Below are 141,939 nucleotides of genomic sequence, written 5' to 3' on the forward strand. Positions count from 1 at the left end.
TAGATTAGTTCTGAGAAACTCCAGGTTGGTGTTGTGACCACTGAAGTCATACACCTTAACAGTACCTACCTGGAAGCGGCCGTTACTTAACATGATGCAGTGGTTAGCCTTGAGATGGACTATTTGGAGAAACCCCTGGGCCAGTATTGGTACTGCTGACAGCATGGCGATGCTACCCACCACAAGGAGGCAAATGCAAATAGTTATCATCTGAGATTTTTATATTCACCTTAACAGATGGTGAGCCCAGCTTGGAGCAAAAGAGCAACAAGGTTTCCCAGGTCTTGCCTTCCTTTCATCCTCCTTCCAAGCCATTCACCCAGATCTTGAAACACTTGGTACCCTTGATTCTCCTCCAATGGCAATCCTGTTTCTCCTGCGCTATGTCCATGTTCAGTCTCACCTTGATTGGTAATAGAAATCAATTATATTTCATATTATTACAAATACATAATCTTATATATCGCTTGGAAGGCCAGAAAATAAATTAACAGCGGAAAATCATTTCTACCTGATCCACATCCTTCTCAGTCCATGCCTGAAGGTGGTCCTCGAGGCCTTCTGATCTGGTTTGACAACTTCCACCACATCAGGTGGAGTTTCAGTGATCTCAAAGTATGTTATACAAAAATAGCAATAGACAAACACTCACTAAACACAATTTTTTTTTATACTACAGTATATGCAATAATTGTATATACAATTGCATTGTTTACCTCCGTAAACAGCTGCAGCTCCTGTCCGTACAGCAGGCGATAGGGTGAGTACTCTGGAGGCCTGGACGCTGCTGTTGTGTGCGAAGATAATTACCTTCAGATTGGCCTCCCACCATTCCTGGTACCCGTCAAGAGACTTGCCCATGGCAGTCCTGTTGGTCCGTTTATACAAACCTGGAGTCACCTCACTATACTATCAGTGTCGAAAAAAATAGAAACTACTGGAGGCCTATGTGAAACAATTCTACAACCATTACATGTTAGCTAACATTGACTCAAACCAACTTGCCTAGCGCTAACTAACGCTTAGTAAAGCTAAATTTGGTTAGCATCAAGCTAGTGAACTGTTAAATGCTATTTTCATACAAATATTAACACTAACACATTGTGACATCACATTACCTAAACTGAGCCTTTGTTCATAGGAAATAAAACAAATTGGATCTAAAATATTGTTGAAAAAAAAAGTCGCTAAATTACATAATCGCCTAATTTGCATAATTGGCAATGTGCATGTAATTGTGATGGACGCTGTAAGAGAGGAATAACGTCGTGGGAGAGACAAAAAGGGAGTAAAAACACCCTAAATATGTTAAGAACTGCAAATTAACTTTCTTCTGTCGATTCTTGTATTTTTTTAATGTCACAATTCCAACCCTCCTCCTTTATCTGGTCTTGGGACTGGCAAAAGTGACCCAAAAGAGACACTCTGGCGGAGTTACTTTGTTTTTTATTTTATTTTTTGTTTTTGTTTAGTTTTCTTAATTTGGTTTGGTTTTTAACCTTATTGTCCACTTAGGAGCCTACAATTCACAGTAAAACATGTTTTACATTTTTTTGTATACAATCTAAATGGACCAAAAAGAGACCATAGAAAAAACTGTCAATGGCAATGTGAGAAAATTATGGTAACTAGTCTGGCCCTAATTCAGTTTTTTTTAGTGTTTTATGTTTTATTAAACTATGCAGTCTGGACATGGAGGGGTGAACATTTCCTGCTCTGACTGCAGCGTGAGGACTGGGCCTGTGAGTGCTTTGGTACGGGGGTGGGGCCCACTGCAGCACCCGCTGCTTGTTGAGAAGAGTAAGAACGCGATATGTGCTTTCACGTCAGTCTCCAATAACACCAGAAAAAGTCAATAGATTTGTCCCTAGTCGCTTTTTTGAAAATGTGTCGCTAGAGTGGTCTGAATACTCGCTAAATATAGCGACCAAGTCGCTAAATTGGCAACACTGCTCGAAGAGCTCACTAAAACACTCCAATGACGTCACAGCTCTCCCTATCAGCAGTAATTATATACATACATTAAATGTAAATACCTGAAAGGCCTAGAAAATGATAAGAGAGATGGCTCCATAAAATAAAGTAAAACATTGAAAATATGACCATACATATCTGTGTGTGTGTCACATATACACATGGCATATGCTTGGGTACCACCTTAACATCTCTGATCCGCTTGCCTCAATAAATTAATGCTAGAACACGTTATCTTTTGTTTGCATGTGAGCATGTCTTTTATTTGTCGGTCCTGTCATTGTTGAGTGATCACATGCCTCAGCACACATAGAAGGTTACTTTGCCTGCTTGCAAATGTGTGCTAAAAGTGGAGATGTTTCATAGTATTTCTGATTATCTTAACTCCCCACCATCAATGACATGTATTATTTTTTTTTTTTACAGAAAAACACAGAACCACCACTGCAATATAGGCCTACACTCAGATAAAAAGATGCTATCTACAAACTAAAAAGATTCTTCCACTGTCCCCATAGGAGAACCTTAACCTTTTTGGTTCCAGGTAGAACCCCTTCTGTGTTTATGTAGAACCCTTTTGGGCTCCATTCCACAGAGGGTTCTACAAGGAACCAAAAATACTTCTACTTGGAACTAAAAAGTGTTCTCCTTTGGTGACAGCCAAAGAACCCTGTTGGAACCCCTTTCTCAAAGAGTGTACTCAACAAAGTTAGCCTGTTTAAAAGTTTACACCATTTCATTCTGTACTCAAACATCTGCCTGGTACTCAAGATAACACGCAACACCAGCACCTTTGAAGGTTTTCGTCAACCTCTGCTCAGAATTAAATAGCAGTGTTCCAAGAATCTCCACCAGAGGTGCCTGTGGTATCCTCAAATGGACAAAAATGGGACACGAGGGCACCCCACACTCATTTTAGATCCCATGGGGTCTTTATTTTAAAACTGTATGCTCTAACTCGTCTCCTTTGCCATCTTCTCATGTCTTTTCTTGGAACTCCATCCACACACACACATACTACTGTAGCATCTTGTTTGCATTTCTCAGATTTTAGGCATCCAGCTGAGGCCTTGGATGGATCACGTTGCAATGAGATTAGGACATGTACAGTCCTTTTCAGTGTGGTGGCAAATTAGTTGAACAGGAGAAGAGGATGTGGTTGCTTGTGTAGGGCGAGCACCACTGCGAAATGTATGCTCTCTCGTTGGCTGGCCCTCGTTTCATATTCATCACCAAACCCACTGGCTCCAGGTCATCTAAGTCTTTGCTAGGTAAAGCCCTGCCTTATCTCAGCTCACTGGTCACCATAGCAGCACCCACCTGTAGCATGTGCTCCAGCAGGTATATTTCACTGGTCACCCCCAAAGCCAATTCCTCCAGCTCACAGATCATTGCACCTGTACATAGCCCATCGGTAAATAGCCCATCCAACTACCTCATCCCCATATTTTTTTTTTGTTTGTTTTTTTCACCTTTGCACCCCAGTATCTCTACTTGCACATGCATCTTCTGCACATCTATCACTCCATTGTTTAATTGCTAAATTGTAATTACGTCGCCACTACGGACTATTTATTGCCTTACCTCCCTAATCTTACCTCATTTGCACAGACTGTTTATAGACTTTTCTATTGTGTTATTGACTGTACGTTTGTTTATTCCATGTGTAACTCTGTTGTTTGTGTCGCACTGCTTTGCTTTATCTTGGCCAAGTCGCAGTTGTAAATGAGAATTTGTCCTCAACTGGCCTACCTGGTTAAATAAAGGTGTCCTCAACTGGCCTACCTGGTTAAATAAAGGTGTTCTCAACTAGCCTACCTGGTTAAATAAAGGTGTTCTCAACTGGCCTACCTGGTTAAATAAAGGTGAAATAAAATGTATAAAAATAAACATACAGTTAGTTACATTAAGGCCTCCTGAGTGGTGCAGCAGTCAAAGGCACTACATCTGTGTTAGAAGTGTCACTACAGACCCTGGTTCGATCTTGAGCTGTATAACAACCGGCGTGATTAGGAGTCCCATAGGGCACAATTGGCCCAGCGTCATCAGGGTTTGGGGAGAGTTTGGCCGGGGGAGGCCGTCATTGTAAATAAGAATTGGTTCTTAACTGACTTGCCTAGTTAAATGTAAAAAATATTGTAGAATAGGCTACTCCTGTATCCAAACTAGATTAGGACACCGTTATGATTTCATTGGTCTCGTCAGGCATGGTTTTAAGGTCTTCGATCAAAGTTTTATGTCGTACCTCGTTACCTTCTTCAGTGAAAAGTAGCTATGCATCCCCCATTCGGTTCGCGTGTAAATGTGTAGGCCTAGTGACAATGGAAAAATAAACCCATAGCTCCAGCACACAATGTCATGTAGGGGTAGTGTATTACAATGTAAAATATGTATGTAGTAGAGTTAAAATGGTTATTCCATCAAACTTCATATTATTAGAATAGTACACAACGCAGAACAGAACAACCAGGTTGAGGGTCAGTGGCCAAAGCCCGCTAACAGGAATATTCCAAGTTCAGACAGAAGGGGGAGTCAGATCGCTATGATCGCCAGGAACTTTACTTTTGGTGTCTATTTTTAATTGTTGCGCTACTGGTGCTGCCTGTTGATGTTAGATAGGCTGCTACAGTAGCTGAATGATGTTAACATCTTCGGGTTTTGTTTCATTAAATATATTTTATTTCATCTGGGTGCTTGTGTCACCTACTAACACCCTGGTACTACCTGTAGCTCCCGTTCTCCTCAGTCCGAGAAAACACTGAGAGATAAAGGGATGTGTTGCAGATTACTCCTTTGTAGAAGTCCATAGCATGACCGTAGTAGACGGTTAGCTGAGCTGCCGACCGGTGCTGGCGTTGCATTATGGGAGATGTAGTTTGGTCCTCTACGGTCTGAATGGAATAGAGGCGATTTCACGTTGTAACTTGTTTATGTTGCAGTGTTTTTGTACATGAGTTGTTGTATTTTGCTACTGTCAACACTGAAAGCACCTAGCAATGTATTGGGAATGTGAGACAGGATATGTGTTTTACCTTTCTTCATGCTCCTGTGTAGAACAACTTGTCAGATGGTGCATTGGAGACTGATGTGTTCCTGTCCTGTCTTTTCACAATACTATTGCAGATCAACATAAAAGACAGCCGTGGTGTCGCTCTTCATTTCTTGGTTCTCCTGTGGTACATAAGAAACCCGCTACATGTATATATCCTATAGCACCACGTGTGTATATTTTCATTTATAATTTAATTAATGCATTAAATAAATACTAGCACATCAAATTACGTTATTGTACACTAGCCTACTCCCCTATCGACACAGTATGTAAATAATATTGCCTACGTGCTTTCGACAATACGTTATCAACTCGTTATAAACAAAAAGTAATTATTTTCAAATTAACCAAATGTTCCTTTTCAATACAGTTGGCTTAAAAAATTCCTAACGATATCACAACTTAAATATAGCCTACTTACTACTCAATCGGATCAAGGACATCTTGGTAATTATTTTCATCGTCTCTAGGAAACTATCCGGGGCAGATACTCTCGAAAATTGCGTCTGTCGCTTGTACATATATATTTGATGAATTTCATATGAATTTCTGTGTCGCACAGTCCGTGTTTGGCTAACAACATTTAGATCTGTATACAGCGAGATAAAATAGCATAGCATGCCATGGGGTGTTGAGGGAAAGATAGATTGGAGATACTATTTTCTAGGCAATTGGCGATAACAGGAAATACAGAAGCCGTACGGCCATACTATAGTTTAAGGCGGCTACTTCGGAATGTCTGCTTGCATGGTAAAAACTGTACATTTCTAACATGTATGGTTGAATTGTAATTTATATTTAATTAAAACTATGCACCTTATGACTTTCATTAACACGCAGGCGTTAGTATGACAACATGTTAGTTACAGGCGTAATGCAGACGTTAGTAAGGCGTTGGCGTTATGTCAGACGTTCAATGGTAAACGACAGCCACACGGTAGTACGGTCACCTAGGCTTAATTCTGGCCCATATCAATGTTTATAGCATATTTATTTGCTGTTATTGTATTTCTAAGTAGCAGCCATATAACAAACAGCCAAGGAAACGAATTGTTTTCACTTTATGACATAACATTCATATTCTGCCAGACTGTGGAATTCTACCTGATTTGTCAGGATTTTCTTGTGATCCCAACAAAACTAGATATTTTACTCAACTAGAGATTTAAATAAATGGCGTTTGCTTGAAAACTGACACCTGGACATGCCTGGCCCAACCCACCTAGCTGGCCTCCCTCCACTAGCGGTTCTGGGAGGGGGGGGGGGGCTGTGACAATTTTGGACTGTGACAATTTTGGACCCCCTAAATGTGGAGTATGAAATAATTTTTACATAACTAATTTTTGCTATCGTTCTTTTTTTTACATCCGTTATTAGACAATGGCAGCAATGATGATTATGAACATGGTCATTTGCCTGCTAATGCCTGCAATGTAGTGACGAAAACGATATGACAACAATAACGTCTAATGTAACTGGCCCCTCTAACAGTACAACTGGCCCCAGCTTGGCCCCCCCAGTTGAAATGGTCTAGAACCGCCACTTGTCTCCCTCTACCTACTACCTGCCTGTTTCTGCTGCCACTGGTTTTTCACTCACTCCCCACACACCCAGAAACTTGAATATCATTAATTACCATTTTGTCTTTATGAAAAGCCCTCTGACCAGTGTTTTTTACTTTCTCTATAGTCATTATGGATATTGTCTGAGCCTGCTGGCCATTAATACTGGTATTGCGCTTTCTTTATTGAAATGGGAATTAAGGAAGACTGCTTTCATTTTCAATTAAGATACATTAAATCTAACAATGTCTTCATTGTATGCTTTTATAGGGTCTGTATTACAAGTTAAATAAAGATTGGTGCAAACTGGAAGTGTGACTTCTTTCCCCAAGGATTTCCTCAGGCTGAGGTACTTGGTCAGTTAGGAGTTATTCCATACCAAGGCTAGATGGGGCTGAATGGAAACAACACCACACAACTACAATGCAACTAATTCATCTCATTGGAACATGACTGTTCAGTCTGAATATTCCATCAATTCAAATCTGGATTTCTTGGCTGAATTAAAGTTGAATTAAACCTTCAAAAAGGGACACACACCTACACAATGAAAGTTTTATCAAATAAAGTAATTGACAAGAAAATTAATTTACTGCATCAATTATAGTCACAGCCTCTCCCCTTCATTTGATTAACTAAAGGAATGGATATTTGATTTATTAGAATCCCCTTTAACCGTCAAAAGACTACATACATTAACATGTAGTGTGTGTGCATCTATCAGTTCCACATACATGTCAGTACATGCACACAACAAGTAGGTTACATGGGGGAGAGGCGTTGTGCCGTCAGGGGTTGTTTTGTTTTTTGAACCCAACTTTGCTGTTCACTTGCGCTATATACGATGGAAGGGAGTTCCATGCACTCATCTCTGTATAATACTGTACGTTTACTTGAATTTGTTCTGGACCTGGGCACTGTGAAAAGACTGGTCGCATGTCCGGTGGGGTAAATATGTGTAAGTTGACTACGCAAACAATTAGGAATTTCCAACAAAACTATCTTCAACTCTCAGCCAAGAAAGACTGGCATGCATAATATTAATATTTGCCCTCGGATTACAATGAAGCAAGACGTGCCGCTCTGTTCTGGGCCAGCTGCATCTGAACTAGGTCTTTCTTTGCAGCACTTGATCATATAAATGGACAATAATGACAATAAGATTAAACTAGAGCCTGCAGGACTTGCTTTGTGGATTGCGGTTTCAAAAAAGCAGTTATCTTTATTACGGACAGACCTCCCTTTATCTTTACAACCATTGAATATGTCTTTTGACCACGACAGTTTACAATCTACGGTAACACCAAGTAATTTAGTCTCCTCAACTTGTTCAACGGCCGCACCATTCATTACCAGATTCAGCTGAGGTCTAGAACTTGGAATGATTTGTACCAAATAGAATGCTTAGTTTTAGAGATGTTCAGGACCAGTTTATTACTAGCCACCCATTCCAAAACAGACTGCAACTATTTGTTAAGAGTTTCAGTGACTTCATTATCTGTGGTTGCTGATGCGTACATATATGGTTGAATCATCAGTATACATGGACATCCATGCTTTGTTTTAATGCCATTGGCAGTAAAAATAGTAGAGCAAATTGGGCCAAACAGCGCAACACTCCAGGCAGAAAACGGAATGTTCTATGTTGTTCAACCAAACCCATCTTTTCAAAGAAAATGTCATTTAATTATCCTGTATCTGTAATTCCAAACGCAGATGGTAACCAGATGATCCCAATCATTTAGGCAGTAAACGATGCCCCCCCTGGTATGTTCTATTGTGAATTGTCTGGGACTCATTGTTTTCCTGTTCACTACTCAAATATATTTGACTTAATGTTAAAGACGAAATTAACTGCTACACAGAACCACAGCAGACCCATAGTAAAGTGAGTCTTTTTTATCCTATTCCTTTTTATAATAACTGTGTCCCTGTGCAACATGCTGAGCTCTGCCCACTGGGGCGGGGCTTAAGGAGTGCTTTTTGAAGTAAGTGTTTGTATCGTGTGTGGCTTGCTATATAAAGCAGGCAAACAGGCATCCCGCTACTGTTCGATTGAACATTAGAATGGGCAAAACAAGTGACCTAAGCAACTTTGAGTGTGGTTTAATTGTCGGTGCCAGGCGCTCCGGTTCCAGTATCTCAGAAACTGCGGCCTCCTGGGCTTTTCATGCACGACATTGCCTAGGGTTTCCTGAGAATGGTGCAACAAACAAAAAAACCTCTATTCAGCAGCAGTCCCGTGGGTGAAAACACCTCGTTGAGAGGTCAAAGGAGAATGGGGAGACTCTAACAAGCGGGCCACAAACAGGAAAATAACGACGCAGTACAACATTGGTCTGCAGAACGGCATCTTGGAACGCACAACTTGGCGGTCCTTGTCACAGATGGGCTACTACAGCAGTCAACCACACCGGGTTCCACTCCTTTCAACTAAAAACAAGAAGAAGCGGCTCCAGTGGGCACAAGATCAATAACACTGGACAATTGAGGAGTGGAAAAACATTGCCTGGTGAGACGAATCATGCTGATGGTAGAGTCAGAATTTGGTGTGAGCAGCATGATTCCATGGACCCATCCGGCCTGGTGTCAACAGTACAGGCTGGTTGCGAAGTGTAATGATGTGTGGAATGTTTTCCTGGCACACGTTAGTTCCCTTGATACCAATTGAGCAACTTTTCCATGCCCTGAAGAACTCAGGCTGTTTTGGAGGCAGAGGGGGGTCTGACCCAGTACTAGATGGGTGTACGTAATAAACTGTCACTAAGTGTATATAGTACATAGTGAGAAACAAATTAAGACATATTGTTCATGCAAATACACACACACACACAGCGTACAGTAAGCATGGCGGTTGGGGTGGCTGGACACTAGGGCTTTGGCAGGCAGTTGTTGTGTTGGGTCAGGGTTCATCTTGTCTCACTGAGACTCCAGGGTCTGGTTAAAGTGTCTCTTCCCATCCAGGTACAACATGGACTCTATAGAGACAGACAGACACACATGAGACCAATGTTAGACTGTGTGGAATCAATAGACGCTAACTTTAACCTCTTAGTGTTGGCACAAACGTAAGAGTACCTCCGTAGCTCTGCGGTACTATGTTGGGGACGTCTTTGTCTGTGACGAAGGTGAAGTGGAAGACGTTAGTGGTGTTGTGATGCCGGGTCAGGGGGTCAAGAACCTCTGTATGAACTCTGACCTGGATGTAGTTCCCCTCTGTGTAACACACCTGGAGACACAGAGAAGGACATGTCAGCACTGAAACTGGAGCAGATCAAACAACACACCAATGCATATGCACACACACACACACACACACACACACCTGTGATGAGAGCAGTAACAGGGAGCCAATCTCTACAGGCTTCTGGAAGAGGATATCGTCCACGGCAACCAGGTTAGGCCGACACCCCCTGGAGGGAGGGAGGGAGGAATACACAATGAGGATGCACAGGTGTATGTGGTGCACCGGGACAAATGTATATCTTCTCTAACAAACACACACAATCTAGCAAATCAAAATTGGTTCTGTGAATGTTCAGGGAATGTTATTGGATAAATGTACATTTACATTTGAGTCATTTAGTAGACGCTCTTATCCAGAGTGACTTACAGTGGTGAGTGCATCCATTTTCATTTGTACTGTTCCCCAGTGTGAATCGAACTTGGCGTTGCAAATGCCATACTCTACCATCTGAGCCACCCGGGACCAATTATGTATGTCACAACATCACACTATAACTTTATGAGTCTTGTGGGAACGCTCCTTGCTTGTTGTTATGGGAATTTTGAATAACATAACTATCAACATTAATAGGACATTCCTGTAATATTTTCTCATAACCAATTTCATTAAATACAGACATCATTTCTGAGGTGTGTTTATGGTAAATGTTTCATGTTACAACATCGCACCGTAACTGAGAATGTTCTTGGTTTGCTGGGAACAGACTTGCTCACTCACTCACCCGTAGGCACATGCGTTAGCCCAGCCCAACTCGTAAGCTTTCCTCATCAGAAACCCTCCAAAGATCCTGTTAAAGATATTCCTCTCCTGAAAACACACATCTTAGTCAGCACAAATTAGAAAAGTTTCAGGTTGTAAATCTCGCTCCCTCCCTCCCTCTCTCTCTCCTCTCTTTCTAACCTGTGGATGGCAGATCTCCAATCCTTTGACTTTGGCGTCCTCCATCCATACGGAGTTAGGAGGCAGAACTCTGCTACGGAAACTCACTGTCCTACCAAACACACACACACACACACCATCACTCACAAAAAGGTTTTCCTGGATTATATGTGTCATAATTAAGATGTAACATTCATATTTGGACAGTGAAGCTAAAAAATGCAGAATATTTTAACAGCTTATGTTTCAGTGAGGTAGAGTTTGCTATTGTAAATTGTATTTCTTCCTCTCCTGTGGCGGTCCTCATGAGAGACAGTTTCATCATAGCGCTTGATGGTTTTTGCGAATGCAGTTGAAGAAACTTTAAAAGTTCTTGAAATGTTCCGGATTGACTGACCTTCATGTCTTAAAGTAATGACTGTCGTTTCTCTTTGCTTTCAATAACTTTTAAAGTTTCTTCAAGTGCAGTCGCAAAAACCATCCATCACTATGATGAAACTGGCTCTCATGAGGACCGCCACTGGAAAGGAAGACCCAGAGTTACTGTATAAGATGACCTGGCCTACACAATCACCCGACCTTAACCCAATTGAGATGTTTTGGGATGAGTTGGACCGCAGAGTGAAGGAAAAGCAGCCAACAAGTGCAGAGCATATGTGAGAACTCCTTCAAGACTGTTGGAAAAGCATTCCAGGTGACGCTGGTTGAGAAAATGCCAAGAGTGTGCAAAGCTGTCATCAAGGCAAAGGGTGGCTACTTCGAAGAATCTCAAATATAAATATATTTTTATTTGTTTAACACTTTTTGGTTACAACCTGATTCCATGTGTTATTTCATAGTTTTGTCTTCACTATTATTCTACAATGTAGAAAATAGTAAAAAATAAAGAAGAACGCTGGAATGAGTGTGTGTATATATATATATATATATATATATATATATAGTGGGGCAAAAAAGTATTTAGTCAGCCACCAATTGTGCAAGTTCTCCCACTTAAAAAGATGAGCGAGGCCTGAAATTTTCATCATAGGTACACTTCAACTATGACAGACAAAATGAGAAAAAAAATCCAGAAAATCACATTGTAGGATTTTTAATGAATTTATTTGCAAATTATGGTGGAAAATAAGTATTTGGTCAATAACAAAAGTTTATCTCAATACTTTGTTATATACCCTTTGTTGGCAATGACAGAGGTCAAACGTTTTCTGTAAGTCTTCACAAGGTTTTCACACACTGTTGCTGGTATTTTGGCCCATTCCTCCATGCAGATCTCCTCTAGAGCAGTGATGTTTTGGGGCTGTTGCTGGGCAACACGGACTTTCAACTCCCTCCAATGATTTTCTATGGGGTTGAGATCTGGAGACTGGCTAGGCCACTCCAGGACCTTGAAATGCTTCTTACGAAGCCACTCCTTCGTTACCCGGGCGGTGTGTTTGGGATCATTGTCATGCTGAAAGACCCAGCCACGTTTCATCTTCAATGCCCTTGCTGATGGAAGGAGGTTTTCACTCAAAATCTCACGATACATGGCCCCATTCATTTTTTCCTTTACACGGATCAGTCGTCCTGGTCCCTTTGCAGAAAAACAGCCCCAAAGCATGATGTTTCCACCCCCATGCTTCACAGTAGGTATGGTGTTCTTTGGATGCAACTCAATATTCTTTGTCCTCCAAACACAACGAGTTGAGTTTTTACCAAAAAGTTATATTTTGGTTTCATCTGACCATATGACATTCTTCCAATCTTCTTCTGGATCATCCAAATGCTCTCTAGCAAACTTCAGACGGGCCTGGACATGTACTGGCTTAAGCAGGGGGACACGTCTGGCACTGCAGGATTTGAGTCCCTGGCGGCGTAGTGTGTTACTGATGGTAGGCTTTGTTACTTTGGTCCCAGCTCTCTGCAGGTCATTCACTAGGTCCCCCCGTGTGGTTCTGGGATTTTTGCTCACCGTTGTTGTGATCATTTTGACCCCACGGGGTGAGATCTTGCGTGGAGCCCCAGATCGAGGGAGATTATCAGTGGTTCCACAGTTGATTTCTTCAAACCAAGCTGCTTACCTATTGCAGATTCAGTCTTCCCAGCCTGGTGCAGGTCTACAATTTTGTTTCTGGTGTCCTTTGACAGCTCTTTGGTCTTGGCCATAGTGGAGTTTGGAGTGTGACTGAGGTTGTGGACAGGTGTCTTTTATACTGATAACAAGTTCAAACAGGTGCCATTAATACAGGTAACGAGTGGAGGACAGAGGAGCGTCTTAAAGAAGAAGTTACAGGTCTGTGAGAGCCAGAAATCTTGCTTGTTTGTAGGTGACCAAATACTTATTTTCTACCATAATTTGCAAATAAATTCATTAAAAATCCTACAATGTGATTTTCTGGATTTTTTTCTCTCATTTTGTCTTTCATAGTTGAAGTGTACCTATGATGAAAATTACAGGCCTCTCTCGTATTTTTAAGTGGGAAAACTTGCACAATTGGTGGCTGACTAAATAAATACTTTTTTGCCCCACTGTGTGTGTGTGTGTGTGTGTGTGTGTGTGTATATACACACATTTCATTTTTTGTGACACTCTTGAAAACAAGATGGTGCATCGAGATAAATAATTGTGTTCGTTCAAGGGGTGCACCTCTCTCAAGTGTCTTGTTTCTTATCATCTCAACATTATGAATAGTCAATTAAGATCGACACCTTCAGTGAACTTCTCTCATTTTACAGGGAACATCAATGTGACAACAATTTGATATGACTCCCAATAAGTCCTTTATGGTGATATTTGTTCTAAAAATGATAATTGTGATTTAAAAATACTTTATGGAAGTAAAGTTGCTAATTGTTCACGTCATCATTTTACTGACGCGTGCGTGTGTGCATTTGTGTGTCATACTTGGTGTCCAGGGTGTTGAGGAACAGGCTGTGTACGATCTTCCTCTCCTCAGCAGTAGGGGCCACCTTCAGTAGAGACGCTGTACTCAGCTCTACACGCCGCGTCTTATTGACTGGCAGGACACACACAGTAAATAATACAAACAAACACAATAATATATATATATATATATATATATATATAACACATGTAATGTGTCTTACTCTCTCCCTGCTGAAACAATTCCTCCTCTTCAGGCCCCTCTGGTTTCAGAGGATTAACAAACGCTGCCCTGACAGACAAACAGAGAGAGCCAGACAGATAGATAAACAGAGAGACAGACAAACAGAGAAACAGAGAGACAGACAGAGTTATAGAGACAGTTAATAATGGTTGGATACTATAGATGGATGGATGGCTGGAATGACGGATGGAGGGTTGGGGTGACGGATGGATAGTTGTTGTGTACCTCTTGTTCTCAGGGTCTCTGGCCACCATAACAAACGTAGCATCCAGAACTGGAGTGTAGGCCCCATCATGGTACTATACATACACAGAGACATAACATCACCATTGTGGACATTAGTGTGTGTGTGTGTGTGTGTGTGTGTGTGTGTGTGTGTACCTGAGACATGTGCATCTTGGCTTCGATGGAGGTCTTCCCCACCCAGGTCACGTGACCAGTGAACTTGATGTCACAGTCAGGGTGTATGACTTGTTTCCTCATGTCTGTGACATCACATACAGGGAAAATAAGCCACACCTACCAGAATGCAACAGCAACAAACTATTCAATGATACTGGGAAAAGTGTCCCAGGATTAGACTTGAGAAACCCTGGTCTACGCAGTACATCCTGGTGTTGTATCAGCATTGTTGCGTCATACCTATCTTGTCCACCAGGGCAGTGACGATGGACAGAGGAGATCTCTGAAGTGCCTTGTTATGGGTGTGAGAGTAACAGATCAACACTGAGGAGAGAGAGAAATAACACTATAATAACATGTACCAGTGTGCATTGTGGTTGAGGTGATGATATCATACCTGCTAGACTGTCCAGATCCTCCAGGATACGGCCAAACCTGGAATAGAGAAACCGGACTGAGAGGGGGGAAAGGGTGTGTGTGTGTGTGTGTGTGTGAGCATGTGTTTGTGAGCATGTGTTACCTGACACCTTTGTGGTAGTTAAGGTATTTCTCTCTAAGGGTAGGGTCTGTGCCCAGGGGAAGGTGGACCTCTATGTAGCTGTCCTTCATCCTGCGGACAGGAAGCTCATCTTGAGAACCAGCCAGCTGATTGGACAACGACAAACGGTCAGCTAACGCCTGCTGGTGGTCCCTACAGGATGGGAGGAGAGATAGGGAAAGAGATTCATCAGGAATGAGCTGTGAGTTTAACAAAGTCATGAACATATCTAACAGTCAACACGGGTCTTCCTTGTCATGGTATCAGTATCTCAATACAAAATGGGTATACTGGTTCTGTTATTGTACCTCCAGTTAGTGGACGCTCCCACAATCTCCCTCAGCCGGTTGCGCACTGAAAAACAATCCACACAGTTGATCAGCTCTCAGTGTTTGTGTGTACTGATACTGATCTCAGAACAGAACATTCTGGTTAAATGACGAGCACAGGAATGAATTATTTTGCAGACAGGGCAGATGAGAAGGCTTGGTTGAGTGCGCTGTGGCGGAAGAGTATGGAGCAGCGCTACGGTATTTAATATTGCTCAATTTATTTTTAAAGCCTGGGGGAAAAGGAGAAATGTGTTTATATAATGTGACAAAATGGTAAATTGCGAAATGTAATTTTGTGTTTTTTTGCACATATTACTTCAAGAAATGATACTGTCTTAGCCAATGTGGGCTGGGCACCAATAGGTGTATGACACTAAAATAAAATGAATCCTAATCAATCAAAATACAACAGGAAACATATGATCTCAGACAGAATGACAGCAGCAAGCTCCAGAGAGTAGAGAGGTCTAGATGGGATACTCTACATCAGTTCTACTGTTGTTCCAGCTGGCACATGGAACCACAGTGGCTCTGCACTGCAGCCTGAGGGTGTGTGTGCAACGGGGAGAAATCAATAGTGACAAGTTAATACAGTGTAACTTGAGATTTGCCCATTAGTTTGTGGCCCACCTGACTGGAGTCGCCCGGTTGTCATAATGTTGAGACGATATGAACCAATATGAAACAAGACGCTTGAGAGAGGTATAGCCCTAAAATCACCAAGACAGAAGCCACCTCAAAACATGGGTCCATACAGTAGTGTAGATACAGTTCATAATGCAAGTACATAATGCAAGTTTGTATAGAGAACATTAAAGGTCTGTCTACTAAAATATACTACAGGAGGGTTGCAGCATCTGTAAGAAGAGCTAGCCACTGCCACAGGCCAGGGATGCATTCACAGTTCAGTCTGTAGAAAATGGAAGAGGGTAAAAAGCCCGTACAACCAGGCCAGCTCAACACAGAACACAGAAGGTTGCTGGATTTAACAACAGAAAGTGACAGGGTGCTGGATATCACAAGAGAGATTGACGGTGTGTGAGAGTTTGCGTGCAAGACAGTGTGCTTGAGAGACAGTTAGCTAAGCTACATGCAGGCAGATTTATGTTGAATTAAAACGGAATTAAGAAAGTGCTTTATACAGTTAGGATTCAGGTTTGTTTACCAACACACCATTTGACACTAGCAAGTGAGCATTCCCTGTGGAGACAAGACAAGTCATGGGTCAGAGGTAACAAAAGGAGACTGGATTGAGACTCAATGTCTTGCCATCATACCTCACAAGTAGTTCACGTTAGGTTCATAACACTGAGTGAGGCAGCTTATCAATCAACCAACCAATATATCAAACACGTAATCAGTCAGTCAGTAAGGTGGGTATGGCCTTACCCTCAGACATGTCCGGGGCCTTCCCCTGCAGAGACACAGGGCCCAGGGAGAACGCCCTCGTTGTCAGAGATGCCACCGATCTTAGAAAACGGAACCTGTGGAATGGAATGAACACTGAAATGTCAACACAACAAGCCCACAACATTCGAACTCAGAGTTCCAATTGCAACACCCCTGTCCCGTAAACCCATTAATAGACGTGTATGGGAATCCCAGATGTCTTTCAAGTCCCTGGCACATAGCCCACTGATACTGCCAGTTACAGCTGCTCAATGGGATATCTGATCAGTCAGACAGAGGGTGCATCTCAATACTCTGGGTGTTGCCGTCAACAAACATAATTTTACAGTAACGTTAGGTTACAGTCGTAGCTAGTAACTAGACAGACTTAACAGTCTATAGCAGCCTAGTGGTTAGATCGTTAGGCCAGTAACTTAACCGAGCTGACAAGGTAAAAATCTGTCAGTCTGAGCAAGGACGTTAACCCACTGTTCCCCGGGCGCCGAAGACATGGATGTCAATTAAGGCAGCCTCTGTGATTCAGAGGGGTTGGGTTAAATGCGGAAGAAACATTTCAGTTAAACATTGTTGGACAGTTGACTAGGTATCCCCCTTTCCCTTTATATAGCTAAGTATTTAGCCAGGGGGGTGGAACGAAGCCTCTAATATATTTATGACAGTAAAACACACGCCTTTTGTTAAACACGTGAGCTGGCTCACCCAGAACTAGGATGAAAAAGCGCCTCAGCAATGTATCTAACAATATATTTAGGTTAGGACTTAATTGAAGGTCGCAATTGTAAATGAGAACGAGTTCTCAACTTGCCTACCTGGTTAAATAAAAATAAAATAAATTGAAATAGAACCAGCAGGTAGCTAACGTTAGCTACGTAGCCAGGCTAACTAGCTAAATGTTCTGTCAAATCGTGTTTGACTCTTATTAACCTAAAAGAAAATGGCACATTTTTAAACACGGAAAGCAGAACCCAAAGATGTGATTGACATACTGCGAGTGGTAAAGGTAGGCCGCAAACTAAAATCACTGCTTGCTTAGCTAGAAACCAACGTCGGTCAATAGCCTTAGCTAGCTAACGTTACTACACAAAATACCATAGTTAGCTTTTCTGTCAAATCGACTGGTTTAACTCTTCTCCACCCCATACCTCGGCAACAACATGTCCGTGTGTCTCGTTTATTTTCTATTAAAAGACGCTTGAGAATTTAGCTAGCTAAATACCAAAATACAACTCTGAAAAGAGAGGACAGATGAAGCAAATTTTGAAAAAAGTGGCAGCACTGAAAAGTGTACTTCCTTGGACATTTTGGCCTGCCGGTGCATACCGTAATGTTATAAATAAGTGCGCAATTATTTGGGGAATATAATGCACGGTTTATAAGTAATCTCATATTCGTGTATTGTGATGGGGTACCACTGTTGAATTTAAAACTCATGAGGCATTTCTAGGTTATTTAACATTCACATATTAGCCATCATTGAGACTCACTTAGATAATTCCATTCATTATAGAACAATAGCAATAAAATGATATAACATCTATATTGAATCTTTATTCAACTAGGCAAGTCAGATAAAAACAAATTCTTATTCATAATGACGCCTACACCGGCCAAACCCGGACGCTGGGCCAATTGTGCACCGCCATATAGGACCCCCAATCACGGCCCGTTGTGATACAGCCTGGATTCGAACCAGGGTGTCTGTAGTTACGCTTCTAGCACTGAGACCGCTGCTCCACTCGGGAGCATATAGAAGAGACAGGAATGCTTATGGGGAAAGTGTTGCTATATTTATTCAGAACCATATCCCAGTAATGCTTAGAGATAGATCTCATGTCAAGTGTTATTGAAGTACGGTGGCTGAAGGTTCACCTGCTTCATCTAAAGCCTATAATTTTGGGGCGTTGCTATAGGCTAGCAGTCAGTATCTGCAGTGCCAGTCAAAAGTTTTGACACACCTACTCATTCAAGGGTTTTTCTTTATTTTTACTATTTTATACATTGTAGAATAATAGTGAAGACATCCAAACTATGAAATAACACATATGGAATCATGTAGTAACCAAAAGTGTTAAACAAATCAAAATATTTTATTTTTGAGATTCTTCAAAGTAGCCACCCTTTGCCTTGATGACAGCTTTGCATACTTTTGGAATTCTCTAAACCAGCTCCATGAGGTAGTCACCTGGAATGCATTTCAATTAACAGGTGTGCCTTGCTAAAAGTTAATTTGTGGAACTTCTTAATGCGTTTGAGCCGATCAGTTGTTTTGTGACAAGGTAGGGGTGGTATACAGAAGATATTTGGTAAAAGACCAAGTCCATATGAGGACAAGAACAGCTCAAACAAGCAAAGAGAAACAACTGTCCATCACTGCGTTAAGACATGAAGGTCAGTCAATCCGGAAAATGTCAAGAACTTTTAACGTTTTTCTTTGAGTACGCGTGTCCAAACTTTTGACTGGTACTGTATGTTTCCAAGATGTATTTTAGAAACAATACAAAACATACAAATGACTACATCATACAAACATCACTACACCCCTCCTGCCCACTAGCCCCCACCCCTATCTCTAGCACATGGCCTCAAACTGCATTTTAAAAAAAAATCTTTGTTGATATTATGGCAAGAACAGCTCAAATAAGCAAAGAAAAACAACACTCCATCATTACTTTAAGACATGAAGGTCAGTCAATCCGGAAAATTTCAAGAGCTCTGAAAGTTTCTTCAAGTGCAGTCACAAAAAACATCAAGTGCTATGATGAAACTGGCTCTCATGAGGACCACCACAGGAAAGGAAGCCCCAGAGTTACCTCTGCTGCAGAGGATCAGTTCATTAGACTTACCAGCGACAGAAATTGCAGCCCAAATAAATGCTTCACAGAGTTGAAGCAATAGATACAGCTCAACATCAGCTGTTCAGAAGAGACTGCGTGAATCAGGCCTTCATGATCAAATTGCTGCAAAGAAACCACTACTAAAGGACATCAATAAAAAGAAGAGACTTGCTTGGGCCAAGAAACATGAGCAATGGACATTAGACCGGTGGAAATCTGTCTTTCTTGGGGACCTGAATATTGACTGGTTTTCATCAAGCTGTCTGCTCAAGAGGAAGCTTCTCAATGTAACCAGTGCCTGTAATCTGGTTCAGGTTATTAAGCCTGAATGCCAAGTGTCAAATCTGGAGGAAACCTGGCACCATCCCTACGGTGAAGCATGGTGGTGGCAGCATCATGCTGTGGGGATATTTTTCTGAGGCAGGGACTGGGAAACTAGTCAGGATCGAGGGAAAGATGAACGGAGCAAAGTACAGAGAGATCCTTGATGAAAACCTGCTCCAGAGTGCTCAGGACGATCAGACTGGGGCGAAGGTTCACCTTCCAACAGGACAACAACCTTAAGTGTAACAGGGTTGGTTATGTTTCCACTTGCCTCTAAAGAAATGTGTATTTAATGTTCAAGCATTCTTATTGGTTAGTTCAACTCTGATGACAATAAGGTGTTTTGTGATTGGCCCCGCTTGCAGATAGCGGGAGATCGCGAACGTCAGGTCTTCCCAGTATGAAAATGTGATGCAAGGGGTAGGTCACGTTCTGAATACTGTTTTCTATTTTCTATTTTACAATGTGTACAGGTTTGCTGTACGTTACTGATTTATACATGTGTGGGTATATGGTACCTGTTAGGGATTGAGGGGCTTTCTGGGATGTGCTTTGGCATATAATGTCTGTAAATAAGTGTGTTAGCTAGCATACACCTATGTAAGGGTCACATAAGCCACTACTAACACAGTTGTCTTCATGCTACAGATTTTGCCATTGACAGCCATCAATACCGTTAAGCCCTGCACAACTAACCTGCTGTTTCCCATTTAACAACGGGTATTTACACATGTTATATTTTGTATTGTATTTTTGTATTTTGTTCACCCAGTATGAAAATGTGATGCAAGGGATTTTGCCATCGACAGCCATCAATACCGTTAAGCCCTGCACAACTAACGTGCTGTTTCCCATTTAACAACAGAAATAAATGATGCTCAACTGGGACCACTGGCCGAAGTTATTTATTTTGAGAAAACACAACTCATGGAGAGTACATATACATCTGTTACATAAGCACACAGCCAAGACAATGAAGGAGTGGCTTCAGGACAAGTTTCTGAATGTCCTTGAGTGGCCCAGCCAGAGCTCAAACTTGAACCCATTCTAACATCTCTGGAGAGACCTGAAAATAGTTGTGCAGCGAAGCTCCCCATCTAACCTGGCAGAGCTTGAGAGGATCTGCAGAGAAGAATGGGAAAACTCCCCATAGACAGGTGTGCGAAGCTTGTAGCATCATACCCAAGAAGACTCAAGGCTGTACTCGCTGCCAAAGATGCTTCAACAAAGTACTGAGAAAAGGGTCTGAATACTTATGTAAATGGATATTTACTTTTTAAAAATGTTTTAAAATAAATTTGCTAACATTTCTAAAAACCTGTTTTTGTTTTGTCATTATGGGGTTTTGTGTGTAGATTGATGGGGTGAACAATTTAATCAATTTTATAATAAGGCTGTAACATACATTTTTGGGGGGAAAAGTCAAGGGGTCTGAATACTTTCTGAATGCACTGTACATAAATACATGTAAAAAGGAGTAATATTGGCCAGTAGCAGGATAAATATATTAATGGTAATGGCAATCAATCATCAATCATTTAGAGAGTTACATCAGACATCTATTGTCTCCATCACATAGATAATTTGTAATTACCATCTAAATCTCCTCATTATGCCTGGGTCATGAGGCCTTTGTCATAAATAGTAGTTATCCACATTCAATGAGCTATTTGATTTGATTTGATTTGATATTCCGGGCTGGGCTCATTATCATTCTATGGTTCCTCACTTGCTACCAGAGGTGTAACATAGTTCATTACAACTACCCTAGTTACAGTAATGGATTTACTTTTCTGAGTACTTATATTACTTATATTTTTCAGTAACTTTTCTTCTACTTGAGTAGGATATTTCAGTACTCTCCAACTCTGGTAAGTGAGTGAGTGAGTCAGTAAGTGAATAGTTAATAGTATATATTTTTTTTTAAATGAGCTACTATTAATTTTTACTTTAGTCGTTTTTTTAACCAGTAATTGTACTTCTACTTGAGTCAAATGTAATTAAAGTAACATTACTTCTCATTGAGTATATTTTCGTACTCTTTCCACCCCCTTATTTACAAACACTTGAGAGTAAAGTCTGGATTGGCTACAATCCAGTAACAACATCCGGTCCTTCATTTCACATGTACATTTCACATTTTATGTCATGTAGCAGACGCTCTTATCCAGAGCGACTTACAATTAGTACATTAGTCTTAAGATAGCAAGGTAAAACAACAACACATCACACAATCTTATCAAGTACCTTTTCCCTCAACAAAGGGAAACAATGTGCAGGCCGTGACTACATTCCACTGTAGTCAAGGCCTTTGCGAAATTTAACACATTTATTTAAAATATTACAGTAATTATATTATAGCAATTACATTTAAAAACGTGCTCAGATACAGAGTAGGCTAGATACAGTTAGTAAACTATAATTTGTTGTCAATATCTCGTGACCGGAGAAAGCATCCAATGAAAACAACAGCGAAACTCGTGACGTCTCCTAGATCCCTCGTTCCAATTGGCCAAAAATGACCGAGTTCCGGTTAACCGCCCCAACCCCCACGAGCCCCTATAAAACCCTTGTGAGAGACAAAGAACGATCTAGTCCAGCTGATCCGACCCAGACAGGTCCCTGCTGCATGAAAACTCTCCCGACATAGGCGTCAGGATCCCAGACTGACTGCGGAGGTTTAAACTCCTGGGACGCGAATGAAGAAACTTCTCCTGCTTCACTTCACATACAGAGGTTTAGTGAGAAAAGGGAAAAAGAGTAAAAGAAGAAAATGGATCGTTTTAAATTGCGAAAAGCTGAACCCAAAGATGTGCCTGACATACTGCGACTCATAAAGGTAGGCCTAACCCCCCCACCCCACATTGACACGGAGTTGACCCGTACTTTGTTGTTATTTTGTAGCCCTGGCTAGGCTAAGCCCAGTCGAAACCGTTTTGTTTGACTGCATTGAGAGACTCCGCAAATGTGTGTCTGTATTGAAGGTGCCATAAATGCCGGCCATTTCTGCTGCATATCAGTAGGTATCACAGTTCGCGCTGTAGTTTTGTACCTTTGCCTTTATTACATTGGCAACGAGCCAGTTTCTCTGTTTGTGGTTATAATGTTAACTGACCGGCAACGAAGAGGACAGCGTTTATCTCAGTGACTTTTAAACTCCCTTTATTGCCCCGCTCTTGGGTTTTGATTTTGAAATGTTTCTTCTGTTCAGGAACTGGCTAAATATGAAGACATGGAAGATCAAGTGATACTGACTGAGAAAGGTGAGCGTGAATTATAGCTAATTTCTGTCTCGAGCACGGTGTGACTGCAGAGTTTATACGGCGTTTTTTGTTTTACGTTTGTTAACAGATCTGCTCGAGGACGGATTCGGTGACCATCCATTTTACCACTGCATCGTGGCGGAAGTACCCAGTGAGAAGCAGAGCAACAACGGTGAGATTCTATATCTCCAATAATCCCATCTATTCCCTGGAGCACACCTGTATATCTGAGGATTGGCTGGATATGCTGAGTGTGACATACGAGTATTATAGCAAACTATCAGACGGGTGTGACTGACATGGTGCCTCTCATATGCATATGTTTCTGCGCCATGGGAATCCCTAGTATGTACCTTCCCCTATGCCATACATGCATCAAACCTGTTAGCCCAGTTTGTACAGGACATACAGTAATGTTCTGTCCTTACTCTATACAGACACACCCATTTCCTTACAATAGTTATGATGTGATACATAATGATATGACAGTTGTGGTCTTTGAAACATTGTTGCTGTACGCTCACACACTTTTCTCAGCGAAGTCTGGTTTGTGTGTCTAGGCCTACTTCCTGTTATGGTGTGGATGTCACGCCGATGTAGGCCTGAAACACTTGTATGACACACACCCGCTAACCAACTTCCGTTGGAAGCTTCTCTGAGCTAGAGCAGCCTGTCTCCACGCATCAGTTCTCACAACACAACCAACATCTCTTTACGCAGTCTGGTTGCCAGGGGACTGTGTAAACTGATGAAAGTACAAGTTAATCTTAACCATGGATATATGCGCAGCTCTGCCCCTCCAAGTCCTAAACACCCATAAACATTTAGGGAAATGCTCAACTGACCATAGATTAGCTACCTGGGTAACTCCGGTACGAGCTCTGTTACATTACATCTGGCTTGTTTTTATGTGTGTGGGTTTACTTCTGTGTCCAGGTCCTGTGGTGATTGGGTTTGCTATGTACTACTTCACCTATGACCCCTGGATCGGCAAGCTGCTTTACCTGGAAGACTTTTTTGTTATGGAAGAGTACAGGGGTAAGCAAAGTAACTATTTTCCTCTCCTACTGTCGCTCTCTTTCCTCTCTGACCTGACCAGTAACCATAATCTCTCCTTCTCTGTCATCCTTCCACCAGGGTTTGGCATCGGCTCAGAGATCCTCAAGCTCCTCAGTCATGTGAGTAGCTTTGGAGTTATGACCCTGTACAAACATGGTAACAACTAGATGGGAGCTGTCAGTCAGTTACACGACTCTGGCCAGAAATCCTGTTGTATAATTAGGTCAATGACTCAAACAGAATCCCATATTGAGCCCATTCCAGTGAGTTATTCTTTGTAAAGACTGATTCTGTTCTTCTGTGTGTTTTTGGTTATTGCTGTTGAAATGATTAATGAATATGTTGGGGGAAAGAGCTGTAGGTATAAGTGGTGTTTGCAGGAAATGCTGATTTAGATGTGGGTGGGGGCTCGCTGTCAGATGCATATGTGCTAACACCTGCCCTCCCTTCCCCTCTCCCCCCTCAGACAGCAGTCAAGACTCGCTGCAGCAGCATGCACTTCATCGTCGCCGAGGGCAACCAGGCGTCGATAGAATTCTACAAGCGTCGTGGCGCAGCTGACCTCTCTCTGGAGGAGGGATGGAGGCTCTTCAAGATCGACAAGAGCTCCCTCCTCAAGATGTCCTCCGGCCCCGAAGAGTGAGCTGGCCCCGAGACGCATAGAAAGATGGGAGTGAGAGACTTAGGCTAATTAAATTGACCCGTCTCTCACTTCAGCAGTTGGGTGGGGGGGGTGTGACTACTGACATATTACCATTAAAAGGGGCATTAAACATTACTAATCATATGTGTACTAACTTAATTTAGGGTTCTGTTTAGATTTTATCTGAAGCCATCCTTTTAGTAGTAGTGTGTTTTTTTTTCTGCTAATCAACAACTTAGGATTCCTAGCGTTCTCTATTTTGAATGTATGTTGGTGTAATTAAAAGTTTCAGAGCACATTTGTGTGGTGACTGATTTCTCTAGAGCTAAGTGGGGAAATTAAATGGGATCATGGTGTGGTAGGGGAGGGCTTTACGCAACATGCATCACTTCATATGCCCTACCTCCCTTCATCCTCTGGCTCTCATGGGAGTCATTTCAGAATGTCATCAAGACACTTGTATGCAGCCTTGTCTTTCTCTTCCACCTCTCTCGTCCTGTCATACCTTCTCTGTGAAAGGGGGCTGTATGGTCTGTTACTCTACGGTGAGGAACACTTAGTTACTGCACTGACCTTGGAAAGACAACTGTCAGTGTCTAATGCTCACACACATCCTAGTCAGACTTAGCAGAAACCAGGGGTGTAGTCGGTGGGATGTCTATTTTGAACATTCACTGCAGCAATGCCTGAACAAACAGTGAGAAGCCAACCCTGTAGTGGCCCAGTGGAGTTCGTAATATTCTCTAAACACGGTCTCCAACCCCTTGCCCAGGCAGCGACGGATCCTCTTTACTGTAACCCTGTCAATCATCTCTAGACACTAAACCTTCCTAAACTCAGAAATAGCTCCTGGAAATGTTTCTTTGGCGTTACTCCATTTAAATACAACGAAGGACATCAATGGGGCAGGACCAGGTGTGTGACTTAGTTTTCCCACAATTTGTTACATTACAGCCTTACTCAAGTTGAGAATTCAATTTTCTTCAGTCTACACACAACACAATACGCATAATGACAGTGAAAATGTGGCGAACAAAATTTCAACAAACCTTACTTGCATTAGTATTCAGATCTTTTACTATGATACTCAAAATTGAGCTCAGGTGCATCCTTTCTCCATTGATCATCCCTTCTGTTTCTACAACTTGATTGGAGTCCACCTGTGGTAAATTCAATTGATTGGACATGATTTCGTCAATGTAAAAACCAAGCCATGAGGATGAAGGAATTGTCTGTATAGCGCCGAGACAAGATTGTGTCAAGGGAAGGATATCAAAACATTTCTGCAGCATTGAAGGACCCCAAAAACACCATGGCCTCCATTCTTAAATGCAAGTTTGGAACCACCAAGACTGTTCCTAGAGCTGGCCGCCCGGCCAAACAAAACAATCGGGAGAATGGCCTTCGTCAGGGAGGTGAGAAAGAACCTGATGGTCACTCTGACAGCGCTCCAGAGTTCCTTTGTGGAGATGGTGGTTCTTCTGGAAGGTTCTCTCATCTCTGCAGTACTCCACCAATCAGGCCTTTATGGAAGAGTGGCCAGACAGAAGCCACCCCAGCCCGCTTGGAGTTTGCCAAAAGGCACCTAAAGGACTCTGACCATGAGAAACAAGATTCTCTTTGGCCTGAATGCCAAGCTTCAATTCTTGCGGAAACCTGGAACCATCCCTAAATTGAAGCATGGTGGTGGCAGCATCATGCAGTGGGGATGTTTTTCAGTGGCAGGGACTGGGAGACTAGTCAGGTTTGAGGGAAAGACGAACAGATCAAAGTACAGAGAGATCCTTGAAAACCTGCTCAATATCTCAGACTGGGGCAAAGGTCTGTTGTCCTTCCAACAGGACAACAACCCTAAGCACACAGCCAAGACAACACAGCAGTGGCTTTGAGACAAGTATTTGAATGTTCTTGAGTGGCCCAGCCAGAGCCCAGACTTGAACCCGATCTAACATCTCTGGAGACCTGAAAATAGCTGTGCAGCGACGCTCCCCATCCAACCTGACAGAGCTTGAGGATCTGCAGAGAACAACTCTGAGAAACTCCCCAAATACAGGTGTGCCAAGCTTGTAGCATCATACCCAAGAAGACTTGAGACTAATCGCTGCCAAAGGTGCTTCAACAAAGTTCTGAGTAAAGGGTCTGAATACTTATGTAAATGTGATATTTCAGTTTATTTTAAAAAAGTATCGAAAAACCAGTTTTTGCTTTGTCATTATGGCCTATTGTGTGTAGGTTGATGAGGGGAAAAACAATCAATTTAATCAACCTTAGAATAAGGCTGTAACGTAACAAATTGTGGAAAAAGTCGAGGGGGTCTGAATATTTTCCGAATGCACTGAACATCTGAGACGGCGGAGAAGAGAAGAGGGAAAAAGAGATAGCATCCTTTATCTCCAGACAGGGAATAATATTTTCATCCTAGATTCCCCATGAGCCTCGCTGATCTTTGAACCTGACTTGTTTGTCCAGAGTTCTAAACGGTGCCCCGTTACTGATTAACCATTGGCTGAGGCTGAGAGAGAGCCTGTGATGTTTCCATCTATTTAAAGACACACCAGGGAGATTAAACACTAACTCCCCATGAGGTCTTGAGAGCTTTTCAAACTATAAACACAATGTTCTATTCTAGCAGAGGTGTTCATCACTCTGTTGCACAAATAGACACACAAATGATTATACACAGGCATTCACAGCCACGCAAACATGACCCCAGTGAGTGACACATGCCAAGGCATGATGGATAAGGTTGAGGGTCAAGTCATACCAACCAACACTCCCACCCTCAACTCACCTATCACTCACTCGCTCACCCTCACTGCAGAGTTAAACTGGACTGTCTATGTCAAAACAACTAGTGAACATTGTGTAACTCCCACCACAGGGTTACAGCAGATTCAGTACGTTCAGTAGTGTTGTTAACCTGGTCCCATCAGGTAGTGTTGGAAGAGGAGTTGGCTACAGTACATCAACATGTGGGACAGGCTAGAACTGCTGTAGTTCCTCGCCGTATCTTTTTCTCCGGATGTACGTTTTATGGTTAAATGGTTTTACAGGCAGGGAAGATAAATCCCTTTGAATAACCAATAACACACATCTGGAAAAATAGCCTTTGGACATGACCCACTTATCTCATAGCATGGACAGACTACCCTCCCTGTTTCTGTCTTTGTGAGAACACCAGAGGCATACACAGACCATGACTTTCCATGTATCCAGCACCAGTAAATATGTGCTGAAGTACCTGTAATAACACAATCACAATCATATAGGAGTTTGGTTTATTAGGACCATGTCTCTGTTTATAGACAGTAGTTTTCTGGGAACAGACAATCAATACAAAATCAACCAATTCAAAATGAAAATCATCACCTGAAACACAAAATACTTCAAATATACACCACGTTTAAATATTCTTCAGTAGAAGTACATCTTTAACTTTTTAAATACTTTATGTAACATTATCGTAGTGCACTCTGTGGTGGATCAATGATGGGGGAATGTCCTTAGAAATAAATACATAACCAAAACAAGCATGAGCAACAATATTTAGACAAACACAGAAACGAGGTCAGAGGACAGCTGACAGGAGTCTCCTGTGTCCATTGGCATGGTTACAACAGGTTGGCATGGTTAGTTGGCAAGGTAACTGAGCAAGAGGGAATGTGATGTATCATGTTACAGGAGAGACAGCGGTGTGTTAAGGTGCTCTGTCTAGGGTGTGTGTACACCATGGAGGCGCGGTGCATATAGGGGTGTTGAATGTGATTTCGATCCACACTGGTGCAGCACACCCAGACGTACAGAGTTTATATCACCTCTAGTAAGCCAGGTTATATCACTGAAAACAAATTGTATTTTTACGACAAGAGACTGGTTCCAACCAATTTAGACATACAGTAGATTATGGTAATAACAGGCTCTTACCACTGGTGGGTGTGATGACATGATGTAACGTCCTTCAAAATTCAAATACTTTTCTGTTTTGTGTGCCAACACTACGTGCACCGTGAGGAGCTTTGTGTCACACGTTTGCCACCTAGGGAAACACTCTCGGGGAAAAGAGGGCTGTTGTGAATATAGGTGATTCTGTCAGAAGTTGCAGTCCAACTCCTCTGACAACCGTTGTTATCATGCCAAGAATCCTAATCCCCTATATTAACATCAGTCATTCGGGATTTCACAATTTCATGAAACAAATCAAGTGCCAAAGGCATAGGAGAACAAGGGCCTGAGGGCCAGCAACAATCCACACCTAGGAACACCACATGATTGAACATACACTCCCAAACACACTCTGACACAACATTAGGCCCACAACATGAACACACACAGTCAAATAAAACACCCTGGGTTTTACGTCCAATATAGATGGATAATATCGGTGAAACAATATACAGGCCGGGCTCCAATTATAACCTATCCTCTACGTTTGAACCAAATGTTCCATGACACAACAAAATGTGATTGTTTTGGGACCTTTGATGCCATTAACTTTCAAAATCTCATGCGATGTGTCCAGGCTCTCTGTCTCAGCTACCAGTGCTCTTGTCCTCTGCCTTCTCAGCCTGCCTGAGGGGAAACAGGAAGCAGGAATACACATCATTATTACTGAACACACCTCAGGCAGCTGATTCTTTGTCATGATGACTAACCTTGCCCTTGCCAAATGGCAGGTCCTTCCAGAGCGTCTGCACAGCATCCCGACCCTGCTGACTCCAGCTGTACACAGAGTCCCTGCTCACCTGAGATAGAGACAACCACACACACACACAAAATTGAAACACCTTCTATGAAGTCTGACCTCAATCAGATAAACCATGTGACAGATTTAGTGCACAAAATGTCATTTAAAAAAAACCAACACACACTAATCACTCATTAAGTGTCTAAACTATTCATAACTCACAGAAATACAGCCATTAACCCCCCCCCCGTCAGCAGTCAGAGGTTCCAGCTTTCCTCCCTCCCTCTGAACAGCTGTCTCCTCATCACTTTCCTATCCTGCTGCTGTATCATACATCCTGTCTGTCTGATCTGGCTGTGTTGTGGCACACAGAAACACACACCTGTATCCTCTCTATCTCTGGGTGTGCCTCTCTCAGACAACAACATTAAACAGACCTAAAATATACCAGGAATCCACACCAGAATAGGGCACCCCGCTTTGAAACCAAAGGGCAGACTATCAATCACATACCCTCCCCACACACAATCGCTCTTATTTCACAGCCAGAACTTCCTACAGGAAACCACAGCCTTTCCCGTTAGAGAGGGGGGAAAAAGGGATGGAAGACACACACTAACATTGCACCCCACACCCACACACACCTTGGTTAAGGAGGCAGCTTGCTGGGGGTAGAACATGGAAGCACTAAGAGCCATCAGCCCGACAGGAAACACCAGCCTCTTCACCCTGGAACCTAGAGACACAGAGTAGTGCTGAGCGATTAGTGCCTCTTCACCCTGGAACCTAGAGACACAGAGTAGTGCTGAGCGATTAGTGCCTCTTCACCCTGGAACCTAGAGACACAGAGTAGTGCTGAGCGATTAGTGCCTCTTCACCCTGGAACCTAGAGACACAGAGTAGTGCTGAGCGATTAGTGCTTTTTGAGGTCAGTTCCAGTTCGGTTTTAGAAAAATAGTCCCGGTTTTAGATGATTTATTATTACATTAAATGCATTGTGGGTTGAATGCTGTAACACTGAATTAAACTATGAATAAAAGTCCCATGATGGTTGTGACTGCCCATTACTGCTTATCACTTAATAACAATCATTTGTTCACCTTAGTTTAAAGCTAGAATCCTTAATTGAAACATTAAAGTGGACATCCTGCCTCATCTGTGGTAAAACGCTGAGGGATGGGCCTGGATGTGGACACCTGCTCTTCGAACATCTCATTACAAAGTCATGGTTGTTAATATGGAGTTGTTCCCTTTTGCTGCTATAACAGCCTCCACTCTTCTGGGAAGGCTTTCCATTAGATGTTGGAACATTGCTGCGGGGACTTGCTTCCATTCAGCCACAAGAGCATTACTGAGGTTGGGCACTGATGTTGGGCGATTAGGTCTAGCTCGCAGTCGGCGTTCCAATTCATCCCAAAGGTGTTCGATAGGGTTGAGGTCAGGGCTCTGTGCAGGACAGTCAAGTTCTTCCACACCAATCTCAACAAAGCATTTCTGTATGGACCTCGCATGCGCAAGGGGGCATTGTCATGCTGAAACAGTAAAGGGCCTTCCCCAAATTGTTGCCACAAAGTTGGAAGCACAGAATAGTCTAGAATGTCATTGTATGCTGTAGCGTTAAGATTTTCCTTCACTGGAACTAAGGGGCCCGAACCATGAAAAACAACCCCATGACCATTATTCCTCCTCCGCCAAACTTTAGTTGTCACTATGCGTTCGGGCAGGTAGCGTTCTCTTGGCATCCGCCAAACCCAGATTTGTCAGTTGGACTGCTGAATGGTGAAGCGAGATTCATCACTCCAGAGAACGCATTTCCACTGCTCCCACGTTGAAAGTAACTGACCTCTTCAGTAAGGCCATTCCACTGCCAATGTTTGTCTATGGAGATTGCATGGCAGTGTGCTCGATTTCATACACCTGTCAGCAACGGGTGTGGCTGAAATAGCCAAATCAACTAATGTGAAGGGGTCTTCACATACCCGTGTATATCAATGGATGTGGCAACTAAGGATTCTAAGTCATCATCACATCTCTGCTCAGGCTGTAGCAGCCAGCCAGCCATCTACAGACTTGCCAGGACCATTGGCAGCAGTTCGCAATTAATTCTGGTCATTGTAGTTAATGACTATGTTGAATATTGGCCTGCTGAAAAATCCAACTTCCTACTACATGGCAGAGTTCTTCCTTGATCTGATCTCTCTCTAGAGTAATGGCATATCGAGCTCACAGAAGAAGAAAAAATGACATGGATTTCAAATAATTGAACCGACGTCGATAAATTAGTTGTGTGGGCGCGCGTACACATTACCTTTGGCCAGGTACAATCCTAAGAAGCCAGAGAAGCCAACCACCCCGACGCTGGGATAGAGGTCCGGAGGAGGATCATTGAGGAACTCATATGTCTCTGAGAAAGAGAGAGACAGAGAGAGAAGACACAGTTTTGTGTATGTATGTGTATATAAAGGTATCTGCATAATATGAGTGTCTTCTCACCTCTCACTGTCCTGGTGGAGGCGCTCACAGTGGGCTCTACAGTCCTGTAGACCTCCTGTTTCACAAGATATGACATCACAAAGAGGAGATAGAGAACTTTAATCTATGCTTCAATCATAAGAAGCTGCTGAGCGGAGGACAGCTCATAATAATGGCAGGAATGGAATAGTCTGGATCAATGTGTTTGATACAATTCCATGTATTCCGTTCCAGCCATTACTATGAGGCATAACTCATTGTGTGTATGTTAGTGTGTCAAGTCTTGGTAGATAGTGTCTGTCACCTACCTCAGCTTTCTCCAGGGCAACCAGACCCGTTACCTACAGGAAAACAAGAACCACAAACCTTAAATCTGAGGATTCCAAAAGAAAATTAGAGAGGTGCCACATGAGATTGCCTAGATTCACCCATTGTGTTCCAGTTGACAGGTAAGTAAGAGGCATACATCTCTGAGGAAGAGGGGTGTACCTGACACTGGTTGGTGTAAGGCTCGGCCCATTTCCTCAGCTTGGCCACGCCCTGTTCCACTGGCCCCACCTCTGGCTCCACATACCGGAGCTGCGGCTCCGGAGTAACATAGAGGGACGGGAGCTGCAATACACACACACACTTTTCAATCGAGCAGCCTACAGCAACGTTGTCCTGTCTAAGTCATTTTATCTGCAAAGTGCGTTGTGGGAGCCTGCACCCACCCAAACAGCTCTTATTAGCAGATAAGCTTGGACATGCATGTCACCTGTCCCTTCATATAACTGCCAAATAATTGTTCTCGGAGAGGAGACAGAACAGCCATACTAGCTACCTCTTCAATACTGAGACTCAGAGCTGCAGGTTTCTTCTTCACCTCGCTGGTGGCCAGGACAGTCGTGGTGCCCGTCATCAGACCCAGGACCCCTGACACAGCGGCAAACTGCGGCACCTGGCATTGGTTACACATCATGATGCGGGATCATTACTTTATGGTAAATGGGTAAATGTATGGCAAGAGTCAGGACATTCATGGCAGGTATTCAGACCCCTTGACTTTTTCCACATTTTGTTACATTTACAGCCTTATTCTAAAATGGATTAAATAAAAAATGTCCTCAATCTACACACAATACCCCATAATGACAAAGCAAAAACAGTTTTAATTTTTTTTTTGCAAAAGTATTACAAATAAAAAACAGAAATACCTTATTTACATAAGTATTTAGACCCTTGCTATGAGACTCGAAATTGAGCTCAGGTGCATCCTGTTTCCATTGATCATCCTTGAGATGACTTGATTTGAGTCCACCTGTGGTAAATTCAATTGATTGGACATGATTTGGAAAGGCACACACCTGTCTATATAAGGTTACACAGTTGACAGTGCATGTCAGAGCAAAAACCAAGCCATGAGGTCGAGGAATTGGCTGTAGAGCTCTGAGACGGAATTGTGTCGATGCACAGATCTGGGGAAGGGTACCAAAAAATGTCTGCAGCATCGAAGGACCCCAAGAACACAGTGGCCTCCATCATTCTTAAATGGAAGAAGTTTGGAACCACCAAGACTTTTCCTAGAGCTGGCCGCCTGGCCAAACTGAGAAATCAGGGGAGAAGGGCCTTCGTCAGGGAGATGACCAAGAACCCGATGGTCACTCTGACAAAGCTCCAAAGTTCCTCTGTGGAGATGGGAGAACCTTCCAGAAGGACAACCCTCCCTGCAACACTCCACCAATCAAGCCTTTATGGTAGTGGCCAAATGGAAGCCGCTCCTAATAAGAGTCACATGACAGCCCCCTTGGAGTTTGCCAAAAAAGGACTCAGACCATGAGAAACAAGATTCTCTGGTCTGATGAAACCAATATTGAACTCTTTGGCCTGAATGCCAAGTGACATACCGGGAGGAAACCTGGCACCATCCCTACGGTGGATGGTGGTGGCAGCATCATGCTGTTGGGATGTTTTTCAGTGGCAGGGACTGGGATACTAGTCAGGATCGAGGGGAAATATAAACGGTTCCAGACTGGGGCGAAGGTTCACCTTCCAACAGGACAATGACCCTAAGCACACAGCCAAGACAATGAAGGAGTTGAGAATGTCCTTGAGCCAGAGCCCGATCTAACATCTCTGGATACTTGAAAATAGCTGTGCAGCAACGCTCCCCATCTAACCTGACAGAGCTTGAGAGGATCTGCAGAGAAGAATGGGAGAAACTCCCCAAATACAGGTGTGCCAAGCTTGTAGCATCATACCCAAGAAGACTCGAGGCTGTAATCTCTGCCAAAGGTGCTTTAAAGTACTGAGTAAAGGGTCTGAATACTTATGTAAGCCTTATTTTTTTTTATTTCTACTAAATTTGCAAAAATGTCAACCTGTTTTTGCTTTGTCATTATAGGGTGTTGAGATTGAGGGGGGAAAACAATTGAATCAATATTTGAATAAGGCTGTAACGTAACAACATGTGGAAAGACCAGAGGTCTTATAATTCCCGAGTGCACTAACGTTAGCCTACATAAGGGCAAAGTTTTGCACAAAATAAAGAATAAGGCTAATATATTAAGTATATTTACAAACACGGACATACCCGGTTTGTCCAGCAATGCCATGGCCAGATTTATGAATAAAAATACGTTTTACAAGATTAACTATTTTTTTGATCGCGAATTCAGATCGTAAAACGTCTTCTCTTTTAGCTCGTCATACATATGGCTAGCTAGCTAATGTCGAATATTTTATAACTAACCCCTTCTGTCTATGTTAACTTCATTGACCCTGGCCACACTTGTAGTGGTTTGGTTTGCTGACGTTAGCTAGCTAGCCTATGCTCAGCCCAACCAACATCACTCTTTTAAACAGTATTTTACGGTTGTCATTTTGTAGTCTGTACTATTCTAAGATAACCTGAATGTATCATACAAGATACAAAAAACAACAGTTTCACCGTTACCAGTTTCCAAACGTTTGACATTTCTCTTCCTGGTGACTTTGCTTTTGTACGGCAAGTCGGACGGCAATAAAACACGATATTTCGGTATTGTGGAACAATATGTATCTCAATAGCGACATCTGGTGGTGGCACACTATAGTGAGCATCACAGGAGAGCATACGACATACTTTCCCCAACACAGTGGTGGAAAAAGTACACCTTTGTCATACTTGAGTAAAAGTATAGATACCTGAATAGAAAGTTACTCAAGTAAAAGTGAACGTCAACAAGTAAAATACTACTTAAGTAAAAGTCTAAAAGTATTTGGTTCTAAATACACTTAAGTATCAAAAGTAAAAGTAGAAATAATTTCAAATGTATTGTATTAAGCAAAGGGCTTGTCTGTCTGTCATAGCTCAGCATTTATAATCAGCCCTCAGTCTCAGTAGGATAAAATTATAGAATATTGTGGATAAAAACACCCTGTACGATGACTATTTCTAAAAGAAAAAATAAATCAGATAAACAATGTATTTACTATAATCTGAGTAGACACTGCTATTTCAAACACTTTGTAATTTATATCCAGAAATAAATGTTCATACTGTTAAGCTTTTCTGCTTTACTTGAGTGTTTTATTGAGTGTGTTGGCAGTGGTGTAAAGTACTAAATATACTTTAAAGTACAACTAGGTCGTTTCTCTGTACTTTACTATTTCTATTTTTTTTTTATGACGTTTACTTCACAACATTCCTGAAGATAACACATGGGCATCCCTTTTGCCTCTAATCTGGCTGACTCACTAAACGCATGCAACTTTTGTAAATGATGTTGGAGTGTGCCCCTGTCTATCCGTACATTTTAAAACCCAGAAAATGGTGCCATCTACTTTGCTTAATATAAGGCATTTGAAATTATGAATACTTTTACTTTGATACTTAAGTAGATTTTGTACCAAATACTTTGACTTTTACTCAAGTAGTATTTTACTGGGTGACTAACTTTTACTTGAGTAATTTTATATAAAAGGTAGCTATACTTTTACTCAAGTATGACTTGAGTACTTTTTCCACCACTGTGTTGGGGAAAAGTGTGTCGTGTGCTCTCACCTGTGATGCGCACTATAATTTGCCACCACCAGATGTCGCTGTTCCACAATACCGAAATCTGCTGTTTTTATCCCTGTTCGACTTGCCGTACAAAATAGTGATGTTGGTTGAACTGAGCATGGGCTAGCTAGCTAACGTCAGCCTCAGCAAACCAAACCACTACTACAGTAGTGTGGCCAGGGTCAATGATATTAACATAGACCGAAGGGGTTAGTTATAAATATTCACTACAGTCACTCTTTTGAATCCAGGCTGCATCACATCTGGGCGTGATTGGGAGTCCCATAGGGCGGCACACAATTGGCCCAGCGTCATCCGGGTTTGGCTGGGGTAGGCTGTCATTGTAAATAATAATTTGTTTACACACACACACACACACACACACACACACACTGATCAAAAAGTTATTTTGTTGGCATTTACGTATGTCCCCATTACCAGTAAAATGTCATCAAAACCTATTTCTTTCACTTACTTGCTGTGCTGTTTCGTTGTTCATTTGTTCTGTCGTTTCATTCTCAACCAGGATTTCTATGGAATGCCATTTTGATATTTGCTATGGAACGCCTTTTGGGTCTTTGCGTGTCAAAAAATATACTATTTAACACTATTAGACGTGTCATATGACTGCACGTAACAATTTAACGCGTTCATACATGTTTCTACATATTTATTACACATTGATTACACTATCACTCGTATTGTATATGTCACAACGACTCATCGATACGTATGCTATGATGCTGGTAAAGTTGTCTCGCACACCTACAGTGCTGGTCATTAAAAAAGTTAGCTAGCTCATGGATGCAAACAATGTTCTTCCCCCAAAACATAGCAAAACGACATCTGTTTCAGTAGCTATAGTTAGCTAGCTAACTATATAGCTAGGTTTCATCATCTAAAATATCCCTAATTTATGAGACAGTTCTTGTTTGATTAATGGTGGTCTATGTGAAGCTAGCCACAATAAGGATTAGCCACAATAGTGGACTTTGCAGTTAGCCTTCAAAATGAAAGTATGGCATAGTTCTACTATTTGTATTAATTTGCATCACTGTCAATGACACTTATTTTAAAGGCAAACTGCAAATTCCACTATTGTGCCTAATCCTTATTGTGGCTAGCTTCACAACACATAACACGATCCGGTCGAGCGTCACTAGCCAGATGAAGCTAGCTTTGGGGAACAGAGTTAAGTAGCTGGCTAGCTATTTATTTTCATGACCTGAAGTTCAATTTAAATAGGCGAACAACAAGTGGCAACCTAGCTAATAGTGGTTAGAGCGTTGGGCTAGTAACCGAAAGGTTGCAAGTTCAAATCCCCGAGCTGACAAATCTGTCGTTCTGCCCCTGAACAGGCAGCCGTCATTGAAAATAAGAATTTGTTCTTAACTGACTTGCCTAGTTAAATAAAGGTTAAATAAAATAAAATAAATATATATGCATCCCTAATAAATATCTTTGACATTTAACGTTAGCTATCTAGCCATATTTATGACTAGCTAAAAGAGAAGACGTTTTATGGTCTGAATTTGAGAAGAAATTTTTTTTTATCACAAAACATTTTAATTCCTAAATATGGCCATGGCATTAACGTTACTGGACAAAACGGGTGTCACATTATTTTAAAAAATAATACTTGTAGCTAATGTTAGCTTTATTCTTTGTTTTGTGCTAAACTTTGCCCTTGTTATGTAAGCTAACGTTAGTGTAACTTACTTTCAATACCTGTAAATAACATGAGCAAGTCTACTTCTGATAAGCTTCCCAGTAAAGCATTAAAAACTATTTTGTGTATGTCCATTACATGAAATCCAAATAAAATCCATTCAAATTACAGGTTGTAATGCAACAAAATAGGAAAAACACCAAGGGGGATGAATACTTTTGCAAGGCACTGTATGTTCGTCAAAAAGTGTTGACATGCTTGTCAAATCTTATCTACTTTTAAGAGCTGTTTGGGTGGGTGCAGGCTCCCACAAGGCACTTTGCAGATAAAATTACTTACATGACAAAGTTGCTGTAGCCTGAGTCTCAGTATTTAAGAGTTAGCTAGCATGGCTGTCTGGTCTCCTTTCCAGGAACAATTATTTTGCAGTTAAATGAAGGGACAGATAACATGTGTGTCCAATCTTATCTGCTAATAAGAGCTGTTTGGGTGGGTGCAGGCACTTTGCAGATAAAATTACTAACAGGACAAAGTTGCTGTAGGCTGCTCGATTGAAATATGTGTGCGTGTTGCGTCCCTCTATGTTACTCCAGAGCCGCAGCTCAGTTACAGTTGAAGTCGGAAGTTTACATACACCTTAGCCAAATACATTTAAACTCAATTTTTCACAATTCCTGGCTTTTAATCCTAGTAAAAGTTCCCTGTCTGGTCAGTTAGGATCACCACTTTATTTTAAGAATGTGAAATCTCTGAAAAATAGTAGAGTGATTTATTTAAGCTTTTATTTCTTTCATCACATTCCCAGTGGGTCAGAAGTTTAAATACACTCAATTAGTATTTGGTAGCATTGCCTTTAAATTGTTTAACTTGGGTCAAACGTTTTGGGAAGCCTTCCACAAGCTTCCCACAATAAGTTTGGTGAATTTTATCCCATTCCTCCTGACAGAGCTGGTGTAACTGAGTCAGGTTTGTAGGCCTCCTTGCTCGCACATGCTTTTTCAGTTCTGCCCACAAATGTTCAATGGGCTTGAGGTCAGGGCTTTGTGATGGCCACTCCAATACCTTGACTTTGTTGTCCTTAAGCCATTTTGCCACAACTTTGGAAGTATGCTTGGGGTCATTGCCCATTTGGAAGACCCATTTGCGACCAAGCTTCCTGACTGATGTCTTGAGATGTTGCCTTAATATATCCAGATCATTTTCCTCCCTCATGATGCAATCTATTTTGTGAAGCGCACCAGTCCCTCCTGCAGCAAAGCACCCCCACAACATGATGCTGCCACCCCCGTGCTTCACGGTTGGGATGGTGTTCTTCAGCTTGCAAGCCTCCGCTTTTTCCTACAAACATAACGATGGTCATTATGGCCAAAAATATATATTTTTGTTTCATCAGACCAGAGGACATTTCTCTAAAAAGTACGATCTTTGTCCCCATGTGCAGTTGCAAGACCGTAGTCTGGCTTTTTTATGGCAGTTTTGGAGCAGTGGCTTCTTCCTTGCTGAACGGCCTTTCAGGTTATGTTTATATAGGACTCCATTTTACTGTGGATATAGATACTTTTGTACCCGTTTCCTCCAGCATCTTCACAAGGTCATTTGCTGTTGTTCTGGGATTGATATGCACTTTTCGCACCAAAGTACGTTCATCTCTAGGAGGCAGAACACGTCTCCTTCCTGAGCAGTATGACGGCAGCGTAGTCCCATTGTGTTTATGCTTGCGTACTATTGTTTGTACAGATGAACGTGGTACCTTCAGGCATTTGGAAATTGCTCCCAAGGATGAACCAGACTTGTGGAGGTCTATGTTTTTCTGTCTGAGTTCTTGGCTGATTTATGTTGATTTTCCCATGATGTCAAGCAAAGAGGCACTGAGTTCGAAGGTAGGCCTTGAAATACATCCACAGGTTCACCTCCAATTGACTCAAATGATGTCAATTAGCCTACCAGAAGCTCCTAAAGCCATGACATAATTTTCTGGAATTTTCCAAGCTATTTAAAGGCAAAGTACACTAAGTTTATGTAAACTTCTGACCCACTGGAATACAGTGAATTATAAGTGAAATAATTTGCCTGTTAACAATTGTTGGAAAAATTACATGTCATGCACAGAGTAGATGTCCTAACCGACTTGAATTTTTTCTTAACTGACTTGCCTAGTTAAATAAAGGTTACACACACACACCCCCAAAAAGTTATTCTGTTGGCATTTACGTATGTCCCCATTACCAGTAAAATATAACCAAAACCAATTTCTTTCACTTACTTACTTACCGTTTCGTTGTTCATTTATTCAGTCATTTCATTCTCAACCAGGACGCCTATGGAACACCGTTTGGGTCTTTGCGTGTCAAAAAATATACTATATAACAATATTTGACATATTTGTCAATTAAGCTTGTTGACCAATCAGGACCTGAATATGACTGCAGGTCACAATAGTGTAAAGAGTTCATCATTTTTGTTAACGTAGTTATTACACATTGATTACACTATCACTCATATTTTATGTCACAACGATTCATCGATACATATGCTATGATGCTGGTAAAGTTGTCTCGCGCATCCTACAGTGCTGGTCATTAAAAAAAAGCAAGCCCATGGATGCAAACAATGTTCTTCCCCAAAATCCAGCAAAATTACATATGTTTCAGTAGCTATAGTTAGCTAGGTGTCATCTAAAATAACCCTAATTTATAAGACAGTTCATAATTGATTAATGGTGGTCGGATCCATCTATGTGAAGCTAGCCACAATAAGGATTAGCCACAATAGTGGACTTTCAAAATTAAAGTATGGCATAATTCTACTATTTGTATTAATTTGCATCAGCAATGACATACTTTTATTTTGAAGGCAAACTGCAAATTCCACTATTGTGCCTAATCCTTATTATGGCTAGCTTCACAACACATAACCCTAGCCAGATGAAGCTAGCTGGCTGCTTATAAAGTTAGCTTTTGGCATTAGGGTTAAGTAGCTGGCTAGCTATTTATTTTCATGCTCTCAACAAATGGCAACCTAGCTAATACATACAAGGATTCTTAAATCAATGCTAAGAATAATGAAAATGACTGCAGTTTCTACTGGTTATTGTTTTCAGGGTGGTTATATTGAAGCTAGCTAGGTACCAAGCTAAAGCTAGCTACCCCCAGAAGTTGCAGTTGAACAAATGATGCTTTATTACCAACGCGGTTTGAAAACACATTGTTTGTTGCCGGTGTTCTTGTTTGCAGACAGTGTTACTGTATCTTCTTTTGACACGCAAAGACCCAAATGGCATTCCATAGTATATGTCGTGAAGCTAATAGCAGTGACGCTATTACTGTCTAACTCCGGTAAGGCAACATCTGAAAAATAGTGCACTTGGAAGTGTGTACCGGTGCTCGACCAGTCGGTGAAGGCCAACATCACCCACGACAGAGAACGGTTGATTGTCAAGGGCAATTAATTCCATTATCTGGGCTTTAATGGATTTCGCCCTTGAGTTTTCTCGCTGAAATGTTCTTACTCTCGATCCACACAGTTCTGTCTTACTATCCAGGTCTGTGCCCAAACAATTTGAGCTTCTACTTTTAAAAATCCACCTTTCCAGAAACAAGTCTCTTACCGTTGCCGCTTGCTATAGACCACCTTCTGCCCCCAGCTGTGCCCTGGGCACCATATGTGAATTGGTTTCCCCCCCATCTATCTTCAGAGCTTGAGCTGTTATGTGACCTAAACTGAGACATGGTTAACACCCCGGCCATCCTACAATCTAAGCTAGATGCCCTCAATCTCACACAAATTATCAAGGAACCTACCAGGTACAACCCTAAATGTGTAAACATGGGCACCCTCATATATATCATCCTGACCAACCTGCCCTCCAAATACACCTCTGCTGTCTTCAACCAGGATCTCAGCGATCCGTAATGGGTCCGCGGTCAAACGACCACCCCTTATCACTGTCAAACACTACAGCGAGCAGGCCTTTCTAAGTGACCTGGCCCGGGTATCCTGGAAGGATATTGATCTCATTCCGTTAGTAGAGGATGCCTGGTTATTCTTTAGAAGTGCCTTCCTCACCATCTTCAATAAGCATGACCCATTCAAAAAATGTAGAACTAAGAACAGATACAGACAGCCCTTGGTTCACTCCAGACTTGACTGCCCTTGACCAGCACAAAAACATCCTGTGGCGTACTGCATTAGCATCGAATAGCCCCCGCAATATGCAACTTTTCAGGGAAGTTAGGAACCAATACACACAGGCAGTTTGAAAAAGCTAGCCTTTGCTTTCCTAACAGAAATTTGCATCATGTAGAACAAACTCCAAAAAGTTCTGGGACACTAAAGTCCATGGAGAATAAGAGCACCTCCTCCCAGCTGCCCACTGCAGAGGCTAGGAAACACTGTCACCACCGATAAATCTGCGATAATTGAGAACTTCAATAAGCATTTTTCTACGGGTGGCCATTCCTTTCCACCTGGCTACCCCTACCCCGGTCAACAGCCCATGCACCCCCCAGCAACTTGCCCAAGCCTCCCCCATTTCTACTTCACCCAAATCCAGATCGCTAATGTTCTGAAAGAGCTGCATAATCTGGACCCCAACAAATCAGCTGTGCTAGACAATCTGGACACTCTCTTTCTAAAATTATCCACCAAAATTGTTGCAACCCTTATTACTAGCCTGTTCAACCTCTCTTTCGTATTGTCTGAGATCCCCAAAGATTGGAAAGCTGCTGCGGTCATCCCCCTCTTCAAAGGGGGAGACACTCTAGACCCAAACTGCTACACACCTTTTTCTATCCTACCCTGCCTTTCTAAGGTCTTCGAAAGCCAAGTTAACAAAACAGATCAGACCATTTCGAATCCCACCGTACCTTCTCCGCTATGCAATCTGGTGTCTGAGCTGGTCATGGGTGCACCTCAGCCACGCTCAAGGTCCTAAATGATATCATAACCTCCATCGATAAGAGACAATACTGTGCAGCTGTATTCATCGACCTGGCCAAGGCTTTCGACTCTGTCAATCACCACATTCTTATTGGCAGACTCAACAGCCTTGGTTTCTCAAATGACTGCCTCGCCTGGTTCACCAACTACTTCTCAGACATCTGGCAGTCTATGGGGGTGCCACAGGGTTCAATCCTCAGGCCGACTCTCTTCTTCTCAAGGATGTTGCTCTTGCTGCTGGTGATTCTCTGATCCACCTTTACACAGACGACACCATTCTGTATACAGCTGGCCCTTCTTTGGACACTGTTAACTAACCTCCAGACGAGCTTCAATGCCATACAACTCTCCTTCCGTGGTCTCCAACTGCTCTTAAATGCAAGTAAAACTAAATGCATGCTCTTCAACCGATCGCTGCCCACACCTGCCCGCCCGTCCAGCATCACTACTCTGGACGGTTCTGACTTAGACAACTACAAATACCTAGGTGTCTGGTAAGACTGTGAACTCTCCTTCCAGACTCACATTAAGCATCTCCAATCCAAAATTAAATCTAGAATCGGCTTCCTATTTCGCAACAAAGCATCCGTCACTCAGGCTGCCAAACATACCCTCGTAAAACTGACCATCTTACCGATCCTTGACTTTCGATGCAATTTACAAAATAGCCTCCAACACTCTACTCAGCAAATTGGATGCAGTCTATCACAGTGCCATCCGTTTTGTCACCAAAGCCCCATATACTACCCACCACTGGGACCTGTACGCTGTCGTTGGCTGGCCCTCGCTTCATATTCATATTGGGGTGGCAGGGTAGCCTAGTGGTTAGAGCGTTGGACTAGTAACCGAAAGGTTGCAAGTTCAAATCCCCAAGCTGTCATTCGGCCGCTGTTCCTAGACCGCCAAGATATATTTCACTGGTCACCCCCAAAGCCAATTCCTCCTTTGGCCACCTTCCTTCTAGTTCTCTGCTGCCAATGACTGGAACGAAATGCAAAAATCACTGAAGCTAGAGTCTCATATCCGCCTCACTAATTTTAAGCACCAGCTGTCAGAGCAGCACACAGATCACTGCACCTGTACGTAGCCCATCTGTAAATAGCCCATCCAACTACCTCATCCCCATACTGTTATTTATTTTGCTCCTTTGCTCCCCAGTATATCTACCACTCATGTTTAATTGCTGTATTGTAATTATTTCGCCACTACGGCCTATTTGCCTTACCTCCCTTATCCTACCTCATTTGCAAACACTGTATATATAGACTTTCTCTATTGTATTATTGACTGTATGTTTGTTTATTCCATATGTAACTCTGTGTTGTTGGTGTTGCACTGCTTTGCTTGATCTTGGCCAGGACGCAGTTGTAAATGAGAACTTGTTCTCAACTTACCTAACTGGTTAAATAAAGGTGAAAAAAATAAAAAAATTAACAGCCAACATTGTGGGCTAAGTTAGGAATGCTGCACGTGTAGCGCAACATTCATGTGGCGTCATTACATCATGTAATTACATCACGTTAAACTAGACATCAGCATTTTTTAGCTAATATCGGCCGATTCCAATATGTACACCGATATATTGTGCATCCCTATTTTAAACAGTATTTTACTGTTGTCATATTGTACTCTACCATTAGCTACGTCTGTACTATTCTAAGATAACCTGGATGTATCATACAAGAGAAATGTTTAACCATTACCAGTTTCCCAACGTTTGATATTTCTCTTCCTGGTGACTGCTTTTGTACGGCAAGTCGAACAGGGACAAAAACACCAGATTCCGCAATTGTAGAACGATGATCATCAACAGCGACTTCTGGTGGTAGCAAACTATAGTGAGCATCACAGATGAGCACACACTTTTCAGCATCAGTGACGGAAGAGGTACCCATTTCTCATACTTGAGTAAAATGATTAGATACCTTACTCAAGTAAAAGGGAAAGTCACCCAGTAAAATACTACTTGAGTAAAAGTATAAGGTTGTAAATATACTTAAGTATCAAAAGTATAAATCATTTCATATTTCTTGTATTACGCAAAGCAGATGGCACCATTTTCTGGTTTTTAAAATGTATGGATAGACAGGGGAACACTCCAACATCATTTACAAAAGTTGCATGTGTTTAGTGAGTCAGCCAGATTAGAGGCAAAAGGGATGACCACGTGTTATCTTTAGGAATGTAGTGAAGTAAACGTCATAAAAAAAAAATAGAAATAGTAAAGTACAGAGAAACGACCTAGTTGTACTTTAAAGTATATTTAGTACTTTACACCACTGCCAACACACTCAATAAAACACTCAAGTAAAGCAGAAAAGCTTAACAGTATGAACATTTATTTCTGGATATAAATTACAAAGTGTTTGAAATAGCAGTGTCTACTCAGATTATAGTAAATACATTGTTTATCTGATTTATTTTTTCTTTTAGAAATAGTCATCGTACAGGGTGTTTTTATCCACAATATTCTATAATTTCATCCTACTGAGACTGATGGCTGATTATAAATGCTGAGCTATGACAGACAGACAAGCCCTGTCCCAAATAAAAACAGCAGGACTAATACACATGTTGACCAGCAGAGGGAAACCGCTGTTTAAAGACTGAAGTTTGGCATAATATTGGCCCGTTTGCCAGACGCATACTATTCCTGGACAAAAAAAAAAAAAAACACTCAGTGGAGATTCTCTATTGCGCATTGCTTTTTAGTCCAGAAGTAGGTTTACCGTCTGGAAAACCAACTGGGCCTAAGTGTTCATGATATCGATAGTAATTTTTACATGTAAAATATAGACAAAGACACAGATGGGAGATGACAGAATACCTTATTACATCTAAGCTGCCTTAGTGATGTTAACAGTCCCTGTTTATACACTACTGCACACATCTTATTCTGTCAAATGGAGCTACTGCCCGTGAGGGGGGTCTGCCTGGTATTTATACAGTACCACAAACCGCTCTGTGACTTTTTGACTGGGGGAAAAGGCATGTTTGTATGCTACTGCATAAATACTGCACTGCAGGTTTGATTGAATAGAGCCGTGAGTGCAGGCAAGAGGACGCTGGGTAGAGGAAAGGAGGGAGGGAAAGAAGAGGGAGATGTGGAATCAGAAAGAGTGACACAATCTCTCAAAGTATCATAAAGACTATGCTCTATTGAAAGGCAAATCACATCAACCCAACATCCCGACCACAATCACACAGAGTTAGCTGGTTGTGGATGGATCTCCATAAACACACATACAAAAAAATGGCTGACAGACAGAAGAACGTGCTTTAGCCCTTTTCATTGTTGTTCATTAAAAGAAGAACGAGAGAGATGAGCAGGTTCATATGCTGCAGCTGGCTCCGTCAGACAGACAGACAGACAGAGACAGGACTAAGCCAGGGTAGGGCTTTACAAAGTAGGATCCATAAGTTAGCCAGATCACCTTTGACACTCAAAATATGATCAAGCAAAAAAAGTTAATGTGTTACTGGGAGTTTTGAGCCTATTTCAAATTGATCTTTAATATTAACTCCTTTTCTCTATCAACTTATTTAGTTCTTTTGAATCAAAAGTTGTTTCTGGTTCATTTCTGTGGCCAACTCCTACCATCTAACACACCCTCGTCGTCTGCCACAGCAACACTCAGAGCAGATGGTTAACGTCAATAAATAAAGTGAAATCTTACATACAGTACTGCCAGAGAGACGGGGACCTTCACACTGCAGTCATCCCTGACCTCTGAACTGTTACATGGCTCTCTGTCAGCAGGACAGTGTTATTGCAGTGTAGTCATGACAACGCTAAATCATCACCATGATCATCTTTCTCACAATCCCAATTGTATGATGAGTGCATATTTTTTAATATTTTGCTCATTCATGTATCACACACACACACACACACACTCCAGCTCCACAGACTAATGGTGCTTTCAAGAGAACTGGGAAGGTCAAATCATGACGTCAGTGACCTTCAGATCGGAAAGTCAGAGCTTTAAGATGATCCCAGAGTTTCCGACTTTCGAATTCCGAGTTAGATGACCGTTCAAAACTATTTTTCCCCAGTCGGAGGTCGCTCCGCCCCGATTTCCCAGTTGTCTTGAACGCACGTCTTGAAGTCAGAGGTAGGAGATTTCCAAGTTCCCAGTTGTCTTGAAAGCGGCATCAGAGAAAGGGTTACAGAGAGACTAGATGACATCACATGAACATGACACAGCATGGTTGAGACATACAGACAGACATGGTTCAGACCAATGACGTGAATAAACCCTGGATTGCTGATGCTATCAATTAGCCAATAAAATTTACAAAATCACATGTATTTAAGTATTTCTTTGTTGTAGTGGGGACAGTAACATTAGTACTCTCTAAAGTACTTACTGTAAGGAATATGTTTTTATCAAACTTTTTTTTGTATTTTTAGTTCACATAATTAACATATATTATAATATACCAGTAAAAACGTGTAGACATTGAAACATTTATTTCTATAGCTTCCCACCCAAAATGGCTTCAATACAGCGCCCCACTGTCAGTCATCCAGGGTTTATACATTATTAGTTCAGTCAGACAGGGCTTGTAGGACTGTAGGCTGAAACGGAATCATAATAACAATATGAAACTGACCTCAGTCCAAAATAAACCAGCTGAATCATGAAAAATCTTCTCAATTTTTCCCTTTTTCTGAAAAGCTTATTTTGAAACAGATCAGCTTGAGTTGCCCACCACCACTGATCACTAGCAAAGCTCAATTTTCTGCCCGTGTGGACAGATTACTATGGCATGTTTAGTTCAGTCTGTGTCTAGTTGAAAAGCTTCTGTGTTAGAGAGTGTTAGTGTCACACCTGTAAACACCAATCCTCCACCTCCACGCCTGGGGCCTGTAGGAGGAGTTGGTCTTAAAAGGGGGGCATTCCCAAACCTTAAAGGGGTGTGTCTGAACTGCACCAGACCTCAGCTGCAGCGCCGGACGTGCTCCAGGACGTACTCAGGGAAGTGCAGAGTGCAGACCTGCAGCCCATCCAGTTTGCAAGGCATCCTGGGATACTCGTCCTCCTTCCACTTGTTGTCATCGGGGTCAAAGGTCAGGATGGAGTCAGAGTAATGTCCGTTATAGCAGAGGCCCCCCAGTACCATGATCTGTCTGTCCAGCACCGCGACGCCATGCCCACTGCGCCCGATGGGCATCGACGCCAGGATGGTCCACTCGTCTGTCTCAGGGTCGTAAACCTCCGTGGACGGGCAGCCCTGCGACTCGAATGACGCCCGGAGGATCACACACACACCCCCGAACACGTACAGCTTCCCGTTATGGGAGATCATCTTGTGGAAGCAGCGAGCGTAATTCATCTTCGACTTGTTCTCCCAGCAGCTGGTGTGTGTGTTGGGGAGGAGGGGGGTGCGGGCTGAACGCGTCCTGTGTGTGTCCGTTGTTCCCGCAGAGCCTGCTACACACAACCCTCCCCCTGCATCCAGTCCAGGGTCGAACACACACACCCCTCCCCCCGCGTCCCGCCCCGGGTCGAAAAGACACACCCCTCCCCCCTCGTCCCGCCCCGGGTCGAACACACACACCTGTTTGGAGGTGGATGAGGAGGTGATTCCTCCGGTGATATAGAGTTTACCGTTTAGGACCGTGCCCTCGTGACCGTACTTGTTGACCGGGTACGGGTCCACAAACTCCCAGCGGTCCGCCGTGATGTCATAGCGTTCCGTGGAGTAAAATGTCTCATCCCGCGTCCGCCCAGCCACCGCGTAGATGAACTTACCGATGACCCCCACTGCAAACTCTGACCTTGAAGTGAAGACACAAAAAACAAAACGTTTTTCTTTACACCTAATAGATCTTGTAGAAACATGAAACCATGTCACACCTGGGACGTGACAAGTACAGACCTGGGCACAGACATGTCGGCCATGCGTAGCCAGGAGTTCTGGCGGGGGTCGTAGCGGTAGACTTTAGAGGAGGCGTGGAACTCCCCATCAGGCCCTAGCTCCTCCCCCCCCAGCAGGAAGGCAAAGTTGTTGACGATGGCCAAGCAGTCTGGTCGGAGAGGAACCTGGGGACCTTCCAACTCCCACCACACCTACGGACAGGTCATACACACATTAGAAATATACATTATAGACACATTATAAACTGACATATATACATTAGACAGACATTAGGCACATTATCGACATATTATACACATATTATACACATTATAGCCATTAGACACTATAGACATTATAGACACAAGCCGTTTTCGAATACTCATACTAACCGCACTATTTGTGACGTAAAATTAGTATGGTCATAGTTAGTATGTTTATTGGTCATAGTATGGTCATAGTTAGTATGCTCATTGGTCATAGTATGGTCATAGTTAGTATGTTTATTGGTCATAGTATGGATATAGTTAGTATGCTTATTGGTCATAGTATGGATAGTTAGTATGCTCATTGGTCATAGTTAGTATGTTTATTGGTCATAGTATGGATATAGTTAGTATGCTCATTGGTCATAGTATGGATGTAGTTAGTATGGATATAGTTAGTATGCTCGTTGGTCATAGTATGGATATAGTCAGTATGGATATAGTCAGTATGCTCGTTGGTCATAGTATGGATATAGTTAGTATGCTCGTTGGTCATAGTATGGATATAGTTAGTATGCTCATTGGTCATTGTATGGATATAGTTAGTATGCTCATTGGTCATAGTATGGATATAGTTAGTATGCTCATTGGTCATAGTATGGATATAGTTAGTATGCTCATTGGTCATAGTATGGATATAGTTAGTATGCTCATTGGTCATAGTATGGATATAGTTAGTATGCTCATTGGTCATAATATGGATATAGTCAGTATGCTTATTGGTCATAGTATGGATATAGTTAGTATGCTCGTTGGTCATAGTATGGATGTAGTCAGTATGCTAAAAGTTCCCGGATGTCGTACTACATTCGCCAAAATATGCAGTATACAAACTGTGGACACTATTTCTGTGCTTTTAGGGCCCATAATTCAATTCTTCAGAAAATGGGAAAGGCTTCACAACATTCAGATTTGAAGAAAATGTCTGAAAATATACAGCCGAAGTACGACGAGAGCGAATACAAATTCATTGCTTTAACTAATGACAATTGTTAAGAAATGAGAAAGTAAGAAAGTAAGGACTTTTCAAATATGTTACGTTATGCTGGATGACAATTTGTTAGCTATGCTAGCCTTACGGACCACATATCATTTCAGCAGTTACTTGTATGTACCGGTACGTTAGCTAGCTACCTCGTTAGTTGGCTACTAAAACTTGGATATAAATGAACTATATGCTTTCTAGCATTTATTAACTTTATTATTCACGTCATTCTTATCTTAGCTAAGTGGTGTAATCGTTGTGCGTTTTCAATGGACATTGTTAATGAAGTTGTAAGATGTCCATCTGGTAATTTGTTAGACATGCTAACAAGCTAGAAAGAAGTTGCATAGCAACAGCATCAACTTCCAGTAGACAGGCGAAGAGCTAGTACACTCAACTGAAAATACACTTTGTTTACAGTAAACTAAAATGAAATAGTATGTATTCATTGAGTATGTAGTATACAGTATGTTAGTATGGGTATTACCACCCTGCATCCCACTGCTGGTTTGCTTCTGAAGCTAAGCAGGATTGATCCATGATGGGAGACCAGATGCTGCTGGAAGTGGTGTTGGAGGGCCAGTAGGAGGCACCTTTTCCTCTGGTCTAAAAAAAAGATCCCAATGCCCCAGGGCAGTGACACCTGTGTAGGGTGCCGTCTTTCGGATGGGACGTTAAACGGGTGTCTTGACTTACTGTGGTCACTAAAGATCCCATGGCACTTATTGTAAGAGTAGGGGTGTTAACCCTGGTGTCCTGGCTAAATTACCAATCTGGCCTTCATAACATCATGGTCACCTAATCATCCCCAGCTTACAATTGGCTCATTCATCTCCTGTAACTATTCCCCAGGTTGTTGCTGTAAATGAGAATGTGTTCTCAGTCAACTTACCTGGTTAAATCTTTTTTTTTTTTACACAGCTATATACATATTATACAAATCATAGACAGATATTGTAGGCACATTAGATATTGTAGATATTATAGAAACATTAAAACAGACACATTATAGATCTAGATACATTATAAACAGACATACATTATAGACAAACAGACACATTATAGAGAAGTGTATAATGAGTGTGTAATGTTACATTATAGACATTAAACCTGACATATTAGAGCATGGCTGTAACAAGTCTCAACACCCAGTAGCTCTTCAGTAGGAGCCTTGGTACCCCTCTGGTACCAACACAGAACCCTGCGGCTGTATCCTTGTCTCTGTGCGGCAGTAGGATCGTACCTTGGGTCTGTGCGGCAGTAGGATCGTACCTTGGGTCTGTGCGGCAGTAGGAACGTACCTTGGGTCTGTGCGGCAGCAGGAACGTACCTTGGGTCTGTGCGGCAGCAGGAACGTACCTTGGGTCTGTGCGGCAGCAGGAACGTACCTTGGGTCTGTGCGGCAGCAGGAACGTACCTTGGGTCTGTGCGGCAGCAGGAACGTACCTTGGGTCTGTGCGGCAGCAGGAACGTACCTTGGGTCTGTGCGGCAGCAGGAACGTACCTTGGGTCTGTGCGGCAGCAGGAACGTACCTTGGGTCTGTGCGGCAGCAGGAACGTACCTTGGGTCTGTGCGGCAGCAGGAACGTACCTTGGGTCTGTGCGGCAGCAGGAACGTACCTTGGGTTTGTGCAGCAGTAGGATCTTGCTGTTGACCATGCTGTGTCCGATCATGCCCCTGAACACGGCAGTCTGCGGTCGGACCGAGCGGATGCGGTTGGACCGAGTCTCGACCAGTGGCTGCTCGTTGACGTCGTGGAAGTAGCTGAGAGCCTGGTCCACCTCCTGACGCAGCTGTCGAGAGTAACGATAGAACTCTGACGTCTTCACCTGAGAGAGAGGACGAATTAGTCAGAGGCAATGTCATAGAGGAAGGCAGACTGCTTCATCTTGCAACAGTATCAGTGTGTGTGATATATATATATATATATATCTATATATATCTATATAGAGATAGAGATAGATATATAGAGATAGAGATAGATATATAGAGATAGATATATAGAGATAGATATATAGAGATAGAGATAGATATATAGAGATAGAGATAGATATATAGAGATAGAGATAGATATATAGAGATAGAGATAGATATATAGATATAGAGATAGATATATAGAGATAGAGATAGATATATAGAGATAGATATATAGAGATAGATATATAGAGATAGATATATAGAGATAGAGATAGATATATAGAGATAGATATATAGAGATAGAGATAGATATAGAGATAGATATATAGAGATAGAGATAGATATATAGAGATAGAGATAGATATATAGAGATAGATATATAGAGATAGATATATAGAGATAGATATATAGAGATAGATATATAGAGATAGAGATAGATATATAGAGAGATAGAGAGATAACTCAGCAAAAAAAGAAACGTCCTCTCACTGTCAACTGCGTTTATTTTCGGCAAACTTAACATGTGTAAATATTTGTATGAACATAACAAGTTTCAACAACTGAGACATAAACTGAACAAGTTCCACAGACATGTGACTAACAGAACTGGAATAATGTGTCCCTGAACAAAGGGAGGGGGGTCAAAATCAAAAGAAACATTCAGTATCTGGTGTGGCCACCAGCTGCATTAAGTACTGCAGTGCATCTCCTCCTCATGGACTGCACCAGATTTGCTGTGAGATGTTACCCCACTCTTCCACCAAGGCACCTGCAAGTTCCCAGACATTTCTGGGGAACTTTTATGGCCCTCACCCCCCGATCCAACATGTCCCAGACGTGCTCAATGGGATTGGGATCTTCGCTGGCCATGGCAGAACACTGACATTCCTGTCTTGCAGGAAATCTCACACAGAACGAGCAGTATGGCTGGTGGCATTGTATGCTGGAGGGTCATGTCAGGATGAGCCTGCAGGAAGGGTACCACATGAGGGAGGAGGATGTCATATATATATATATATAAAACACATGGCTTATATGTGTTTGATACAATTCCATTTGTGACGTTCCAGCCATTATTATGATCCATCCTCCCTTCACCACTGATGTATACTCCTTCCTCCCATTCCTCCAAATCACAGGTAAGCCTTTTGTGTGTGAATTCTGATACAAAGAAAGAAAGGCATCTCCTGTAATATGGGTCATATGTTTTTAACCGTTTTCTTTGCTGTACAGCATGCCTGTCGCCAAGTGGTGCCCCTCTCTGACACGCAGAGGCTGAATGACAGTGAGCTTTCAAAGTCTATTCAGACTGGTCTGTGCTCTTGGTTAGAACAGGCAATTAAATTATACAACGTGTCAACACTGCTCGCTTTGCGCGCTGCTCCAAAATAACAAATGTACAACTCTAACAACAGAAGACTCAGAGTCTGGGTCTGCATCTCCGCTCGCCATCACGGCTAAATTATATTTTTCAAAACTGACGGCGGAATAGATGAGCTTGGAGCGGACGGAGAGAAGCAGGCGAGTGAGGGCAGGTAGGGGATGTAAAGAGCGGACGGAGAGAAGCAGGCGAGTGAGGGCAGGTAGGGGATGTGAAGAGCTGACGGAGAGAAGCAGGCGAGTGAGGGCAGGTAGGGGATGTGAAGAGCTGACAGAGAGAAGCAGGCGAGTGAGGGCAGGTAGGGGATGTGAAGAGCTGACGGAGAGAAGCAGGCGAGTGAGGGCAGGTAGGGGATGTGAAGAGCGGACGGAGAGAAGCAGGCGAGTGAGGGCAGGTAGGGGATGTGAAGAGCTGACGGAGAGAAGAAGGCGAGTGAGGGCAGGTAGGGGATGTGAAGAGCGGACGGAGAGAAGCAGGCGAGTGAGGGCAGGTAGGGGATCTGAAGAGCTGACAGAGAGAAGCAGGCGAGTGAGGGCAGGTAGGGGATGTGAAGAGCTGACGGAGAGAAGCAGGCGAGTGAGGGCAGGTAGGGGATGTGAAGAGCGGACGGAGAGACGCAGGCGAGTGAGGGCAGGTAGGGGATCTGAAGAGCTGACGGAGAGAAGCAGGCGAGTGAGGGCAGGTAGGGGATGGGGCTGGTTCATTACAGCTGCAACACGTGATATACACATGAAAGTGAAGTGGATATCATTGGACCTGTGCATACCAGAGACTAGTCAATGTTGCTTCAATTCAACTGACTTTATAAACATATTATAACAGGCGCCAGCAGGTTCTTTAGATCGGTAGGGCTGAAAAACTTGGTAGTATCATATGAAACATTACTATGGTACTCTAAAATGTTGGTATCATAAGCATCAGTACCGTGATACTACCGTAGTACCGGTGTACCGTGTAACAGTATTTGTGTGCGCCCTACCTTCTCGAAGACGTTAGCGGCGGTCATGAGGCAGAAGCGTAGAGACTGGACGACAGTGTCTGTGTGTCTCCAGCGGCGGCGGTCGTGTCGGAGCCAGGCCTGGACAGACTCATACAGCTCTATCTCTGGGAACCGACTCAAGGCATCACTGTCCAGGTACGCCTGACACACACACACACACACACACACACACACACACACACACACACACACACCACCTGTTTTAAAGAGCTCAAAGCATCACTGTTCAGGTACACACAGAGTTAACTAGGGGGTGCCAGTCAGTTCATCCACCACACCTGCAGTCTCTCCAGGCTGAGGTAGAGCAGGAAGTCAGGTTTGCTCATCAGAGGAACAAAGTTCTCCAGCAGGAAGTTGTCGAGCTGCTCCTGCACGCCCTCCACCCCCACGCTGAAGTCCTCCAGAAGTCTCATCACCTCGGCACAGTTCTCCAGACAGATCTTAGACAGCAGGAAGGAACAGCAGAACTCTACCACCTCCGTCAGCTGGACGTACATGGCAGCCTAGAGGGTGAGGAGACAGTGACAGATCTTAGTCAGCTGGACATACATGGCAGCCTAGAGGGTGAGGAGACAGTGACAGATCTTAGTCAGCTGGACGTACATGGCAGCCTAGAGGGTGAGGAGACAGTGACAGATCTTAGTCAGCTGGACATACATGGCAGCCTAGAGGGTGAGGAGACAGTGACAGATCTTAGTCAGCTGGACGTACATGGCAGCCTAGAGGGTGAGGAGACAGTGACAGATCTTAGTCAGCTGGACGTACATGGCAGCCTAGAGGGTGAGGAGACAGTGACAGATCTTAGTCAGCTGGACATACATGGCAGCCTAGAGGGTGAGGAGAGTGACAGATCTTAGTCAGCTGGACGTACATGGCAGCCTAGAGGGTGAGTAGACAGTGACAGATCTTAGTCAGCTGGACGTACATGGCAGCCTAGAGGGTGAGGAGACAGTGACAGATCTTAGTCAGCTGGACGTACATGGCAGCCTAGAGGGTGAGGAGACAGTGACAGATCTTAGTCAGCTGGACGTACATGGCAGCCTAGAGGGTGAGGAGACAGTAACAGATCTTAGTCAGCTGGACGTACATGGCAGCCTAGAGGGTGAGGAGACAGTGACAGATCTTAGTCAGCTGGGCGTACATGGCAGCCTAGAGGGTGAGGAGACAGTGACAGATCTTAGTCAGCTGGGCGTACATGGCAGCCTAGAAGGTGAGGAGACAGTGACAGATCTTAGTCAGCTGGACGTACATGGCAGCCTAGAGGGTGAGGAGACAGTGACAGATCTTAGTTAGCTGGGCGTACATGGCAGCCTAGAGGGTGAGGAGACAGTGACAGATCTTAGTCAGCTGGACGTACATGGCAGCCTAGAGGGTGAGGAGACAGTGACAGATCTTAATCAGCTGGACGTACATGGCAGCCTAGAGGGTGAGGAGACAGTGACAGATCTTAGTCAGCTGGACGTACATGGCAGCCTAGAGGGTGAGGAGACAGTGACAGATCTTAGTCAGCTGGACGTACATGGCAGCCTAGAGGGTGAGGAGACAGTGACAGATCTTAGTCAGCTGGGCGTACATGGCAGCCTAGAGGGTGAGGAGACAGTGACAGATCTTAGTCAGCTGGACGTACATGGCAGCCTAGAGGGTGAGGAGACAGTAACAGATCTTAGTTAGCTGGACGTACATGGCAGCCTAGAGGGTGAGGAGACAGTGACAGATCTTAGTCAGCTGGACGTACATGGCAGCCTAGAGGGTGAGGAGACAGTAACAGATCTTAGTCAGCTGGACGTACATGGCAGCCTAGAGGGTGAGGAGACAGTGACAGATCTTAGTCAGCTGGGCGTACATGGCAGCCTAGAGGGTGAGGAGACAGTGACAGATCTTAGTCAGCTGGACGTACATGGCAGCCTAGAGGGTGAGGAGACAGTAACAGATCTTAGTCAGCTGGACGTACATGGCAGCCTAGAGGGTGAGGAGACAGTGACAGATCTTAGTCAGCTGGGCGTACATGGCAGCCTAGAGGGTGAGGAGACAGTGACAGATCTTAGTCAGCTGGACGTACATGGCAGCCTAGAGGGTGAGGAGACAGTGACAGATCTTAGTCAGCTGGGGCCAGTTGCACCAGTTGGTCATAAGCAGTGGTGGAAAAAGTACCCAATTTTCATACTTGAGTAAAGATACCTTCACAGAAAATGACTCAAGTTAAAGTCATCCAGTAAAAGACTACTTGAGTAAAAGGTATTTGGTTTTAAATATACTTAAGTATCAAAGTAAATGTAATTGCTAAAATACACTTGAGTATCAAAAGTAAAAGTATAAATAATTTCAAATTCTTATATTAAGCACAAACGGCACAATTTACAAGTTTTTAATTTTATTTTTACGGAGAGCCAGGGGCACACTCCAACATAATTTACAAATGAAGCATGTGTGATTAGTGAGTCTGCCAGATCAGAGGCAGTAGGGATGACCAGGGATGTTCTCCTGATAAGTGTGTGAATTGGACCATTTTCCTGTCCTGTTAAGTATTCAAAATATACTTTTGGGTGTCAGGGAACATTATTTTCTTTAGGACTGTAATAAAGTAAAAGTTGTCAAAATTATAAATATTAAAGTAAAGATATCCCAAAAAACTATTTAAGTAGTACTTGAAAGTATTTTTACTTAAGTACTTTACACAACTGGTCGTAACTCTACGCCCGGTGTAAAATGCTCTCTATACTGGACCTAAACATTATACCTGTTTACTTTCTGACGGGCCACTCCCAGGTGGTGAGTGTAGGCAACAACCCATCCGCCACGCTTATCCTCAACACAGGGACTCCTCAGGGCTGCGTGCTTACTCCCATCCTGTACTCCCTGTTCACCCACGACTGCGTGGCCGTGCACGACTCCAACACAATCATTAAGTTTGTCGACGATGCAATGATGGTAGGCCTGATCACAGATGACAATGAGACAGCCTATAGGCAGGTGGTCAGAGACCTGGCATTATGGTGCCAGGACAACAACCTCTCCCTCAACGTCAGCAAGACAAACTGTGGACTAGAGGAAACGGAGGTCCTTTCACATCGATGGGGCTGTAGTGGAGCGGATCGAGAGCTTCAACTTCCTGTGTCCACATCACTAAGGAACTATCACGGTCCAAACACACCAAAAGTCATGAAGAAGGCACCCCAATGCATCTTCCCCCTCAGGAGGCCGAAAATATTTGACATGGGCCCTCACACTCACTACACTGACACTCCAACACACATGCACTCACACACTCTTCACATACGCTGCTGCTACTCTTTATTGTCTATCCTGATTACCTAGTCACTTGCATGTACATACTGTATTACCTCAACTACCACATATCCCTCCCTGCACATTGACTCGGTACCGGTACACCTTGTTTACAGCCTCATTATTGTTATGTTACCATTTCCTTTTTTATTTGGCAAATGTTTCTTACTTTTAAACACTGGAATGTTGGGAAAGCGCTCATAAGTAAGCATTTCACGGTCTACACCTGTTGTATTTGGCGCAAGTAACGTTTTCAGCGGGGACACCATTTTGTCTGGCTGATTTTCTGGGAACCCCATTTGTTTTGCAAGAAATTCTGGCAACCCCACCCCAAACCGTATGACAACCTTAAAAATCGTCCAATTTAGATGTCCAAATCAGTAAACAACCTTCAAAACGCTTACATTTTCATTCCTCTTTAAAAAAGAAAACCAATAAATACATTTACTAAATTTTTTAAATATTTTTTTAAAAGTTTGTATATTGTCTCATAAAATAAAATGTACTCTTAATGTAACCTCTAACAGTCTATTAGCTAGAAAGGTCACTTCAGACACATTTTCTCTAATAGCAGCTGTTTAACTGGTTGAACAAAGGTTAGCCATGTGCTGGAAAAAATGTAGGTCCAAGAAGTTGCCGCGACTTACTAGCAGGTTCTTTTTCAATGTCACATACTCCAGTGAGTGTAATTAGCTCCAATGAGTAATAAGCTCAATATTAGGAGTTGAGAAATAAAGTTGATGTCATTAGAAGATATTCTTATATTTTCTACTGTATGTACGTAATTCATAATGTATTTATTCTCTTGTTGTTTGCGATATTCATAAAAACAGTGGGGGAATAAAATCACTTTTAAAAATATATTTTTGCGTACCCCCTACAGTACCTCCATGGACACCTAGGGGGCCCCAGTCCCCAGGTTGAATAACCCTGGCTCAGAGGGTTAAAGGTCTGTGTGTTACCTGTAGTATCTCCTGCACAGTGACCATGCTGAGCTCCAGTGAACCGTAGTACATGAACCTCAGGACGTGGCCGAAGCCAGCAGCCGTTAACCCCTTCATGTGGATCTTGTCCTGGTCTCTCTCTCTCATGTCTGCTGTGAACATGACCCGGAAGTAGTCACTCTGGGTCGCCAGCAGGGCCTTGTGTGCCTGGAGAAGGGGATAACATTAAATTACATGTTAGTGAAAGTGTGTGTGTGTGTCTGTGTGTGTGTATGCGTGTGTTGCTAACATGGAAGTGGTGTTCCTCTATCAGCAGCGTGACGTCCAATAGGAGCCTCTCCTCGTACAGCGCCCGGAACCCTGAGGACACGCTTCCATCATGAACCTGGGACAGGTACACCTCCACCTCCTCCCCCGACATCACACACCTGGAGGAGGAGAGGTGAGCTTAATAACACTTACTGGAGGTAAGGAGAGGGATCAATAACACACTGGTAGTATGACAGTACTAATGCTTTACCGTTCAACCACAGACCGATGAAAGAGTAGAAAAACTATGTCACTCAAAAGGGATCCGTCACACTACAGACCAAACACAATGCTGTTTTTCTCTCTAACACGTGTGTGTAAGACGGTCTCTGGAATGACGTCAAGAACATTCAACATTCACACCTCAGCAGTTCAGCTCTCGCACACACAGGCACTGAAATACACACCCACACAGAAATGGGTGCTGCGTGCACACACACACACACACACACACACGCGTGCTTACGCTTCGAACACCCCGACAGCGTCTTTGAGCTAAATAGTACGCAGCATCATCGGGATGTGTGTGCAACAACATTTCAACATTCACCTTCTGCTACCATTTCTGTCAAGCCGTCTACGCATAGAGTTTGATGCATACGTTCGATAGTATGCACCACACTGAACGCACTGCAACTGCCTCTGCAACACAATGCTGCAAGGCAAACGTAGTGTTTCATTGGAAATTAATGTAATTCTGGTGTACCAAAATGCAATGACTCTGTCGGTGTGTTGGAAGCGTCACACACTAGCAGCAAACCCATCCACAAACAATCAGATACAAATGCATGCACAAACACACAGTTCACTTCCACACACACACACTGCACACACAGCACACTCACCTCTGATTGGCCACGGGCATGTCAGAGGGGGTATTCCGAGCCAATCAGAGGACAGTGGCCCTTGTGTCCGGGGAGAAACTAACAACGCCCTTCTCTGAATCACCTGGACGACAAACCCAAAATTAAATTGTTCATCAAAACTGTATGTTGAAAATCAATACAAAAGATTATTCAAACCAAGCCGTGGCCTAGACCTAAAGCTACTGAGAATGTTTGGTCAGATGTGTGAATATAACTTTTTCCTGAAAGAGGAGAACGCGTACTGAGACTCCAAGGACCCCATTCCTATACTCAAATTAAATTTCTTCCATTCTTTCCTCCTGGCCGGATAAAAAGGCTGCTAGAAGGCCAGCATCCCTAACTCTTCACTGTTGACGTTGAGACTGGTGTTTTGCGGGTACTATTTAATGAAGCTACCAGTTGAGGACTTATTTAGCGTCTGTTTCTCAAACTAAACACTCTAATGTACTTGTCCCTTTGCTAAGTTGTGCACCGGGGCCTCCCACTTCTCTTTCTATTCTGGCCAGTTTGCGCCATTCTGTGAAGGGAGTAGTACACAGCGTTGTACGAGATCTTCAGTTTCCTGGCAATTTCTCGCATGGAATAGCCTTCATTTCTCAGAAGAAAGACTTTTGTTTCTGGCCATTTTGAGCCTGTAATCGAACCCACAAATGCTGATGCTCCAGATACTCAACTAGTCTAAAGGCCAGTTTTATTGCTTCTTTAAATCAGGACAACAGTCTTCAGCTGTGATAACATAATTGATAAAGGGTTTTATATTGATCAATTAGCATTTTAAAATGATACACTTTCATTAGCTAACACAACGTGCCATTGGACCACAGGAGTGATGGTTGCTGATAATGGTCCTCTGTATGCCTACGTAGATATTCCGTTTCCAGCTGCAATAGTCATTTACAACATTAACAATGTCTACGCTGTATTTATGAACAATTTCATGTTATTTTAATGGACAAAAATATGTGCTTGTCTTACAAAAACAAGGACATTTCTAATTGACACCAATCTTTTGAATGGTAGTGTACATTATGGGAACCATTCCTCATTCAGTCATAATTAGCAGTAGTTTAATGGATTGGCATGTATTTGCCATCGTCAACTTTTAGAAGGTCAGTAGGAAAGTTAAGCTAATCATTTAAACCACCAACATTTATTCACATTCACTGAACATTTAGTATTTAAAACGCAAACATTCATTTTCCAGCTGCTTTTTATATTATCCTGCAGACCATTTATCATTCTCCTCCATACTTTATATTTCAATGCATCCAACATTATGCATGCCCACCATGGTATTGGGCAGATGGTGAAATTTGAGAACTCATCTTGTTTAGAAAACAAAACCTAGGGGCTCCCGAGTGGCACAGCGGTCTAAGGCACTGCATCGCATTGCTAGAGGCGTCAATACAGACCCGGGCTCGATCCCTGGCTATATCACAACCGGCCATGATCCGGAGTCTCATTGGCCCAGCGTCATCCGGGTTAGGGGAGGGTTTGGCTGGAGTGGCTTTACTTTGCTCATCACGCTCTAGCGACCCCTGCAGGCTGACCTCTGTCGTCAGTTGAACAGTGTTTCCTCCGATATATTGGTGCGGCTGGCTTCTGGGTTAAGTGGGCGGGTGTTAAGAAGCGCGGTTTGGCGGGTCATGTTTCGGATGAAGCAATGAGAGAACATTGAAATTGGGCATATATATATATATATATATATATATATACACAGTGCCTTGCGAAAGTATTCGGCCCCCTTGAACTTTGCGACCTTTTGCCACATTTCAGGCTTCAAACATAAAGATATAAAACTGTATTTTTTTGTGAAGAATCAACAACAAGTGGGACACAATCATGAAGTGGAACGACATTTATTGGATATTTCAAACTTTTTTAACAAATCAAAAACTGAAAAATTGGGTGTGCAAAATTATTCAGCCCCTTTACTTTCAGTGCAGCAAACTCTCTCCAGAAGTTCAGTGAGGATCTCTGAATGATCCAATGTTGACCTAAATGACTAATGATGATAAATACAATCCACCTGTGTGTATTCAAGTCTCCGTATAAATGCACCTGCACTGTGATAGTCTCAGAGGTCCGTTAAAAGCGCAGAGAGCATCATGAAGAACAAGGAACACACCAGGCAGGTCCGAGATACTGTTGTGAAGAAGTTTAAAGCCGGATTTGGATACAAAAAGATTTCCCAAGCTTTAAACATCCCAAGGAGCACTGTGCAAGCGATAATATTGAAATGGAAGGAGTATCAGACCACTGCAAATCTACCAAGACCTGGCCGTCCCTCTAAACTTTCAGCTCATACAAGGAGAAGACTGATCAGAGATGCAGCCAAGAGGCCCATGATCACTCTGGATGAACTGCAGAGATCTACAGCTGAGGTGGGAGACTCTGTCCATAGGACAACAATCAGTCGTATATTGCACAAATCTGGCCTTTATGGAAGAGTGGCAAGAAGAAAGCCATTTCTTAAAGATATCCATAAAAAGTGTTGTTTAAAGTTTGCCACAAGCCACCTGGGAGACACACCAAACATGTGGAAGAAGGTGCTCTGGTCAGATGAAACCAAAATTGAACTTTTTGGCAACAATGCAAAACGTTATGTTTGGCGTAAAAGCAACACAGCTGAACACACCATCCCCACTGTCAAACATGGTGGTGGCAGCATCATGGTTTGGGCCTGCTTTTCTTCAGCAGGGACAGTGAAGATGGTTAAAATTGATGGGAAGATGGATGGAGCCAAATACAGGATCATTCTGGAAGAAAACCTGATGGAGTCTGCAAAAGACCTGAGACTGGGACGGAGATTTGTCTTCCAACAAGACAATGATCCAAAACATAAAGCAAAATCTACAATGGAATGGTTCAAAAATAAACATATCCAGGTGTTAGAATGGCCAAGTCAAAGTCCAGACCTGAATCCAATCGAGAATCTGTGGAAAGAACTGAAAACTGCTGTTCACAAATGCTCTCCATCCAACCTCACTGAGCTCGAGCTGTTTTGCAAGGAGGAATGGGAAAAAATTTCAGTCTCTCGATTTGCAAAACTGATAGACATACCCCAAGCAACTTACAGCTGTAATCGCAGCAAAAGGTGGCGCTACAAAAATTAACTTAAGGGCGCTGAATAATTTTGCACGCCCAATTTTTCAGTTTTTGATTTGTTAAAAAAGTTTGAAATATCCAATAAATGTCGTTCCACTTCATGATTGTGTCCCACTTGTTGTTGATTCTTCACAAAAAAATACAGTTTTATATCTTTATGTTTGAAGCCTGAAATGTGGCAAAAGGTCGCAAAGTTCAAGGGGGCCGAATACTTTCGCAAGGCACTGTATATATATATAAATAATCAAACCCTGGTTATCTTATTGCAGCGCACATTGTATACATTTTGCCCAGCTGTTTTTAGAGAAGATTGTATTGCAAGGTATGCGATATGTGTAGGCTGCGTTTACATCCTAGATAGAAGCAGGCCATTGGCTGCCTTCATCATGAGGGGTATGTACGGGAGTTCTGATTTGTTCGGCAAATTTGCCTGAGCAGACGGTGTTGAAATACACTTTGTATGAGGAACATATACACAAATAATCAGCTCCTCCCTCGTTTTTCAGCCCACCACCTAAAGTCATCGATCACGTGACACCATTCAATCCTACATGAAGACTCAATAGCACCACAGAGTTTCTAAACCCAGAGCTGCAACATTGGGAGACTTCCGGGAACGCCTGCGAAACAGACCAGGCCGGGATTTGAGAAGTCAATGAGAGAAGTGAAAAATTATTCCTTAGTTCACTTTTCCAAAATCTAAAAGCACAACCTAGATTCGAGCCAACGTCTTAAGTATTACTCCAACCGTTTTCATTTTTTGTCAAAAACAACTTTTATGGAAGGAGTGGCTTTGATTTGACGCCCTGCACATGCGTAGTTCAGAGCGAACGACTGTTTCTATGCATGAGCTTAGCTAGCCAACGTCACCATGACGTCGCCTACACGTGTGATCAGGGATTTTTATTGGAGAAGCAGTTTCTGCCTATCTTCATACTGTACTGTCTTTGATAGCGCATTGAAGCCACATTAAATCAGTTAAGACGGTGTCTCGTGGAGACTTAACATTCGCAGTATGAGCTACTCCAGGAAGTGACGTTGCAGGCTAGCTCAGTACTGCACCTCTCATTGAGAAACTCCAGTTGAGGGCCGACAGGGGAACTGTTTTTTTTTATTTAACTAGGCAAGTCAGTTAATAAGAACAAATTCTTATTTACAATGATGGCCTACCATTAGCAACTCAATTATTTTTTACTTTTTCTGAGTGCGATTTTTAAAAAATAATATGTTTCAGAACATATATTAGAAGCAATTATTGGTACCATGATTATCTTCTAAACTTTTTTTTTTTTTTACAAGATGATTGCCATTTTTCCATTCACTAAAAATGGAGGGTTCCTGTTTTTTGCTAACAATGCATGCAGTATCGCAGTCGGAACTTCCGTGGCTTTAATGAAAGGGGACATTCGTTTTCTCCTGGAATGGATGTTATGGTTGTCATGGAGATGGTACCTTTTGGGGGCCTCGAGGCCAGTCTCGAGTTTAGCTGACAGCATGCTGAGGGGACGCTCACATTTCCTTTGTTTATGTTTGCCCTGATCTAAAGACAGACACACACAGAGAGAGACAGAGAAAAAAACTGATGTTCTTCAAACCTAGCTAGAAAAAAAAAAAATTATATGAATTAAATCATGATTGTAATTTAGCTAGTGCATTTAATTGACTCAAAAACACGTCTATAGACACACCATGTAATCTTTGATCTAATCGTGTTGGCTAGCAAACTAACGTTAGCTAAACCAGTAATTTATTTTGTAAACTCTGAGTTTACCAGTGAGCTCGCGCAGTCGAGGGAATCACAGCTTGATTATTTTCCACGCAAGGCCATGACAGGAGTGTCAAATTGATAGTCAATGTAGCTATCCAACTTGCTAACGGCAATACACACTGAATTGCAATCTAAACTCTTCAAATATAACGGTCACGAATAACAGTGACTGGTAGCTCACGACATCCCATGGGATTACCTAGCAGCTAGTTTAGCAGACTAAAATGTCTCTCACCTCGGCGCTGCGAGTCCCCACAACCCCTCTTCGACCAGACAGACCTGGCTCCTTCTGACATGGGCTGCGGGTTTATAGCCGAGATCAAGAAAAAGGACAATAAAAAAGCATCGCCGAAGATTCCTTATCGTCCATTTAGAATCCCCCTGCGGCTTCAATTTGTCGTTCTTTTAACTGGATATCAAAATACCGTTTGTCTATGAAGTCCATAGCCATTGCAGACGCCATATTATTCTCTGCACTGACGTAATTTCCTGAGGTATAGCCCATTCGAACGGAACTGTAGTGGCGTCGTTGTGCATTGAAGTGAGCCTGTCAATCAAAATCACCAAGCAGGTGTACTATACTGAGCCAACCTGCGATTATAGACCTGCAGTGCAGAATAATTGAGGAGCGATTATAGAGCTGCAGTACAGAATAATTAAGGCCTCTCTTCCTCTCTTCATACTGACCTTGTAATGAACTATTCTCTCTCTCGCTCTCTTTTTGTGTTAACCCTTGTATTTTATTTGTATTTCTTTCTATGCACACTCACTGTCCTTACACACTCACACACAGTGACACTCCAACACATACACACAAACACTCACTATATAATTTGCTCACACACACATAATATGCACATACATTTATACTGACTCTACACAAACGCACACCCACTCACAGACAATCATCTTATACGCTGCTGCTACTTTGTTTATCATATATCCTGATGCCTAGTCACCTTACATATCTACCTCTATCACTCCAGTATCCCTGCACATTGTAAATATTGTTTGTATTACATAATTATTGATAACTGCATTGTTGGGTTTAGAGCTTGCAAGAAAGGTGGGGGGGGGGGGGGGCAGGGGGATGGAGCATTGGAAGTTAAGACCAGGTTTAACTATTGTTCTCTCCCTTACGTCTGGCCTTCACAATAGAAGGTCACAGTTGTTTTATAGGGTATCCTTCATTTATTTGGCGTGGGCTACGATCAAACAGTAGCCTGTGTGAAGTTGGGTTAATAAACCGTAAACTCAAACCTCTGTCTGGACAATTGTTCCCTTATGATCTAGTCAGGTCATTACAATAACAATAAAGGCAATTGAATCACTGCATGGTAGACATTCTTGTCTACAATAGGGCAGTGTTTATGAATCTGTCCCCAGATACATTTACAGGTGGGGAACAAAATTGAAAACTTTACACTACTGAGCAGAGCTGTAACCTACTGTTCTGGTCTGGTCATACATATGCATCGATCACAGATTATGGAAACAAGGATATACTGTATATAAGTTTGTTACAGATATATGGTGGAAAGGAAAATGTAAAAATACAAAATAAATCTAGCCAGTATAGTTCAGATCAGCATGATAGTGTGAAAAGGGTCATATCTATCTACCTTTTATATAACACCCCTTCCGTGTCCTCCAACTGCTCTTAAACCAATCGCTGCACGCACCCGCCCGCCCGTCTAGCATCACTACTCTGGACGGTTCTGACTTAGAATATCGTTGTTTGTGCAGCACTGCTTTGCTTTATCTTGGCCAGGTCGCAGTTGTAAATGAGAACTTGTTCTTAACTGGCCTACCTGGTTAAATAAAGGTGAAAAAATAAAAAATAATAACCCCTCACATACTCATAAGTACAGCCCCATTGACAGCTAGAACAAAATATAATGGCCTAGGGGGGATGAAGATGTTAAAAATATTTAGCCTTTCCCTATATGCTGTTGAAGGATGGAAGGGATACGGAGAATGAGAAACTATGGATTGGCAAAGCGAGCGAGAGAATTTATAATTGTACCAGGGCGGACCCTATGAAAAAACTACAAATGGACACATTATGAATGACGTCGTCAAGAAAGGACGGACCCAGGTATCTGAAGTTCTTTCTGTTTTATTTTGTGATGGAGGAATAAATCAAGCAAAAGCACAGCGATGAAACGGAATGAATTGTATATAGTTATTCACAGTAGCTGTCAACCGCAACAGTGGATATTGTGTAAACAGGGACATTGAATTGCGTGTGAATTAGAATATTGCATCATCCTTGTAGGACCCTTTTCTTTTTATTCATTCATCAAAGAAAAACGAAATAATACATATTTATAGTAAAATTCAAGAGGCCCTTATGATAAACAGCTGATTGTTGATAGCTGCAAAGATTTACTAGTGATCATACAATGAGAAACTCTTACTGCGTATAATTCAGTGTTAAATCATTCAGGCAATCTCCACAGCATACTGAAATTCCTTTTATGTTCAAGATGGCGGGTGACGAGTCTGGAATAACGCTGGGTCAGCCTCATCTTTCCAAACAAGATTTAAATACGCTGGTGAGTGTTTATCTTTTCAACAGTGATGATAAGGATAGTGATGGTTTGGTTCCCTAAAAGTCATCAGAAAAAAATGTGAATCATTATGTTGTTGCGGGCACCGGGAAAGTGGCTGTTCTACCGGCACATGCTAACAGTAACTACCTAACGTTAGCTTGGTTGTCAGCGTGTGGATTGTCCATTTTCAGCCCCGCCTAATGAGTAAAGGCAGTTTCCTCTTTCAAATACAGAAACATTAGCTTTCTAGACCTACAGGTCTATTTGTCGTTGTTTATGTGCATTTGTCTGTTGAATTATAACAGCTGTTCTGTACATCATCTTCCCTGACTGCACAGGAAATGTCGCAACAGCCCATTCATTTGTATGAACGACCTATAATCAACACTTAAAAAAAAAAATTTAAGATACGCTGTAATTCAAATATGTTTAGCTGTAAAATTTGTCGATATTATTGCTGTGGATGTTATCATTGTACCATCTGCACCTGATGGTCACATCAACAGAGTACGTCGTCAAGTAGGCTAAACTCGCAGCCTTTGCCAGGTCCCGTTTACTAATGCAGAATTTATTACCCTTTCCAGGTTATAATACAGACGGTCCTCTGTCTGCTTCACAATGTCTTAGCTCACAAAATTAATCATCCATTCCTTATTTATCATGGCTACATCTCTCATTGTTATTTAGCCCACTCCAGATTAAGTACCATGCCTTAATTAATTGACCTGTGTGTGTTTTCTCAACAGGATGTGTCCATCCTGACCCCACTCTCCCAAGAGATCATCAGCAGACAGGCCACCATCAACATTGGTGAGTGAACCAGTCCCCTATAGCAGCTAGTGTTGTCATGATACCAGTATCGTGATACCAGAATTTCCTTGGCAAAAAAAGAAAACACTAGGCAGACTCCACTCTGGTCATTTAAATCAAATCAAATGTGCTGAATGCAACAGGTCTAGTAGACCTTACCGTGAAATGCTTACTTACAAGCTCTTAACCAACAATGCACTTTTAAGAAAATATTTACAAAATAAACTAAAGTCTATTTAAAAAAAAAATAATAATAACACAATAAAATAAAAATAACGAAGATATATACAGGGGTGCCGGTACCAAGTCAATGTGCGGGGCTACAGCTTAGAGGTCATTTGTCCATGTAGGTAGGGGTAAAGTGACTATGCATAGATAATAAACAGCAAGTAGCAGCAGTGTAAAAACAAAGGGGGGGGGGGGGGGGTCAATAAAAATAGTCCGGGTGACCATTTGATTAATTGTTCAGCAGTCTTATGGTAGAAGCTGTTAAGGAGCCTTTTTGACAATTTCTTGGGCCTTCCTCTGACACTGCCTAGTAAGAGGTCCTGGATGGTAGGAAGCTTGGTCCCAGTGATGTACTGGGCCATACGCACTACCCTCTGTAGCGCCTTACAGTCGGATGCCAAGCAGTTGCCATACCAGGTGGTGATGCAACCGGTCAGGATGCTCTCGATGGTGCAGCTGTAGAACTTTTTGAGGATCCGAGAGACTCATGCCAAATATTTTCAGTCTCCTGAGGGAAAATGGGCATTGTCGTGATACTTTTGTAAAGTATTGTGTGCTATAGCTTGGAAAATAAACATGTGACAACAAGGCTGTTTTTACCAACTTTAGGATTGTTTTCCTCAAGAAATTAAGTCTGCTTCATGTTTTGTTTTTCTTTGCTTCCTTACTTTCTAGTATTGCGATACTGGTATGGTGACAACACTAATAGCAGCAATGGTATTTTATTTTTTATTTATTTCACCAGGTAGGCCAGCTGAGAAGTTCTCATTTACAACTGCGACCTAGCCAAGCTAAAGCAAAGCAGTGCATCACAGAGTTACATATGGGATAAACAAACGTACAGTCAATAACACACTGGAGTGATAGATGTGCAAGTAGAGATGCAAAGGAACAAAAAAATAAATAACAGGATGAGGTAGTTTGATGGGCTTTTTACATGTGCAATGATCAGTAAGCTGCTCTGACAGTTGATGCTTAAAGTTAGTGAGGGAGATATGTCTCCAGCTTCAGTGATTTTTGCAATTCGTTCCAGTCATTGGCAGCAGAGAACTGGAAGGAAAGACAGCCAAAGGAGGAGTTGGCTTTGGGCGAGACCAGTGAAATATACCTGCTGGAGCATGTGCTGCTATGGTGACCAGTGAGCTGAGATAAGGAGGGGCTTTACCTAGCAAAGACTTATAGATGACCTGGAGCCATTGGGTTTGACGGCGAATATGAAGTGAGGGGCTGTGGTTACAAAACAGATGGCTCTGTGATAGACTACATCCAATTTGCTGAGTAGTGTTGGAGGCTATTTTGTAAATGACATCGCTGAAGTCGAGGATCGGTAGGATAGTCAGTTTTACGAGGGTATGTTTGGCAGCATGAGTGAAGGATGCTTTGTTGTGAAATTTGAAGCCGATACTAGATTTAATTTTGGATTGGATTCGCTTAATGCGAGTCTGGAAGGAGAGTTTACAGTCTAACCAAACACCTAGGTATTTGTAGTTGTCCACATTCTAAGTCAGAACCATCCAGAGTAGAGGTCGACCGATTATGATTTTTCAACGCTGATACCGATTTATTGGAGGGCCAAAAATGCCGATACCGATTAATCGGCCGATTTTACAATTTATTTTATTTAAATGTATTTGTAATAATGACAATTACAACCATACTGAATGAACACTTATTTTAACTTAATATAATACATCAATAAAATCAATTTAGCCTCAAGTAGATAATGAAACGTGTTCAATTTGGTTTAAATAATGCAAAAACAAAGTGTTGGAGAAGAACGTAGAAGTGCAATATGTGCTATGTAAGAAAGCTAACGTTTCAGTTCCTTGCTCAGAACATATGAAAGCTGGTGGTTCCTTTTAACACGAGTCTTCAATATTCCCAGGTAAGAAGTTTTAGGTTGTAGTTATTATAGGACTATTTCCCTCTATACCATTTTGAATTTCATTAACCTTTGACTATTGGATGTTCTTATAGGAACTTTAGTATTGCCAGTGTAACAGTATAGCTTCCGTCCCTCTCCTCGCTCCTCCCTGGGCTCGAACCAGCAACACAACGACAACAGCCACCACATCGAAGCAGCGTTACCCATGCAGAGCAAGGGAAACAACCACCCCAAGGCTCAGAGCGAGTGAAGTTTGAAACGCTATTAGTGCGCGCTAACTAGCCAGCCATTTCACTTCGGTCACACCAGCCTCATCTCGGGAGTTGATAGGTTTGAAGTCATAAACAGCGCAATGCTTGACGCACAACGAAGAGCTGCTGGCAAAACGCACTAAAGTGCTGTTTGAATTAATGTTTACGCGCTTGCTTCTGCCTACCACCGCTCAGTCAGATACTTAGATACTTGTATGCTTGTATGCTCAGTCGGATTATATGCAACGCAGGACATGCTAGATAATCTCTAGTAATATCATCAACCATGTGTAGTTAACTAGTGATTATGATTGATTGTTTTTTATAAAATAAGTTTAATGCTAGCTAGCAACTTACCTTGGCTTACTGCATTCGCGTAACAGGCAGTCAGTCTCCTTGAGGAGTGCAACGAGAGAGGCAGGTCGTTATTGCGTTGGACTACTGTAAGGTTGCAAGATTGGATCCCCCGAGCCGACAAGGTGAAAATCTGTCTTTCTGCCCCTTATTAACAAAGCAGTTAACCCACTGTTCCTAGGCTGTCATTGAAAATAAGAATGTGTTCTTAACTGACTTGCCTAGTTAAATAAATATTAAATAAAGGTGTAAAAAATACAGATTTCTGATTATGAAAACTTGAAATCGGCCCTAATTAAATGGCCATTCCGATTAATCGGTCGACCTCTAATCCAGAGTAGTGATGCTGGGCGGGTGCAGGCAGCGATCGCTTGAAGAGCATGCATTTAGTTTTACTTGCAGTTGGAGGCCACGGAAGGAGTGTTGTATGTAATTGAAGCCCGTCTGGAGTAGAGGTCGACCGATTATGATTTTTCAACGCCGATACCGATTATTGGAGGACAAAAAAAAACCGATACCGATTAATCTGCCTATTTTTAAAATGTGTGTGTGTATACACATTTGTGTAATAATGACAATTGTAGCAATACTGAATGAACAATGAACACTTATTTTAACTTAATATAATACATCAATAAAATCAATTTAGCCTCAAGTAGATAATGAAACGTGTTCAATTTGGTTTAAATAATGCAAAAACAAAGTGTTGGAGAAGAACGTAGAAGTGCAATATGTGCTATGTAAGAAAGCTAACGTTTCAGTTCCTTGCTCAGAACATATGAAAGCTGGTGGTTCCTTTTAACACGAGTCTTCAATATTCCCAGGTAAGAAGTTTTAGGTTGTAGTTATTATAGGACTATTTCCCTCTATACCATTTTGAATTTCATTAACCTTTGACTATTGGATGTTCTTATAGGAACTTTAGTATTGCCAGTGTAACAGTATAGCTTCCGTCCCTCTCCTCGCTCCTCCCTGGGCTCGAACCAGCAACACAACGACAACAGCCACCACATCGAAGCAGCGTTACCCATGCAGAGCAAGGGAAACAACCACCCCAAGGCTCAGAGCGAGTGAAGTTTGAAACGCTATTAGTGCGCGCTAACTAGCCAGCCATTTCACTTCGGTCACACCAGCCTCATCTCGGGAGTTGATAGGTTTGAAGTCATAAACAGCGCAATGCTTGACGCACAACGAAGAGCTGCTGGCAAAACGCACTAAAGTGCTGTTTGAATTAATGTTTACGCGCTTGCTTCTGCCTACCACCGCTCAGTCAGATACTTAGATACTTGTATGCTTGTATGCTCAGTCGGATTATATGCAACGCAGGACATGCTAGATAATCTCTAGTAATATCATCAACCATGTGTAGTTAACTAGTGATTATGATTGTTTTTTATAAAATAAGTTTAATGCTAGCTAGCAACTTACCTTGGCTTACTGCATTCGCGTAACAGGCAGTCAGTCTCCTTGAGGAGTGCAACGAGAGAGGCAGGTCGTTATTGCGTTGGACTACTGTAAGGTTGCAAGATTGGATCCCCCGAGCCGACAAGGTGAAAATCTGTCTTTCTGCCCCTTATTAACAAAGCAGTTAACCCACTGTTCCTAGGCTGTCATTGAAAATAAGAATGTGTTCTTAACTGACTTGCCTAGTTAAATAAATATTAAATAAAGGTGTAAAAAATACAGATTTCTGATTATGAAAACTTGAAATCGGCCCTAATTAAATGGCCATTCCGATTAATCGGTCGACCTCTAATCCAGAGTAGTGATGCTGGGCGGGTGCAGGCAGCGATCGCTTGAAGAGCATGCATTTAGTTTTACTTGCAGTTGGAGGCCACGGAAGGAGTGTTGTATGTAATTGAAGCCCGTCTGGAGTAGAGGTCGACCGATTATGATTTTTCAACGCCGATACCGATTATTGGAGGACAAAAAAAAACCGATACCGATTAATCTGCCTATTTTTTAAATGTGTGTGTGTATACACATTTGTGTAATAATGACAATTGTAGCAATACTGAATGAACAATGAACACTTATTTTAACTTAATATAATACATATGGCCTTTTGGATGGGTGTTCTTAAGGTGATTCCACAGGTTGGTGGTATTTTTTTTATTTAGCCATGCTTACATCTTTATCACAAATAAGACACCTTGCTTTCCCTGGTGCCAATTCCATGTAATAGTCCCACACTGGTGCTCTGCTTTTCTCTGCCATCTGTAGAACACACACACAGCTCTGAAGTGACAATGATACTGAAGAGTCTGCTTAGGAGACAAATACTCTCAACTGTTTGAATAAAAATAGAGTTTAAGTTACCTGTGATGAATGTTGAAAACAAAAACTAATTTCTATATGCAGGAAATACTATTTTACAAATGGACATGGTAAGAATTGACTACAAGTGCGAGTCATAATTCCCATGACACCTTCTAGCAAAAGCTGAAGAGGTTCCTTCATTCATTTTTTCCATAGGATAGGTCTGTGTTTCGTGTAGGCTTACACCACCATGCCAATTTTATAACTGTGTAGATATCCATAGGACAAGGTAACTCTGATCGATATTGGCTAAATATAAGCGAAGATCATTTTTTTGTAGAGTGGATTTATGAAAATATGTTGACAAACGTTACCTTATCCTAGTGCGATTTACACTGGTATCAAAACGCAGAGGTGGTTTAAGCCTGCACGAAACACAGACCTTATTTGAAGTAGATCAAGACATTCTGTATGGAAGACATGAACAGAGGTGGTTTAAGCCTGAACGAAACACAGACCTTATCTGAAGTAGATCAAGACATTCTCTATTGAAGACATGAACGGTAAAATAACGAAGGAACCCCTTTCAAGTTCAGCCGCAAGTTATTACAGGAATTATAGCGCATCGACTATTTCTCTCTAAACCATATACCTTTGACTATTACGAGCCTGCTGCTGCCTACCGCCCCTCAGTCAGACTGCTCTATCAAATATCAAATCATAGGCTTAACTACAATAAACACACAGAAATACGAGCCTTAGTTTCCGGATTTGACCTATCACCTCAAAAACAAAACGTTTATTCCGTTCCGTATTTTATCTAACGGGTGGCATCCATGAGTCTAAATATTCCTGTTTCATTGCACAACCTTCAATGTTATGTCATAATTACGTAAAATTCTGGCAAATTAGTTTGCAAAGAGCCAGGCAGCCCAAACTGTTGCATATACCCTGACTCTGTGTGCAATGAACGCAAGAGGTGACACAATTTCACCTGGTTAATATTGCCTGCTAACCTGGATATATTTTAGCTCAATATGCAGGTTTAAAAATATATACCTGTGTATTGATTTTTAAAAAGGCATTGATGTTTATGGTTAAGTACACATTGGAGCAACGACAGTCGATTGATTGTTTTTTATAAGATAAGTTTAATGTTAGCTAGCAACTTACCTCGGCTTACTGCATTCGCGTAACAGGCAGGCTCCTCGTGAGGCAGGTGGTTAGAGCGTTGGACTAGTTAACTGTAAAATTGCAAGATTGGTTCCCCGAGCTGACAAGGTAAAAATCTGTCGTTCTGCCTTGTTCCTAGGCCGTCGTTGAAAATAAGAATGTGTTCTTAACCGACTTGCCTAGTTAAATAAAGATTAAATAAAGGTGTGTACATTTTTTTTTTGCAAAATCGGCGCCCAAAAATTCTGATTTCCGATTGTTATGAAACCTTGAAATCGGCCCTGATTAATCGGTCGATCTCTAGTCTGGCAGTTTGTTAACACAGTAACCAAAGAAGGGGCAGACGTATACAGAATGGTAGAGGTGGATCAGAGAATCACCAGCAGCAAGAATGAAATCATTGATGTATACAGAGAAAAGAGTCGGCCTGAGAATTGAACCCTGTGGCACCCCCATAGACTGCCAGAGCTCCAGACAACAGGCCCTCTGATTTGACACACTGAACTCTATCAGAGAAGTAGTTGATGAACCAAACGAGGCAGTCATTTGAGAAACCAAGGCTGTTGAGTATGCCAATAAGAATGTGGTGATTGACAGAGTCGAATGCCTTGGCCAGGTCGATGAATACAGCTGCACAGTATTGTCTCTTATCGATGGAGGTTATGATATCGTTTAGGACCTTGAGCGTGGCTGAGGTGCACCCATGACCAGCTCAGAAACCAGATTGCATAGCGGAGAAGGTATGGTGGGATTCTAAATGGTTGGTAATCTGTTTGTCAACTTGGCTTTGGAAGACTTTAGAAAGGCAGGGTAGGATAGATATAGCTCTGTAACAGTTTGGGTCTAGAGTGTCTCCCCCTTTTAAGAGGGGGATGACCGCGGCAGCTTTCCAATCTTTAGGGATCTCAGACGATACGAACGAGAGGTTGAACAGGCTAGTAATAGGGGTTGCAACAATTGTGGCGGATACTTTTAGAGAGGGTCCAGATTGTCTAGCACAGCTGATTTGTAGTGGTCCAGATTTTGCAGCTCTTTCAGAACATCAGCTATCTGGATTTGGGTGAAGGAGAAGTGGGGGAGGCTTGGGCAAGTTGCTGTTGGGGGTGCAGAGCTGTTTGCCGGGGTAGCCAGGTGGAAAGCATGGCCAGCTGTAGAAAAATGCTTTTTGAAATTATCATATGTATTGGTGGTGACAGTGTTTCCTAGCCTCAGTGCAGTGGGCAGCTGGGAGGAGGTGCTCTGATTCTCCATGGACTTTACAGTGTCCAATAACTTTTTTGAGTTTGTTCTACAGTAAGCAAATTTCTGTTAGGAAAGCAAAGGCTAGCTTTTTCAAACTGCCTGTGTGTATTGGTTCCTAACTTCACTGAAAAGTTGCATATTGCGGGGGCTATTCGATGCTAATGCCTTACGCCACAGGATGTTCTTGTCTAACATGAGATCTGGGGACCTCAGCCATATATAGTGTGCACCTTACCTGATCTCCCAATTTTAGCCTGTGATTAAATGTGCCCATTTGACATTGGGAAAATACGGATTCAGAGGCTAATTATTGACAATGTTATACTGTGAGTGTTGATTCCTAACACCCATCTTTACTGCCTGAGCACCTCCAGTAACACCCTCTGTTCTTTCCTGGCCTGTAGGCACCATTGGTCATGTGGCCCACGGAAAGTCTACGGTGGTCAAGGCCATCTCAGGGGTTCACACTGTCCGCTTCAAGAACGAGCTGGAGAGGAACATCACCATTAAGCTAGGTTACGCTAACGCCAAGGTAAGTAAACAACGCACTGTTTAGGTCCAATACATGAAGGTTGAGTACCCATAACGTAGGAGCACCCGTAACTGTTGGCAACACACGAGGATGGGGCGTGACATGGGTAGAAGGAGTGAATGGAAATGGTACAATACCAAAAGCATAATGGGGTTCCCCTTTACTGCCCTAGGTGTATAAGCTAGATGACCCCAGCTGTCCCAGGCCAGAGTGCTACAGGTCGTGTGGCTCCAGTACTCCTGATGAGTTCCCTACAGACATCCCTGGAACCAAGGGCAACTTCAAACTGGTCAGACACGTGTCCTTTGTGGACTGTCCCGGTCACGATATTCTGATGGCCACCATGCTGAACGGAGCAGCTGTCATGGACGCTGCCCTCCTGCTCATTGGTAAGACACACTTCTGCTGATCAATACTGTATAATAATCCTACTCCTGACATTACAAGATTGAACAATAATCACACTCCCCTATCACCTGATCTGCTCTCGGTAACTTAACCCACACCCCTCTCTTCCAGCGGGTAACGAGTCATGTCCCCAGCCCCAGACCTCTGAGCACCTGGCTGCCATAGAGATCATGAAGCTCAAACACATCCTGATCCTCCAGAACAAGATTGATCTGGTCAAGGAGAGCCAGGCCAAGGAGCAGTACGAACAGATCCTAGCCTTCGTACAGGGTCAGTGGCTGGAATAGCTCACTCTTGTAAAGCTTTGTGTGTGTTTGTCTGAGGGAAGTATGTCTGTTTGTGTTTAACCCCTCTGCCTTCTTAAAAGTGTGTAACCTCCATGTTGTGTGTAACGTCTCTCCTCGTGTGTCTGTGTGTAACCTCTCTCCTCGTGTGTCTGTGTGTAACCTCTCTCCTCGTGTGTCTGTGTGTAACCTCTCTCCTCGTGTGTCTGTGTGTAACCTCTCTCCTCGTGTGTCTGTGTGTAACCCCTCTCCTCGTGCGTCTGTGTGTAACCTCTCTCCTCGTGCGTCTGTGTGTAACCTCTCTCCTCGTGCGTCTGTGTGTAACCTCTCTCCTCGTGCGTCTGTGTGTAACCTCTCCTCGTGCGTCTGTGTGTAACCTCTCTCCTCGTGCGTCTGTGTGTAACCTCTCCTGTTTCTGCGTCTGTGTGTAACCTCTCTCCTGTTTCTGCGTCTGTGTGTAACCTCTCTCCTGTTTCTGCGTCTGTGTGTAACCTCTCTCCTGGGGTGTGTAGGTACAGTGGCAGAGGGAGCACCTATCATTCCTATCTCAGCACAGTTGAAGTACAACATAGAGGTGGTGTGTGAATACATTGTCAAGAAGATCCCTGTCCCCATCAGAGACTTCACCTCAGAACCCAGACTCATCGGTAAGAACAGACACACGTGATGACTTGAACCCAGCTGTCTCTGTTATGCTTATAATAATGTGTTGATGTGGCGTGCGTTTACGTGTTTCAGTGATCCGGTCATTTGACGTCAACAAGCCGGGTTGTGAGGTAGATGACCTGAAAGGAGGTGTGGCTGGAGGTAGTATACTAAAAGGCGTGCTCAAGGTAGGACACCTGCTTCTTCCCATTGCCTCAAAGCATCATGGGCAAGTGGTTCAATGGTGCAAAGTTCTTATGAAGCTCTCTGCTTTTCATTAACCTCTGCCATTCTTTCATCCTCTCCTCTTTTCTCTCTCCTGTCTCTTCCTCTCCGTTCTCTCCCTCTGTACTTCCCTCCCTCTTTTATATCTGTCTCTCCAGGTGGGACAGGAGTTGGAGGTGCGTCCAGGCATTGTGTCTAAGGACCATGAGGGGAAGCTGATGTGTAAACCCATTTTTTCCAAGATCGTCTCTCTGTTCGCTGAACACAACGACCTGCAATATGCGGCACCCGGGGGACTCATTGGTATGAACCTGTGTGTGTTGTGACGGTATGGTGGGTCAGGTGTGTGTTTCTAATATGAGTATAAACACTCAGGTGTGTGTTCTCTTTCCTATCCAGGTGTTGGCACTAAGATTGACCCGACCCTGTGCAGAGCTGACCGTATGGTTGGTCAGGTGCTGGGAGCGGTCGGAGCGCTACCAGAGATCTTCACAGAGCTGGAAATCTCCTACTTCCTGTTGAGGAGGCTTCTGGGAGTCCGCACTGAAGGAGACAAGAAGGCTGCCAAGGTCAGCACTGCACCCTGGGCTTGGTGTTGAACTGGTGTAGATGGAAATGGACTGGATTTTTTTTATATTGATTTTTGTATTAAATTTAGAGGAGGAAGCATCTTTAGATTACTGAGACACAGTGCGAGGCGGCCGGTAGGCAGGCATTGCGAGGCGGCCGGCAGGCAGGCAGTGCGAGGCGGCCAGCTTGAGTAAAAACACAAAGGACTGTCTTTTTTTCTGTTTGTCTTGTTTCTCCCCTCAGGTCCAGAAGCTGTCTAAGAACGAGGTGTTGATGGTGAACATCGGCAGTCTGTCTACGGGCGGCAGAGTGAGTGCAGTGAAGGCTGATTTGGCCAAGATCGTCCTGACCAACCCTGTCTGCACCGAGGTCGGAGAGAAGATTGCGCTCAGTCGTCGTGTGGAGAAACATTGGCGGTAAGATGGAAGAGGGGTTTTCATTGGATTTTGTGTGTTCGGCTGTTTACCCTTACTTTTGTGTCTCATTGGTTCTCTTCCCTCTCTGCAGTCTGATTGGCTGGGGCCAGATCAGGAGGGGGGTGACCATCACCCCCACGGTGGACGACGACTGAGGAACCAGACAGGAAGTGTCTTCATGGCAACACCCTCTCAACCAGACGACATGCCCAACATACTCTTTTTCATACACCAACACCTGTTCAAGTTGAAAAAGAGGAATACCTGCCCCAGGAGGGGGAAGGGAGGAGGCTGCATCGCAATAGTCTAAACTGGCTTCATCACTTTGTCTTCTCTCATCTGCACTGATAAATAAACAACTGGGGCAGGTGGAAGCAGATTACTCCTATTAGAAATCTACTGCTTACCGGTCTTTTTCAGATCAGTGCAGACGAAGGAGAATAGACGAGGAGAGGAAGCCACAGTAGAGTATTGAGATACGTCCAGGGAGGGTTAAGGGAAGGTAGCTGGTCAGTGGTTTTAAGATGAGTCTCCCAAAGCAGGACTGTGACTGATTTAACAGGGGGCAACACTCACAATGCTACAGATAGAAATGTAATGGATAGAACTGAGATGACACGAGTCCCTATTCATTCCATTTGATGGAAAATCCTGTCTTGTTATATTTCTATCTGACTGTACAGTAAGCGTTGCTCCCTCCTGAATAAGCCCTGCCACAGACGGGAGAGGAACACAGGCTTGATAGTGCTGTGTGTTCTGCTGTCAACTGCTTTCAGTAGAATCTAATAAAATGGACATTTGGAACAAAAGCCTGTAAGTGTGTGTTTTTTAATATGCTATAGAATGTGATTGGTGGCTTCCATCTTTGAAGATCCTGTCCTATTGTGGATTAGTCACAGCTTCTGTAAAGCCTAAATACAGCTACAGTATAAACACACTAATGATTTACCTGTAAACTTCCCCGCTAACTCTACTTAGGGTGAAATTCAGCTCAGTCTGACCCAATGGAGAGCTTAGATTAACAATTGCCGAGCAGGAGGACAAAACAGTAAAGAGATTTCAATAGTACCTGAAAAAAGGGTGTGCTGGATGATTTTTGTCCCCACAGCTAGAGAATGCAGGGAAGGAGTATACAATGGGGAGGCCTATGGACTGGAGGGGGCTGTGGATAGGATGAGGGAGGCCTAGGGACTGGAGGGGGCTGTGAGGATCTCACTAGAGATCCTGAGGAATATGAAGTTCAACAGTCTTGCTTGTTCAACAGTCTTGCTGAAAGACTACAAATCGAAAGCCAAACAGGTAATTCCATTTATTTCTACTCATTGTTAACATTGTGATACACAGGTGTGACAAAGTGAAATGTTGGGGTTCATATTACCAATATTAAAACTGAAACCTTTTATTTCAGCCATAACAGCGGTGGTAACGAGTGATCAGATAAACAAACCTCAACCTCAGGAGGAAACTGCTCCTGAACCTCTTCCACCAGAGGAGAAAAAGCCTCCCAAACTGACTCTCCCAAAGGAGGAGCGCTCCTGTCCTGTGTGCCATGACATCTTCAGGGATCCTGTCATCCTGCCGTGTGGTCACAGCCTCCTGTCTGCAGGAACATTAGAGAGAGAAGGAAAGAATGTCCTGTTAGTAGGAGAAGAGATCCAATAAGTCCAACTAGCGATCCAAAAAAGTCCTACAGGATTGGAGTAGCTCTGCAGTCCGCACAGTGAGAAACTCAAACTCTTCTGTCTGGAGGATAAACAGCTAGCGTGTGGTGTGTCGGAAATTTAAAAAAAACACAAGTTCAGACCAATAGAAGAAGCTGCACAGGACCATAAGCTACAATTGGTTAAATATGTTAAATTTAACACTGAAGTTGTTCATATAGATTAACAAAAATGCAGCGGTGTAAAGTACTTCAGCAAAAATACTTTAAAGTACAACTTAAGTCATTCTTTGGGGTCTCTGTACTTTACTATTTACATTTTGGACAACTTTTACTTCACTAGATTCCTGAGTAAAATAATGTACTTTTTACTCCATACATTTTCCCTGACACCCAAAAATACTAGTTACATTTGGAATACTTAGCAGGCCAGGAAAATGGTCATTCCTTGTCATCCCTACTGCCTTTGATCTGGCGGACTCACTAAACACAAATGCTTGGTTTGTAAATTATGTAGTGTGCCCCTGGCTATCTGTAAATTATTTAAAACATGTAAAAATAAAAAACTAGAAAATGGTGCTGTCTGATTTATTGAATATAAAGAATCTGAAATGATTTATACTTTTACTTTTGATACTTAAGTATATTATAGCAATTAAATGTATATTTTGATACTTAAGTATATTGAAAACCAAATACTTACTGGGTGACTCACTTTTCACATCAATGTAAGGATATTGAGTGAGGAGAGAATTCTGTGATCTCTACATACTGTAGATGCCTGGGATTACCTGATAATAACTACCATTCCTTTCACTGTCTCCAGAGCACAGGCCCAGCAAACAGAGACAGATTAGGGAGGAGTTTGATCATCTTCACCAGTTTCTACGAGATGAAGAGGAGGCCAGGATAAAAAATGTAAAAAAAATCAGGAAGCCAGTGTAGAGAGGCTAGCACTGAAGAAATATGTTCTAATTTTGGGGTTCTAGTCATGATTCCAGCAACCGTATTTAGCACTAGCTGAAATGCATTTAGTGCTTTATCCAGGTAGACGGAGAGTAGAGCATTGCAGTAGTCTAATCTCGAAGTGACAAAAGCATAATTAGTTTTTCTGCAACATTTTTAGACAAAAAGGTTCAGATTTTTTGCAATGTTATGACAATGGAATAAAACTGCTCTTGAAATATGTTTTACATTAGTCAAAAGAGAGATCAGGCTCCAGAGTAACACCGAGGTCCTTCATTGTTTTATTTGAGTCGACTGTAAAACCATTGAGATACATTTTCAGACCAAACAGAAGATCTCTGTTTCTTGGGACCTAGAACTAGCATCTCTGTTTTGTCTGAGTTTAAAAGTACAACATTTGCTACCATCCACTTCCTTATGTCAGAAACGCAGCCTTTCAGGGTAGGCAATTTTGGGACTTCACCATGTTTAATCTAAGTGTACAGCTGTGTGTCATCTGCATAGCCATCGCTAAGACATAGCATATATACTGAAAACAAAAGTGGTCCTAAAACGGAACCTTGAGGAACACCAAAACTTACCATTGATTTTTCAGAGGACAAACCATCCACAGAGACGAACTGATATCTTTCCGACAGATAAGATCTAAACCAGGCAAGAACTTGTCCGCATAGACCAATTTGGGTTTCCAACCTCTCCAAAAGAATGTGGTGATCGATGGTGTCAAAAACAGGTCTAGGAGCACAAGGAGAGACGCAGAGCCTTGGTCTGACGCTATTAAAAGGTACTTTACCACCTTCATCAGTGTGGTCTCAGTACTATGATGGGGTCTAAAGACAGACTGGAGCGTTTCGTATACATTATTTGTCTTCAGGAAGGCAGTGAGTTGCTGAGCAACAGCTTTATCCCAAACATTATCTGACACCGATAACTACACACATTCACACACACTTTCACTGAGAGAGTATTTCCATTTATTGGTAATGGTTGTAGTCTCCATCCTCCTTACCAATGAAGGCCTCTGTGCAAAAGTACAGCACAGTTTGTCTCTGGAACCACATTCAAATGATATATCAATTCTCCTTGTATAGTATAGATTCTGGCCTTTTAATGCAGAGATAGATTTTTGAATGTACCTTAATTGTACATTAGGCCTAACATATTTTCAGTTTAAAAAAAATTAAATATTTACATAAAGTAAATATGTGGCCTTTATGTACAAATGTAGGCTACATAAATTCATCATAGGTTTCCTTTGAGTAGTCTAATTGCCTAGTCTTTGAGTAATAAGTAATATAATAACAATAAAGTTGTAATATGAATGTTAATAAAATATTCATTGATCAATCCAAACATCTCAGCCTTATTCAACCCTCTCTGTTTGACCTTTTGACCTAGATGAGAGAATATATTTGAGTATTGCCTTTATTATGTTGCTAGCTGTCTTATTTAATAAAGCAGTTCCATAGTACACTTCCAGGATGGATGGCACACCTGAGCGAATATCCGAAGAAGTCGCACCTAGATGCTAATCTAAGGTCAGTTTGGAGATTTTTTGAGACAATGGTTAAAGGTAGCGTTTGGTGAGAGCAAGCTGATCCTAGATCTGAACAGGACAGCCTCTATGCTACTCAAAACTGAGATAGGCTACACCTGCCACAGATGCTGTTCCGCGGTTAGGTGAGTACATGGATAAAATGGGTTTAAAAAGTAGGTTATGTATTGTAAACTTTAAATGCCGAAGAAAGTTCTGTTTGTCACGATAAAAGAGACAAGACGCCCGCAACTTGTGTTTCTTTGGGGAAGCGCCACTGCGTTTTTAAGATTTAAATTCGGCATACAGATTTATAAAGAATTGTTGCTCCTCTTCTAGTCAGAAAGCGTATTTGATAATGGTATCTGTGTGTATGATCTGTGCTGTCTGTGTACCCGTCTTACTACAGGCAGCTGCTGAGCTGCACTAAAGGATCCTCAGGTATGGTGTTTTTGCTCTACTGATCCAGTGTCAGATATTGATCTCCTAGCCTACTGATGATGTCCTACTGATCCAGGGACAGATATTGATCTCCTAGCCTACTGATGATGTCCTACTGATGGTTAAATTATAATAATATTTTTGAATGAGATTAGAACATCTGAATGATCAGTGGTTACACCCATACATCACTCCTGGACTCAATTGCGTGCTTGACTGGATAGTATGTGTGCTAGAGCCCGGCTGGAACAAAATCATGCACACCCTGAAGCTCTCCAGGGCTGGGTGGGGGGAGGAGGATAAAGGACAGGGGTAAGTTTGATTTTAAACATAGCCCTAATCTTAACCTTAAACACACTGCAAACCTTATGCCTAACCCGAAGCATAAATTAAGACCAAAAAGCATATTTTTGTAGCCAATTTAGATTTTGTGGCTGTGGAATCGTATTTTGTGGATATAGAAGCTAGTGGAAACTATCAATGTGGGATTGATAAAATGCCTGCTCATGTCTGTTTGTGATTGGCCAGATGTCCAGAGGGGGCGGGCTGGTTCACCATCATGAACCAGATCCGCAGGAAACGCACAACCTCAGACAGGAAGTCAACGTCCGTCCGCGATGAGAACAGGATGAGAAAATAAGAGCAGGTGAGAAGAGGACTGGATGAGAGAATAAGAGCAGGTGAGAAGAGGACAGGATGAGAGAATAAGAGCAGGTGAGAAGAGGACAGGAAGAGAGAATAAGAGCAGGTGAGAAGAGGACAGGAAGAGAGAATAAGAGCAGGTGAGAAGAGGACAGGATGAGAGAATAAGAGCAGGTGAGAAGAGGACAGGATGAGAGAATAAGAGCAGGTGAGAAGAGGACAGGACGAGAGAATAAGAGCAGGTGAGAAGAAGACAGGAAGAGAGAATAAGAGCAGGTGAGAAGAGGACAGGATGAGAGAATAAGAGCAGGTGAGAAGAGGACAGGATGAGAGAATAAGAGCAGGTGAGAAGAGGACAGGAAGAGAGAATAAGAGCAGGTGAGAAGAGGACAGGAAGAGAGAATAAGAGCAGGTGAGAAGAGTGTGAGAACCTTGATAAGCAGAATGGGTACTTAGTACTTATAGTCAAAACCATTTCACTGGAGCTGTAGTGTGTCTTAGGAAGACTTAATGTGTGATCATTTTATTTAAATATATTTTTTGTTTTTTAACCTTTATTTTGACAGGGAGATGATGCTGAGAACAAGGTAATATTTCGAGATGAGCCCTGTTTAGCACAACAATACACATCAAAATAACGTATACGCATTAAACTACACATCCATATAGGCCCCTTTCTGTGTTCGCAAACATTGCCACACGAGGCCGATGCCTCAACTGCATTATACTTTTTTTTTAAAACACTAACTTCAACCAGTAAAATGGCTCTTAGGCTATCTTTTGCTAGAGCCTGTCAATGACATATCCTTCTAGCTAACATCTGCTGCATCCAAAATAGTTATTTTTCAAAGATCACAACCAAATATAATCTTAGCGACTGTTCAAGCAATAATCAAAACATAATTGTAAGCGCATGAGAACCCCAAAAAGTTATTTTGTTTAGAAGTAATAAGAACGTAAATTTTGTTGTTGAATGGGCGCAGATGGCGACTACTTACTGTAGCCAAGAGTTGCGCGCATCTGTGCGTGACGTCAGTGTGTCGTGTACTGGACAGGGGTCTATACACATTAAAATACACAATATATCAAAAGCAAATGTATCTGTGGTGTTTGTGTCGTGTCCCAGGTGTTTATACTGACCCAGTGTATGTGACATGGGATGGGGTTGTGTTTTTCCAGAGGCTGGGGAGGAGCAGCCAGGTCACCCGTGATTCAAGTCAGTATTCGATGTCTGAAGACTCAGGAGGTGACATGGAAACTGGCCACTAGGGGCAACAGGAAGGACAAGTAGGTTTCGGTTGGCAGATGGCCTTAAGCATCTGCCTCTGGTGCCAAAGGTTGCATCGATATAAAGTTGTTTTAAAGATTTTTGTTTTAAGCCTTATCCCAAACTTTAATACCTAACATTAAGAGTTCTGAGGTAATGCCTCAAATGCCTTAAACCTAACCTTAAAAATTAAACACTTCGAAATTTGAGAAACATGGATGAACGTCTAATTTCGATGTGAGACTGTGAGAGCTAGTTGTGGAATCGAGCAGACAGCAGGACTGATAACTTACCTATGATACCTATGATGGAAATTACAGGCCTCTCTCATCTTTTTAAGTGGGAGAACTTGCACAATTGGTGGCTGACTAAATACTTTTTTGCCCCACTGTACAACTCCCTTAAAGCTGGGGGAGAGGAGACAGTTAGGTGTGAATGTGTATATGTGTGCTTGAAAAATGATGTTTAATTTCGATTGGAATCCAGCCAAAGTGGGGATATCTAACATATTTTATTTAGTCACAATCTGCATTCAGAATGACTGCCAGGGTTGGAATGATGGGTGAACGAGACCACCTAAACTGGAACAACCATATCAACAACAGGTGCATTAGTTTAGAAACATTTAAGTTATTTGTCTTAGTGTAGCATAATATAAATTAATTGATAAAATAAACAATCAATGTACATGCAAAAATACAGATATTGAAAAAAAACTATTCAAAAAAATCTAACTGCAATAAAGAATGCTGGGAAATATGATAATGTTGGGCCTGTTTTTACAGACCAGCTTGACCAGCTAGTCAGCCAGCCTAACCAGTTAGACCATGTTGGTCAGACCAGAATTGACCAGCATGAACCAGCTTGAAATCTGGGCTGGCCTATGCAGTTTTTTTCAGCAGGGTAGCTGAATGAGGTCCAGTGGGTTGTGGCTGAGGACAAGGGAGCGTAGCTGACTGAGGTCCAGTGGGTTGTGGCTGAGGACAAGGGAACGTAGCTGACTGAGGTCCAGTGGGTTGTGGCTGAGGACTAGGGAGCGTAGCTGACTGAGGTCCAGTGGGTTGTGGCTGAGGACAAGGGAGCGTAGCTGACTGAGGTCCAGTGGGTTGTGGCTGAGGACAAGGGAGCGTAGCTGACTGAGGTCCAGTGGGTTGTGGCTAAGGACAAGGGAGCGTAGCTGACTGAGGTCCAGTGGGTTGTGGCTGAGGACAAGGGAGCGTAGCTGACTGAGGTCCAGTGGGTTGTGGCTGAGGACAAGGGAGCGTAGCTGACTGAGGTCCAGTGGGTTGTGGCTGAGGACAAGGGAGCGTAGCTGACTGGGGTCCAGTGGGTTGTGGCTGAGGACAAGGGAGCGTAGCTGACTGAGGTCCAGTGGGTTGTGGCTGAGGACAAGGGAGCGTAGCTGACTGGGGTCCAGTGGGTTGTGGCTGAGGACAAGGGAGCGTAGCTGCGCCGTAGTAGGCATCCCAGTTCCTGGCACACGGTGGCCAGCCGCTTGTGGTTAAAGTGGAGAACAGGCTGGCGTGGTCGGAGATGTCAGGCGGGATATGTTGGAGCTGGATCCTGTCCAAGTGGACCAGGTGGGCAGGGCGATAGCCTGGCTGAGGACACCGTCGTCTACGATGTGATTGGACACCAGGTCCAGAATCTCCAAGGTTCCATTGTTCTTCAGAACCTCAGCGAGACACTACGCCCCACCACGAGTCACATGGTTACTGAGCAGAGGAGAGAAATAGAGGAGGGGTGTATGGTGTGAGTACTTATGAGTGCACTTATGGGGGGGGCATGTCTGTACCAACCTATGTCCAGGTATTTGAGGGTGTAGTTGGTTCTCAGGGTTTAAGTGAGTCTTTCCACTCCAGTCTGTCATGCCCATCTTCCCCAGGTGCATCTCCCTCAGACACTGAATGACCACCAACATACCTGACATCTGGCCTGCTGCCTCCTCCTAAAGACAGAGAGATGAAAAGAGAGAGACAGATGAAACCCTTGTTGTGGAAAATTAAATCTAAAGATTAGGCAGAGACTAATTTAATTGCATAATAGTGATTCATTTTTAAAGGGAAAATGAACCGCAAAATGTCATGGATAAGGAGGACAGCAGATCTTTTACCATTAAGGCTCAGCTGGAAAACAGACAGTACTTCACAGAGATTGTTCAATAAGGTCGCTTATCTTATTAATTGTGGCCAGAGGGATGTCTGGGTTCAAGCCGAGCGAAACGGGTCAAAAAGTCAGGTCGCTCTCATCCGGGTCACGACAACAAATGTTGTGGAAAATTAGATCCAAATATTAGGCAGAAACTAATTTATCATCATAATAGTGAATCTTTTAATAAATACGACCAGCTGCAAGCTGTAGATCCCTCTCTGATCGCAGTCAGGGAAGGAGCTCCAAGAGTAAATGGTTCCATGTCCCTTATATAGTGGGAGGTGATCATACTATCATATTGTTTTATACAAGTAACAGTTCCAGAACACAATGGCCTTCTGTTAGGGGGCAGGCATTAACAGACTCCTGGTAAGGCATAACATCGCAGTCCAACACAGAACATATCCCTTGAGAAGTTATAACAGCTCACCCTAAATTCTGCCACAACACCCTGATCAGTGGTCATTCATTCATTCGTCATTCCGGGCACCGAGTCCCATTCCGAGTCCCACCGGTTTTGAGCACCACACTATTAGGTAAAAAATAATAATGGGGTTGGCTGTTTTGCTTGTTATTTTGGCATTAATATGTGTCACATATCAGTTTGCAAACTATGTAAAAAATTAATTAAAATAAATGTCATTGAGTTAATAAATCTGCATACAAACATGGTCTCTTTTTTGCTTTCTTGAGTAATGCAGCTCCTAAATGCAGGTGTTTCAGCCTAGCTCAGTGCTTTCTGTGTTGGTGGGGCTAGCCAGCAGAAAATAGTGTTGCGCCTGATTGGCTCATTTTTCTGTCATGAATTGTCTTAGTTTTCTGTCACTCATGGGACAGTACGTCATTCGCAATTCTAAAGTTAGAGCTCGAAAATTTTGCCTCTTTGGTTCTGCCATAGAGTTATATTAGAAGTGCCCATCCAAGAAGGCTCAAGGTCATTGGCCACAGATAACGTGATTTAATGTCATTCTATCAACAGTATCTTTGATTGGACTGATCAATATCTTACTTTCAAAATCTTAGCTAGCAGTGATCATCAGTTGTCTTCAAGTCGACAATCTACTGGGAAATCCTTTTTAATCCTTGTCATATGAAGATAAATAATTAGGAGAAATTACAGATAAAATGTATCGGTGCTCATCGGCCATTGTACATAAAGATTACACAAAAAGTTGGAAATCGCAAATTCAACAATGAGTGGTTTGGAAGGAATAGGTGGCTTAGTGCAAGCGTTGCAAAGAAACCACTAACATTAGCCTGCTATTCAAGAAACCACGAACATTAGCCTGCTATTCAATGGATAAGAAACCACTAACATTAGCCTGCTATTCAATAGATAAGAAACCACTAACATTAGCCTGCTATTCATGGATAAGAAACCACTAACATTACCCTGCTATTCATGGATAAGAAACCACTAACATTAGCCTGCTATTCAATAGATAAGAAACCACTAACATTAGCCTGCTATTCAATGGATAAGAAACCACTAACATTAGCCTGCTATTCAAGAAACCACGAACATTAGCCTGCTATTCAATGGATAAGAAACCACTAACATTAGCCTGCTATTCAATGGATAAGAAACCACTAACATTAGCCTGCTATTCAATAGATAAGAAACCACTAACATTAGCCTGCTATTCAACAAACCACTAACATTAGCCTGCTATTCAATGGATAAGAAACCACTAACATTAGCCTGCTATTCAATAGATAAGAAACCACTAACATTAGCCTGCTGTTCAATGGATAAGAAACCACTAACATTAGCCTGCTATTCAATGGATAAGAAACCACTAACATTAGCCTGCTATTCAATGGATAAGAAACCACTAACATTAGCCTGCTATTCAATAGATAAGAAACCACTAACATTACCCTGATATTCATGGATAAGAAACCACTAACATTAGCCTGCTATTCAATAGATAAGAAACCACTAACATTAGCCTGCTATTCAATGGATAAGAAACCACTAACATTAGCCTGCTATTCAAGAAACCACTAACATTAGCCTGCTATTCAATGGATAAGAAACCACTAACATTAGCCTGCTATTCAATAGATAAGAAACCACTAACATTAGCCTGCTATTCAATGGATAAGAAACCACTAACATTAGCCTGCTATTCAATGGATAAGAAACCACTAACATTAGCCTGCTATTCAATGGATAAGAAACCACTAACATTAGCCTGCTATTCAATGGATAAGAAACCACTAACATTAGCCTGCTATTCAATGGATAAGAAACCACTAACATTAGCCTGCTATTCAATGGATAAGAAACCACTAACATTAGCCTGCTATTCAATAGATAAGAAACCACTAACATTAGCCTGCTATTCATGGATAAGAAACCACTAACATTAGCCTGCTATTCAATGGATAAGAAACCACTAACATTAGCCTGCTATTCAATAGATAAGAAACCACTAACATTACCCTGCTATTCATGGATAAGAAACCACTAACATTAGCCTGCTATTCAATAGATAAGAAACCACTAACATTAGCCTGCTATTCAATAGATAAGAAACCACTAACATTAGCCTGCTATTCAATGGATAAGAAACCACTAACATTAGCCTGCTATTCAAGAAACCACTAACATTAGCCTGCTATTCAATGGATAAGAAACCACTAACATTAGCCTGCTATTCAATAGATAAGAAACCACTAACATTAGCCTGCTATTCAAGAAACCACTAACATTAGCCTGCTATTCAACAGATAAGAAACCACTAACATTAGCCTGCTATTCAAGAAACCACTAACATTAGCCTGCTATTCAATAGATAAGAAACCACTAACATTAGCCTGCTATTCAAGAAACCACTAACATTAGCCTGCTATTCAATGGATAAGAAACCACTAACATTAGCCTGCTATTCAATAGATAAGAAACCACTAACATTAGCCGTCTATTCAATAGATAAGAAACCACTAGCATTAGCCTGCTATTCAATAGATAAGAAACCACTAACATTACCCTGCTATTCATGGATAAGAAACCACTAACATTACCCTGCTATTCAATAGATAAGAAACCACTAACATTAGCCTGCTATTCAATAAATAAGAAACCACTAACATTAGCCTGCTATTCAATAGATAAGAAACCACTAACATTAGCCTGCTATTCAAGAAACCACTAACATTAGCCTGCTATTCATGGATAAGAAACCACTAACATTAGCCTGCTATTCAATAGATAAGAAACCACTAACATTAGCCTGCTATTCAATAGATAAGAAACCACTAACATTAGCCTGCTATTCAATGGATAAGAAACCACTAACATTAGCCTGCTATTCAACAAACCACTAACATTAGCCTGCTATTCAATGGATAAGAAACCACTAACATTAGCCTGCTATTCAATAGATAAGAAACCACTAACATTAGCCTGCTATTCAATGGATAAGAAACCACTAACATTAGCCTGCTATTCAATGGATAAGAAACCACTAACATTAGCCTGCTATTCAATGGATAAGAAACCACTAACATTAGCCTGCTATTCAATAGATAAGAAACCACTAACATTACCCTGATATTCATGGATAAGAAACCACTAACATTAGCCTGCTATTCAATAGATAAGAAACCACTAACATTAGCCTGCTATTCAATGGATAAGAAACCACTAACATTAGCCTGCTATTCAAGAAACCACTAACATTAGCCTGCTATTCAATGGATAAGAAACCACTAACATTAGCCTGCTATTCAATAGATAAGAAACCACTAACATTAGCCAGCTATTCAATGGATAAGAAACCACTAACATTAGCCTGCTATTCAATGGATAAGAAACCACTAACATTAGCCTGCTATTCAATGGATAAGAAACCACTAACATTAGCCTGCTATTCAATGGATAAGAAACCACTAACATTAGCCTGCTATTCATGGATAAGAAACCACTAACATTAGCCTGCTATTCAATGGATAAGAAACCACTAACATTAGCCTGCTATTCAATAGATAAGAAACCACTAACATTACCCTGCTATTCATGGATAAGAAACCACTAACATTAGCCTGCTATTCAATGGATAAGAAACCACTAACATTAGCCTGCTATTCAATGGATAAGAAACCACTAACATTAGCCTGCTATTCAATGGATAAGAAACCACTAACATTAGCCTGCTATTCATGGATAAGAAACCACTAACATTAGCCTGCTATTCAATGGATAAGAAACCACTAACATTAGCCTGCTATTCAATAGATAAGAAACCACTAACATTACCCTGCTATTCATGGATAAGAAACCACTAACATTAGCCTGCTATTCAATAGATAAGAAACCACTAACATTAGCCTGCTATTCAATAGATAAGAAACCACTAACATTAGCCTGCTATTCAATGGATAAGAAACCACTAACATTAGCCTGCTATTCAAGAAACCACTAACATTAGCCTGCTATTCAACAGATAAGAAACCACTAACATTAGCCTGCTATTCAAGAAACCACTAACATTAGCCTGCTATTCAATAGATAAGAAACCACTAACATTAGCCTGCTATTCAAGAAACCACTAACATTAGCCTGCTATTCAATGGATAAGAAACCACTAACATTAGCCTGCTATTCAACAAACCACTAACATTAGCCTGCTATTCAATGGATAAGAAACCACTAACATTAGCCTGCTATTCAATAGATAAGAAACCACTAACATTAGCCTGCTATTCAATGGATAAGAAACCACTAACATTAGCCTGCTATTCAATGGATAAGAAACCACTAACATTAGCCTGCTATTCAATGGATAAGAAACCACTAACATTAGCCTGCTATTCAATAGATAAGAAACCACTAACATTACCCTGATATTCATGGATAAGAAACCACTAACATTAGCCTGCTATTCAATAGATAAGAAACCACTAACATTAGCCTGCTATTCAATGGATAAGAAACCACTAACATTAGCCTGCTATTCAAGAAACCACTAACATTAGCCTGCTATTCAATGGATAAGAAACCACTAACATTAGCCTGCTATTCAATAGATAAGAAACCACTAACATTAGCCTGCTATTCAATGGATAAGAAACCACTAACATTAGCCTGCTATTCAATGGATAAGAAACCACTAACATTAGCCTGCTATTCAATGGATAAGAAACCACTAACATTAGCCTGCTATTCAATGGATAAGAAACCACTAACATTAGCCTGCTATTCATGGATAAGAAACCACTAACATTAGCCTGCTATTCAATGGATAAGAAACCACTAACATTAGCCTGCTATTCAATAGATAAGAAACCACTAACATTACCCTGCTATTCATGGATAAGAAACCACTAACATTAGCCTGCTATTCAATGGATAAGAAACCACTAACATTAGCCTGCTATTCAATGGATAAGAAACCACTAACATTAGCCTGCTATTCAATGGATAAGAAACCACTAACATTAGCCTGCTATTCATGGATAAGAAACCACTAACATTAGCCTGCTATTCAATGGATAAGAAACCACTAACATTAGCCTGCTATTCAATAGATAAGAAACCACTAACATTACCCTGCTATTCATGGATAAGAAACCACTAACATTAGCCTGCTATTCAATAGATAAGAAACCACTAACATTAGCCTGCTATTCAATAGATAAGAAACCACTAACATTAGCCTGCTATTCAATGGATAAGAAACCACTAACATTAGCCTGCTATTCAAGAAACCACTAACATTAGCCTGCTATTCAACAGATAAGAAACCACTAACATTAGCCTGCTATTCAAGAAACCACTAACAGTAGCCTGCTATTCAATAGATAAGAAACCACTAACATTAGCCTGCTATTCAAGAAACCACTAACATTAGCCTGCTATTCAATGGATAAGAAACCACTAACATTAGCCTGCTATTCAATAGATAAGAAACCACTAACATTAGCCTTCTATTCAATAGATAAGAAACCACTAGCATTAGCCTGCTATTCAATAGATAAGAAACCACTAACATTACCCTGCTATTCATGGATAAGAAACCACTAACATTACCCTGCTATTCAATAGATAAGAAACCACTAACATTAGCCTGCTATTCAATAAATAAGAAACCACTAACATTAGCCTGCTATTCAATAGATAAGAAACCACTAACATTAGCCTGCTATTCAAGAAACCACTAACATTAGCCTGCTATTCATGGATAAGAAACCACTAACATTAGCCTGCTATTCAATAGATAAGAAACCACTAACATTAGCCTGCTATTCAATAGATAAGAAACCACTAACATTAGCCTGCTATTCAATGGATAAGAAACCACTAACATTAGCCTGCTATTCAAGAAACCACTAACATTAGCCTGCTATTCAATGGATAAGAAACCACTAACATTAGCCTGCTATTCAATAGATAAGAAACCACTAACATTAGCCTGCTATTCAATAGATAAGAAACCACTAACATTAGCCTGCTATTCAATAGATAAGAAACCACTAGCATTAGCCTGCTATTCAATAGATAAGAAACCACTAACATTAGCCTGCTATTCATGGATAAGAAACCACTAACATTAGCCTGCTATTCATGGATAAGAAACCACTAACATTAGCCTGCTATTCAATGGATAAGAAACCACTAACATTAGCCTGCTATTCAATAGATAAGAAACCACTAACATTACCCTGCTATTCATGGATAAGAAACCACTAACATTACCCTGCTATTCAATAGATAAGAAACCACTAACATTAGCCTGCTATTCAATAAATAAGAAACCACTAACATTAGCCTGCTATTCAATAGATAAGAAACCACTAACATTAGCCTGCTATTCAATAGAGTGGCTGTTTTTTTTCTGAGTTACCACCATAAATCTAGAGAATGCCAGACTTTGATGACAAAGTTTGATGGCAAAATTTGCCCACATAGGACCGCTGCGCCACCTTCACAAGATGAGTCCAAAAATGTCTTAATATGCAAGGGAGAAATGTATACTGTAGCTAAGAATGTAATACTAAGTGTATGTTGTGTAGTAAGCCGTTAGTAGCCCATGTGCCTCACCCTAATAATTTGGTCTATTTTCACCAACATGGTATTGTAAACACACGTTAGTAGTGGTGGTGCTTGGCTTGCACATACAAATTCAGCACACACAACATGACGTTTATCTTTTTCTGCTGGCATGCATCCCACATTTTGTTGTTGTTTGCCCCACCAAGATTTACATGCTAACATCGCCACTGGGTGGGCCTATGCCCTCCCATGGCTTCGCCCCTGCCCAGTCATTTGAAATTCATTGATGAGGGCCTAATGAATGTATTTTAATTGACTAATTTCCTTCTATGAACTGTAACTCAGTGAAATCGTAGAAATGGTTGCATGTTGCGTTTATATTTTGTTCCAGTTACGATCCAGGTGTGCAAAGCCCTTAGATACTTACCCAGAAACACTCATAGCTTTAATCACTGCCAAAGGAGCTTCTACAAAGGATTGACTCAGGGGTGTGAATGCTTTATGAAAATCAGACATTTCTGCATTTCATTTTCAATAAATTTACAACTATTTCTAAAAACATGTTTTCACTTTGGGGCATTGTGTGTAGATGGGTGAGATGTTTGAATTTATTTAACCCATTTTGAATTCAGGCTGTAACACAAGAAAATGTGGCATAAGTCAAGGGGTATGAATACTTTCTGAAGGCACTTTAGCTACTCCAGTGTTTATAATTAATGTATAAATACATACAGTCAAACTCTTGGTGATGTATTCATCTCTGTCTGAATGTCAGGTCCAGAGAGCGCAGACGAACATTCTCCTGACACAAATAGCACACAGGTTAATACACACCCACCTGTGTTCTCATCAACCTCCAATATATGTGAACAGTACCTCGAGGTCAGCGTCGGTGATGCAGTTGTACCTCAAGTCCAGACCTGTCAATCAACAACACACGTGTGCATCTCAATATCTCGACTTCCTCTACCTGCAATGATCAGAGAACGAGACAGGTGAAAACATGATATCCCTGTGCTTCCATGCGTTCACCTATTCTATTCACTCACTTCTCAGAGCAGATGAAGAGGTTCCCACTTGAGACTTTTGTTAGAATGCAGCCAATGCAAGCTATGTATTGTCTCAACAGTAAACATGACCTAGCTACCTGTAACTGAGTCGTTGTCTCAGAGGGGTCTGGACAGAGTGAGTGTGATGTCCCTACGGAATGCAGAGACAGGCTGGGGTTGTTTAAGCTCATTTGTGAAGGAAAAGTGAACGCCAGTACAAGTAGAAAATGAACTGTGCATGATACTGCGAACCTACCCCGTCTTCCCCTCCGTCTCATGCAGGAATTCTAAAATGTTCCATTGGCTGGTAGTTATTTTTCTTGGCAGACAGATTAGTAAACAAACTCCTGTAATACCCATAGAAGAGACTAGGCTAGCTGCAAATATAACAAACCCAGGCCCAGGACAAGAATAAAATGTTTACGTTCCTATGGCAAAACATGCGCTGGGAAAACCAAAATGCAAGGGGAGAACGTGCGCCAACATTCATTAGAATTAATTCTCTGAAATTGTTTTTTAAAAATCAACACTATTTAAAAATGTTAACTCTTTAATCCACAATGATGTAAAATGTTCAAAGGGGAAATTGCATCCTAGTGGTGCATCTATAAAGATACTGAAATGTTGTGGAAAGGATGAGAAAGCCCAGAGATTTCAGATATTTATTCCTCAGAATAAAGAATAAAGCTGTTTATTTGAAGAAAAAAAATGTAGACTTTTCATAATTATCCATCCTATCTCAACATAACCTCTAGCTTATACATAAGCCCCATGTTACTGAGACGTGGGTTTAAAACCAGAACAATGAACAGAGAACCATCAGAGAAATGTAAGCCAGCATACGGTGAGCCTGGCTCTTCTGTGGGGTAGGTCCTCAGTGACTCTCACTTAACTATATACAGCAATTAAAAACACACCAGAAAAATAAAATACTTTTAGATCGGAGATGGAGAGAATTACATGACATATTAACATCGCCACTATTCACACAGTTCTATATCTGACTACAGCTGAATCATATGTGATCTAGTCGAATCGGCGGGCTGACTCCAGGCCTGAAAGAGTAACGTTAGGGTCTGGGTTAGGGGTCAGGGCAGAGGTCGTTGTCCAATGTTCTAATGATGATGATCTGCTCTATATTTTCGGCGGGGGAGACTGGGGAAGAGAAGGAGAGGGAAGATGTATGCAGCTGCTCCACTAGAACACAGAGAGGGTTAGGGCTCAAGTTAGGTGTCGCGGGCTCAAGGTTGTCTGGTTCCTCGGGGTCTGAGTTGTCTGGTTCCTCAGGCACAGGGCTGGGCGCATCGCGGGAGATCATTCCCTGGTGATCAATAGGAATGTTGTGGTGGAGAGCACCTTCTGGAACATCCACTGGAGAACACACACACACACACATTAAAGAGATTGAACGAGATCTTAAGCACTTACAAACTTGTAACATATAACATGTAACATGTACGCGTTGGAATCCGTAACATATCATGCGAATTGCAGAACGTAGCATATCATACAAAATGGATGACGTACACAATAGTAAACCATTTTCAGGGGCCTGTTTTGGCTCGTGAGCACTACTTTCAAAACTACTAGCTGAAATGATACAAAACCTTTATAACATAGATACAGTGCATTTGGAAAGTATTCAGACACCTCCCCCTTTTGTTAACCCCCCCCCCATCAATCTACACCCAACACCCCATAATGACGTATTATTGATAATGTACATAAAAAAAACGGAAATTTTACATTTACATAAGTATTCACACCCTTTACTCAGTACTTTTTTGAATGACATTTTGCAGTGATTACAGCCTTGAGTCTTCTTGGGTATGACGCTACATGCTTAGCACACCTGTATTTGGGCAGTTTCTCCTATTCTTCTCTGCAGATCCTCTCAAGTGCTGTCAGGTTGGATGGGGAGTGTCGCTGTACAGCTATTTTCAGGTCTCTCCAGAGATGATCAATCGGGTTCAAGTCCGGGCTCTGGCTGGGCCACTCAAGGACATTCAGAAACTTGTCCCAAAGCCACTCCTGTGTTGTCTTGGCTGTGAGCTTAGGGTCATTTTCCTGTTGGAATGTGAACCGTCGCCCCCAGTCTGAGGTTCTGAACGCTCTGGAGCAGGTTTTCATCAAGGATCTCTCTCTTTCCCTCGATCCTGACTAGTCTCCCATTCCCTGCCGCTGAAAAACATCCACACAGCATGATGCTGCCACCGCCATGCCGTAGAGATGGTGCCATGTTTTCTCCAGACATGACGCTTGGCATTCAGGCGAAAGAGTTCAATCTTTGTTTCATCAGACCAGAGCATCTTGTTTCTCATGGTCTGAGAGTCCTTCAGGTGCCTTTTGGCAAACTCAAAGTGGGCTGTCATGTAACTTTTACTGAAGAGTGGCTTCCTTCTGGCCACTACCATAAAGGCCTGATTGGTGGAGTTCTGCAGAGATGGTTGTCCTTCAATTTTAGAATAAGGCTGTAACGTAACAACATGTGGAAAAGGTCTGAATACTTTTCGAATGCACTGTATAGTGCCTTGAAAATGTTTTCAGAACCCTTGGATTTCTTCACATGAGGCAATATCTCTCGCTGCCAAATGTGCTTCTAACAAGTACGTATTCAGCTCCTTCAGTCAAGAAGCGAATACTATATTTTAGCAATTACATTTTTTGATAATTTTTTTAAAACAAAAGTATTGTGTAGATTTTGGACAATGTATTTATTTTTTAATCCCACTTTGTAACACAATAAAATCAAGAATAATTTTACAAGGCAGTGTAGATTGTAAAAGAGATAGAAGACACAGACAGAATCTCACCTAAGTGTTGTCTCTCTTGGTGTTTCTTCAGGCTGCTCATGCCAGCGTAGGTGTTTCCACACAGCTCACATGTCACACGCTGCTTAACAGCTGGATCTCCACCTACACACACCGCATATATCCCCTCATTCTCTACAACTAGGGCCAGGAGTCTTTCCTGGTCAAGTCACATAGTCATGAAAAGCAAAGGGCCATATCTATAATCTCAAAATAAGCTCCTTTATCAGTCTATCCCTCCTTCTTCATCCTGTTAAATACCTACACCTCTCTCTCCTCTCCCCTCTCTCTCCAACCTGTGTTTCCTCCTCACTCTCTCCAACCTGTGTTTCCTCCTCACTCTCTCCAACCTGTGTTTCCTCCTCACTCTCTCCAACCTGTGTTTCCTCCTCACTCTCTCCAACCTGTGTTTCCTCCTCACTCTCTCCAACCTGTGTTTCCTCCTCACTCTCTCCAACCTGTGTTTCCTCCTCACTCTCTCCAACCTGTGTTTCCTCCTCACTCTCTCCAACCTGTGTTTCCTCCTCACTCTCTCCAACCTGTGTTTCCTCCTCACTCTCTCCAACCTGTGTTTCCTCCTCACTCTCTCCAACCTGTGTTTCCTCCTCACTCTCTCCAACCTGTGTTTCCTCCTCACTTTCTCCAACCTGTGTTTCCTCCTCACTCTCTCCAACCTGTGTTTCCTCCTCACTCTCTCCAACCTGTGTTTCCTCCTCACTCTCTCCAACCTGTGTTTCCTCCTCACTCTCTCCAACCTGTGTTTCCTCCTCACTCTCTCCAACCTGTGTTTCCTCCTCACTCTCTCCAACCTGTGTTTTCTCCTCACTCTCTCCAACCTGTGTTTCCTCCTCACTCTCTCCAACCTGTGTTTCCTCCTCACTCTCTCCAACCTGTGTTTCCTCCTCACTCTCTCCAACCTGTGTTTCCTCCTCACTCTCTCCAACCTGTGTTTCCTCCTCACTCTCTCCAACCTGTGTTTCCTCCTCACTCTCTCCAACCTGTGTTTCCTCCTCACTCTCTCCAACCTGTGTTTCCTCCTCACTCTCTCCAACCTGTGTTTCCTCCTCACTCTCTCCAACCTGTGTTTCCTCCTCACTCTCTCCAACCTGTGTTTCCTCCTCACTCTCTCCAACCTGTGTTTCCTCCTCACTTTCTCCAACCTGTGTTTCCTCCTCACTCTCTCCAACCTGTGTTTCCTCCTCACTCTCTCCAACCTGTGTTTCCTCCTCACTCTCTCCAACCTGTGTTTCCTCCTCACTCTCTCCAACCTGTGTTTCCTCCTCACTCTCTCCAACCTGTGTTTCCTCCTCACTCTCTCCAACCTGTGTTTCCTCCTCACTCTCTCCAACCTGTGTTTTCTCCTCACTCTCTCCAACCTGTGTTTCCTCCTCACTCTCTCCAACCTGTGTTTCCTCCTCACTCTCTCCAACCTGTGTTTCCTCCTCACTCTCTCCAACCTGTGTTTTCTCCTCACTCTCTCCACTCCAGGGCAGAAACCCTTCTAGAACACAGTAGATATACTAATAACTAACAGACAGACAGTGATGGATTTGACAGCTGGACACTTCGCGCTTGTCACTCACTCACTCCGTTGCTGTTACTATTTATTTACCTAAGCTGCTCAACCATGTCACTCCCCACTTTAGCGCATTCCATAGTCTATACTGTATACTCTTACTGTGATATATTGCAAACATGACTATTTTCTTCCTTTACTACTTTTTATAACTTGTATTTGTTTTATAAATGTGTATTGCACGGTTGAGGAGCTTGTAACTAAGCATTTCACTGTGCCATTTACACCCTGTATCCAGTGCACGTGACCAAAAACTTTGATTTGATCTTTTCCCTTGGATGAAGTCAACGTTGTTGGTTCTCACGTGTGCGCGTTACGAAGACTCACCGGTGTGGATGCGAGAGTGTTTGTTGAGTTCTCGTTTGGTAATGAAGGCCCTCTGACACACCAGACATTCATGTGGCGCTTCACCTGGAAAACACACAGACAACCACAGGTCAGAGAAGACAGGGACCCCTGCTCGCTCTCACACTTACACTCTCCTTGCCTCAGTGGGTTACCTGTGTGTTTGCGTTTGTGTGTGATGAGAGAAGAAGAGACGGAGAAGGCCACCCCACAGGTGTCACATTGGTAAGGTTTCTCTCCTGTGTGGACCCTAATGTGATAGGTCAGAGTGCTGGCCTGGGCAAAACCCTTCCCACACCGTTCACACACATACGGCTTCTCTCCACTGTGCTTCCTATATGGACACACACACACACACACAGTTAGATAGATGAACTCACATTCGGCTTCTCTTCACTGTGCTTCCTATATACACACACACACAGTTAGATAAGTCTTTCAGTGTTGCTGCTTGTTATAGACCCCCCTCAGCCCCCAGCTGTACCCTGGACACCATGTGTGAATTAATTGCCCCCCATTTATCTTCAGAGTTCGTACTGTTAGGTGACCTAAACTGGAATATGCTGAACACCACGGCCGTCCTACAATCTAAGCTAGATGCCCTCAATCTCACACAAATTATCAAGGAACCTACCAGGTACAACCCTAAATCTGTAAACACGGACACCCTCATAGATATCATCCTGACCAACCTGCCCTCTAAATACACCTCTGCTGTCTTCAACCAGGATCTCAGCGATCACTGCCTGCGTCCGAAATGGGTCTGCGGTCAAACGACCACCCCTCATCATTGTCAAACGCTCCCTAAAACACTTCAGCGAGCAGGCCTTTCCAATCGACCTGGCCCGGGTATCCTGGAAGGATATTGATCTCATTCTGTCAGTAGAGGATGCCTGGTTATTCTTTAAAAAGTGCCTTCCTCACCATCTTCAATAAGCATGAAAAATGTTGTACTAAGAACAGATAAAGTCCTTGGTTCACTCCAGACTTGACTGCCCTTGACCAGCACAAAAACATCCTGTGGCGTACTGCATTAGCATCGAATAGCCCCCACGATATGCAACTTTTCAGGGAAGTTAGGAACCAATATACACAGGCAGTTAGGAAAGCAAAGGCTAGCTTTTTCAAACAGAAATGTGCATCCTGTAGCACAAACTCCCAAAATATCTGGGACACTAAAGTCCATGGCGAATAAGAGCACCCCCATCCAGCTGCCCACTGCACTGAGGCTAGGAAAGACACCACCGATAAATCTACGATAATCGAGAATTTTCAATAAGCATTTTTCTACGGCTGGCCATGCTTTCCACCTGGCTAACCCTACCCAGGCCAACAGCTCTGCACCCCCCACAACAACTTGCCCAAGCCTCCCCCACTTCTCCTTCACCCAAATCCAGATTGCTGATGTTCTGAAAGAGCTGCAAAATCTGGACCCCTACAAATCAGCTGTGCTAGACAATCTGGACCCTCTCTTTCTAAAATTATCAGCCACAATTGTTGCAACCCCTATTACTAGCCTGTTCAACCTCTCGTTCGTATCGTCTGAGATTCCTAAAGATTGGAAAGCTGCCGCGGTCATCCCCCTCTTAAAAGGGGGAGACTCTAGACCCAGACTGTTACAGACCTATATCCATCCTACCCTGCCTTTCTAAAGTCTTCCAAAGCCAAGTTGACAAACAGATCACCGACCATTTCGAATCCCACAGTACCTTCTCCGCTATGCAATCAGGTTTCAGAGCTGGTCATGGATGCACCTCAGCCACGCTCAAGGTCCTAAACGATATCATAACCGCCATCAATAAAAGACAATACTGTGCAGCCGTATTCATCAACCTGGCCAAGGCTTTCGACTCTGTCAATCACTGCATTCTTATCGGCAGACTCAACAGCCTTGGTTTCTCAAATGACTGCCTCGTCTGGTTCATCAACTACTTCTCAGATAGAGTTCATAACAAATCGGTAATCAACATTTTTGGAGGCCGATTACATTGCACTCCCTAAGGAGACTGCGTGGCAGGCTGACCACCTGTTACGCGAGTGCAGCAAGGAGCCAGGGTAAGTTGCTAGCTAGCATTAAACTTATCTTATAAAAAACAATCAATCAATCTTAACATAATCACTAGTTAACTACACATGGTTGATGATATTACTAGTTTATCTAGCTTGTCCTGCGTTGCATATAATCGATGCGGTGCCTGTTAATTTATCATTGAATCACAGCCTACTGCACCAAACGGGTGATGATTTTACAAGAGCATTTGCCAAAAAAGCACTGTCATTGCACCAATGTACCGAACCATAAACATCAACACCTTTCTTAAAAATCAATACACAAGTATATTTTTTTTAAACCTGTATATTGAGTTAGAAGAAATTAATGTTAGCAGGCAATATTAACTAAGGAAATTGTGTCACTTCTCTTGCGTTCTGTGCAAGCAGAGTCAGGGTATATGCAGCAGTTTGGGCTGCCATAATGTTGTAATTGTCATTATTACAAATACCGATTAATCGGTATCAGCTTTTTTTGGTCCTCCAATAATCAGTTTCGGCGTTGAAAAATCACAATCGGTCGACTTCTACATTTTGTATACTTCTGGCCCTTCTTTGGACACTGTGTTAGCAAACCTCCTGACGAGCTTCAATGCCATACAACACTCCTTCCGTGGCAACCAACTGCTCTTAAATGCAAGTAAAACTAAATGCATGCTCTTCAACCGATCGCTGCCCGCACCCGCCTGCCCGTCTAGCATCACTACTCTGGACGGTTCTGACTTCTGAATATGTGGACAACTACAAATACCTAGGTGTCTGGTTAGACTGTAAACTCTCCTTCCAGACTCACATTAAGCATCTCCAATCCAAAATTGAAACTAGAATCGGCTTCCTATTTCGCAACAAAGCCTCCTTAACTTATGCTGCTAAACATACCCTCGTAAAACTGACTATCCTACCGATCATTGACTTTGGCGATGTCATCTGTTTTGTCACCAAAGCCCCATATACTACCCACCACTGCGACCTATATGCTCTCGTTAGCTGGCCCTCGCATCATATTCGTCGCCAAACCCACTGGCTCCAGGTCATCTATAAAAGTCTGTGCTAGGTAAAGCTCCGCCTTATCTCAGCTCACTGGTCACCATAGCAACACCCACCTGTAGCATGCGCTCGAGCAGGTATATTTCACTGTTCATCCCCAAAGCATACTCCTCCTTTGGCCGCCTTTCCTTCCAGTTCTCTGCTGCCAATGACTGGAATGAATTGCAAAAAACACTGAAGCTGGAGACATATCTCCCTCACTAACTTAAAGCATTAGCTGTCAGAGCAGCTTACCAATCATTGCACCTGTACACAGCCCATCTGTAAATAACCCACCCAACTACCTCATCCCCATATTGTTATTTTTTTTCTTTCTCCTTTGCACCCCAGTATCTCTACTTGCACATCATCTTCTGCACATCCATCACTCCACTGTTTATGCTAAATTATAATTATTTCACCACAATGGCCTATTTATTGCCTTACCTCCCTAATCTTACTACATTTGCACACACTGTATATAGATTTTTATATTGTGTTATTGACTGTACGTTTGTTTATCCCATGTGTAACTCTGTGTTTGTGTCGGACTGCTTTACTTTATCTTGGCCAGGTCACAGTTGTAAATGAGAACTTGTTCTCAACTGGCCTACCTGGTTAAATAAAAGTTTAAACATTTAAACATTTAAAAAGGATAAACACAAATAGGCCATCTTTCCACACAGTCCTCCTACCTGCTGTGGATCTTGTAGTTAGATGAGGTAGTGAACTGCAGCCCACATTGTTCACAGGTGTAAGGCTTCTCTTCTCCATGGTACATTCTACAGTGAGCCACCAACTGACACTTCTGGGTAAAACCCTTGTCACACTGAGAACATGCAAAAGGCTTCTCTCCTAGGAAGGCAGAGAGACAGTTAGGGTCCCACCTGTGTGTATTTGTGTGTCTCACCTGTGTGTATGTGTGTGTGTGTGTGTGTATCTCACCTGTGTGTATGCGGAGGTGAATCTTGAGCTGGTTTCCCTGTGTGAAGGCTCGGGAACAGAAGAGACACTGGAAAGGTTTCACTCCTTTATGGATCCTCATGTGTCTCCTCAGACTACTGATCTCAGAGAACTCATTGTTACACTCTGCACACACCGGCTTCTCTTTCACTTTCACCTGTTGGTTCTTCAACCCAGCCTTCCCCTTATCATAATTTCGCTCATTCACCTCTCCATCGCTTGATCTGTTCTCCTTCAGTTTCCCTCTTCCTCTGCCCCTCCCTCTCTTTCCTCCTCTCCTCTCTCCACTACTCATCCTCTTCCTCTTGACAAGTTTCAGTGACGATGGGCTGAGGTCTGTCTGGTTCTCCTCGACGATCTGAGGGTCTGATGCTTCTAACGACAGATCCCTTCCCCTTCCTCTCCCCCTGCCTCTCCCCCTGCCTCTCCCCCTCTGGGGCTGGGTGACTTTTGCGTCATCTGGAATGTCGTCATGGCTAGCTGATGTTTGGTTACTTGGCAAGGTTTGGTTTTCAGGTGAGGTCTGGTTTCTAGGTGTGGCCTTGGGCTTTCTTCCCTTCCTCTTCCTGGCTCCTCTCCGGGGGGATGTTGGGGGGCTTGGGGAGGGAGGGATGTACTCTGGATCTTCCCTCTCTTCCTCCTCCCCCCTCATTCCTTCCCTCTCCTCATCCTTCTCTACAGAGCCCACTCCAGAAAGGCAGGACAGAGGTTTGATTACTTCTGGGCTGGGGGGTAAGAGAGGGGAGGAGGGTGAGGGAGCGGAGGGGGTGTGTGTGGCTGACTCTATCCTCGTCTTCTGTTGGCTGTCTGTTTTGTCTTTCAGGAGACGCTCCGCCTCCCTCATCCCCAAGAACACTGCTGCTCTCAGCACGGCCTCAGACTCCTCACTGTTATGGTCAACCACAGATAAACGAGAGCAATAACAGATGAACAACAATAATGTATTATACATAGTTATTGTGATACTAAAATTGTGGTGTAGTCATATTATTCAGGGGAATTGGTGAATAGGGGAGCTTACACACCTTTTGATTTGGCGAATAGTGTTTCCACACCTATTGCTAAATTAGCCTTGTACACACCAGTGTAGTTATGTACTGACCTGTTAGTGTGTAGTTCTCCAGTATAGATGTATTTCAGCAGGGTGTCCAGGGCCTGCTCACTGACAAACTCAGGGTTAAGGGTCGTGACCCGGTGACCTCTGTCAGGCAGTGCCGAGAAGAACCCGCTGAATGCCGCCAGGACATTACGGTGCGCTCGGAACAGTGTGTCGCCCACAACGACCGTGATGTCACACAGAACGTTGCTTTCCCGCTGCCAACGCAGCTGCTCCAACAGGTGCTCGCTGTGGGCCTGCTGTGACATCACTGCTTCACGCCAGGGTCAAACTGCCTGGAGGATAATTCATTTCAATGGGGTTGTTTAACTATGAGTGCTTTACCTATACTAATAAAACTTCATGGCATAGGAGGTTGTGTGTAATTTTTCACTGACAGTGCAGGCTAGGACAGGGCCAACCTCTGACAGTATTTAAAGCGTTTCTCTTTTATGCTAATTGAATATATTACTACCAGTCTTTTTACAACCATGTCCCATGTTACTGTTTCACTTAATTTTAAAAACGTTTATTTAACTAGGCAAGTCAGTTAAGAACAAATTATTATTTAAAATATGGCCTACCAAAATGCCTCCTGCGGGGACAGGGACCAGGGATTAAAAATAAATACAATAAAAATATAGGACAAAACACACATCAAAACAAGAGACAACAACACTATATAAAGAGAGACCTAAGACAACAACATAGCAAAGCAGCAACATGGTAGCAGCACAAAACATGGTACAAACATTATTGGGCACAGACACCAGCACAAAGGGCAAGAAGGTAGAGACAACAATACATCACACAAAGCAGCCACAACTGTCAGTAAGAGTGTCCATGATTGAGGTCTTTGAATAAAGAGATTCAGATAAAACTGTCCAGTTTGAGTGTTTGTTGCAGCTCGTTCCAGTCGCTAACTGCAGCGAACTGAATAGACGAGTGACCCAGGGATGTGTGTGCTTTGGGGACCTTTAACAGAATGTGACTGGCATTGTATGTGGAGGATGAGGGCTGCAGTAGATATCTCAGATGGGGGGGGAGTGAGGCTTAAGAGGGTTTTATAAATAAGCATCAACCACTGGTTCTTGTGCCTGGTATACAGAGATGACCAGTTTACAGAGGAGTAGAGTGCAGTGATGTGTCCTATAAGGAGCATTGGTGGCAAGCATTCATCAAGAACATTTAAAACATTTGTACATGTCCATCTTTTCTCTACCAAAATATTTGTTTTATCTATTCATCTAGCTATTGCCGTTGTTCTGGTTGGTTCTTTACTTGTCTCTCCCCCAGCAGTATTATAGCTACATTTACATAAATACACATACTCACCCTTTATAATAGCGTTATTGTTTGGTTGAAAATACCAGGTGTTGTTCTGTTGGGATAAAATTAAGTGATTGAAATGAATACACATTACGGAAACACTCATCTCATTGTACTCTGTAGCAACAAAGTAGATCCCAGAGTAACGTTAACGCTATGAAAATAAAAGTTCATCACGAAACCTTACAATGGCTTACTGCACCCACAGGAATCTGCGCAAATTAGCTACATTTTATTTTACCATGATTATATCAATGACATTGATTCAATATCTATTCTTGTATACTGGGCAGATAAACGTTTACGGAGCTTGAAACCATTTACTTAATGTGAAGTTTAGCTAGGTTAGGCCCACTTGGTTATCGAGGATGAGCGCGCTAACGTTAATAACAACGGGCTCTTATTTCGAAATGCGACGAGTACGCGGTAAACTACGTGGGGAAGTTTTAAAATAACCGGGCATTCGGTTGCGTAATCACACGGATACGTATAACATTGAAACATATCAAATGTAGAAATTAAGCACAGAAACGTGTGTAAAATGACAATACCTTATAATCCCTTTGATTGAGTAGCCATTTTATGATGACGTCAAGGCACGACTACTCTCGCGAGGTTTGGAACTAGAGAGCAATAGTATATTATTTATTTTATTTAACCTTTATTTAACTAAAAATATATTTACAGTGACGGCCTACCAAAAGGCCCCCTGTGGGGACGGGGGGCTGGGATTAAAAATAAATATAGGACAAAACACACATCACGACAAAAGAGACCTAAAGCAACAACATAGCATGGTAGCAGCACAAAACATGGTATAAACGTTATTGGGCACAAACAGCACAAAGGGAAAGAAGGTAGAGACAATAATACACCACACAAAGCAGCCACGGCTGTCAGTAAGATTGTCCATGATTGAGTCTTTGAATGAAGAGATTGAGATAAAACTTGATTACAGCTCATTCCAGTCGCTAGCTGCAGCACCATACTAAATGGCGTCTTTTAGTGAATTTTGAAGCATATTTGTAATTTTAAACAAACGCTTCATAATTCATGAAGGTGATTTTAATTTAATGATATCATAGAAGAAAACGTATAAGATCTCCTAAACCTGTGTTAACCTATAAACGTATTTTCTGCGTTTATCCCAAAACTAAAACCCCTGAATGAAGAGGTAAATCATTTGCGGGTTTTAAGATTATAAAGTGCCGAGCTCTAAATACATTCTCGTCACTTTCTTTGTTACATCAACATTTTGACATGAAATGGAAAGACAAACACGTTACCACCACATATAGAACAATGATCCAAATATTTCACCAGATGTATAAATATTAAGCATCCGGATTGCGTTTCCACTCACTACCAAAGATGGTGATGAGAGGAAGCCCAGTGGGAGATGGAACGAGATGGATTTTGGACAACATTCTTCAAATTTTCTAATCAATGAAACATGTGATCTCCATACAGTTTTCTGTTTCCAAAACTACAATCTGTAACAGACTGAACTGCCTTTTGTATACTTTACCAAAGTTTTACAAATGTATTTGTTTCGGAGTGCAAGGGCAATTTGAGTTATTGTACACTTGTACTTCAAAGTAGGCGTTCCCTAACGGACATATGCAAATAGACGCCAGAACACGCCAATAGGATCTCACTAGCTCGTACTTAGCTCTGACCGCCTCCTTGCTTGTTCTACCCACTATGATTAATTTATTCCCATTGGAAACGACAGGCTCTAGTCTATCTTGGGTTAGTTATCAAAAATCTTCGACCTTACTGTACAAGTCTCTTTATTTAAATGTAAATAATATTTGAAATTCAAACCAGGGAAAACAAGAATGTTACGAATAAAATAATTAAATGACAGGGTAGACCATGACGTGGCAGTGAATTTCTGTACTGTACAGAACACTATACAGAAATTAGACAAAAAATAACAAAACATTAACAACATTGAGTCCAAACTTTAAAATGTCAATTTAAAATGTGCATAACAAATAAATAAATACACATTGTAAAATCTTCTCTACCTTTTCCATTTAAAATACAACAAGTTGTCCATGTATGATGCCGTATTCCAGTTTATTTCGTTTTATTTCACCTTTCACCTAGTTGACAGCAGCATAGCAGCCTGGAAGGGTTGATTATCAGGGTTTGAGTTGTATTATTGTGTGTGTGTGCGTCGTATTCATGTTTAAGTGTGTGTGTGTGAATGTTGATAGTTATGTAGGTAGATATGCGTATAGGTTGATAAGTAGATAATAATTCCATTCCAGCCATTACAATAAGCCTCCTATAGCTCCCCCCACCAGCTCCCTCTGGTGTGTATTACAGCGGGGGGAGGCCTATGTGGTGCACATTGCAGTATGGCTGTATGAGGTATCTGGCTGTAGACCAGAAAGTGTTGGTGAAGCCGAGTCCTGTACAGTGGTCGTAGCAGCCGGGGACCATGGAGACCAGGACACCCAGAGGAACCAGGAAACCCAGGGTGAAACTTCCTGCTGCTCGGACACCTCTCACCATATCTGACCACACACCACTCTTCTCCTCTAGCATCTGTTTCTCCTCCTTAACCACCTCCTCTTTCTTCTCATCCGCCTGTCTTTCTACCCTCTCCTCCACTCTCTGCTCCTCCTCTATCTTCTCCTCCCTCTGCACCTCATCAGAGGAGTCCTCCTGGGGTAGGAAGTGAACACACGCATTTAGCAACAGTGTCTCTCCCCCAGGGTGTGTGTGTGTATGTGTGCAAAGCTGTAGGACGGGCTCATTGTAAAACTGGAAAGGAATTCATGGAACGGTATCAAACACATCAAACATGTGGAAACCACATGTTTTAATCTGTTCCATAAATTCCATTCCAGCCATTACGGTCAGCCTGTCCTCATTCACTGGCACGAAAACACTCTCCCAGCTAAGCCCTACCTAACCCTAAACTCACATTGTCCTGTAGTACTACTTGATCACCACACAGCGGAGACAAACACTCAGCCATGATCAGTCATGTGTGTGTGTATGTGACCCACTATCATGCATGGCAGTAGACCCAGTTCCTCTGCTAGAGAGATGGAGCGCTGAGTGGCTGCAGACAGAGTTCCATCTAATGCCATGTAACCCCCCTCTCCTCCATTACTACAGACAGAGAAAGACATGAGGAAAGAGAGAGAGGGTATGAGCGATTACAAACGTGACAAAATTAGAGAGGGTGTGAGGGATGTTACGATTGTGTGTGTATGTATGTGTGTGTAGTTACATTAGGGCCTCTGCCAGTTGGCTCTGCAGATCCTTCATCTTCTCCTTCAGATCCTGAGAACAGAGAAACACACACACATAAAGCCCAGAGTGTATATCAGTTAAATATGTGTGTGTGTGAGGTCTGTATCAGGCATATGTAAAATGTCTGTGTGTGTGTGTGTGTGATGTACCTGTGCAATGGAGGAGTACTCTGTAAGGGACTGCCCCAGCTGCTCAACTACAAAGTCCTTCTGAAGGAGACACGTGCACACAAAGTTATGTTGAGCAAAGGCCAGCCAGCTAATAGACTGCAATGGACCACATTTAAACTGGCAATCCATGTGGCATGCCTAAAGAAAAACTTGTACATTTATTGGGTATTTAGGGCATATTTCAAATGTAAACATCATCTTCAATACGTAGGTTGCGCCTACCTTACGTAGGACCTCATCCCTGTGATCCAAAGCGAGTCTGCTCTCCTCGAGTCGAAGCTGTTTCTCACACACACGTTACTAGTTACTAGTAGGGCTGGGAAAAATCCTGCGGCCTCCAAGGACCAAAATTACCCCCCCTCTGATCTGGTGGTAGGATACCCGAGTGTGTGTGTGTGAGAGTTACCTGTAAGGCTTGTAGAGCCTGGCTGAGGTTAACGATCTTCTTCTTGTCAGTGGCTCTGTCTGGTATAATACGGGACATCTAGGGGTGAGAAACAGACAGACAGAACGAGAGAGAAGAGAATAGAATAGAAACGTTCTGTTATGTTTTGACAACAATGTGTATTATGCCTCCATATTGGCTGGCCAGTGAAACGTTCAATTTGTCTGTTTTAACAGGGTCAAAGGTCAAGAGTTAGGTCATCATACCTCACTGCCGATGGTTTCGATCTTGTCCTCCAAAATCTCCTTCTCTTTCTCCTGCAGGAACGAGGGATGAAAACCGTTGTATTTCTCACCATCATTTTATCAATACTTTCTTCCCAAGTTACTTCACATTTACCAATTAGCTCAGTTGGTGAGGTGATTGGTCAAATCAGATGTGTTCACTTGGATGGTTTATTTGTCATATATATACAGTTGAAGTCGGAAGTTTACATACACTTAGGTTGGAGTGATTAAAACTCGTTTTTCAACCACTCCACAAATGTCTTGCTAACAAACTATAGTTTTGGCAAGTTGGTTAGGACATCTACTTTGTGCCTGACACAAGTCATTTTTCCAACAATTGTTTACTGACTGATTATTTCACTTACTGTATCACAATTCCAGTGGGTCAGAAGTTTACATACACTAAGTTGACTGTGCCTTTAAACAGCTTGGAAAAATCCAGAAAATGATGTCATGGCTTTAGAAGCATCTGATAGGCTAATTGACATAATTTGAGTCAATTGGAGGTGTACCTGCGGATGTATTTCAAGGCCAACCTTCAAACTCAGTGCCTCTTTGCTTGAAATCGTGGGAAAATCAAAAGAAATCAGCCAAGACCTCATAAAAAGTATTGTAGACCTCCACAAGTCTAGTTCATCCTTGGGAGCAATTTCCAAACGCCTAACCACGTTTATCTGTACAAACAATAGTAAGCAAGTATAAACACCAAGGGACCATGCAGCCGTCATACCGCTCAGGAAGGAGACGCGTTGTCTCCTAGAAATGAAAGTACTTTGGTGTCGAAAAGTGCAAATCAATCCCAGAACAACAGCAAAGGACCTTGTGAAGATGCTGGAGGAAACCGGTACAAAAATATCTATATCCACAGTAAAATGAGTCCTATATCGACAACCTGAAAGGCCGCTCAGCAAGGAAGAAGCCACTGCTCCAAAACCGCCATTAAAAAGCTAGACTACGGTTTGCAACTGCACATGGGGACAAAGATTGTACTTTTTGGAGAAATGTCCTCTGGTCTGATGAAACAAAAATAGAACTGTTTGGCCATAATGACCATTGTTATGTTTGGAGGAAAAAGGGTGAGGCTTGCAAGCCATGAACACCTTCAGAACATGGTACCGTGAAGCACAGGGGTGGCAGCATCATGTTGTGGGGGTGCTTTGCTGCAGGAGGGACTGGTGCACTTCACAAAATAGATGGCATCATGAGGTAGGAAAATGATGTGGCTATATTGAAGCAACATCTCAAGACATCAGTCAGGAAGTTAAAGCTTGGTTGCAAATGGGTCTTCCAAATGGACAATGACCTCAAGAATACTTCCAAAGTTGTGACAAAATAGCTTAAGGACAACAAAGTCAAGGTATTGGAGTGGCCATCACAAAGCCCTTACCTTAATACTATAGAAAATGTGTGGGCAGAACTGAAAAAGCGTGTGCGAGCAAGGAGGCCTACAAACCTGACTCAGTTACACCTGCTCGGTCAGGAGGAATGGGATAAAATTCACCCAACTTATTGTGGGAAGCTTGTGGAAGGCTACCCAAAACATTTGACCCAAGTTAAACAATTTAAAGGCAATGTTACCAAATACTAATTGAGTATATGTAAACTTCTGACCCACTGGGAATGTGACAAAATAAATAAAAGCTGAAATAAATCATTCTCTCTACTATTATTCTGACATTTCACATTCTTAAAATGAAGTGATCCTCACTGACCTAAGACAAGGAATTTTTACTCAGATTAAATGTCAGGAATTGTGAAAAACTCAGTTTAAATGTATTTGGCTAAGTTGTATGTAAACTTCCGACTTCAACTGTATATATAGGGACCTAGTCAGTTGTGAAACGTGTCTTCCGCATTTAACCCAACCCCTCAATCAGAGGTGAGGTGGGCTGCCTTAATCGAAATCCACATCTTCCGCACCCGGGGAACAATGGGTTAACTGCCTTGCTTAGGGGCAGAATGACAGATTTACCTTGTCAGCTCGGCAATTTGATTCAGCAACCTTTCAGTTACTGGCCCAACGCTCTAACCACTAGGCTACCTGCCGCCCCTTTAACATATATATATATATGTTTCCACAGGAGGTTGGTGGGACCTTAATTGGGAAGGATGGGCTCGTAGTAATGGCTGGAGCGGAATCAGTGGAATGGTATCAAATACATCAAACATATGGTTTCCATGGTTTCCATGTGTTTGATGCCATTCCATTTGCTCCGTTTCAGACATTATTATGAGCCGTCCTCCCCTCAGCAGCCTCCACTGTTGGTTTCTTGTTTACTATTTCTGTACACCACTTCCTGGTTAACCACCAGTTGTTTGATGTAGGCCTCCAGATTGCCCGTAGCATCGTCTTTCTCAACCAATAGGCTCCGGATCTCCTCCAGCTCGTCCATCAGCTGCTCTGCATCATGGATCGATTGCTTCATCCTGACAAACACAAATAATGATGAACAGCCTGACTGATTGATGGTTACATTTGACTTGGTTGTGCAGGGCAGTGTGTGTGGTTGCTAATATGGTTACCCTTTAACTTGGTTGCGCAGGGCAGTGTTCTCGGTGCGTAGCAGTGTGTTGTTGTCATCGGCTACCTCTACTGTTCTCTGCAGCTCTGAGTTCAATTGCTTCAGTCTGCTTCGGGAATACACCAACTCTGCTAGAACATCACGCCTCTCCTCTGAACTCCTACAAACACACAAGTTAGAAAGTGGTGAGTACACAAACTGCTATCACAACAGCCTTGATGTCCAGATCACGAAGGACCTATCATGGTCTAAACACACCAACACAGTTGTGAAGAGGGCACGACAAAGCCTCTTCGCCCTCAGGAGGCTGAAAAATTTTTCCGTGAGCCCTCAGATCCTCAAAAGGTTCTACAGCTGCACCATTGAAAGCATCTTGACTGGCTGCATCACCTCTTGGTATTGCAACTGCTTGGCATCTGACCGCAAAGCGCTACAGAGGGTATTGTGTACAGACCAGTACATCCCTGGGGCCAAGCACCCTGCCATCTAGGACCTCTATACCAGGCGGTGTCAGAGGAAGGCCCTAAAAATAGTGAAAGACTTTAACCACCCAAGTCATAGACTGTTCTATCTGCTACTGCACGGCAAGCGGTACCGGAGCGCCAAGTCTGGGACCAAAAGGCTCCTTAACAGCTTCTTTCCCCAAGCCATAAGACTGCTGAACAGTTAATCAAATTGCTTCCCGGACTATTTGCATTGACCCCCCCCATTTGTACTGTCTCTATGCACACTGATTGGACTATACCCATTCTACACTGACACTCTCACATTGAAGCCACAGACAGACTTTCACATGCTGCTGCTACTCTGCTTATTATCTCAGCTTTTTTTCAAAATGTTTTATCTATGCATAGTCACTTCACCCCTACCTACATGTACAAATTACCTCAACAAACCTGTACCCCCGCACACTGACTCGGTACCGGTGCCCCCTGTATATAGCCTCATTATTGTTATTTTATTGTGTTAATTTGATACTTTTTTACTTTAATTTGGTTTAAAAAATCTGGAACTCTTCTTGAGCTGCACTGTTGGTTAAGGGCTTGTAAGTAAGCATTTAACGGTAAGGTCTACACTTGTTGTATTCGGCACATGTGAAAAATAAAGTTTATTTTGATTATTATATATCCTGATTGCCTAGTCATGTTTACCCCTACCTACATGTACATATTACCTCACCTTTGCAACCTCGTAGCAAATTATTCTTTCTTTTTAACTGTGCATTGTTGGGAAAGGGCTCGTGAGTAAGATTTCACAGAAAAGTCTACACCTGTTGTATTCAGCACATGTGACAAATACAATTTGATTCGCTAGGAGTCGTCTGGGTGTAAGGCCCTTACAGGTCTGCAGAGTTGAGGATCCTCTCTTCCTCTGACACGTACAGCCTGACAGACTCACCATTCTGCTTCCCTTCTGAAACACGCACAAAACATCAAAACAGACACCCACACCCCCCCCACACCCACACCTTTTAATTGGTCGTAAAGAGCAGCCAATAACCAATGAAAAACTCACCTTCATAATCATAGCTATCATCTTCCACTGAGTCTGACCTAAACACACACACACAGAGCAGCGAAATGTGTGGACACACAGATTTGAGCAGATAGATGAAGGCTATGGCTATAACTGTGTGTGTGTATGTTCACCTTAGCTGGTCTGAGCTGGTATACAAATCCCTCCATCTGGGTCCCCTGGTGCTACCTAGACAGGGGACAGGAAAGAGGAGGGACCATGTGTTACACATACATCCCTGATCTGTCAATGAATCTGACTACTACTGCATGGTTGACACCTCAAGAGCCCAGTTCTACCTCACTTCCCACTCTCTGAGCTGAGACCCCAGTTCCACCCCACTTCCCACTCTCTGAGCTGAGACCCCAGTTCCACCTCACTTCCCACTCTCTGAGCTGAGACCCCAGTTCCACCCCACTTCCCACTCTCTGAGCTGAGACCCCAGTTCCACCCCACTTCTCACTCTCACAACCGAGACCCATTTCCACCCCACTTCCCACTCTCACAACCGAGAGCCCAGTTCCACCCCACTTCCCACTCTCACAACCAAGAGCCCAGTTCCACCCTACTTCCCACTCTCTGAGCTAAGATCCCAGTTCCACCCCACTTCCCACTCTCTGAGCTGAGACTCCAGTTCCACCCCACTTCCCACTCTCACAAACGAGACCCATTTCCACCCCACTTCCCACTCTCACAACCGAGAGCCCAGTTCCACCCCACTTCCCACTCTCACAACCGAGAGCCCAGTTCCACCCCACTTCCCACTCTCACAACCAAGAGCCCAGTTCCACCCTACTTCCCACTCTCTGAGCTAAGATCCCAGTTCCACCCCACTTCCCACTCTCTGAGCTGAGACTCCAGTTCCACCCCACTTCCCACTCTCACAAACGAGAGCCCAGTTCCACCCCACTTCCCACTCTCTGAGCTGAGACCCCAGTTCCACCCCACTTCCCACTCTCTGAGCTGAGACCCCAGTTCCACCCCACTTCCCACTCTCTGAGCTGAGAAGGTAAATAATCCAAATTGTCCAAAATTGTATATTGTCCTACGAGTCGGTACTCACCATTAGAAGAGGGTGTGACCACTAACCCACCGTCATCCTCCCATTGGCCAGCCTCGGCAGGCCCCTGGTACCGGCCCTGCCGCTCATCCTCCCATTGGCCAGCCTCGGCAGGCCCCTGGTACCGGCCCTGCCGCTCATCCTCCCATTGGCCAGCCTCGGCAGGCCCCTGGTACCGGCCCTGCCACTCATCCTCCCGTTGTCGTGAACCCCGGTGACCTCGGTGGAGAGACGGGAGGTCGAGCACCGAGCATGATGTCACACCGTGGGAGGCACAGTCCAATAGACCCAGCTGCTGCAGCCGCCCCGCCTACATTAGAACCACAACAACTTAATCTTGAAAGGCTTTACGTCTACACACACATCTCTGAACGTGCTAACAAATAAATGGCTGTTAAGATAAATGGCAGACTACTAGTACAGTATTCAGGTGAGCTTTATTGACATGAAACTGAAATAACCAAATGTTGCCAAAGCAATACACTATTTTTTATTTTTGTGTTGACACAATATGAACGAATTCTAGCTATATCTAGATATTACCTCAATGGGGAAGGAGACGGTCCTGCGCAGCATTCTCCCTCAAAGCCCCAATGCCGCTAGAAATCTCTGTCCCCTTGAGAGATTCAGACTATTTCAGACTATTTATTTTTTTCAAATCAAATCAGTTCAAACAGTGTGCTGTTACAAATGACAAGTCATGAAGTAAAGACAGATCGGTAGCGATCTACTAGGAGAGCTAGATCATTCATGAGCTTGAAAAACAATTCCAAATAAATAGGTTCAGTTCATGTAGGCGTTTATGACGTCACAGTATAAACATCATGCCATCACACTAACAACCACGCCTCCAAAGACTAAGCTAAAAAATAGCAATCATTTAAAAAAACTAAGTTAAGTAGTTACTGTAGATAGCCAACTGTCCGTCCTTTTCATCAGGAAAATGTGATCGGTTTTCAGCTCCTATTATAGCAATGTTGTTGCTTATCTTTCTTAGTTAGCGACCAAGCTAACTTTAGCTAAAGCGGGATCGCAAACTGACTAGCTACTGTAATAGCTAGCTAATTGATATTTTTCAATCAAGTAGCTAGCTAACAACAGTGACGTAATACATTATTGGCAGATTAAATTATTTGTTGACACATTTTTTTTTTTACCTATCTAGCTAGCTAATTTTTGCAGTTTCATTTACCTACCCAACTACTCTCCTATGACCTCCGTCTCCCTCACCAAAGCAGTGCGCACGAGCAACTATAACTTCAGCCAATCAGTGATCGGTTTCATTATCAATGCACTCACTGGACTGATCCCTATGTTTTCTGTTTTAGGAAGTCAATTGGGATGGCTGACGCTAGGTCAACGATTTTTATAACTAAACCAAGACATACGACAGCTTGTCGTTTCCAATGGGAACAAATTAGTCATAGTGGGCAGAACAAGTAAGGAGGCGGATAGAGCCAAGCACGCGCTAGCGAGATCCTATTGGCGCGTTCTAGTATACATGAAAATATTTCCGTTAAAAAACGTCTACTCTGAAGTGCGCGTGTTTTACAACTCAATTCGCATTTGCACTCCTGAACAGCGCGATTTTTTAGCAACGGGTAAAGTCTACAAAACTTAGTCCACTCCGTTCATAACATATTCTAGTTTTGGGAACAGAAAACTAGAGATCTGTTTAATCGATGAGAAAATGTGCAGTATGTATGGCCAAAATCCATCTCGTTCCATCTTCTCCCACTGTTCGCCAGTGGGCTTCCTCTCACTACTAGTGGCAACGCCAACCGGATGCTTCACATTTATACTTCCAGTGAAATATCTGTTTCATTGTTCTATCTGTGGCTTTATATTGTATTGAGAAGCCACGAAGCCACCCACCTGTTGGGCATATTGGCACTTCCCAGAAGGAGCAGTCCTCCACAGAAAGGAATGGAATTCTACAGTATTTCAATTAAATGTTTAAAGGACAAAATTAAATGTATTTAAGTATTTTTTGTTGTTGTAATGGAGACAGTAACTTTAGTCATCAACAAATGTTTATATATATATTTTTTTGGGGGGGGTTATATTTTAGCTCACATAATATAATTTAAAAGTATGCATTAAGGTGTCTGTAATATAATACATGTGGCAAAAATGAATGTAGACATTAATAAATGCATTTACGTAGCTTTCTAAATACTTTTTACAATGGTGGGGGAGTCCCAATATGGAGGCTCGGTGTCTTCAGTACAGAGCCTTCTGTTAGTCATTTAGATATTGGTTGAGACCAATAATATATAGTATTTAGATATTTATATATAATATAATATTTAGATATTGGTTGAGACCAATAATATATATATATTATTGACCTCAACCAATACAGTGGGAGAAGATGGAACGAGATGGATTTTGGCCATATATATATATATCGATGAGAAAATGTGCAGTATGTATGGCCAAAATCCATCTCGTTCCATCTTCTCCCACTGTATTGATTGAGGGGGAGGAGCCTAAATATAACTGGAAAATCACAGTGAGTTAGGCCCCAATAGTCTTCAAATTAATATATATATATATATATATATATTATTGGTCTCAACCAGTGGTCTCAACCACAGATAGAAGGGGTTAGCTACCAGTAGTCTCTTTCTCTCAACTTAATGTTGAGCTTTATAATAGTAGAATACACAAGGTGCCATTTAAAAATGTGGTTGTGCATCAGCAATTTTCCTGTTATGTTTTGTTTTTATTTTTAAAACAACTTTGAGATTCTTCTTGTATTGAAAGGCGCTATATAATATAAATCCATTATTATAATTGTATTATTGTTATATTTAGGCTCCTCCCCCTCTCCCCACTGGGCCAATGGGTGGCAAACTCTATTGAGGGCGTGGCCAAAGCAAAAAACACCTCACAACCAGCCATGTTGGTTGTCAGCTTCTTCAAAGGTGAGACGTGGACCCAGTCACAACCACCCCTAGACCCAAATAAACCATGAACCCCCTGCCCCTTTGCCCCCAACCCTAGCATTTAGCCCTAGCCCCTACCTTACGTATCTCTGTGTGTCTCTAGGTTTCCCAGGTGATCTATACTGGGTTCTGTGTACAGACTACAGTAGTTTCTCTCTTGTCTACTCCTGCGCAGATTATTAAGACTGTTCTGGGAATTCCTAATGGAATCTGAGTCACAGGAGATTGGTGGCACCTTAATTGGGGAGGGCGGGCACATTGTAAGGAACGATGCTGCAGAAGAGAAGCAGGAACAGGGAGATGACATTTAATTTGGAACGGACATGCAACGAGACAGGAACAGCGTGATGCAGGGCAGCCTGGCGCCCTCGAGCACCAGGGGGGAAGAGTGGGAGCAGGTATTACACACATGGTAATGGCTGGAGTGGAATTGGTAGAATCGTATCAAATACATCCATTTGCCCCATTCCTGCCATTATTATAAGCCGTCCTCCCCTCAGCAGCCTCCAATGCTTGGAATGGACTGCTGTAATTGGAATGTGAATTGACTTATTTGGAATCCAACACCCCTAGGTCTGTTCCATGTCGATTCTTGCCTGCACACGCTTGTTGCCAGTGATGTCGTCTCCATGGTGTCCAGGAGGCCATTGGTGTCGACCTCAGATCAGACGGGCTGTGGCCTTAGAACAAACACACAGGCCCACAGAGAGACAAACGTCTGTTTTACTATCCTAGTTAAGACCAAACATTTGATTCCCATTCAAAATCCTATTTTCCCTAACCTAACACTTAACCTAAACCTAACCTTTACCCCAAACCCCTAAACCTAACTCCTAACCCTAATTCGAACCTTAACTGTTACCCTAACCGTAGACTAACCCCTAAGCCTTTAATAGCATTTTTCCTTGTGGGGACCTTGAATTTTCCTTGTTTTACTATCCTTGTGGACTTCTGGTTCCCACAAGGATAGTAAAACCAAACACGCACGCACACACACACACACACACACACACACAAACACACACACACATACACACACACACACACACACACATACACACACACACACACACACGCTTAGTAACTACAAGTACTTTATCTTATGAAATAATTAAGTTATATTCAATTTGTTTTATTTTATTTGTTAATTTGAAGACTATTGGGGCCTAACTCACTGTGATTTTCCAGTAACAGGAGACGAAAGCCTGAATCAGCGGTTAAATGACAAGACAGGCATCTATCTACTCTCTCTCTTTCTCTCTCTCTCTGCCCTTTCTCTCCAGAATGCACCCAAAGAGGAAACCGTCTCATGACAACAATTTCGCTAATCACCTGCCTTGTGCTGGGTGCACTCTCAGTGATGACTCAGACAGACACACAGACACATACTCACTCTCTGTCATCCCAAGACCTAAGCATCGCTGCAACTTTAGGAAATATACTCTGTTGAATATACATACTTCTGCAGCTAATATTTTTCCCTCAGGTGTGTAAAAAGAGCACAGGTAAGAAACGTTTATCTTATTGGTCTCTAGGTGGTGAAAAAGTATTGTTTAGAAATATATTATGTAACATATTTGGGTGTCTAGAAATTCATGAGATAAAGTTAATAGCATACTGGTAAGAACTTATTATGAACTGTTGAATATTCAAATAACTGTTAGTTTTTTAAAATGTAATCTAAAAAATGATGCATGCTTGGAACATAGGAATGTAAAGTGACTGTGTGACATCATGGGATGACATTTGGCTGAATTCCTTTGTCAATGTCGCAAAAGTCAATGTAAACAAACCATATTGAAATAAAGACTAGTCTAGCTTACAGTGGAGTAAGTAGGTGTTTATGTAGTCCTGAAAGACGTCTGTTTAATAAAATGTATTATTATTATTACGTGTACAGTATAACACTATGTTTTGACCTGTATTTTTTTACAAACCATCTAATAGATTTAGGAGAAAAGCTTTCTTCACACAGGCATCTTTGAGATGTTGTTTTTCAATGTAGGATGAAGGTCGTTGAGGCTGGTATGTTTTGTATTCTGAGGGTTGGTCACAGTTCCCATAGGGGAACACAAACACAAACACAGACACACAGACACACAGACACACACACACACACACACACACACACACACACACACACACACACACACACAGTATTCCCATCATAGAAACATGTTCACAAGGAAGGGAACTGGAGGAACAGGTGTAGCTGTACAGGTGTCATGTAGTCTGTCTGCAGACTTTAATCACTCAGATGGCATGTCAAGGTACAACAGATGGAATGTAAAGCAAAGCATTTCAGATAGTCACGCTAACCTGTTGTTAAGGTTACCTGTACTTAATAGGCATACAGCTGTACTATACCTTACGGCTTTACCGTTCTTCCCCCATAAGAAAAATGTTTCCTATGTTTTGGATCCTCCTCCTTCTTCCTCTGGTCTCCGCCCAGACATACCATTGGGGTCCATGCCCCACCCCCAGTGTCCAGCCCAACTTCAGCCTGCAGCAGGTAAACACACACACACAAACACATACATACACAGAGCTTTTTTGTGATTTAAAGCATACATTTTTAACAACCACTCTCCTACCCTTATCAGTACCTGGGCACGTGGTATGAGATAGCGAAACTTCCAGCATCCTTTGAGAGAGGGAAATGCATCCAGGCCGATTACACTCTGAGGGGAGACGGCACCATTCGAGTCCTCAACTCCCAGTTCTAGTCAGTATTTATATGCATGTGCATGTGTGAGTGTTTAAGTGTGTCTCAACTATGTCAATCTTTACCTCATACATAGCCATTTAGAAGTCAACTGTCCTCCCTGAACTGAAAGCTAGTACTGTTTTCTCATAGACATGTTTTTTCTAAAAGTGGTGACAGTGTATATCTCTGCCTCCAGTAAAGGTAAGGTGCGGACTGTGGAGGGGACAGCAGTGGTCCAGGACCCAAAAAAACCAGCCAAACTGGGAGTCAGCTTCTCCTACTGTGAGTCTCTACGGTCTATAACTCTATTACCATGACTATATCGAGTCTCTACTGTCTATAACTATATTACCATAACTCTACTGAGTCTCTACTGTCTATGAGTCTATTACAATGACTTTATCGAGTCTCTACTGTCTGTAACTCTATTACCATGACTATATTGAGTGTCTACTGAGTCTCTACTGTCTATTAGTTTATTACCATGACTCTATCGAGTCTCTACGGAGTCTCTACTGTCTATAAGTCTATTACCATGACTATACTGAGTATTTACTGAGTCTCTACTGTCTATAAGTCTATTATCATGACTATATTGAGTCTCTACTGTCTACAACTCTATTACCATGACTATCGAGTCTCTACTGTCTATAAGTCTATTACCATGACTATATTGAGTGTCTACTGAGTCTCTACTGTCTATACGTTTATTACCATGACTCTATCGAGTCTCTAGGGAGTCTCTACTGTCTATAAGTCTATTACCATGACTATACTGAGTATTTACTGAGTCTCTACTGTCTATAAGTCTATTATCATGACTATATCGAGTCTCTAATGTCTACAACTCTATTACCATGACTCTATCGAGTCTCTACTGTCTATAAGTCTATTACCATGACTATGTTGAGTCTCTACGGAGTCTCTACTGTCTATAACTCTATTACCGTGACTCTATTGAGTCTCTACTGCCTATAACTATATTACCATGACTTTCGAGTATCTACTGAGTCCACACGGTCTATAACTATATTACCACGATTCTATCGAGTCTATACTGTCTTTAACTCTATTACCATGAGTCCTTACTGTCTATAACTCTGTTAGCAGGACTCTATTGAGTGTCTACTCTCTATAACTATATTACCATGACTATTGAGTCTCTACTGAATGTCTACTGTTGCACAGGTCTTGTTACTCTAGTGTCCTGGATGAATTCAGCTCTGACTCATGGCCTGTGAGAGAGGGCAGTTAATCTGATAATGACATCATCCCTGTGACTCTGAGTCTGTCTTAATATTTATCCCCCTCGACCTCTTCTCCCTCCCCCACCCCCCTCTCCACCCCCTCTCAGTCACTCCCTACAGTCCGTACTGGGTGCTGAGTACAGACTATGTGAGTGGAGCGGTGGTGTACAGCTGTACTGACGTGTTGAGGATTTTCCATGTCGACTACGCCTGGATCCTGGGACGTTCCCGCTTCTTGCCCGCAGAGGAAGTAGAGTACGCCAGGCAGCTGCTGGCTAAAGAAAACATTGACACCTTCAAGATGAGGGTTACTGACCAAACAGGCTGCGACTAGATGGAGGTTTAGAGGTCAGCGGTTAGGGTTGTAGGGTTAAAGGGTTATCTATGTGTCCACTTCCCTAGTCCTAACCCCTAGACACTTCTCCCTCTACTCCCAATGCTCTATCCACATGTCATTTGAGCCCTACCTCTATAGATACAGACAGAAATACGACCATCACATACTAGACCTAGTGTCCACCTCTCGTGTCTAATTAAGCAATAAGGCACAAGGGGGTGTGGTATATTGCATGACGCATCTGGGGTGCCTGGACACAGCCCTTAGCCGTGGTATATTGGCCATGTACCACAAACCCCCGAGGTGCCTTATTGATATTATAAACTGGTTACCAACGTAATTAGAGCAGTAAAAATAAATGTTTTGTCATACCCGTGGTATACGGTCTGATATACCTTGGCAGTCAGCCAATCAGCATTCAGGGCTCGAACCACCCATTTTATAATAGTTTATATACACTGACAGTTGGTCTTATAATCTTATCATCCAACATACCTACCATCTCATTTAGACTATCTATCACATGTATTTTATATTTAGAGACTTTATAGTCTGTAGTTGGAGATCTGTTAGTTTATAAGGTAGTTTGAATTATTAAATGTCTAGCTATGTAACAATGGTGACGGTTTCTTCATGGGATGAATAGAATGCTGACAGCATGAGTCAGTTCTCTGAGGGTTGGGCACGGTTCCTATAGGGGCAAACACACACACACGCAGTATCCTCATCATAGAAAGATGTTCACAGGTAAGGGAACTGGAGGAACAGGTTTAGCTGTAAAGGTTTCATGTAGTCTGTATATTAGTAATTAAAGTTTTGTTTTGAAGTGAAACTGATGACTGTCTTTTCTTCTGCAAAAAGTGTTTAGATTGCAATTGGGACAAACAATCTCTGCTACCCCCTCCTGAGCATTTAGTCAAACAGCAAGTACTGATGTGGCCACTATAAAGTGTGGTTGTGACAAGGGGGGTTATGTGTCTGTGTGTGTGTGTGTGTGTGTGTGCGCACGCTTCTTGGGGGGGGGGACACGTGATCTTACAACAGGATCGTGCTCCGTCATTTCTTCCGTGAGCTTTAGACTCCTCTGAACCCGAGACCGACAGCACCTCTGGCAAATCAAATCAAAGTTTATTTGTCACGTGCGCCGAGCACAACGGGTGTAGTAGACTTTACAGTGAAATGCTTACTTACAGACTCTAACCAACAGTACAAGAAAGGTAATAGATGACAATAGGTAAGTAAAGAAATAAAAACAACAGTAAAAAGGCAGGCTATATACAGTAGCGAGGCTATAAAAGTAGCAAGGCTACATAGAACCACCGGTTAGTCAGGCTGATTGAGGTAGTATGTACATGTAGATATGGTTATAGTGACTATGCATATATGATAAACAGAGTAGCAGTAGCGTAAAAGAGGGATTGGTGGGTTGTGGGTTGCGGGACACAATGCAGATAGCCAAGTTAGCCAATGTGCGGGGGCACTGGTTGGTCGGGCCAATTGAGGTAGTATGTACATGAATGTATAGTTAAAGTGACTATGCATATATGATAAACAGAGAGTAGCAGCAGCGTAAAAGAGTGGCTGGGGGGGCACACAATGCAAATAGTCCGGGTAGCCATTTGATTACCTGTTCAGGAGTCTTATGGCTTGGGGGTAAAAACTGTTGAGAAGCCTTTAGTAGAGCGGTAGAAGAGAGAACAGACTATGACTGGGGTGGCTGGGGTCTTTGACAATTTTTAGGCCCTTCCTCTGACACCTCCTGGTGTAGAGGTCCTGGCAGGCAGCTTAGCCCCAGTGATGTACTGGGCCGTACACACTACCCTATGTAGTGCCTTGCGGTCGGAGGCCGAGCAATTGCCATACCAGGCAGTGATGCAACCAGTCAGGATGCTCTTGATGTTGCAGCTGTAGAACCTTTTGAGGATCTAAGGACCCATGCCAAATCTTTTTAGTTTCCTGAGGGGGAATAGGCTTTGTTGTGCCCTCTTCACGACTGGCTTGGTGTGTTTGGACCATTCTAGTTTGTTGGTGATGTGAACACCAAGGAACTTGAAGCTCTCAACCTGTTCCACTACAGCCCCGTCGATGAGAATGTGGGCGTGCTCGGTCCTCCTTTTCCTGTAGTCCACAATCATCTCCTTAGTCTTGGTTACGTTGAGGGATTGGTTGTTATTCTGGCACCAACCGGCCAGGTCTCTGACCTCCTCCCTATAGGCTGTCTCGTCGTTGTCAGTGATCAGGCCTACCACTGTTGTGTCGTCTGCAAACTTAATGATGGTGTTGGAGTCGTGCCTGGCCATGCAGTCGTGGGTGAACAGGGAGTACAGGAGGGGACCTAGCACGCACCCCTGGGGGGCTCCAGTGTTGAGGATCAGCGTGGCAGATGTGTTGCTACCTACCCTCACCACCTGGGGGCGGCCCGTCAGGAAGTCCAGAATCCAGTTGCAGAGGAAGGTGTTTAGTCCCAGGATTCTTAGCTCGTGATGAGCTATGGTTTTGAACGCTGAGCTGTAGTCAAGAAATAGCATTCTCACATAGGTGTTTCTTTGTCCAGGTGGGAAAGGGCAGTGTGGAGTGCAATAGAGATTGCATCATCTATGGATCTGTTTGGGCAGTATGCAAATTGGAATGGGTCTAGGGTTTCTGGGATAATGGTGATGATGTGAACCATGACCAGCCTTTGAAATCACATGGCTAAGGACGTGAATGCTGCGGGTCTGTAGTCCTTTAGGAAGGTTGCCTTTGTGTTCTTGGGCACAGGGACTATGGTGGTCTGCTTGAAACATGTTGGTATGACAGACTCAATCTGGGACATGTTGAAAATGTCAGTGAAGACACCTGCCAGTTTGTCAGCACATGCTCGGAGTACACGTCCTGGTAATCCGCTTGGTCCCGCAGCCTTGTGAATGTTGACCTGTTTAAAGGCCTTACTAACGTAAGCTACGGAGAGCGTGATCACACAGTCGTCCAGAACAGCTGATGCTCTCATGCATGCCTCAGTGTTGCTTGCCTCGAATCAAGCATAGAAGTGATTTAGCTCGTCTGGTAGGCTCGTGTCACCGGGCAGCTCATGGCTGTGCTTCCCGTTTGTAGTCTGTAATAGTTTGCGAGCCCTGCCACATATGACGAGCATCGGAGCTGGTGTAGTACGATTCAATCTTAGTAAATAGTGCTGTATGTGCAATTCATGTTAAAGTGTCATAATAAGTATGCAGTATTGAAGATAACTGACTCAGATGGCAGATAACTATGACTAACTGTTGTATTCAGTAAGGACAGATTGCTGCATCCATAAGGCGAGGTCTGTTTTGAATGCTGCATGTGTACAAAGAGCACTGTGTGTTCGTATGTGTGTGTGTGTGTGTGTGTGTGTGTGTGTGTGTGTGTGTGTGTGTGTGTGTGTGTGTGTGTGTGTGTGTGTGTGTGTGTGTGTGTTCGTGTAAACCCAGTGAGGAATAATATTTGAGGAGAATGGAAGTTTCTTCAGGTATCCCAGAGTCCTCGTAGGAGGACTGTCATTTTTCCGGACTCTCAATCGAGTCTTTGTGTATAGAATACTTGGTACGCTTCAGAATGCTAAACTCCATCTCCCATCTCTCTCACTCCTACAGATGCTAGAGGCTTCACCCCTGAAGGAGGTAAAATAGACACACACACACACACACCTCTACAGCACATACACACAGACCTTCTGTAACATGTACTGATAGGATCTACATGGTTCTTATATTATGTAGACTTCCTTGGGGTTGTCAGTCAGTGAGTGTTGTGATTTGTTTCTGTCTGTGTGTTTGTAGTTCCATACGATTAGTTTTTTGTATGTATGTTTTACAATGATAACGTTATTTTACAATCAGTTATAGGTTTCCCATCCTTAGGTATGTAACTCCTTTCGTCACCTGGAGGTTTGTACCATATTTGACCTGGTTTTACCTAAGTCTGTAGGAGCTGTACCTGGCTATCTTCTGTAGCCTACCTTTGCTTCAATCTGTACACCCAAACGACCGTTGGTTCCTTGTGAAAGTCCAGGGCATTATACTGTTACCCAAGCAGGAAGTGGTGTTACACGGAAAAGGGTCCGGTTTCTATTGTTTACGTTGCCAGAGAACATCTAGCTAGATAGATAGCTAATATTCATTACGGTACCTAGTCAAAAACAGAAATTATCATGAAACCAGCGGTGGACGAGATGTTCCCTGAAGGCGCCGGGCCTTATGTGGATCTAGACGAGGTTAGTAATCATCTGGGGACACGAGAGAATCGCCGAACTAGCCTAGCTACAGTAACTCCACCGCTAACCTAGCCACCTAACCAGTTAACGTTGGTTTATGATAGAAAAAACGTCTGCTGTTAATTAAGAGCGGCGACGCTCGGTCTGGATATTAACATACATCGCTTGCGGTACGGTTTAGGAAGCATAAGGACTTTATGTTTCATATCAACAATAACAAAAATGAGGGGCGTGTTTCGAAAGCCGAATCGCAAGTGATGATTATTGACGTTTCTAAACGTTAGAACACAGCGTTGGAATTGTAGTTCACATGAGCCAGTTGTGGGCGAAGCTGGGGATGAAAACTGTATGGAGAAGGCAGAGTGCTGCCAATAATTTTCGAGAACTAGATGTGCATGCCCAGTAACACAGTCGTGTCCTCCGTGGGCCGGATCGTACATAAAACATCCTACATTCAGGCTGCAAAGGCATCGATTCTATCGTTAACTAGTTTTTTTTTAGCCCTCAGCTTCGCCCACGAATGAAGGATGCTTTATGTACGAGCCGGTCCACGGAGGACACGAGTGCATTACCGGGAATGCACATCAACCCTAGGCGATAGTTCATGGGTGTTAGGCTATAGCACAGACCGTTTTTAAAAAAACTAAACTGTCACCTTTTTGTCTGTAGACTTAACTGTCTTTGATTTCTAGCTGATGTGTATTCCTTACTTGGCTTAAATGGAATACATTGTTTTAAAATTGTTCCTGTGTGTGGGTGTGTCTGATTCTTCAGGCAGGGGGCAGCAGCGGTCTGCTCATGGAACTGGCAGCAAATGAGAAAGCAGTGCACTCAGACTTCTTCAACGGTCAGTCAGACAGACACACACACACACACACACACACACACACACCGTAGAGGCTAGGTGGGGCTAGAGGCTAAACTAGAGCAGTGTTTCTCAAACCTAATCTTGAGTATCCCATTTCACTTATTTGTTCTATTCCAATACTAGCATACGTGATTTAAACTAATCGAGTGCTGATGAGTAGTTGACCAGTTGAATCAGCTTTGCTGGTGGAATGGGTGGAGAGGTTGGGGGGAACACTGGGCTAGACTGGGTAGAGAAGCATCTTGTGGGCTAGGGAGGGGTCTTATGAAAGTGCTCTGTGTGTGTTTGCTTTGCCAACAGGGCCGTCTCACAGAAACTAACATGTCTTTTCCCTGTAAACTTAAATTAACAACACACACCACACAGTGTAGCTAATGTGTTTTCCATCTGGCAGTGTTAGCCACGGGACAAACAGTTTATGGCTCAGCAACACATGACCTAGAAAGTGATCATTAAAAAGAGGAGAAGAGAGAAGGAATGGTTAAAGCGATACTTCAGGAGGAATGGTTAAAGGGATACTTCAGGATGAATGGTTAAAGGGATACTTCAGGAGGAATGGTTAAAGGGATACTTCAGGAGGAATGGTTAAAGGGATACTTCAGGATGAATGGTTAAAGGGATACTTCAGGAGGAATGGTTAAAGGGATACTTCAGGAGGAATGGTTAAAGGGATACTTCAGGATGAATGGTTAAAGGGATACTTCAGGAGGAATGGTTAAAGGGATACTTCAGGAGGAATGGTTAAAGGGATACTTCAGGATGAATGGTTAAAGGGGTACTTCAGGAGGAATGGTTAAAGGGGTACTTCAGGAGGAATGGTTAAAGGGATACTTCAGGAGGAATGGTTAAAGGGATACTTCAGGAGGAATGGTTAAAGGGATACTTCAGGATGAATGGTTAAAGGGATACTTCAGGAGGAATGGTTAAAGGGATACTTCAGGAGGAATGGTTAAAGGGATACTTCAGGAGGAATGGTTAAAGGGATACTTCAGGATTTTTGGCAATGAGCATCCTAACGCTAGTTAGCGTTGGCTCGTGAAACTACCACTAACTTCTTTCATACTAGATACAGAGATATGACAATGGTATCCACCAGTTCATCTGCCTCTGGGGACGTAGATAAAGGGCCTCATTGCAACAAAAACCCGAAGTATCTCTTTAAAGAAGATGTAAAGGAGGAGAGGGGGAGTAGAGAGAAGAGGAGAGTAGGGAACGGATAGGAGTAATGTCAGGAGGAGATGAGAAGAGAAGGGGAGCAGGGAAAGGAGGAGAAGAGAAGGGGAGCAGGGAAAGGAGGAGAAGAGAAGGGGAGCAGGGAAAGGAGGAGAAGAGAGGGGGAGAAGGAAAAGGAGGAGAAGAGAAGGGGAGCAGGGAAAGGAGGAGAAGAGAAGGGGAGCAGCGAAAGGAGGGGGAGAAGGAAAAGGAGGAGAAGAGAAGGGGAGCAGGAAAAGGAGGAGAAGGGGAGCAGGGAAAGGAGGAGAAGAGAAGGGGAGCAGGGAAAGGAGGAGAAGAGAAGGGGAGCAGGGAAAGGAGGAGAAGAGAAGGGGAGCAGGGAAAGGAGGAGAAGAGAGGGGGAGAAGGAAAAGGAGGAGAGGAGGATGATAAAGGGTTTTATGGTTCCTGTTAGACTGAAACCCAGCAGGACACCTAGCCAGCCTGCCGCTTTGAACACACTCAAACACACCACGTATCACACACACACCACGTATCACACACACACACCACATATCACATAGGCACTCACACACACCACGTATCACATAGGCACTCACACACACCACGTATCACATAGGCACTCACACACACCACGTATCACATAGGCACTCACACACACCACGTATCACACACACCACGTATCACACACACACCACGTATCACACACACACCACGTATCACACACACCACGTATCACACACACACCACGTATCACATAGGCACTCACACAGACCACGTATCACACAGGCACTCACACACACCACTTATCACACAGGCACTTACACACACACCACGTATCACACAGGCACTCAGGCTCACCCAGCAGAAAAACACATTCCCCTGTGTTTCTGTGGTGTCAGTGATTTTTGGCTTTTGAGTGGTTGTAGCTCCTGTAAAGCAGCACATTTGTTAACACCAAACCTCTCCTATCCTTAGGGAACCTAAAGTCCTAAGGCATTACCTACTAAATACTGACCTACAGTACTACTGCATGACCTGTCATGAGTCAGACTACAAACTGGACTACTATTTTAGAATGTTTTCAAACTTCAGCATGCATATACTGTATCATGTCACTCAGCAGATAGAGCTGTCAATCAATCACATCAGAAACTCACTGTGTTCTTTCTCTCTGTCTACTTGTCTCTCTGTCTCAGACTTTGAGGATCCGTTTGATGATGAGGACCTGCAGTGAATGAGGAAGACCCTATATACCCATGATTACATGTGTGTGTGTGTGTGTGTGTGTGTGAGAGAGAGAGGGAGAGACATTAAGATCGTAAGAACTGTAAAACCAGAACCATTTCCATGTTGGAAGAGCTTTTGAAGATCCGCCCTCATTTCCACTGTGTTTGTTAAATAAAGTGTTTTCTAAAAAGCAGGTGTGGGTGAATTCTGTGGATTCTATGCATTCCATAGACTGGCGAAATGATCAGTGTTGCTGGCGTGTTTCAATGTGCTGCGGCAGGTCTGTAGGCGCTGAGAAACACCTGTTAGTGGAGAAATAATTACATACGCCATAACATCACATACTCACGCATACCTATAATATTTATTTCAACATCCCCAGCTAACATGACCACTACACAGATAGCTATTGTACAGCAACACTACAAATCATGTGGAGCAGTGGTATTTAAAGTCGGGTAGCGGGGGAACTGCAGTAGGGTTGCCTAATTTATTTTCCCCAATTTCGTGGTATCCAATTGTTAGTAATTACTATCTTGTCTCATCGCTACAACTCCCGTACGGGCTCGGGAGAGACTAAGGTCGAAAGCCATGCGTCCTCTGAAACACAACCCAACCAAGCCGCACTGCTTCTTAACACAGCGCGCATCCAACCCGGAAGCCAGCCGCACCAATGTGTCGGAGGAAACACCGGGCACCTGGCGACCTTGGTTAGCGTGCACTGTGGGAGTCGCCCAGCTACAATAAATGCGGCCTCGTCATATGTGGTTTGCACAAAGTCCAGTGTAGTTCCTTGATGGCCATCATGGTATCGGCTTGAGAGGGAATATACATGGATCTGACTAAAACTGAAAATAATTATCTTGGGAGGTATTCTAGGTCGGATGAACTAAAGGACTTGAGTTTCAGTACGTTACCACAATCATACCATGAGTAGTTAATCATAAAACATACACCACCGAGTTCAATGTGTGTGTGTGTGTTCAAGACTTACACGATGGCATCAACACAGGGTGGCATGGCGTTTTGGATGTGGTATCCTTGCAGTCTAAATTTGATGTGAGAGTCAGACACTCTTGTGCAGCAACTTGTGGTTACCTTAGTTGGCCGACGAAGTGAGCGAGAAAGGGAGACAGAGAGACAGAAATAAAAGATTTAGACAGGCAGCACAATTCTGTTCTTTGTTTTTACTAATTGGTATTTTTGACCAATCAGATCACTCTGAAAAAGCTCTGATGTGAAAGAAATCTGATGTGATTGGTCAAAAGACCATTTAGTGGTTAAAATACATGAGAATGGGCTGCCTGTGTAAACGCAGCCTCTGATCTCTAAACCATAAATATGGTGTGTTTTTAGCTTGTATTTATTATGGATCCCCATTAGCTCTTCCTGGGGTCCAGCAAAATTAAGGCAGTCTATACAATTTCAAAAACATTACAATACATTCACAGAAGGCAAAGGGTGGCTATTTGAAGAATCTAAAATCTAAATAGATTTTGATTTGTTTCACACTTTTTTGGTTACGTCATGATTCCATATGTGTTATTTCATAGTTTTGTTGTCTTCACTATTATTCTACAATGTAAGAAAAAATAAAGAGAAACCCTTGAATGAGTAGGTGTTCTGAAACTTTTGACTGCTACTGTATATACTTTCTTTTTGGGGGGGGGAGGGGACAAAACATTTAGAGTACAGATTATTGTATGGGACAATAAACAAACATTTTTGAGAAAGATAATTAGAAAAATAAAATATTGAGTAAATGTATTTATTTGTTTATTTTCATTTTGATAATAGATGAAAATTCACTGAATTTATTTGTTGATGTAAAAATACATATTTACTGATTTTAAGGTTGTGCCATTAGATTTGTAGTGGGATGGGGTCACAAGAAATTCTTGGGGAAGAAATTGGGTCCCCACTGAAAAAGTTTGAATAGCACTGATGTAGAGGGTGGTATGATCCAGTAATCCAGTTTGTAATCCAATTCCAAATTTGCCTTGAGGCCACAGGTATGTGATGCCGAAGTGAGACTCGCTTCCAAAGCAACTACAGAACAGGGAATCCAAAGCTTCCATAGTAGGAAAACAAATGTTTATTTTTCAAACAAAAGGTCATTTCATAGGTCATATTCCATCGATGATCAAAGTCAAAGCCATCAGATTTAAACTGTAGACAAAAGGTCATTTCATAGGTCATATTCCATCGATGATCAAAGTCAAAGCCATCAGATTTAAACTGTAGACAAAAGGTCATTTCATAGGTCATATTCCATCGATGATCAAAGTCAAAGCCATCAGATTTAAACTGTAGACAAAAGGTCATTTCATAGGTCATATTCCATCGATGATCAAAGTCAAAGCCATCAGATTTAAACTGTAGACAAAAGGTCATTTCATAGGTCATATTCCATCGATGATCAAAGTCAAAGCCATCAGATTTAAACTGTAGACAAAAGGTCATTTCATAGGTCATATTCCATCGATGATCAAAGTCAAAGCCATCAGATTTAAACTGTAGACAAAAGGTAGACTAGTAGCAGCTTTCTAAGTCTTGACGTGGAGTAGTGGTCAAAAAACTAAGTTACTGCCATACCTGAGGCCTAGTAGACCCATACCTACAAAAACCTAAATAGCTCAAGGGAAGGGGAACATGGGAAAAGGCTCCATAATGCTTTTAAATACCCATGATAACCATGATAGAAAAACCAAAAACAGGAGTTCATCAACCATACTCCATAATTCATTATGAAATATTTATACTTACATTCAATAATACTATTATTATAAATGGCGCAAAACAATGAATATAGAACAAATAAAGAAAATGGGAATTTAGGTCCAACAGGTGGCAAAATATTTTTTACATTTTGCAATGCACCAGGGCTGTTTTCATTACTGCACACTGTAACAAAATGTCTCGCAGCAGAAAATTATTTCTTATTGGACAAGTTCAGGTCGTCACTCCCCATTTCAGCCTGTTAGCTTCAGTTTTGTTCCTAATGAATACGACCCTGATGTAAGGACCTTTTATATGGGACACCGTTATTATACCTATATTGACCACTACTAAGAAAGGCGCTGAACACAGAGATTTTGTATCTGTAAATGTTTTTTCTATGGGGTTCGGATAAATTGACGGATAACAGAGAGGAGAGCTATCTGTGATATTTCTGCAACTTTTTCCATCGGTTTACGTACATAAAAAGTTGAAATGTGATTTTTTTGGGGACGAACAGCATGGATACAAAACAAAAAGGACAAATGCATAAATGACACCCATCACTACGTGGCTGCGATTTAGTTGGAGTGACTTGTGAGTCCCAAACCGTCAACCGTTTGGGTTTGGGTGCTACTGCATTATACAGGGACAACACCGATCGAGAGCCACTGTAAGCAAGTAGGACCTGTGTGTGTAAATGTGTATGTGTGTGTGTAAACCCTTTGTAACAGGGCAGATGTGTCTGAACAGTAGAACTAAGGAGGAAACTGTAGATTATGATAATTCCTGATGGTTAGACCAGCTGTCAGCGTGCCAACAGGGCTGTCTAACAGTGGCTAACAGGGGTTTGGGCCTCCCTCCTACAAAATGGGGTTCTGGGAAGTGCTTATGTGGCACCTTTGTCCTCCTTCCCCCTTCATTATTTCCTCTGTTTTTACATGTTGCTCTCTCTCTCCTTTTCTCTGTCTCTGTCTCTCTCTCTCTTTTTCTCTGTCTCTCTCTCTGTCTGTCTGTCTGTCTCTCTCTCTCTCTCTCTCTCTCTCTCTCTCTCTCTCTCTCTCTCTCTCTCTCTCTCTCTCTCTCTCTCTCTCTCTCTCTCTCTCTCTCTCTCTCTCTCTCTCTGTCTGTCTGTCTCTCTCTCTGTCTCTCTTTCTCTCTCTATCGCTCTGTAATTACGTAGTCTGATTGGTCAGGTGGCTGAGCTGACAGCAGCCAATAGCAGCTCTGGTAGCAGTGCCCCCCCCCCCCCTGGCAAGGTGTGTGTGTGTGTTAATGATTAGGGGTCCGTTTAAAACCAGATGGAACCATTTGTGGGGGCACAGTCTGTCAGTAGGGCCAGAGGGACAGGGTGCACCAGGAGACTCACACACACTTGAACATCCAACCGAACCGGGCCAGGCGGCTTCGTCTGATACAGCCTCTCCTCAAGATCCAACAGAAAATCAACTACACACAATACAGGTAAGACAACCGGTTCAAGGTTTCGGTTGTTTGTTAACACCTTAAATATCACATATTGATCCAAACTGACCTGATGTCTGTCAGGTTGGTGAGTCAATCTCTTCAGTATGAGATTAGATTGGTCTGATTAACAGAGAGATGGGGACCAGAGAGACTCTAGGTCAGGATTAAGTTCAGTTCAAGGTTAGGTTTAAGTCCAGTTTAAGGTCAAAGTTAGAAAGTTGAAGTGCTCTGCCTCTGAAACACCTCTAGCCTGTGTAGGAGAGTCAACCAGCAGAGCAGCCTAAACCCCCGGATGAGACTCAGGCTTGCAGATAGAACACCCTCTGAGGCTGCAGTTTAGACGGGTGGAATCAGACCCACTGGTGGCTATAGCCTGGAGACAATGTTTTTTTTTATTGTGTCAAGCAAGACATCTAAAGATTGATTTAGTCCGACCAGGACAGTAAGTCGTTTTTACAGTGGTAGGTATTTAACTGAAATTGTCCATAGGAGAGGTGGAGGCCATGGCTGGTGGGAGGAGAGCATCGTTCTCTGGTGTGCTCACTGTTGCTCTGCTAGCCACCATACTGCTGCCTGGTGAGTCACATGCATGTACGCTCAATCAAACATAGTTACGGTCAGGATGGATGAAGGACTTTCTGATGGATGGGGTCCTGTGTGGCTCAGTTGGCAGAGCAGTTGGCAGAGCATGGTGTTTGCAATGCCAGGGTTGTGGGTTCAGTTCCCACTGGGGACCACTACGGGGAAAATGTATGAACTTACTGTAAGTCACTCTGGAAAAGAGTGTCTGCTCCATGACCTAAATGTTAAAATTGATTGTCGACCTCACCTATCCTCAAGCCCTAGTTGAATCAGGTCTGGGATACAACAACAATGTGCATTGTCCACTCAGAGACCAGCGTCTGATAATGACCTGTTATTATAACATGAAGTCATTTATGTAACTGCCTCCAGCCCAGGTGTTTCTGGTCATGTGATGACATGACTGACAGTTCCCCTCAGGGGCGCTCTATACGGAATCTGTCTCTCAAATAGACCCATAATTCTAACCTTAACTAACCATCATGTATTTACAAGGAGGGGGAAGAGGAGAGGAGAGGGAGGGAAGTTGGGTGCGTTCTTTCAGCGTTACAACTCTTGTAAAAGCTTATTACCTGTCAGCATCAGAGTCCCGCTCTCTCCTGCACCCCTCCCCTCCCCTCCCCCATCCTGTAAAGACGGTTGTTTCCAGATGTTCCAGTCTTTTACTGGCTCCTTAAATATAATACAGCGGATACACAGCAACATTTACCCACACAGACCTCCATCCATCCATCTCTCTCCATCCATCCATCCATCCATCCATCCCTCCACCCATCCATCCATCCATCTCTCTCCCTCTCTCTTCCCCCTTCTCTCTCTCTTCCCTGTGGAGATGAAAGAGCATGCATGCAGAGCTGTGTACTGTTTCCTACACACACACACACACACACACACACACACACACACACACACACACACACACACACACACACACACACACACACACACACACACACACACACACACAGGTAGCTGGCCCAGTAGGGGTCCACTGTTACAGGCTCACCTATAAAATCTACAAAGAGCCGTAGTCACCGACCCTCCAGGCCCTGCCAGTTACCCTTGCCCTGTAAACCTGTGTGTGTGTTTAATCACACACATCTCCACACAGTGTGCTATTAGTGTACGCAAGCGTTTTTGCCGTCTGCAGCTGACGTTGGCAACATCCGGCTCTGACAGTGTGTGTGTTTTCCCAGAATTCCTGTCGGCAGGGCCGGTGGTTCAAATGCTCAAAGGAGATGGTAAATATGGGACTACCTAACAAACACACTTAACACACTTTACATACACAACAATGTTTGATGCTTGATGTGTCTCCAGTAGGGGATGCCACTGAGGAGACAGCGGTTGCCATGGCATCACCAAGGAGGCTTGTCCGTAACCGTAGAAACATCAGCTGGTACAAGCAACACTCAGACTTCTGGAGCTGGTACAAATACTTCACGGACAATGGAAACACGGAGGCAGTGAGTAGACTCTGAGGAGTTTGGGGGGTTATCTATGTTGGCCTCATACCTCTAACCTCGTATACCTCTAACCTTATTCTCATATACCTCTAACCTCATATACCTGGTCCCAAGAGACCAACACTAACTAACCACCCACCATCAGAGTTGATTATCGTCTGCTTAGAGAATAAAAGGGATATTGTGTTTGAGAATGACATGGGAACCTGGGGGAACTCCGCAGGTATCTCTCTCCATGTTCTTGCTTATTTCCTAGCTTTTGCTTTCATCTTTACGAACCTCGTATATACCTAGTCCTTTTCTTTAATACCTCTAACCTCATAATCCTCTAACCTCATATACCTCTAACCTCATATACCTCTAACCTCATATACCTCTAACCTCATATACCGCTAACCTAATATACCTCTAACCTCATACCTCTATTCTCATATACCTCTAACCTCGTATACCTCTAACCTCATACCTATATTCTCATATACCTCTAACCTCATATTTTCTCTATCCCCAGGTCCAGGAGCTGGACAAGGTCTACCTGGCCTACCTCCAGAATAAGAACCGAGCTGAGGGCCGTCGCTCCTACAAGGCCTACCTGGGTCACCTAGGGGACATCTACAAGGCCTGCGCCAACTCAGAGGACCCAAACTGTGTGGCCTCTGCAACCAACCGGCCCAAACCTGAACCCAAGACCCCTCCCAAGCCCGTCCCCGCCCCTGTCAAGGCCTGTGACCCCTACAGGTCAGTCATGTTCATTTATGTCTGTGGTATATCATTTTATGCTCATTAATTGATTCTAATCTAATCTCCTGTGTAGGGACCCGTATTGTCTCTATGCCGCTCTGGCACGAGCCAAGAGCCAGCCCCCACCTTCCCCCGCCCCGGTCAAGGCCCCAGCCCCCCTGTATGCACGCTCCCCTGTGGCCATTAAAGACCCTCACTCTGGGTACTACTACTACTCCCCTGCCGTGCAGTCCTTCCTCTCCAAGGTACAGTATTACTGCTACTACTGTACTGCTACTACAGTATTACTACACTACTACTGCTACTACTGTACTGCTACTACAGTATTACTACACTACTACTGCTACTACTGTACTGCTACTACAGTATTACTACACTATTACTGCTACTACTGTACTGCTACTACAGTATTACTACACTATTACTGCTACTACTGTACTGCTACTACAGTATTACTACACTAGTACTGCTACTACTGTACTGCTACTACTGTACTGCTACTACAGTATTACTACACTAATACTGCTACTACTGTACTGCTACTACAGTATTACTACACTACTACTGCTACTACTGTACTGCTACTACAGTATTACTACACTACTACTGCTACTACTGTACTGCTACTACTGTACTGCTACTACAGTATTACTACACTACTACTGTACTGCTACTACAGTATTACTACACTACTACTGCTACTACTGTACTGCTACTACAGTATTAATACACTAGTACTGCAACTACTGTACTGCTACTACTGTACTGCTACTACAGTATTACTACACTACTACTGCTACTACTGTAATGCTACTACAGTATTACTATACTATTACTGCTACTACTGTACTTCTACTACTGTACTGCTACTACAGCATTACTACACTATTACTGCTACCTCTGTACTGCTACTACAGTATTACTACACTATTACTGCTACTACTGTACTGCTACTACAGTATTACTACACTACTACTGCTACTACTGTACTGCTACTACTGTACTGCTACTACAGTATTACTACACTATTACTGCTACTACTGTACTGCTACTACTATACTGCTACTACTGTACTGCTACTACAGTATTACTACACTATTACTGCTACTACTATACTGCTACTACTGTACTGCTACTACAGTATTACTACACTATTACTGCTACTACTGTACTGCTACTACAGTATTACTACACTATTACTGCTACCTCTGTACTGCTACTACAGTATTACTACACTATTACTGCTACTACTGTACTGCTACTACAGTATTACTACACTACTACTGCTACTACTGTACTGCTACTACTGTACTGCTACTACAGTATTACTACACTATTACTGCTACTACTGTACTGCTACTACTATACTGCTACTACTGTACTGCTACTACTGTACTGCTACTACAGTATTACTACCCTATTACTGCTACTACTATACTGCTACTACTGTACTGCTACTACAGTATTACTACACTATTACTGCTACTACTGTACTGCTACTACAGTATTACTACACTATTACTGCTACTACTGTACTGCTACTACAGTATTACTACACTATTACTGCTACTACTGTACTGCTACTACAGTAGTTGGCTGGCCCTCTCTAGTCACTCGTAGGCTCAGTCACTGGTATACTTTTATTTACAAAGCCATTTGGGGTTTACTACCTTTTGATTTGGGCATTTTTATTGTTCAGAAATGTGGTGGGTACTCTCTTCGTTCGCTGGACTTTATCCTGCTAACTGTTCCAAATGTCCAAACTGAATTTGGTAAAAGGGCTTTTATGTACTCTGCGCCATTGTCTTGGAACACCTTACAAAATACTTTTAAACTGGAAGAAGTTGTCCCGATTGGTATTTTTAAATCACTGATGAATGATCTTGAGACTGATTCCCTGACCTGTCAATGTTTTTAATTTGCTGTTTCTGATTTTGTTATACTCTTGTGAATTCAATGGTTTCTACTAGATTACTTGTAGTTTTTCATGTTGTCTGTCTGTCATTTTTGTAATGACTTGGTGCTGCCTATCTTGGCCAGGATGCTCTTGAAAAAGAGATTTTAAATCTCAATGAGCCCTTCCTGGTTAAATAAAGGTTAAATATATATATATATATTTTTTAAACAGTATTACTACACTATTACTACTACTACTGTACTGCTGTAAATTAACGTAGTCATGATTGTTTTTATTCCCATCCAGGAGCAGAAGTCGGAGCTGCTGCGTATCTGTTCAGCGGAGGACGTGGAGTGTCTTCAGTTCCACCTGAGAGCTGCTTTCGGCCACAAACCCTCCGCTGGGCCCCTGCCCTCCTACGCCCACCTGGGCTGTGACCCGAAAGACCCCGCTTGTAAACCCCAGCTGGTCCAGAAAGGCCCCTCCGGCCTCTTCCTCCGTTACCCCAACTGTGACCCCAGAGACCCTCGCTGCGCCTACGCTGCATCACTACAGGTAAGATCATCATTATTATTATTTTAGCTATTATCATTTTATTATCATGATCATGACTGTCCTTCCGTCCCCAGGCACCCCGTGCCCCCGCCCCCTACGCCCCGGCGGGTCCTGGTTCCTGCAACCCTCTGTTTGAGGACGGCTGTAACCCTCTCACCGCCACAAAGTTTGCCACGGCACCGGAGAAGTTCAAGGAGGAACACAAAGACGATCCTGCCGCAATGCGCGCCGCGGCCCCAGCCCCTGAGCAAAGCAGTGACCCATTCACTATGTACAGGGATGCTTATGCTAATGCTAACCGCCAAGCCAATGCTCCCAGCGCTCCAGCTAGCGACCCATATGCCATGTACCGCCAAGTTATTGCTAACGCTCAAGCTAACGACCCAAACGGCATGTACAAACAAGCTAATGCTAACGCTAATACTAACGATCCCTTTGCAATGTTTCGTGAAGCCGCAACCTCCATGCACAGACGTACCCACCCCTCCCCCCAGGGGCAGGCCCCTGTTCCACCTCCCCGCTATGAGGAAGCCCCCCAGGAGGATCGCCACCCGTTGGGCCCCCGAGGAAAGACCAAGGAGGGCTACGAATGCTACATTGGCTATGACCAGGAGTGCTACCCAATAACCCGCACAGAGCCGCGTTCCGGTGCCCACCGTAACACCGCCTACCCCGCCGAGCCCTACGAGCCACATCTCAACGCTGATGGATCACGGAACGGAGTCCTGGAGCCTTCCGACCCCGACTGTGACCCAGAGTATGACACCAACTGCCGCCTGCGCCGTTACCAAACCCAGGAGGAGCTGCTGCCATACGCCAACGCCCAGGCTGAACACCATGGGGGGCCAAAGGCAGAGCCCAGCCAGGACCACAGTTACAACCAGGGAGAGCCAGAGAGAGACAGCGAGGCAGAGTCAGAGCCATACCAGAGTGGCCAGGAGGAGACCTACGGGACTTATCCCCCTCCCTCGCAGGGGCTGTCGTACGGGTCCTACCCCTCACCCCAGCGGGGAATGCCCAGCTTCCAAGACATGCTGAGAGGATACGGAGACCAGTACCCTGAACAGGACGACCACAGAGCATACGCTGCTGACTACAGCAAAAAATAAGTAAACACACACACACTGCATACACAAAGACACACTACATATACCATAAAGACTACAACAATAAAAATGAACACCAGCTAAAATGGGAGCAGATTACGTGGGACACTATTTAATACAAAATAATAATAAAAGACTGATTGAAGTCTGACACACACATGTCATGTACGCACGCGCGAACAGGCACGCACACACGCAGTAAAGTGCTCTTAGCAGTAGGAGTTTCTCTCCACTAGATGTTTTTAGATGTTTTATCTGGCAGTTTGTTAGCTTTTATTGATTGATTGACAATAATTGACAATTGATTGAGCCCCTCCTTATTTAATAAATTCTCGCAGCTCCGCTTCGCTTCTGTAGCTACAAACCTCACATGCTTTTTGTGTTTGTTTTGTTCATGATGTATTATGTAAAGTTTTTTCCCCCTATGAATGTTTTAAATAAAAGCTTTGAAAAACGTGTATTTTACTCTTTATGTCCATGTTCCTGACCCCTATTGGCCATCAATGGTAATATTCTCTACTGACCCCTATTGGCCATCAATGGTAATATTCTCTACTGACCCCTATAGGTCACCAGTGGTACTATTATTTACTGATCCCTATAGGTCACCAGTGGTAATATTATCTACTGACCCCTAAAGGTCACCAGTGGTAATATTATCTACTGACCCCTATAGGTCACCAGTGGTAATATTATCTACTGACCCCTATTGGTCACCAGTGGTAATATTATCTACTGACCCCTATAGGTCACCAGTGGTAATATTATCTACTGACCCCTATAGGCCTACAGTGGTAATATTATCTAGTGACCACTGCAGGGTAGCCTAGTGGTTAGAGCGTTGGACTAGTAACCGGAAGGTTGCAAGTTCAAACCCCCGCGCTGACAAGGTACAAATCTGTCGCTCTGCCCCTGAACAGGCAGTTAACCCACTGTTCCTAGGCCGTCATTGAAAATAAGAATTTGTTCTTAACTGACTTGCCTAGTTAAATAAAGGTAAAACATTTTTTTTATTTTTTTTAAATAGGCCAACAGTGGTAATATTATTTACTGATCCCTATAGGCCAACAGTGGTAATATTATTTACTGATCCCTATAGGCCAACAGTGGTAATATTATCTACTGACCCCTATACACTTATAAAACATTACGGTACTTCATATACCTAAATTGATGTTGACTTTAAAATACACCTGGAGTTAGCGAGTGCACACGTTGGGGAGAAGGGTACAGAGCAAATTAACAGAGAGAGAAGGGGAAGAAATTTAAATACCTTTTGAAAATCTCTCCTCCCCCAACACTCCCACCTCTCCCTCAACCCACAGAAAGATAAGAAAAAAACACTGTTTGAAACATCAACTCAACTTTATCAATCCAAGAGGACTCAGACACAGTAACAACAGCTGTGAGACCAGAGGGAAAACACTCACACAGCTCTGTGTGTGTTTGTGCGGCAGATTGATCTTTATCATTACAGAACTAGACTGAGATGATAATAAACACACGCTGGCCCTCTGGGCTGGAGTCCAGCTGACAGACAGAAGAAATAAGAAGGAGAGTGTGAGGATGGGGAGGGAGGGAGAGTGTGAAGATGGG

The 141,939-nt window shown here is 42.8% G+C and overlaps 11 protein-coding genes across 20 annotated transcripts; 5 read left to right on the plus strand and 6 right to left on the minus strand.

Annotated features, from left to right (window-relative positions):
- Positions 1–5,200: 5,200 nt before the first annotated feature.
- On the minus strand, positions 5,201–19,372 carry LOC139366947 (acyl-coenzyme A thioesterase 9, mitochondrial-like). 4 transcript variants are annotated; one of them, XM_071104736.1, is made up of 16 exons: positions 19,350–19,372; positions 16,486–16,580; positions 16,270–16,296; positions 15,073–15,118; positions 14,747–14,917; positions 14,624–14,661; positions 14,467–14,550; positions 14,206–14,309; positions 14,050–14,123; positions 13,805–13,872; positions 13,602–13,713; positions 10,736–10,826; positions 10,557–10,642; positions 9,914–10,001; positions 9,667–9,817; positions 5,201–9,566 (listed from the first exon to the last, which is right to left on the minus strand). In XM_071104736.1, exons 2-16 carry the CDS (start codon positions 16,493–16,495, stop codon positions 9,508–9,510), a joined length of 1,209 nt encoding a protein of 402 aa, XP_070960837.1. In that variant the 5' UTR covers positions 16,496–16,580; positions 19,350–19,372; the 3' UTR covers positions 5,201–9,507. The 4 variants fall into 4 exon arrangements, with proteins under 4 accessions (XP_070960837.1, XP_070960834.1, XP_070960836.1 ...); XM_071104733.1 differs by lacking the exon at positions 19,350–19,372 and adding an exon at positions 17,649–17,829; XM_071104735.1 differs by lacking the exon at positions 19,350–19,372 and adding an exon at positions 17,596–17,798.
- A 2,485-nt stretch (positions 19,373–21,857) lies between these two features.
- Positions 21,858–24,925, plus strand: LOC139366948 (diamine acetyltransferase 1-like). The gene is made up of 6 exons (XM_071104737.1): positions 21,858–22,503; positions 22,876–22,927; positions 23,016–23,099; positions 23,864–23,965; positions 24,065–24,105; positions 24,453–24,925. The coding sequence occupies exons 1-6, from the start codon at positions 22,438–22,440 to the stop codon at positions 24,627–24,629; spliced, it is 522 nt and encodes a 173-aa protein (XP_070960838.1). The 5' UTR covers positions 21,858–22,437; the 3' UTR covers positions 24,630–24,925.
- A 2,968-nt stretch (positions 24,926–27,893) lies between these two features.
- Positions 27,894–47,348, minus strand: LOC139366951 (MICOS complex subunit MIC26-like). Of its 4 annotated transcripts, none has more exons than XM_071104747.1 (9): positions 47,329–47,348; positions 32,609–32,725; positions 32,275–32,397; positions 32,094–32,126; positions 31,807–31,861; positions 31,622–31,717; positions 29,958–30,049; positions 29,282–29,371; positions 27,894–29,198 (listed from the first exon to the last, which is right to left on the minus strand). In XM_071104747.1, exons 2-9 carry the CDS (start codon positions 32,684–32,686, stop codon positions 29,190–29,192), a joined length of 576 nt encoding a protein of 191 aa, XP_070960848.1. In that variant the 5' UTR covers positions 32,687–32,725; positions 47,329–47,348; the 3' UTR covers positions 27,894–29,189. The 4 variants fall into 4 exon arrangements, with proteins under 4 accessions (XP_070960848.1, XP_070960847.1, XP_070960846.1 ...); XM_071104746.1 differs by lacking the exon at positions 47,329–47,348 and adding an exon at positions 39,750–39,779; XM_071104745.1 differs by lacking the exon at positions 47,329–47,348 and adding an exon at positions 34,721–34,789.
- On the minus strand, positions 47,153–64,795 carry LOC139366950 (kelch-like protein 15). Of its 4 annotated transcripts, none has more exons than XM_071104741.1 (9): positions 64,032–64,795; positions 63,796–63,883; positions 58,350–58,488; positions 58,079–58,267; positions 54,110–54,334; positions 53,811–53,972; positions 51,153–51,362; positions 48,303–48,493; positions 47,153–48,201 (listed from the first exon to the last, which is right to left on the minus strand). In XM_071104741.1, exons 2-9 carry the CDS (start codon positions 63,837–63,839, stop codon positions 47,361–47,363), a joined length of 2,001 nt encoding a protein of 666 aa, XP_070960842.1. In that variant the 5' UTR covers positions 63,840–63,883; positions 64,032–64,795; the 3' UTR covers positions 47,153–47,360. The 4 variants fall into 4 exon arrangements, with proteins under 4 accessions (XP_070960842.1, XP_070960841.1, XP_070960843.1 ...); XM_071104740.1 differs by having other exon boundaries at positions 64,347–64,580; XM_071104742.1 differs by lacking the exon at positions 64,032–64,795 and adding an exon at positions 59,215–59,317 and having other exon boundaries at positions 63,796–63,881.
- Positions 64,796–66,591: 1,796 nt separating this feature from the next.
- Positions 66,592–78,757, plus strand: LOC139366953 (eukaryotic translation initiation factor 2 subunit 3). The gene is made up of 11 exons (XM_071104748.1): positions 66,592–66,669; positions 67,413–67,476; positions 75,273–75,400; positions 75,573–75,789; positions 75,920–76,078; positions 76,605–76,739; positions 76,831–76,925; positions 77,121–77,265; positions 77,362–77,531; positions 77,776–77,948; positions 78,040–78,757. Exons 1-11 carry the CDS (start codon positions 66,592–66,594, stop codon positions 78,101–78,103), a joined length of 1,428 nt encoding a protein of 475 aa, XP_070960849.1. The 3' UTR covers positions 78,104–78,757.
- Positions 78,758–85,353: 6,596 nt separating this feature from the next.
- LOC139366801 (lumican-like) lies at positions 85,354–85,923 on the minus strand. Its single transcript, XM_071104505.1, has one exon. It carries the CDS (start codon positions 85,921–85,923, stop codon positions 85,354–85,356), a length of 570 nt encoding a protein of 189 aa, XP_070960606.1.
- A 9,383-nt stretch (positions 85,924–95,306) lies between these two features.
- On the minus strand, positions 95,307–106,460 carry LOC139366954 (myoneurin-like). The gene is made up of 9 exons (XM_071104749.1): positions 106,404–106,460; positions 105,859–105,904; positions 104,530–104,819; positions 103,410–104,314; positions 103,160–103,319; positions 99,545–99,723; positions 99,372–99,455; positions 97,472–97,573; positions 95,307–96,029 (listed from the first exon to the last, which is right to left on the minus strand). The coding sequence occupies exons 3-9, from the start codon at positions 104,790–104,792 to the stop codon at positions 95,740–95,742; spliced, it is 1,983 nt and encodes a 660-aa protein (XP_070960850.1). The 5' UTR covers positions 104,793–104,819; positions 105,859–105,904; positions 106,404–106,460; the 3' UTR covers positions 95,307–95,739.
- A 1,338-nt stretch (positions 106,461–107,798) lies between these two features.
- LOC139366802 (ERC protein 2-like) lies at positions 107,799–115,643 on the minus strand. Its single transcript, XM_071104506.1, has 14 exons — positions 115,611–115,643; positions 115,071–115,377; positions 114,142–114,196; positions 114,008–114,045; positions 113,833–113,905; positions 112,494–112,652; positions 112,280–112,397; positions 109,950–110,000; positions 109,705–109,782; positions 109,521–109,577; positions 109,278–109,337; positions 109,106–109,158; positions 108,879–108,984; positions 107,799–108,531 (listed from the first exon to the last, which is right to left on the minus strand). Exons 1-14 carry the CDS (start codon positions 115,641–115,643, stop codon positions 108,184–108,186), a joined length of 1,536 nt encoding a protein of 511 aa, XP_070960607.1. The 3' UTR covers positions 107,799–108,183.
- A 3,731-nt stretch (positions 115,644–119,374) lies between these two features.
- Positions 119,375–123,141, plus strand: LOC139366701 (apolipoprotein D-like). Its single transcript, XM_071104388.1, has 5 exons — positions 119,375–119,523; positions 120,416–120,530; positions 120,622–120,743; positions 120,922–121,007; positions 122,080–123,141. The coding sequence occupies exons 2-5, from the start codon at positions 120,420–120,422 to the stop codon at positions 122,304–122,306; spliced, it is 546 nt and encodes a 181-aa protein (XP_070960489.1). The 5' UTR covers positions 119,375–119,523; positions 120,416–120,419; the 3' UTR covers positions 122,307–123,141.
- Positions 123,142–126,358: 3,217 nt separating this feature from the next.
- Positions 126,359–131,563, plus strand: LOC139366702 (COP9 signalosome complex subunit 9-like). The gene is made up of 3 exons (XM_071104390.1): positions 126,359–126,540; positions 127,315–127,387; positions 129,781–131,563. Exons 1-3 carry the CDS (start codon positions 126,478–126,480, stop codon positions 129,816–129,818), a joined length of 174 nt encoding a protein of 57 aa, XP_070960491.1. The 5' UTR covers positions 126,359–126,477; the 3' UTR covers positions 129,819–131,563.
- Positions 131,564–135,926: 4,363 nt separating this feature from the next.
- LOC139366703 (uncharacterized) lies at positions 135,927–140,786 on the plus strand. The gene is made up of 5 exons (XM_071104391.1): positions 135,927–136,044; positions 136,556–136,782; positions 136,859–137,030; positions 138,989–139,237; positions 139,312–140,786. Exons 1-5 carry the CDS (start codon positions 135,931–135,933, stop codon positions 140,344–140,346), a joined length of 1,797 nt encoding a protein of 598 aa, XP_070960492.1. The 5' UTR covers positions 135,927–135,930; the 3' UTR covers positions 140,347–140,786.
- Positions 140,787–141,939: the final 1,153 nt, after the last annotated feature.

The sequence above is a fragment of the Oncorhynchus clarkii genome, chromosome 15, assembly GCF_045791955.1.
Source record: "Oncorhynchus clarkii lewisi isolate Uvic-CL-2024 chromosome 15, UVic_Ocla_1.0, whole genome shotgun sequence".
Lineage (NCBI taxonomy): Eukaryota > Metazoa > Chordata > Actinopteri > Salmoniformes > Salmonidae > Oncorhynchus > Oncorhynchus clarkii.

What these genes read in the sequence shown, in the direction of transcription:
- LOC139366947 (XM_071104733.1), bottom strand. An exon ending in TGTTACTGCTCTCATCACAG is followed by an intron (nt 9,818 to 9,913) that starts GTGTGTGTGTGT and finishes CTGTGTCTCCAG; the next exon opens with GTGTGTTACACAGAGGGGAA. An exon ending in AGTACCGCAGAGCTACGGAG is followed by an intron (nt 9,567 to 9,666) that starts GTACTCTTACGT and finishes CTGTCTCTATAG; the next exon opens with AGTCCATGTTGTACCTGGAT.
- LOC139366948 (XM_071104737.1), top strand. Translation starts at nt 22,438, where the DNA reads ATGGATCGTTTTAAATTGCGAAAAGCTGAACCCAAAGATGTGCCTGAC. An exon ending in AGTGATACTGACTGAGAAAG is followed by an intron (nt 22,928 to 23,015) that starts GTGAGCGTGAAT and finishes GTTTGTTAACAG; the next exon opens with ATCTGCTCGAGGACGGATTC. An exon ending in TGTTATGGAAGAGTACAGGG is followed by an intron (nt 23,966 to 24,064) that starts GTAAGCAAAGTA and finishes TCCTTCCACCAG; the next exon opens with GGTTTGGCATCGGCTCAGAG.
- LOC139366951 (XM_071104744.1), bottom strand. Translation starts at nt 34,741, where the DNA reads ATGTCAAACGTTTGGAAACTGGTAACG. An exon ending in ACGTTTGGAAACTGGTAACG is followed by an intron (nt 32,726 to 34,714) that starts GTGAAACTGTTG and finishes AACCAATGCCAG; the next exon opens with GTGCCGCAGTTTGCCGCTGT. An exon ending in CTCCACCAGGACAGTGAGAG is followed by an intron (nt 31,718 to 31,806) that starts GTGAGAAGACAC and finishes TCTCTTTCTCAG; the next exon opens with AGACATATGAGTTCCTCAAT.
- LOC139366950 (XM_071104740.1), bottom strand. Translation starts at nt 64,407, where the DNA reads ATGTCAGAAGGAGCCAGGTCTGTCTGGTCGAAGAGGGGTTGTGGGGAC. An exon ending in TCAGCCTGGAGAGACTGCAG is followed by an intron (nt 53,973 to 54,109) that starts GTGTGGTGGATG and finishes TGTGTGTGTCAG; the next exon opens with GCGTACCTGGACAGTGATGC. An exon ending in TACTGCTGCACAAACCCAAG is followed by an intron (nt 48,494 to 51,152) that starts GTACGTTCCTGC and finishes ACCTGTCCGTAG; the next exon opens with GTGTGGTGGGAGTTGGAAGG.
- LOC139366953 (XM_071104748.1), top strand. Translation starts at nt 66,592, where the DNA reads ATGTTCAAGATGGCGGGTGACGAGTCTGGAATAACGCTGGGTCAGCCT. An exon ending in AACAAGATTTAAATACGCTG is followed by an intron (nt 66,670 to 67,412) that starts GTGAGTGTTTAT and finishes TTTTCTCAACAG; the next exon opens with GATGTGTCCATCCTGACCCC. An exon ending in CGCTGCCCTCCTGCTCATTG is followed by an intron (nt 75,790 to 75,919) that starts GTAAGACACACT and finishes CCTCTCTTCCAG; the next exon opens with CGGGTAACGAGTCATGTCCC.
- LOC139366801 (XM_071104505.1), bottom strand. Translation starts at nt 85,923, where the DNA reads ATGCCTACTACGGCGCAGCTACGCTCCCTTGTCCTCAGCCACAACCCA.
- LOC139366954 (XM_071104749.1), bottom strand. Translation starts at nt 104,792, where the DNA reads ATGTCACAGCAGGCCCACAGCGAGCACCTGTTGGAGCAGCTGCGTTGG. An exon ending in ACACAAACGCAAACACACAG is followed by an intron (nt 99,456 to 99,544) that starts GTAACCCACTGA and finishes TGTGTTTTCCAG; the next exon opens with GTGAAGCGCCACATGAATGT. An exon ending in CCAAGAGAGACAACACTTAG is followed by an intron (nt 96,030 to 97,471) that starts GTGAGATTCTGT and finishes TGTGTTCTCCAG; the next exon opens with TGGATGTTCCAGAAGGTGCT.
- LOC139366802 (XM_071104506.1), bottom strand. Translation starts at nt 115,643, where the DNA reads ATGCTGCGCAGGACCGTCTCCTTCCCCATTGAG. An exon ending in TCGAAACCATCGGCAGTGAG is followed by an intron (nt 109,783 to 109,949) that starts GTATGATGACCT and finishes TCTCACCCCTAG; the next exon opens with ATGTCCCGTATTATACCAGA. An exon ending in GGGATGAGGTCCTACGTAAG is followed by an intron (nt 109,338 to 109,520) that starts GTAGGCGCAACC and finishes TGTCTCCTTCAG; the next exon opens with AAGGACTTTGTAGTTGAGCA.
- LOC139366701 (XM_071104388.1), top strand. Translation starts at nt 120,420, where the DNA reads ATGTTTCCTATGTTTTGGATCCTCCTCCTTCTTCCTCTGGTCTCCGCC. An exon ending in CCAACTTCAGCCTGCAGCAG is followed by an intron (nt 120,531 to 120,621) that starts GTAAACACACAC and finishes TACCCTTATCAG; the next exon opens with TACCTGGGCACGTGGTATGA. An exon ending in GGGAGTCAGCTTCTCCTACT is followed by an intron (nt 121,008 to 122,079) that starts GTGAGTCTCTAC and finishes ACCCCCTCTCAG; the next exon opens with TCACTCCCTACAGTCCGTAC.
- LOC139366702 (XM_071104390.1), top strand. Translation starts at nt 126,478, where the DNA reads ATGAAACCAGCGGTGGACGAGATGTTCCCTGAAGGCGCCGGGCCTTAT. An exon ending in CTTATGTGGATCTAGACGAG is followed by an intron (nt 126,541 to 127,314) that starts GTTAGTAATCAT and finishes CTGATTCTTCAG; the next exon opens with GCAGGGGGCAGCAGCGGTCT. An exon ending in GCACTCAGACTTCTTCAACG is followed by an intron (nt 127,388 to 129,780) that starts GTCAGTCAGACA and finishes TCTCTGTCTCAG; the next exon opens with ACTTTGAGGATCCGTTTGAT.
- LOC139366703 (XM_071104391.1), top strand. Translation starts at nt 135,931, where the DNA reads ATGGCATCACCAAGGAGGCTTGTCCGTAACCGTAGAAACATCAGCTGG. An exon ending in AAGGCCTGTGACCCCTACAG is followed by an intron (nt 136,783 to 136,858) that starts GTCAGTCATGTT and finishes TCTCCTGTGTAG; the next exon opens with GGACCCGTATTGTCTCTATG. An exon ending in TGCAGTCCTTCCTCTCCAAG is followed by an intron (nt 137,031 to 138,988) that starts GTACAGTATTAC and finishes ATTCCCATCCAG; the next exon opens with GAGCAGAAGTCGGAGCTGCT.